Below are 144,179 nucleotides of genomic sequence, written 5' to 3' on the forward strand. Positions count from 1 at the left end.
TTTAAAGACAACCCAGAACTGGAGATTGCAAAGATAACATGTTCAGAGGATGGTGATGGTTATTGCTTGCAGCTCCATCACTACCACAAGGCTACAGCCCCACAGGAAAAGTCCTAACTGCTCCCATCCACTACTGTATCAGCGTCCTTACTGCACCATCACTTGATCACCAAGCCAGAAAATAAACAGAGTGACTACGGAAGCTGAGGCACACAGTACGTAGCTCATCATGTCCATCGATACAATCCTTGCTGCTGACCAAGCAGCCACTCTGCAGCAGCAGCAGCAGCGGCGGCTCGTCCTGCATAGCCTACATACCATCGTATGTCATCAAATGCCTTTACTGGCTGTGTGCAAGGAAACGACACACCTGTCATTTCTGATTCTTTGCTCTGCATTCAATTGCTGCGATCCTCCCCGTATGATGAAAACGCACGCCAGCAACACCACTCTGTAGCCCTACTAAAAACAAAACACTACAACTGATGGAGCTGAGACTAAACAGAGATTGAATACAACACTCTTGCGTTCAGCCTTTCAAGCTGATTTTTTTTTAGTTTTATCTACTCACGCAGTAAGCTGAAAAATCGTAAATAGTATCTTACCGTTTAATTCGTGGAAGAAGAGCCTCTGCTGACTGTCAGATGGAGAGATGCTCCAGTGGAGGAGGGAATGATGCTGGGCACTTCACCCTCAGTCAACATGCACAATGCTGCCCCCTGCCTGTTGAAGGTGGACATTGCACCTAACAATCGTTTCTAAACGTTTTGTGTCGTGTGTTTATGTAAAAGAAATGTCTTCATAAAGTATATTGAAGAGAAAATGTTGTGACAAGCGTCTCGATTATTAAAATATACACAAATACATTTTTTGGGGTTGAGTTCCTTAAAAAAATGACTTTGTCAAGTCAGGCGAAATACAAGCACCCTTGCGTTTACCATCTTCAAAATAAAAGCGGAAATGCCGTGCAATGTGGTAAACCAGACCTCTGTACTTTCCTTGTGAATTTTTTTTTCCAGCGCCATGTAGGCCTGATGTAGAAGTATTTTACTCAAATGGATATTTAGAAGCTCCAACAGGTCAAAAATCCCAAGTGGCAAAGTAGGCCCTCACACCAAGTCTAGTTAATTGTTCAGTTTAACACGTGTTTACTTTTTAAAAATGCAAATTTACTGTAAATTCAATAGCAACCAGACTACAACATATGTTGTGTGAGTGGTAAAGACAGACCCCATGTTGATATATAATTACAAAGTATATATTTAAGACAAAAGAAAATCCACAGGAAGGTGTTTGAACCGTTACACTGTCTACAGCTCCGTATCCAGATTAATGATACATATTTTTTTATTGGTTGATTTGATAACGCTTTTAAACACTTTTATTGTTTATCAGTAACTTTTTTTAACAGATGACTGCTGCTAGTCTGTAAATCGGAATGGCAGAAAACATGCCCCATTCTCTGTAAACTGTTTTGGTCAGATTATGATATAAGTATTATATAAAAGGGTTATCTGTAGTTGATGCTGTGTATTAGGCACGTAAACAGTATCCCATTAAGCAACTCAACACTCTTGGTAAAGGCTACAATTTATAATTGACCATTTAACATTTAAAATGTAATGAAAAGTGTCTTAGTCCCGAGTTCGCTGAGCAAGAAATTGACCACTGGTGGAGGTAGTAGACTATTAATTTCCTTTAACTAAGTAGACATAATCATTTAAAAGGAGACTTTAAAGTAAAAGTCCTGCATTCAAAATTTGACTTTGTAAAACTACAAAAGTGTTGGGTTATAAGCAAAACTGCATTTACAACACCATTTCAAAGTTTTCATTTTAAATCGTATCTTAATTTGACTCTTCATTAGAGTTCCGTTTTCAACCAAATAGTTTTCAACTATTTTTTGTTTGTTTTTGAAGGAAGAATCTACCACTGCCGGTGTTCTTCAATCTAACTCAGTCTAACTTGACGCAGCTTGACAAAAGACTACAAACATGGCTTCTGGAAGTAGCCAGGGGGCCTAAATTAATTTAGGTGACATAATCTAAGCCTGAGATCTTAAATGCAACTATATGTGGGTTTTATAATTTTACAAACGCATATGCACATTAACAAGCGTCACGTATTCGTCTGAAATACGTTTACTACCAGGGCTGGCCGTTATTTGGACTTTTTTTGCCGGTTGTTTCGATGTCGTGTCCGTCTGTTTTACCGGCGGTTTAGCTGCCCGTGGGTCTTCACAGCTCCCGTCAGGAAAAAGCGCCAACTTCTGCTACACCGTCTGAATCTCCAAACACTCATATCCACTGGATACTCCGTGAAATATATCAGACATCGACTTGAAATGACTCATTGGGGTGAGAGTGCACACTTTAGGGATTTTCAAAGTTAGTGTTGTTGAAGCGAACTGTTAAATAAACTGCGTGCTTCATCTTCTTCTTCACTACACCGCTGTGACCCAGTTTTCTCAGCCGTGTTTTCTGTAAACTGCACAATATTGAGCAAAATATTTTTACGTCTCCTTCCTGATGCAAATCAGTATTCTTAAGTAGTTTCGATTTTGGTTCGTTGTGTAACTTCAACTAAACGCAGTGCGTAGATCACTTTCGTTCTGGCTGAACTCAGATGGCGCCCACTGAATTTACATTGTGTTTCCCTTTCTTACCAGTAGGGGGCGCTGTTGTATCTCTGTAGAGGAAAAAAAAACAAAAAACATCTCCCGAGGCAACGTTACCAGGATCAGAGATGCCAGGTCTGCAGGGTGACAATGTGGTGGCGGCGCTGGGGAACCCCGTCAAGAGGAGCAAACTGTCTCTGAAGTTCCTCCAGAAGAAGGAGACTAAACGGGCTCTGGATTTCTCTGAACCTCAAGCAGATGAGCCCAAAACGGTGGAACAAGAGGAGCCTGAGGCCAGGTGTGTCTCTGTCAATGTGTGATTGATCTGGGGGGGTCATACAACGTTCAAAACACTGCTTTGATACCCTTCTTTGTTTAGGGAGGGTCTGGTTAGGCTGTGTGTCCTTTACTCCTTGCCCAAAACGTGCCAGTTGTAACACGTTTCACACAAGATAAAACAAGATAATCCTTTATTAGTCCCGCAGCGGGGACATTTACAGGATTACAGCAGCATAGAGGATAGTGCAAACAAGAGACATAGTAACAAAATAAGTATTATAAATGAGCAATTAAAAAACAGTAAAGAATCCACAGTAACTGAAATATTGTATATACAGACAGATTCTATTATAACTATTTTATTGCACAGTGTATTTGTATTGCAGAGGTTTTTAGTGACATCATTTCAATCATACTATTGTGCTTAATTCACAGCGTCTGTGAAGGCATGTTCATGTATGTGTAGATAGGGAAACTTTATATTTGGATATTTGAATACATTTGACTTAAATTATCTCCATGCTCTTGAAAACAGACAGGTTCCCATTTATATGATCATTTGACAGCTAAACATGTGGTCATAAGCCAAACAAAGCTAAGGAGCCCCGAATAGATCTTATATAAATAAAAACTATCTGGTAAGTCATGCTTGGTTATGTATATGTTAATCGTTTTTAAACAATGTACAACAGAGCATAATGATTACAACCATATTGCCAAGCCTTAGTGAAAGAATCAAACCAGTAACTAGTAGGTTATGATGTCAGCTTTTCTTTTAATTTGAAACTATGTTTTCTTCACTGTTCAGCAGCTGTGATCAGGCGGTCCATGGTCCTTCTCCATGTCCAGCCTCACCTGGCCTTCTCCTGTCATGTGAGAAGAGAGAGGGCTTGGTGCCATTTGTTGGTTTCAACAACTTGGGCAACACCTGCTATCTGAACAGCATCTTACAGGTGGGTCCCTTTCACCACAGACAAAAACATGCAGTTAACATGCGTGCCGATCCGTTAGGGAGATCCGTACAGATCACGGATGCTTTCTATTGCTCCTCTGTAAAAGTTGACTAGAACTTACCACGGGAATTTGCCATCTTAAGTTTCCTAAAGAAATACAGCTGTTGATGAGCTTTGTCTACCAGTATGGAGATGTACTATGACCATGTCAGGTTGTTTGTGATGCAGATTTCCAAGAACTTAAAGCTTCTAACTTGCTCCAACTCGGCTCCATTAATGTGGACAGGGCTGTGCGTCTAAAAATCAACAATCAGATCCTTGGATTTACTGGTATTGAGCAGCAGGTTGTTCTCTGAGCAACACTACATGGTTGTTTATTTCCTCTCCATGTGAAGTCTCATTGTTGACGGAAGAGCATACAGTATGTGTTCATTTAGGCCACTGGTTAGACAATAAGCCAAGCTTTCATGAAGTATGAAAGCAGGAAACTTTTCACTGTTGTATTACTTCACTACTTGTGTTATTATTGTGTACTGTGTTTTTGTATGTGATTTATAAGCAAATTTTGGCTTGATAATCCCAAATATTACTATTTCAGACCACTGACCTTGTATAAGCGTTATGTGGATGATTTATAATTAGTTATTTTTAAATGGCTCATCCATCCATAAATCTGTCCATTTTTTGCTGCTGGTCTAGGTTGTGTTAAATGATTAATGAATGACATTATCAAGAATACTGCTGGGAGGTAGGGAACAAAATATGATATAAATTTAAACAAAATTCAAGCAGTTGGTAAATAATTCAAGGCCTTGTCACCCATTCTGGTTTTTATTGATATCATTAATGCTTTAGCTGGTGAAACGCTTGTTAAATTGAAATCTATGTCTTTTTATAACGTCTTTTAAAAGTTTTTAGTTTAACTTAGTGAACCCCTTCAGAAACCCTGTTGTAATTGTCACTCACAGACAATGAAAAACATAGCAATGTCATAGTTTCAGTATTTGGTTCATGCTCAGTGTGTCACTCGTTTGTGTCTTCTATGTGACTACAAGCAGTAACATCCTGCCCAAAAAGTATAATTTAGAAAGTATTTTTGTGTTTTCTGTACAGAGTCAATGTTTAAGTATGATGACTAATTTATGTCTGATTGCTCCTGCAGGTGCTGTACTACTGCCCGGGGCTCAGAGAAGGAATAAAGAAACTGTACAACCTGTCTAAGAGAAAAGACGCATCAAAGGAAGAAACTGATAAAGGCGAAGAGGTTGGTGCAATCAAACAGTGATATTTCTTTTTCAAAATGTACATTTGTAAACAATGGCTTTACAAATGAACCTATCAACATCATTAATTAAAAATCCTAAATTAGGACTGTCTTACAATAATGTGCAGTCAGTGTTCCTGTTATTGTGTCCAGCTCTTCTAAGTGGATCTGATATAGTAGATATGAAGCTAAAGTCCTCTAACCTCTTTTTTTAATTAATTATTTTGTTTGTATTTCATTTCTCAGCAGTCAGAAGTCGTCGCCGAGGCTCTGCCTGCTCAAATTGAGCTCCTTGGAAGCTTCAACAGTCTTATAACATCAGTGGAACAGCTGCAGTCCAGCTTCCTGTTAAGCCCGGACGGCTTCAATGAAGGAGATCTCGCTACGCCGCCGCGAAAAATACTCCACACACTCAGGTAAGGGTTTTTGCCCGGGTGGCTGTCCAAATGATGCGTTCATTAGTAAGTTAGCTTATTTCTACACACATTAACAAGAAATGTAGGACAAAACTATGCATTCAACTGTAACGGTAAAAATCACATGCAGTTTGTTTTTGCAAAACATACAATGACGTGTCAAATTTTAAATCTTAATACTTTCATGAAATTTATTTTTAATACATTATTCCTAAACCGCCCTTTTCTGTTATCACATTGTTTAGACTTTTTTTTCAAAACACTCATGTACAAGAGCCTCGCATTTCATGTATGAGTGAGTGTTTAAAATAAAAGGAGCATAAAACTTCAGCAAAACCCATAGATATGAATATGAACACATTGCTGTGATAAATGCATGGATCGTTTTTCATCAATTAAACTAATTAAATATATTGTCAAAGTAAAAATTCTATGTTGACAAACCTAAACATTAAATTGCGTATTTCATTCGCACAACAGTCAAAATCCCCAAAGAACAGCAGCACGTGTTCACACCTCTAAGGCTAAAATAAACAGTAGCTTTGAGTTGTCCCTTAAACAATTGATAGATCATTCAAATCCATCAGTGAGCTAATTGTGACCTCTCTATGATGGCTTCAGGCAGCTGAACCCCATGTATGAAGGCTATCTTCAGCATGATGCCCAAGAGGTGCTGCAGTGCATCCTGGGATATATCCAAGAGGCCTGTGACACCATCAGGAAGGAGCAGGAGCTGGAGACGGATTCCAATGAGACCGAGGTTAAACTGGAGAACGGTGTCTCTGCAACAGAATCCAAAACTCCCTCAGAAGAGGACGGCCAAGTCAGCGGCAAGAGGAAGAGTGACACCGAGGTGGGGAATGCCAAAAAGAAGCCCAAATCTGTCAAGGCTAAGAAATCTGACGCAGAGGATAATAAACCCCTCACCCGCTCCAAAAGGAAGTCCTCCAGTGACATCACCATCAACAGCGACCCAGACAAAGATGGAGAGGAGAAGGCGGAGGATGAAAAGCCGAAGAAACCAAGTCGGGAGGCGGAGGAAAAAGGCGGTGATGGGGAGGGGAAAGGTGAAAAGGCATCCAAAGAGGCAGACGGGAAAGGAAAGAAGAGGTCCAAGCTGAGCTGGCTGAGGCCTTCTGGTAAACAACCCAGTATTTTCTCCAAGTTCCTCAGCGTGGGAAAGATCAGCTCTGCGAAGAACCAGAACAAACCGGAGCAGGAGAACGAGCTGACGGACGAGCAAAGTCCAAACGAGAAGAGCAGCGAAGAGACGTCCCCACAAAACGTGGCCGAAGACGAGAAGGCAGTGAAACGTCAGGGTATGATATTATTACTGCGGGAGGAAGAGGACATTTATTTAATATGAGGGATCTGTTTTGTCAGGTGCAGGAAATGAAGGATTTAATAAGTAGAATGATAAATATGAAACTCGTAAACTGACAGGTTGATCGCTGATGAAAGATTGAGAATTAAGAGGTCATAGTGGTTTTAGAGATTTTGGTTTTTAACTTCTCATTCAAGGAAATTTGTTTTTGCAGCCTCTTTATTTATTTATTTATTAATCATTGAAGAAAAAAGTGTGCTATATAATTATCTAGGTAGCTTTCCAATATACATTGTCTTTAGTGTTGTTTCTTAATTAGTAGGTTATTGTATTTTAAAAGCAGCTTTCAAACAGTTGGAATAGAGAGTAAAAGAAAAAGACGGGGAGACAGTAAGGATGATGGATTTCTGTTAACTGGATTTCACCTCTGACCTGTAAAATCTCAGCATTAGTTTATGTGCGACTTCAGGCCTTAAATACAACTGTTTTATGTTTTATCCAGAGGGCCTGGACCTGATGGAGCACTTGTTCCAGGGCCAACTGGTTTTGAGGACTCGCTGTCTGGAGTGTGAAAGCTTCACGGAAAGGAGAGAAGACTTCCAAGACATCAGTGTCCCGGTCCTCGATGACGAACCCAGCAGCCCGGACGACCTCTCTGAGGGTGAGGACGCTTATCAACACAGCAACTCTTTAAAAACAAAAAGTAGTCCCTGTACCATGATGGATTGATCGCTCCAAGCATGGGTTGTGGTGAACAGTTTGGCTACTGCACAGTGCAAACGCATTTTTAAAAACTTTTATTACAATGTCACCTCCTGCCAAACAGAATTTGAAGACAATCTTATTGTTTTTTTTCCTTCAGACCACAATGCAGACGAAAGAAACCAACGTGATTTAATGAAATAACTGGTCTCCTCTCTCTTCCCAGTTTCTCCTGATCCCAAACCAGAGCTGAAGACTCTGAAATGGGCGATCGCTCAGTTTGCGTCAGTGGAGCGCATCGTTGGGGAGGACAAATACTTCTGTGAGACGTGTCACCATTACACCGAGGCCGAGAGGAGTCTGCTGTTTGACAAAACCCCGGAAGTGATCACCATTCACCTCAAGCGCTTCTCTGCCAACAGTTTAGAGTGAGTTGATACATTTTTACACACGTTTATTTTCATTTCAGTATTTGCTATCCTTCATTATTTGCTTCCAAAAAAATGGAGATTAATTATAGTTGAGCTGCAACAACTAATGGGTTCTTATCAAAGCACTCAGCAGCCCTCAGGTCAGTCAAAGTTTCACAATGTGACGTGTTGGTCGCAGGCGAGCCAATAGTGGTTTGCTAGTTGCACTGAGGAGCGCAGAATTTAATGTTTTTTACAATATCTGGTTACTTAAAGGAAGCTTTTGTCACACACGACGTGTTCAAGGACCATCGTACAGATGGAAATCTGGCGATAATGTCGTTTTTTTTTACAGCTTCTGGCTGTGATTACCGGTGTAGTTTTGGCGATTGTAAGCATGCTTTTCAATCCCGCCGGTGGGTTTCGCGTTTCAGAGGTCAGTCAGCTGTGTCCTGCTTCCAATACCAGGGTTTCCTGCCACTGTATTGTAAATAGAAGTGAACTCTGCTGAAGTCACTATTTCTGTAATATTCAAGCAGAATTTACTTCTAAGATTTATCTTTAAGTTTTAGAGATCCTTGATCCGCCGATACAAATTATTGATGATCCATATTGGCAGATGCAGATCCCTTTATGTCATTATGCAGCTGCTCTATAAGGCTTCAGAATATTTATTTTTTTGCCACCCTCCAAAAAAATAATTTCACCTGGTTTACACTGAAGTCAGGGAATTTCTTTTGCATATTTTACGATGACATTTTCATGATATGACTTTTATTTACTCTTTTATGACATACTATGTTTTTTTTCTTTTTCATGAAATACAATACAATTACTCTTTTGAAGACTTACCACATACTGTAAACAGGAATACAACAGGAAACGTTTCACCTAATTCTCAATAGTCCTTCAAAATCCAGTGACATGACCGTGGTACAGATCTTATTCATCCCTGTTTCTTTTCCTTAAAGCTTGGACCCATATGCAGGTCTGTCCAAAGTGAACACTCCCCTGCAGACCCCTTTGACCTTGTCTCTGGAGGAGTGGTGCACGCGGTCGTCGTCCACGAAGGGTCAACGCTACCGGCTCTTTGCCGTGGTCATGCACAGTGGCGTTACCATCAGCAGCGGCCACTACACGGCCTACGTCTGCATGTCTGATCTGAAAGATGCCACGCTCTGGCTGGGGGACCGAAAAGAAACGGAGGAGGAGGAGGAGGAGGAAAATAAAGAGGGAACCCAAGTGAAAGATGAAGTGCTGGACTATGATGATGGAGAGGTGTCCTTCAGCCTGAATGCAAAGGGACAGAGAGGTGCAAGTTTGGCGAGCAGCAAAACGGGAGGAAAGAAGCTGTCGGAGGGCGGAGTTGGACTCCTGGGTGGCCAGAGGAGTCTGTCTAGTTGTGACCTCGGGAGCAACGGCAAACACACGGAAAAAGCAGCCAGCAGTGCATCAACAGAGGGATCCAAACGGAGGAAACCCATCAAAAGCCTGGGCCAAAATAGTGAAGCAGAACTGAACAAGGAAGCTCGAGTAGGAGAGGAGGCGTCCACAGGGCAGCAGGCTCTGAACCACCTCCTTGAATACGAGGGCAAATGGCTGCTGTTTGATGACTCTGAGGTGCGTTTGTTTGAGGAGGAAGAGTTCCTGCGAGCCTGCTCTCCTGAGACGTCCTCCTCTTCAACACCTTACCTGCTGTTCTACAGACGGATGCCTGAACCCGAACGCTAACACGGACCCGAGGCCCCCTGCTGAGTCGGGGGTTTGTGCCAGACAGACTTTTTGTAGCTAAACGAACCGAAAAATTACTGTTATGTTTTTCGATACTCCAAACGGGGTCAAACATATCGTGGCGGTCACATTAGAACATGAACTGAAGATGTGTTTGACAAAGCAAACATTCTTGTGGATTCTCACCTCAGATGTTCATGAGCCTGTTTAGGTTTTTAGAAACGTTTGGTCAAATGGGAATTACATTTTCTATGTTCCGGGATTACTTTATCCCCTTTTCTGGTATGTGGATCTTCTCTATGAAGTACAGTGAGCTGTCTATTTGCTTTCTGTCCCATTTTTTTTTTTTTTATAAATTGGAAAAGCACTTTTGAACTTAAATGTTAGTATTTGAAAATGCAAAAATGGAGAATGTCTTTATTTTTCTAAAATGTGTTTCTATATTCAAGATACTCTCAGTGCTGTGCATGTTTGGAATATATCACTTAACTAAAAGCCAAAACAAGAACCAAATATATTTTCTGTTTCAAAGCAATACAACATATGCATCATAAGGTAAGAGAGCAATACGCTGCAGTTTCTAACATATTTTCAAACCTTTGCCACCTCCAATAACAACTTCTCAGAAAGATTTGGTTTTGCACTGATCCTTTTTTTATACATCTGAGGCCTAAAATTGAACTCGTCTATGCTATGACTTTTACACTGGCATATTTTCACACTGAAAAAAAAACACTTGATGTGTCTTTTATATGCCAAGCTTATACATATTTTGTTGGTACTGTTAATACTCAAATAGTTATTGCAGGGCAAAATAACAATCAGGGTGTCTCGCTCCCTCCAGACATCAGAAGCTTTTTCAAGATGCAAATTCAGAGAGAAGATATTTTAAAAACCTTAAAAATGTGTATTTCTTCAGTCAGCTGTCAAGTACATATAATTAAATCTGTATAAAAATAATTCAGAGGAAGAAAGGTCCAATCCCTGCTCAGCGAGACTCTGACAGCATTGGACCTTCCTTCAGTTCTGTTTTTCTACTTACTCTTCATTTAAAGTTATTTTAAGACAAAACAATAAACAAGCAGATATCAGAAAAGAATGAAGAGTGCACAGGGACAGATCTACTGGACTAAAACGAGTTTGAAAGTAAGCAAGTCAAGAATCGAACACATCTTTAAGGTGTAGATTTGATCGCTTTTGTGCTTGTTCAGCGTTTTTGTAATTAATATAACGTATTTTTGCTTGTAAAATATGATCATGTTTATTATTCAGTAATGTTGACATTGTCTCAGGTTCCACAGCAGTGTTTAAATCCAATCATGGTTTCAGGGATTGAATTAGTTATTTAGCTTAGTGATTAATACCCACTATAGACCAGAGTGACTCATAAACATGGGAACGATCTCCAGGGCAAGTTTTGTGTTGTCTCTATTAAACTGTAACGGATTCCACTGTAATTATATTCATGTTGCCAGGTTCAATTCTAAAGCAATAAAGTTTGTACTTTCATCTGGAGATACTCATTCACATCCAACTGATTTGTCTCCAACATAAAATAAATCCTACATTAAAAAAACAACAATAAAACACTTGGAAGCAAGAATATTACAAACATACACCAAACTGAACATTAAAATATTTATTTAGTAAAATATTTAAAATAAACAAAACTACATAAAATAATACAAGGATGTTCGAAGTACCTTACTTTAAAACATTCTTTCAAATAAAAATGATAAAGCATCATGATAAATAATGGTACCGTTTTTTGCATGTTTTCATTTTTTTCCCTCCCCCCTCAATTGAATTACATCAACTTTTGTTGTAAAATGCAACGCTACGCCATAATAAAAAAAGTGCACACATGAAATTGAATAGAGATTTTTGACATAACATAATTAGACACATTGACTGTTAAAATCGCACCTTTTCTGCAGACAAAATGTTTTTTGGCACTTTAATTAACCGATAAAAGGGTCTCAGAGCATTCTTTGTATTCAGTGGCGTATTAGTTTACATCCAGCAGATTCTGTTGGTTTCAAAAGTGGAGGCTAACATTACTATTATTATAGCGGTAGTAAAAGGACATATAAAGACTTATGCCCCCATATGTGACAAATGGCCAGCAAAGAAAAAATCTAAATGCCAAGGCATCTCTTTAATCGTTAAGATCCACTTGAATGTCCTTCTGATTGTGTAACAGTTTGTATGTAAACAAATTAAGACACTGGAATGACGTACCAAGCTGCAACACTTGTAGCCTTTCTTTTGACATGCTATCAAAAAAAACTGACCAACCTTCAAGAGACTCCTATTTACAATCGAGAATAAATTAATATTGCATTTTCTGGTGTGTGTGTTTTTGTGTGTGTGCGCGCCTGTATTCTTCTTTATCTTCACAGGTCAAGCTTGCGAAGACTCATTCTGCTGAAGGAATCTCTGAAAATAAGGAAAACATTTTTTTTCATTTAGACATATATCTGATGTTTTTCATTGGACATGGAAGTGATTTGGGGGATTAACTGGACTTCGAGGCAATTATTTTAGCAACATGTAGGCTGGTTTATCTGCGGTTTCCATTCCCATTTTAAAATACAGAATTCTGGCTTGACCACAAAGCTGGGATCACTTAAATGTCCTGACAAAATAACAAACACATGACATAGATACTTAAACAAAAGCAGCACAAAATGTAGTGTGAAAATCCCGAGCTACCTTATCAAGCTGTCCGTTTGCTGCATGATTATTGAAGAAGCAAAAACAAAGATTCATTTAAGGTCACCAAAACGTATTGCAGGGTATATGCAGGAATCCTTAAGATAATGTTAATACTTTTAAAGACCCTTTCCATACATTTAAGGAACTCATCACAACTTTGAGTTCTAACCGGTTACATCAGCTTAACTGGATAAGCAGGTTTTCCGTAACCTGCTTATCCAGCAGAGAACTGGATAAGCAGGTTTTCCGTAACCTGCTTATCCAGTTAAGGGTCGCAGGGTGCTGGAGCCGATCTCAGCTGTCAATGGGTGAAGGCAGGGTTCACCCTGGACAGGTCGCCAGTCTGTCACAGGGCAGACATATAGAGACAGACAACCATTCACACTCACATCCACACCTACGGGCAATTTAGAGTCTTCAATGCACCTCAGCTGCATGTCTTTGGACTGTGGGAGGAAGCCGGAGAACCCGGAGAGAACCCACGCTGACACGGGGAGAACATGCAAACTCCACACAGAAGGTTGTCCAGCCCGGGAATTGAACCCGGGCCCCTCTTGCTGTGAGGCGACAGTGCTAACCACTACACCACCGTGCAGCTTGATTGATTGTAAGATAGCTATATAAAGTCTGTGATAACAACATATATTATGTCATGAATAAGTCACAATACTATGTTGTAAAAAAAGTCATTGTAAAGCACATCTTCAAAAAAGTCGTAAAATTGTATGTAATAGTGTTGTAAAAAAGTACTATAGCATATCATGAAAAAATCATCGTATTGTCTTACAAATATAGTAAAGTATGTTGAAAAAGACAGTATAGCATTTAGAGAAATGTCATAGTATATCAAAAAAGACATGGTACGTAAAAAAAAATCCTAATATAGCATGTCGAAAATAAGTTATAGTATATTATGTCAAGAAAAAGTCATTGCATAATCTGTTGAAATAGTCATAAAAAAGTCATGGGAAAGGAATAGTAAACTACATGAAAAAATGTACTGTATAGTTTGATGAAAAGAGTCAAATTATAGTATGTCACAAAGTCATGAAAAAGTCTTAATATAGAATGTAGCAAAAAGTCATAAAAATGTCATAGTATAGTATGTCGAAAAAAGTCATACAAAAGTCATAGGGTAGAATGTTAAAAAAAGACAGTTTGTATTTCAAAAAAGTCACTGCAAACTATGTCGAAAAAAGTAAAACAAATGTCATAGTTGTCATATGTTGAAAACAACTCATAGTATAGAATGTCAAAAACAGTCATAGTATTGTATGTTAAAAAAAGTGAAAGAAAGTCGTAGGACAGTATGTCGAAAAGTCACAGTATAGTATGTTGAATAAAGTCTAAAAAAGTCATAGTATAGTATGTCCAAAAAAGGAAAAAAAAAGTCATAGGATAGTCAGTCAAAAAAAGTCATAGGATATTATGTTGAAAGAAGTGAAAAAAAATCATAATATAGTATGAGGAAAAATTCGAAACAAAGTCATAGTATAGTGTCAAAAAAAGTCAGGATATTATGTCGAAAAAAGTAAAATAAAATAATTGTATAGTGTGTCGAAAAAAAGTCATACTATAGTATGTCAAAAGAAGTCATAGTATAGTATGTCAAAAGAAGTCATAGTATAGTATGTCCAAAAAAGTTAAAAAAAAGTCATAGTATAGTATGTCCAAAAAAAAAAAGTAAAAAAAAAAAAAAAAGTCATAGTATAGTATGTCCAAAAAAGTAAAAAAAAGTCATAGTATAGTATGTCCAAAAAAATTTAAAAAAGTCATAGTATAGTATGTCCAAAAAAGCCATAGTATAGTATGTCAAAAAGTGAACAAAAGTCATAGGATAGTATGTCAAAAGAAGTCATAGTATAGTATGTCCAAAAAAGTGAAAAAAAGTCAAAGTATAGTATGTCCAAAAAGGTCATAAAAAGGTCATAGTATAGCATGTCTAAAACATTCATTAACAAGTCTAGTATGTATGTATAAAACAGTACAGTATGTCGAAAACAGTCATAGTATAAAAGTTCAAAAAAGTCATGGAAATGGTATAATACATTGTTGTAAAAAGCAATGAAAAAGTCACAGTATAGTATGTTGAATAAAGTCTAAAAAAGTCATAGTATAGTATGTCGAAAAAAAGGAAAAAAGGTCATAGGATAGTATGTCCAAAAAATGGAAAAAAAAAGTCATAGGATATTATGTTGAAAGAAGTGAAAAAAATAATCATAATATAGTATGAGGAAAAATTCAAAAAAGTCATAGTATAGTGTCAAAGAAAGTCAGGATATTATGTCGAAAAAAGTAAAATAAAATAATTGTATAGTGTGTCAAAAGAAAAAAAGTCATACTATAGTATGTCAAAAAAGAAAAAAAAGTCATAGGATAGTATGTCAAAAGAAGTCATAGTATAGTATGTCCAAAAAAGTCATACTATAGTATGTCAAAAAAAAAAAGTCATACTATAGTATGTCAAAAGAAGTCATAGTATAGTATGTCCAAAAAAGTCATAGGATAAAAAAATAGTTATGTTGAAAAGAAGTGGAAAAAAAGTCATAGTATAGTATGTCCAAAAAAGTGAAAAATAGTCAAAACAAAGTCATAGTATAGTGTCAAAAAAAAATCAGGATATTATGTCCAAAAAAGAAAAAAAAGTCAAAATAAAAAAAGTAATTGTATAGTATGTATGTCCAAAAAAGTCATACTATAGTATGTCAAAAGAAGTCATAGTATAGTATGTCAAAAGAAGTCATAGTATAGTATGTCCAAAAAAGTGAAAAAAAGTCATAGTATAGTATGTCCAAAAAAGTGAAAAAAATAGTATGTCCAAAAAAGTCATAGTATAGTATGTCCAAAAAAGTAAAAAAAAAAAAGTCATAGTATAGTATGTCCAAAAAAGTTTAAAAAAGTCATAGTATAGTATGTCCAAAAAAGTAAAAAAAAGTCATAGTATAGTATGTCCAAAAAAGTTTAAAAAGTCATAGTATAGTATGTCCAAAAAAGCCATAGTATAGTATGTCAAAAGAAGTGAACAAAAGTCATAGGATAGTATGTCAAAAGAAGTCATAGTATAGTATGTCCAAAAAAGTCAAAAAAAGTCAAAGTATAGTATGTCCAAAAAAAATAAAAAGGTCATAGTATAGCATGTCTAAAACATTCATTAACAAGTCTAGTATGTATGTATAAAACAGTACAGTATGTCGAAAACAGTCATAGTATAAAAGTTCAAAAAAGTCATGGAAATGGTATAATACATTGTTGTAAAAAGCAATGAAAAAGTCACAGTATAGTATGTTGAATAAAGTCTAAAAAAAACAGTCATAGTATAGTATGTCAAAAAAGGAAAAAATACATTGGTCATAGGATAGTATGTCCAAAAAAGTCAAAAAAAAAAAAAGTCATAGGATATTATGTTGAAAGAAGTGAAAAAAAATCATAATATAGTATGAGGAAAAATTCTAAAAAAGTCATAGTATAGTGTCAAAAAAAGTCAGGATATTATGTCGAAAAAAGTCAAATAAAATAATTGTATAGTGTGTCGAAAAAAAGTCATACTATAGTATGTCAAAAGAAGTCATAGTATAGTATGTCAAAAGAAGTCAAAAAAAAGTCATAGTATAAAAGTCATGTCCAAAAAGTCATAGTATAGTATGTCCAAAAAAGTGAAAAAAAAAGTCATACTATAGTATGTCAAAAAGAAGTATACTATAGTATGTCAAAAGAAGTCATAGTATAGTATGTCCAAAAAGTGAAAAAAAGTCATAGTATAGTATGTCCAAAAAAGTAAAAAAAAAAGTCATAGTATAGTATGTCCAAAAAAGTAAAAAAAAAAGTCATAGTATAGTATGTCCAAAAAAGCCAAAATATAGTATGTCCAAAAAGTTAAAAAAAAAGTCATAGTATAGTATGTCAAAAAAGTCAAAAAAATGTCAAGTATAGTATGTCCAAAAAAGTTAAAAAAAAGTCATAGTATAGTATGTCCAAAAAAGTTTAAAAAAGTCATAGTATAGTATGTCCAAAAAAAAAATCATAGTAAAAAAAAAGTCATAGTATAGTATGTCCAAAAAAGCCAAAATGTCCAAAAAGTAAAAAAAAGTCATAGTATAGTATGTCCAAAAAAGTTAAAAAAAGTCATAGTATAGTATGTCCAAAAAAGCCATAGTATAGTATGTCAAAAGAAGTGAACAAAAGTCATAGGATAGTATGTCAAAAGAAGTGAACAAAAGTCATACTATAGTATGTCAAAAGAAGTCATAGTATAGTATGTCAAAAGAAGTCATAGTATAGTATGTCCAAAAAGTCATAGTATAGTATGTCAAAAAAGTTAAAAAGTCATACTATAGTATGTCAAAAAAGTCATACTATAGTATGTAAAAAAGTCAAATAGTATGTCAAAAAGTGAAAATAAAGTATAGTATAGTATGTCCAAAAAGTGAAAATAAAGTCATAGTATAGTATGTCCAAAAAGTGAAAATAAAGTCATAGTATAGTATGTCAAAAAAAGTATAGTATGTCCAAAAAAGTCATAGTATAGTATGTCCAAAAAAGTTAAAAAAAAGTCATAGTATAGTATGTCCAAAAAAGTTAAAAAAAAGTCATAGTATAGTATGTCCAAAAAAGTAAAAAAAAGTCATAGTATAGTATGTCCAAAAAGTTTAAAAAAGTCATAGTATAGTATGTCCAAAAAAGTTAAAAAAAATCATAGTATAGTATGTCCAAAAAAGTCATAGTATAGTATGTCAAAAGAAGTGAACAAAAGTCATAGGATAGTATGTCAAAAGAAGTGAACAAAAGTCATACTATAGTATGTCAAAAGAAGTCATAGTATAGTATGTCAAAAGAAGTCATAGTATAGTATGTCCAAAGAAGTCATAGTATAGTATGTCCAAAAAAGTGAAAAAAAAAGTCATAGTATAGTATGTCAAAAGAAGTCATATTATAGTACGTCAAAAGAAGTCATAGGATAGTATGTCCAAAAAGTGAAAATAAAGTCATAGTATAGTATGTCCAAAAAAGTAAAAAAAGTCATAGTATAGTATGTCCAAAAAGTTAAAAAAAGTCATAGTATAGTATGTCCAAAAAAGCCATAGTATAGTATGTCCAAAAAAGTCATAGTATAGTATGTCCAAAAAAAAAAAAGTCATAGTATAGTATGTCCAAAAAAGTAAAGAAAAGTCATAGTATAGTATGTCCAAAAAAGTTAAAAAAAAGTCATAGTATAGTATGTCCAAAAAAGTTTAAAAAAGTCATAGTATAGTATGTCCAAAAAAGTCAAAAGTCATAGTATAGTATGTCCAAAAAAGTCATAGTATAGTATGTCAAAAGAAAAAAAAGTCATAGTATAGTATGTCCAAAAAAGTTAAAAAAAAAAGTCATAGTATGTCCAGAAAAGCCATAGTATAGTATGTCAAAAGAAGTGAACAAAAGTCAAAGTATAGTATGTCAAAAGAAGTGAACAAAAGTCATACTATAGTATGTCAAAAGAAGTCATAGTATAGTATGTCAAAAGAAGTCATATTATAGTATGTCCAAAAAAGTAAAAAAAAAAGTCATAGTATAGTATGTCCAAAAAAGTTAAAAAAAAGTCATAGTATAGTATGTCCAAAAAAGTAAAAAAAAGTCATAGTCCAAAAAAGTAAAAAAAGTATAGTATAGTATGTCCAAAAAGTGAAAATAAAGTCATAGTATAGTATGTCCAAAAAGTGAAAATAAAGCCATAGTATAGTATGTCAAAAGAAGTGAACAAAGGTCATAGGATAGTATGTCAAAAGAAGTCATAGTATAGTATGTCCAAAAAAGTGAAAAAAAGTCAAAGTATAGTATGTCCAAAAAAGTCATAAAAAGGTCATAGTATAGCATGTCTAAAACATTCATTAACAAGTCTAGTATGTATGTATAAAACAGTACAGTATGTCGAAAACAGTCATAGTATAAAAGTTCAAAAAAGTCATGGAAATGGTATAATACATTGTTGTAAAAAGCAATGAAAAAGTCACAGTATAGTATGTTGAATAAAGTCTAAAAAAGTCATAGTATAGTATGTCGAAAAAAGGAAAAAAGGTCATAGGATAGTATGTCCAAAAAAGGGAAAAAAAAGTCATAGGATATTATGTTGAAAGAAGTGAAAAAAAATCATAATATAGTATGAGGAAAAATTCTAAAAAAGTCATAGTATAGTGTCAAAAAAAGTCAGGATATTATGTCGAAAAAAGTCAAATAAAATAATTGTATAGTGTGTCGAAAAAAAGTCATAGTATAGTATGTCAAAAGAAGTCATATTATAGTATGTCCAAAAAGAAAAAAAGTCATAGTATAGTATGTCCAAAAAAGTCATAGGATAGTATGTCAAAAGAAGTCATAGTATAGTATGTCCAAAAAAGTGAAAAAAAGTCATAGTATAGTATGTCCAAAAAAGTGAAAAAAAAGTAATAGGATAGTATGTCCAAAAAAGTGAAATAAAAGTCATATTATAGTATGTCCAAAAAGGTGAAAAAAAGTCATAGAATAGTATGTCCAAAAAAGTGAAAAAAAGTTAAGGATAATATGTAGAAAAAAAGAAAAAGTCATAAAAAGAAAGTCATAAAAAGTCCTAGTACATTCAAACGAGTAAAAATATAGAATGTCAAAAAAGTCATGGAAAAGGCTTGGAATAGAACGTCATAAATAGCAATAAAAAAGTCATAATATAGCATGTCGAAAAATTCAGAATATAGTATGTTTAAAAAAGTCATAGTATAGTTCAAAAGGTCATAATAATGTAATGTTTAAGTATGTTGAAAAAAAGTCATAAAAAAGTTATAGTATACTATCTAGAAAAAAGTATTTGCAGATGCCCAGAAAGGTCACAAACACAGTCAAATAAAAAGAAAAGAAAATAGAAGCAGGGGGCGGGGTCTCTGTAGAAAGAGACACCACCACAAACTATACTTGGTGATTGAGAGGGATTCTTTTTGAGTCGATACGCTGGTTTTTAAGATATTCTTGCATATTATACCTTGCTTGAGGGCCTTATTGTAGCCAGTTGATTTATCAACTTTAATACTTTTTAGCACCCTGTGGACACCCTGTATCATCTACATTCATACAGAGAAAAGGTGCCCCGGTCCAGCCCTACCTGTGTGAGTTGACCTGAAGTACAGGTTTATAAAGCTGTGGGATCTTTCTGTTGATGAGGGGCTGAAGCGCCTCCTTCAGCCGGTGATAGTTCCTCTCCAGCTCCCTCTGGTACTCCTTCTGGTCCGGACCAATCAGGCTCTTATTCTTACGCAGGGCATCTTCACACCTTTGGCAGAGAAAAAATACTGGCCGTTAGATTCTGTACAATACTTTGTCTTGCTACTGTAGATAGATATGAAGAATCTTTGCCCTACTCGTTCTGTAGGAAGGCTTATTAAGGCATCTGGTTTAACTATAATTGTAGTTAAACGTTCACTTTTCAGCAAACTGGCGGAAACGTTCTTAAACGAACCATCAGAATAGATAAGGGGGCTGTTTTGCATAGAAACCAACATGAACCCATGAAACTCTCTTATATCAACAGCAGCTTTTTGACTGATCAAAACAATCTTTTTCGTTTCCTAAAAAGAGAAAGATCGTTTTCTCATTATTTTGACAAACGGATCACAGTACTTAAAGATTGTTTTTTCATAATTTTGTGTTAAATATTGTGTCTCTCGGACATGTTGCACCTGAGGATTCATCGTTCACAGTCCATACCTCTTTGTGAAGTCTTTGAAGCAGAGCCGTAGCTTATTGTGGTGTCTATACAGCTTTGGGTCACTGGGAATCTCTGACAGGAACACCTGAGCCACCTCCAGAGGACCCTGAGGGAAACAGATATGACTATTTAGTCTAAAACTTTACTCATGCTCATAAATTCCTCTAATACTACTTTTTTTCATATGCTTTTTCTTTCTTCCCAAGCACCAATGCAAATGCTTAACACATTACCTGGTTGACAGTTGTGCCCACTGATCCCTGTAGGACCATCTGCAGCATCTTTGCATCAGCAGGGTCCTGGTGGGTGGCGAAGGCCAGCTCCTGAGTCTTCTTCTGCATGTCTTCTATTGCCACTTCAATGGGTGTGGATATAATCTGGAAAGTCACAGATACTAGCTGTTTCAAGAGTTGGATAAAACTGTTCCTTTTACAATCACTTCATTTTTCAGATAATCATCCTTAAACAGCTGGAGATAAGATACTGTATGCTGTTTTTCTTTTTTTTAAAATAAAAAATGCAAATCTTTATTAGTTGTTAGCTGTCTGAGAAGAAATCAAAATAAACTAAAATAGGTATATAAAAAAAACTAAACTCTTCTGCAGGACAGTTGCTTTCTGGGAGCAGGTTGAAAAGTGTTCACCCACCTCCTCTTTGTGGATGATGTTGATGCGTGTCTTGATGTAAGGGAAAGCGTGGGAGGTGGTGAGGATGGTCTTGCGTTTGAACTGTTCGTGCAGGTCCCCGTGGGCACGCCCGTCTAGAGTGAAGGGGGTGCAGTAGACGAAACGTCGCAAATTGTAGTTCTTGTCAAAGTAGGTGATGCGGTCCTTCATCTCGTACGTGTCGAAGTACGGCTCCACATATGTGATCTGGATGAATGCCTAGAGAAATAACAGTTAGAACATATTATAACATATGTTCCCTCTGTTGAAGATGGATTCTGAGACTAAAGGTTTGAATAAAATCAATTTAAACTTCACAAATTCCATCCACAAAATCCCACATGTGGAAATGAACACTCTGCCCAACACCAACCTTATTTGGGTCCAACTTGCACTTGTCCACTGGGTTGGAGTCCTTAATGACTTCGACCTGGTCCTCTCCAAATCGCTCTCCATAGAAACCCTGAGGAAAAAAATGCAGCACAGAACCTCATTAGTTCTGAGCAGAAGTACTAAAAGCACCCATGGCTACGAGGAAATCTAAGAATCGTGGTTTTACAGGAGAATCCAGTGGCTTCATGGTGGAATTTACCTCTAGCCTGTGAGAAATTTCCGCCAGCTTCGTGATGGCCGGCTCTTTGTACACAAACTCCTGCTCGTCCAAGTCGCCCAACTTTGAACCGTAAAATCCAACTCTGAAGTACGTACCAAACATCCTCTTTCCATCCTGCGAGCAGAGAGAGATAAATGTTAGTGCTGAGCAAGAATATAACGTAACTTCGGATAAGAATGTGTTCATTACACTCCAGATTGTCAAAATAAAACCAAACTTTTTTTAAAGCCATTGTCCAAATCCGTTAATCATACTAAGATACAGTGCAAAACCTAATTTCTTACAACGGTGAGCTTTTTTTATGCTGATCACTACTGAGGACCAGGAAGCATTTGCAACGAAATGATGGCTCTTTTTTTTTTTCCTTTTATATTCTGATAAGAAGTCCATCCAACAACAGTAGACTTCAGCTCCAGATGTGACTGTTTAGTTCACAGGTGTAAAGGAAGGGAGAAAAGGTTCTAGCTCATTCAGAGAAATGAAAAGGTGCAAGAGTGATTCATCACAGCAATAAGACAAGATAAGACGTAAAGTAATAGCATCTCCTCATGTTAAAAAAAATATTGTAGCTTATAGAAGTGTCTTTGAATGGTTTCTATGTCTGTGAAGATATGGGTTGTGTCTGATAGAAAGCAGCCATGAGGAGGTGAGCAACCTCAACACCATCATCCACACATTTAGTCTACAGTACCCACAGACACACAGTAATAAGCAGGTATCACCTCTTAGCAATTTACTGAAGAAATTGCAGTTTTTCTAAGATTGTTTAACCGTTTTTCCACCTCTACAATTGTAAAGTACACAGAGGAAAGACAGGTCCCTTGTTTCACCACAGAGTAACAGGAAGAGGGCAAAACATCAACAGGAAAGAAAAGAAAAAAAACTATTCTAAAATATGCATTGACCAGCCAGCAGAATATTCACGGATGCCTACACTCAACCACTCCGTGATATTTTAGGAAGAACAGCCTCTGAGTAACGAAAAAAAAAAATCACCATCAAATCTAGAAACTCTGAATTTTGTTCCCCACAGACATCCGGAAAGCAATTTCAGATTAAAGTTGATTAAAGTCAGACAGAGCAGGTCTGATACAGATGTACAGACGGGAGTGAACGAGTGTGTTTGTGTGTGTGTGTGTGTGTGTGTGTGTGTATAACATGTGAAAGGGAGAAGCTGTGGATAAGTGGCGCAGGTAGTTTACCTCTAGTAAAAAGTTATCTATTGAAACCCTCTTGGTAACGGCAAGCTTGAGGTAAATCTTACAAATCCATCTTGTATTTTTACTTCAACTGCTCATTTAAAAAGAAATTCAAGCAAAAATTGAAGACCCTGAAAACTTAGGAACTTACCACAAGACACAAATAAGTAAAGTGGGAAGGAAGGGTCGGCAACCAGGGAAATCAAAAAGGAGAAAACAGAACAAATTTTAATGAGGATTGGGTTCCTCCAGAGAATTTCAAAAACAACACAAACTAACACACAATAGATAAATATCTCGATTGATTGAAAAAAAAAAAAAAAAAGAACATAAAGTCATTGTGGAGGATCCAGATCATGCAAAGGCAGACAGTTATGACAAAAAGAAGAAAAACAAAGTGAGAAAAAACAGATCCATAACCGTCAGAAACACAACATGCACTCTCAGTGCATTTCCAAAAGGAACACAGAGTGCTCTGTCGATGTCATGCAACAAACCATGAGAACTCAGAGGTTAATTCTGTTAACGAAAGAACAGGATGGATGAAAAAATATCAGGGGTCGATTTAGTTTGAACTATTAAAAGAAAGGGCAAAAATAAGGACTAATCAAAATCAAAAGGGATAAATCAAGTAATCCTGAGATTACTGCAAATTGAACCCTCTTGGAAAAAAAAAACCTGACTGCCTCAGGAATTTGGTTCCAGCTTCGACCCAATGCAAGTCTGCAACACCTTATGTTTTAGAAGGATTATTTATTGGCGTGTGGAAAGATGACCAATGGCTAGAGCAGGGAGGCTAACAGATACCCTTGGCGTAAAAACAGTGCACTGAAATCGAGCCCTGTGGTTGAAGATGAGATGAAATGAAGTGTGACAGCAGACGTGTCAGTCAATGAGCGTGTTCTGACTGACGCACCAGCAGACAGACAGAAGATGAAGACAGGAAGAGTGCGGATTGTGCAGGTGATGCATTCATTGAGACTGAGTCACACACTGTGGCTCCCATGCACAGCCTGCCAACACGGTCACGTTATGAGAACAAGATCTTCTTGCACATGAAGAGGAGGGAGGAGAGAGGAAAATGAGGGTGTTGCTGCTCGTACAGCAGGTGTCCCCAGCGGGGGCAGACAGTTGACATTGTCTGCAGATGTTAATGGATGGGCTGTATGTAACAAAGCAAAGAGAGCAACAGAATGCCCACGGCTGGCAAATAAAGAGATGAGAGTACAATACGAAAAAGATAAACAACACGAGCAGGGCCAAGCAGGAACTGTTTAGCCACCTACCTCCCAGCCAGTACTCTGTGTGACAAAGAGAATACAGGACAAGTGAACAACAACACACAAAACGACCCCACAGAACAGTGTGGCATTCGCACACACAGATATGTTACAGAAGAATGGACTCTTTGAAACTAATCCAGGTTACTAGCTGGAGTGGAGAACAACTGACCTCTGACAAACACAAAAAAAAAAACATATCCTTATATAATAAATCAAGGATCATTTTTTGTCCCCCAAAAATATTGCCTTTGTGCAGTTCCTTGGCACACCAGCGGACTGTAACCTTGCCCACAACATTGTAATTATAGGTCACACAACTGGCCTTTAAGAAAAAACACAACAGGAGTCTCTTCCCACACATCATGCAACCTGTTTCATACTTTACAAGCATGCAAGGTCTACGACAATATAAAAAAACAAAACACACTGGAAATAAAATGCTAAAATAATAATTCCATTCAAAGCCGTGTTTGTGTGAAGGCAACAGGACCATATTTACACAATATTTCCAGTTGTGTTTGGTGGTGCGCCTGCGTTATTTCTTTGCTGACCGTGACGTATTCTGAGGCAATGAAAATGAAAAACTTGTGGCCAGACCTTGGTTTTGTCCCAGTTCTCTACTATAAAATCCTGCTGGAAGACAATTAACCCCTCGCACCAAAAAGGTGACAGATACACGTGACAAAACATTCTTGTGACTGTCTCACTAAGGTTTTTGGGTGTTCATATTGAGTTATGATGTTGGAACATGCTATTCTGTTTTAACACTTGATCCATATTACTGAATTTACACAGGAACAACCTTATGTAACCCAGATGTGATCTTTTCATAGCATAAGGCTGAAAAAAAATACGAATTTGGTTCTTGTAAAAAATTCAGTGTCAGCTTAACACTTTAAGCTGCTGTAGCCTGTTGTGGAAGAGAATATCTACTTTGTGTATGTGTGTGGCATATGTGTGTGTGTGTTTACCTGATGCACAATTTTGCCAAAGGCTTCCTGTAGTTTACCATGAATGGTGGCGAGCTTCTTTGCATCCCTGCTGGCTTCATGGACAGGAATCAGTACCTTGTACACTTCGTTTACCGCCTCATACATGCCCGCCTGGAAAGGAGATCGAGACAAATGTTTGTATGGTACAGTCAGTCATCCAAAAATACCAAAAATTTAAATTTCTAGATTTTCATTTGACTTAAAAGGCCTGAATAAGGAACACTGGAAAAGTTACACGCACAGCTGACTATAATCTTACATTACTCTTTGTTTACAGGTCTACTGATAAGAAGAGTTAGAATGAAAAGAGAGAGAAAAGTCAGCCAGTTGCTTCAAAATCCCTGTCTGCCTCCTCTACATCAACATCCACTCATCTAATCAACCATCTATACTTATCCCTTTCTCACCATGGAGAAAGAGGCAGCAGCCTGCTCCAGGAGTCCCACGAGGCCGATCTCAGTGAAGTATTTCCCCGAGCAAATGCCCTCCTCATCTGGTGACACTACATCATCAGAGACTGCCGATTCCTCCAGCACATTGGATGAAATATTCTGGAGCACACATGCAGGCATACACAGTGACAAAAACAAGAAGAAGAGGACGAGCACACACATCAGCAGACATGTCTATTGCCAGTGACCAGTATCCATGTATCCAGTGCTCTCCTTACCTGGAAGGTAACGCAGCCCACAGGCAGATACTTGCGGTCCTCCAGCATGCTCAGGTATTCTGCGACCAGAGCAGCACTGTGCACCAGACACTGAGCAGCCTCAGCGTGGTTGTTCCTCTCCGTGTGTTTTCCAGCCATGTTCTGAAGCCACGTCAGCCGCAGGTCTGGTGACGTCTGGTAACCCTTTGCAATCCTGGAGACGTGAAATCAAAGACACACACATGAATGCACACACACGACTAGGTGACAGTGATCACAGAGCAGAAATACATTTGTAGGTGATCAAGGGGTGTTTGCTTGAGCGTGCGTCTATTCTTCACCTGTACATGAGATCTATTAGCATCTCAGGATCTTCCTGGTGCTCCTTCATCTTGACTGTGTCGGACAGGATCATGTGCAGGTTAAACACAAGGTCCTGGACCTGAAGGAAAAGACAAGAAAAGAGAATGTAGACCTTGAGTTACTGCCACCCCGATCTCTTACAGAAATCAAGGCGTAGAGGACAACACAAATCTGTCAATTCAGTAAATAAAATCAATCATCAAGTTGTCCGTCAGTCAACATGATGGACGACAACTAAAGAATTTGATGGATAAATCTGTACCTGGTCTGGGAACGTGGTCTCCCTCAGCTCCAGATCCTCCTCTGCGTAGGTGAGGATGGTCTTTAGAGAGCGTCGCAAAAACTCCTCGTTAAAATTCTGAGACGTTCCCACCAGCGATGAAAGAGACATGGTCACTTGCATCTTCACTCTCGCAAAGTTCTGAAAGTGCAACCACAAAGAAAATAAAGGTTTGAACTATAAACATGTTGTGAAGGCTACGGACTATTGTGTGATAGATATGGACTGCCAAGGAAGTCATTTTGATAGGTGTCTTAAAGGTGTGGAAGTCTGCCTGTGCTATAACGAAAGGGAAATGATGCGTTCACCTGTAATTGGGCCTTAATTGGATGGCTGAATGCAACCTTTGGTTTTGTTCTAAATTGCGTGGTGTAAAGTGAAAGAAAAAAGGAATAAACCACTACCAGAACAAATCTGAGAAAATGGCTTACCAGAAGTAAAATAGTTCCTAATAATAACAGATTTAATCATTAGCAGGGCAATCTGAGAGCGCAGACCTTCGTTAAGGTCATGCCCTATCCCACAATGTTAAAGAAAGGGAAAAAACATTTAGTGTACTGCCCTGTTATTCAGACACACTCTTAAATGTTATGGGTTCTTCCTTTGCCAAACAGACAAACAAACCGAACCATAACATAACCTTCTCGGCGGAGGTAATAATAGTGCTTCTACTTGACCTCTAATTGAGATTCAATTAGAGGTCATTTATTGAGGCATGTGTGGTACAGGCAATGGTATTTTTAACCTTCACTAATCTCTTTGAGAGCTACACTCCAAAGGGTCTTTAACTTCATCATCCCGGGTTCATGAACAAATGTTGCTCTGAAACTGATAACGCAACAATTTGAGTTGTACTTACGTTGCCGATCTCAAAGTTTTGCCTCATGAGGAGGTAGAGGGAGGCGCTGGCGTGGGCCCTGATGGTACTTATGCTGCTGCTGCAGCTCCTTAACAATCGCAAACACAGGTCAGCACACTGCTCCGTTTCCTCCTCGAACAGCAGTTCAGGAAACTACACAGGCAGAGAGAAATACACCACAAATTGACACAATACAAGTATTAATTCATGGAAGAAACTGCAAGAATAACAAGTCCAGTAGTCAAACCTTGGACACCAGCGCCCTCTGTGTGGCAAAACAATGCTGGAGGTAGAGGGCGCTCTGGTTGCAGGCCATGCTGTGGAGCAACACCTTCAGCACCCCACCCAGGATACTCTCTTTGGACTCTGTCACTGATACCGTCTGAAGGCAGAGTGAAACATATGCAGTTGTTATAGGAGCATGAGTGGGTTTATAAATGCTTAAGTGTCTTGTTTTCACGATCTTTGAGCACACCCATGCATGTTAGCATTCTATGTTGTAAATAAAGAAAGTCCTGTTGACTTGCATACCTGTACAATGATCTCCAAAGTATCAAGAATAATTATGTTGGCCTCCGTCGCAAGGTTACCATCGATAAGTGCTTCATGTTCCAGCTCAGCTCTGGTCCTGCAATCAAGAAACCAGAACAATATCATCACAAACTGATTACCAACTCTGATGATGTTCACCCTTGAATGTTGCACAAGCTTCCAATCACCACAAGAGGCATGAACAATGTAGGAATCTTCGTGTGGAGGAAAAGTCATGTGCTTAGTAGGACCTCAGCCAATTATCTTGATTTCATACGCTTGATATATATTGGTGATGATAACAGCCTAAAGTTGAATGAATAAAATAAATATAAATAATACGTTTATCCATCTGTAATTAAAGCAAATACTTTTTACGCTGCAAGATGTCTTTTAACCTTAAACACACACACAGACCTCAAACTATTCAAATGATTGACAGAAACAATGCATGCTGACCCACATGTAGACAGCTAGTTCAAACCTATAACTTCCCTCACCAGATGGTTATTAAGATTTTAGAAGGCATTAAGGAGGCTGTTCTTCCTTATTAAGGAAGAACAGCTAAGTAAGCGATTCCTGGTCTATGGGTAGAACATTATGGCTAAATGTTGTATATCTACATGTCCTTTGTGTTTGAGTATGAAACTTAAACAGGACTGGCTTTAAGTAGTAATGAATCTGAACAAACAAAGAATATATGACAAACAAGAGCTAATGCTACTTTTGTCTTGATTTTTGCTGCAGCAACAACCAGGGATACACGAGTAAAAACCCCAAAACAAGAAGCACACTGGTTAAAAAGCAAAAAAGACCCACTGCAACCAATATCACCCTGACAGACACTGTTACCAGGACAGAGGGAATGATGGGATGGGGGGGGGTCAAGGGTCAGAACCAGCATCATGGGGTCTCTGTTGGTGCATTCATGTGCATGTGTGAACTTAAGAAGTCATAATTGAGGAGAAATGGATCACAACATGGGTGCATCAGTGGCTAGAATAATGAATGTGGCACAAAATGTATTAGGATAACAAGATTTGTTTAAAGCCAAGTTAATCAGGAGGAAATCTAATATAAACTATTAAATGAATCCATGGCAGCCGGCTGCCCACAAGCATGTGAATACACCATAAACGAGGAACTAAAGCAGGGGGATATTCAGAGGAGCACACAGCAAAGGTGGACCATACAATACCTGATTGATCTGTGACTCCTACATAAACACACAGCAATGTGAGAGAACAAATGGAAATTAACAAAAAACAAAGGCTGGAGCTGAATTTACAACAAGAACAGAGAGAAAAATCCAATTTACAACCAAAAGAAAAGGATTGCATTGTATCTGTTGTGACATAAGATACAAAACTGTAACTTTTAGGGGTATGCAACACAGATATCTGCAGTTACTTTTAGACACAGTAGCATTTAAATTATTTTGTTAATCATATTCAAATAAGTCTGATTCTGTTCCTATGGAAATTCCTATGGAAAATGCCAAAACATATGGAAACTTATGAAGAATAAAGAACATTTAATGAGATTTGGCAGCGTTTTAGATGGTTTGTATCTATAAACAGATGGACTTTATCAGTAATATCCTGATAAGAGAATAAAAGGATGATAATATTCACTCTTTTATTTCAGTTTACGCTTCTAAATGACTGATTATATTTTGGGAAAAAGCACAGGTAGAGTTGAAGAGTTAAAGTGGGGATGGGCATTTTCATAACATTTCAATCACACAAAAGATTAATTGATTATTTGTGAACACAGAACAAATTGTAGTGAATAATCAGCTTATGTGTCTTGGGAGTATATTTTTTTTTCTGTGACATATAGTAAGAATTTAGAAAGTGTTAGAAAGAGCGTACTTGTCCATCTTTTCACTGTTTTGTCTCCAGTGGGTCATGTCCTTCCTCCATCGAAGGTTCTCCTGACTGCCAAAAGCACTGCCAGATGGACTCCGCTCTAAATGGTGGGGAAAGGATTGTTTACTTTTTTATTGGTGGTCAGAGAAAGTATGTTTACACAGAGAAACGTGACCGAGTTTGGCTGAAGGTCTGTAGTTGGATCTATAGTACAATTATAGCGGTGGGTGGAGAGCAGAATAGATTGTATGTCTGTCTCTTAGTTACACAACCTCCTCCTAGTTTAGTAATTATTGTTTTAGCCCTACTTTGTGGTTCTGTATGCATCTGTGTGTGCTTCCAAAACATGGTGATTTGTGAGTGCATGTGCAAGTGCTGAAATGTGTTACTTTACCTAGCTGTCCGCGGCTGCGTCGCACCATCTCCTGTCTGGCACCAATGCTGCCCAGTATGGCCTCCTCCAGCTTGGCCTTCATGTCTTTTGACTTCTTAAAGGTCAGGCTGTTCATCCGTTCAAATGCCTTCTTCCCCTGCATGGTGAACACAACATGGGCCTTGTATCCATGAGGCAGAGGACGAGTGGACGGACAGAGAACAAAGCGAGGAAGTTATTTGCACCACAGCACTCAGCAAGAAAAGCAGGTTTGAAGCAGAAAAGCAAACGTGCAAGCACAGAAAAAAAAATAAAAAACAGCAAGCAGATAGCGTAGCAGAAAGGGAAACACACAGAAATAAATGTATGATTAAAGCATAGAGAGCAGCAAGCTGTCTGCTTTTACTATTTTATCATCACTTTCAGTAGCCAAAGCATATTAACTGCAGATAAGCTTGTTCTGAATGCAAGAGGATAGTGCTAACTAATCATCCACTGAAGCTTTAGAAAAGTTGAAAAAAAGAACACACTGAATCAGCTGAAATCAGCCTGAAATACATCCTTTTTGTGGGATGTTGTATGTAAAAGTATGTACACTAAATAAACAGGCATACTCAACATACACAACCCTCTCTGCGCCCTTAACAACCATATAGTGGTTTATCAGTCTTGTCACTTGTTACCTTGTACTCAAAGCAGGAGACACAGAGGTAAAGGAGATCCAGCAGGCGGTTGAGCTGGGACACTGACAGGTCTGTGAACCACTTCTGTAACACCAGCTCATCCGCATTCTTCAACACCCACAGCAGACAGATGAGCAGACTTCGACTGGACTCGGCCGAGAAGCTCCCGTGCTGACGACTCGCCTTGAAAGATGGACGACGAAGAATCAACAAAGAGGAAAGACCAGAGAGGGACAAAACGGAAGAATCCAAATGGTATGATACGAAACTACTGCCTCCTGTTTGTTTAAGTTTTTTCAACAGACCTGCGAGTTGAGCAAGAAGCTGCTTGGTCGGGACATTGGGGTGGGGGTGGAGGTGCCTGCTATTGCCATGGCGACAGTCTGGCTGATCATGCTGTTACCCTCTCCTTCTGCATCTTCTCCACTGCTGCCCATCGCTGCTCCCTGGGGACCACCTGGCCGACCCCACTGGTTATGGGACTCTAGGGACATAAAAAAGAGAGAAAAGAAAATAACAAATAAACTGGAATTAGAGAAAATACAAGAGTAATGTAGGGACACAAGACAGTGAAAATGTTATCTGGATGTAATGAAGACAAAAACATAAGGCTTCATAATTATTAATGGGGGAAACCTCAGTGGACTGAAACACGGCACTAACTGCTGTTTATGTAGTATGAACCCTCTCTGTACTCTGAATGAGCACTACAAGTGTAGAGAAGGTAACCTTTATACTAAATGTGGATGTTAAGCTAATTAGGATGTTTACAATGGGATTTTATTCAATCTTAGAAATAGTACTATTTAAAAAAAGTAAAACTGGTCTCACATTTTATTCAGACTAAGCTTTATATCATTAGCTTAACTGACTCTGGACCTACTGCTTATATTCAATCATGTATGAATGGGTAATTCAATACAGCCTCCAGGTCTAGGGAAGGCAAGTTCACTATGGTGGGTTAAAGGAAAGAAAAAAAAAAAGCAGTAGAGATGAACTAAGGTTAGGGATCGGGCATGTTATGCTGCAACATACTTTGCAGGTCAAATGATAACCTTCTGAGTTCCAAAGGATATGCTATTGCAGGTCACAATGTAACTTTGCCATTGCATTTGTTTGAATAGCTTATGTTATTTGGCATTTTGTCACATTATGTCGCAAGAGAGAGTACCTCCGGCCACAATGCTGCATGCCTCATTCACAACTGTTTTATTTTAGGTTGATCTGATAGGAGTGCTGCTTCCAGGACGGTAAGAAGCAAACAGTTGGATATGACATCAGACATTTGACAGTGGTGAGTGAAACAAGGTAAATATACCAAACAAAATACTGAACGACAAACATTTACTGTACATTTAAAGTAGCTCATAATCTTTACCTGTAAAGTCATGGAGTTGTGTCAATGTTTCCATGACGATGCCAATGAGAGGCAGGTAAAGCATGGCGACTCGGGCCTTGACCTCAGGATCGGCGTAGCGTGGGTCAGAGTCATGGCTGGACAGGAGGTTATGAACGACACTCACCACTTTCTTATGAAGGCTAAACATTCTACAGAGAATCAAAAGAAAAGACAAAAGTTTAAAAAAAAAAAACAGCAGAAAGGAACAAAGACATGGTGTTTATTCATTTCAAATGTGGAAAGCACAATCGGTGAGAGAGAGAACCCACCCCCATTAAACTAAACCTTTACTCACTCACGTGAATGCATGTCAGCATGCATACAGGCTTATCTCTCACCAACAGAAACAGATGCTCTAAACTGAAAATATCCCTTTCCTTTCTCTACAATTCTTGGCAGTTTATTGGGAAGGTACACACACACACACACACACACACACACACACACACACACACACACACACACACACACACACACACACACACACACACAAACAAACACACAGACAAAATGACACCCATTAATAAATCTGACATGTGATGACCCTTCAACTCACCCTCGTTCAGACATAAACTCTTTATTCACAAAATGATCTTAGCAAGTGTAGAAAATGTGTATCCAAAGCAAACCAACCCTTCATTGTCTGGGTCCAGTATCACAGACAGTTCAGACAGTACCAGTCCGGCCAGATAATGTTGCTCTCTGAAGGGGACAGACAGCTCAAACATGTTGGCTATCTTTTGGTCCTGGACATGTGTGGAGAACCCAGAGCTCTGTAGGGGAGGGCACAGAACATCCAAACTAGACCATTAATATTTTACGTGATGACTTGAAATGACAGCTAGTATCACAGGAAATCACTATGCAATTGTTTTGTAGGACTGTATCACTGGGTGCATGTCTATTTGCATGCAGGTATTATAATTTTACAACACTTTATGTCTGACCTGGGAAGTTGCTGATGACACAGAGGGGGAAGGCGAGGCAGGTGGGGTCAGCAGACTGCAGGGCAGGTTTAGGGTGACGTAGTGTTCATGGCTGCAAACAATTCTCAAGAAATCAAGCCTTAAAGACTCCAGGGTTGGGTTCTGCAGAGCATAAAGCTTTGCGGACACCTAGAGAGAGGAAACCATACAAATTCTTTAATCTTTTTTTAAAGAATACTATATATACGTACATACAGTACCAGTCAAAAGTTTGGACACACCTCCTCATTCAATGGTTTTTCTTTATTTTTATTTTTTTCTACATTGTAGATTAATATTGAAGACATCCAAACTATGAAGGAACACATATGGAATTATGTGGTAAACAAACAAATGCTCAACAAACCAGAATATGTTTTATATTTTAGGTTCTTCAAAGTAGTTGAATGAGAAGGTGTGTCCAAACTTTTGACTGGTACTGTACATGCACATAATACAAATAAAGAATTGGGGTACGTGCTGTCGAAAGAACTGTAATCTTGAAATAGCATTTTAGGAAAAATAGCAAATTAGATCTTAATATATTTTTAGTTCTTTCTGGAAACCTGAAATGCTTTATATATAAATCTGAAACTGAATAGCATGAAAGGTATGCTTCACAGCACCAGAGTATAAATAAACTGTACAATATCTAGCAGTAGCCTCCAATACATAATATGCATACTAAAAGGACATTTATATTTCTTTAGGGGAGCTACAAACATTAATTTGCATACTTCTTATACTTTTATCTGATTGTGCAAAAAGTAACTTAGCCATCTAGGGATGCTTTTCTCTTCACTCGTACTCATCTAAATCTGTATTATTCTTGTTTATGAAAAAACACAGTCATACAAGAAAAGTATATGGTATTTGTGAATCTAAATACGGCATTTACCTGTTTCCAGTATGCCCTGATTAGGGTGAAGACAAAGCCTCGGTCCATGACTGACAGCAAGTCGTTGAGGAAGAAGGCCAAACTAGTGTTCAGTCTCTCCACCAACTCCAGGTCCTGAATGGATGAAATACATGTCTTAAGTTTCCAGAGTTGGTGGTTTGAACATGATTTCTGTCTCTTAACCCCCGTGATATTCCACAAACTGCTTGCTGATTGGGAACAGTTCACCAGGCAGTTACTTACCTTCTGGAAGCGAGACACAATGTCGCCAGCGATGGTGCTGACCAGGGCTGTTATGTCATCCATGAAGCGTTCTGGGAAACGGTTCTTCCTGGGTGACTCCAAGCGCTCAGTGAAGTACAGGTGGTGGATGATGCTCTTAACCTGTGGTACAGGTCAACATTTTTTATTATGTCTAAAGTACTGCACAGCACACTATACAAGACATTTCCATCCATCCATATGTCCAAGCTGTTTTAGGTGTTAAAATGTTGTTTCCTACCATGAGTTCGAAGAAAAACCAGGCCTGTTGTAGAGCTCCCTCCCTGACGCTCCCACTGCTCACCACCCACTGGAGGGCTAATTCCTCATGGAAGAGCTGAGTAGAACAGGAAAGTAGAAAACATAGACAAAGAATGGAGATGGAGAGAGAGAGAGAGAGAGAGAGAGAGAGAGAGAGAGAGAGAGAGAGAGAGAGAGAGAGAGAGAGAGTAGCAACAAAGCCAGACAGAGAGAATGTGAGGCACCAGGAGAAGTATTCCTGTCCATCCTGAATTCAAATATACCTAAATCTACATGTTGTGAACAGATTATTCAATAATCTGTTCACAACATATAATAAATATACTGTTGAATGAATTCCAAAGTGTATTTACTTAATGGGAAATATGATATGAAATGAAAGTTAAGCAGGCTTAGTTAAAAATGATTAGCAATTCTAAATATCTCTATATGAAAGAATAATAAATTCAAGTAAAGCTCCTGCACCAGCAACACTGAAAATGATTGATAAAAAGAAACGTGAGGTTCGACCAAAAACTTCATATACAGACATATTACGTTAATGGTTACCAACTCAATACACGGAAATTCATTAAAAAGTTTAAAAAAAAAATCATATAATTCACCATTGTGTGCAAAAACTTTCATTTCTGTGAAATGATGAAAGATGCATTCTTATCACCATGCAAATTAGTATTTAGTTATGTAACTTACTGATAATCTAACTATATCTAGCTATAGTATAATAAATATGTCTGCCTGTCTGTCTATATGTTCTTTGTACATCTCGAGAACTGCTCATCTTATCTACTTCACACTCGACAGGTGTCTTGCTGGGGGCTCAACGGAGTGCTTTTGACACAATTTGATGCAATTTACATGTAAAACTATTAACTATTAATAGGTAAACTATTAATACCGCACAGTAAGATCTGCCTATAAATTCTAACTTCAAGTGAGGAGTGAAAGAGAGGCATTATCACCACAATGCACTTAAATTAACTTTACTCTGTTCAAGGTGGAGCTTTCCATTCAAATATGATGCTGAAGTGTTTAATGCATAATATGTGAATTATTATATTTTTCGGGGTAAAATCTAAATCTGCACCGTAACCATTAATATTTGTCTGTATGGTAAATATATTAGTACACTGTTTTCTTTAAGGTAGAAGTACACAGTAGGTAGAATACAGTTGAGTTGCATATTTGTCAAGTGCTTTGGGGGAATTTTGTAAGTCTTTTCAGGTTGTAATGAGTTAGAATATTAACATAATTCAATATGTTTCAAATCTAAACATCATAATAAACTTTACCCAGGCAGCTTACATATCCTAACGATAAAGTCCGCCCCTGGTATTTTATCCTGTTCCAGAGTATTCTTTACCAGTGTTTCTGACCATGAGTAGCCATGATTTGGGTGTGTGACACAACTACTAAATGTCTTGAAGGTGTATTTCTGAGGACCGAAGAAAGCCCAGTGTTGAGGGTGAAGTTGTTTATATGAGCAATCCTTGAGAAAGCTGCAAGCAGCAACACCACAGGCCCGTTCTGAACTGGCATGTTTTGGACGGGCAATGCACTAGTAGGTATTTTCCCAGGTGCGTGAGAGGTTTTTTGCATGGGGAGAAGAATTTATGCTTCTTCATTTCTTTATGAATTATGCATCAGTAACTTGCATATATTTAGGTGTGTGCTTTTATGCAAAACCAACATCTAACCCAGTCTGGCTAATACACCACCTCTTGTGCAGTCTGGCAAGTCTTCCTTAATCATGTTGACATAGCGTGAAGATTAGTAAGAAGCAGGAGCTGATATATTTTCAATTTTTTTTATCTTATGAACAATATCTTTATATTGTATCCTCATCCTTACCATCCTCTAGACTTTATGTATGAATTTTACTAGAAACATTATCTCTATGTCTATAAATAGTCAGTATTGCTCAACGTTAATAACCTGAAACCTTTTTCAGCAATACTACTTCTTTAATATCAGAAACCTTTGCAGCAGATTGTATCCTGAAAAAACAGACCCAGTGAATTGTGGACAGTGAAAGGAGACTTCCCAGACTAAGTTAGCCAGACTACAATCAACATTCATGTCACACGAAAAACGGATTGACACATTCAGAACAAGAGGCAGATCAGCAACATCCAGCATTCAACAAACTCCAAAGCCACCAAATACAACATCAACCAAACCAGAGGCACACATCCACAGACAAGACAGTTGAGGAGGCGAATAAAGGGTGGGCGGGGTATGCTCCTCCCCCGGTGCGAGTGGCTCTACCTTTTTTGTGGGTAACCGTCCTGTTAAAGTTTGCAAGAAACTGGCGCTCTCAGTGTGCGAAGACATGCGATTGCCACAGCGCTCCATGGCCTATGGGTGGAATGAATGGAACGGTGACAACAAGGTTAGTGGAGGAGCAACAGGAGAGTGGGGTTGCACCTTTTCAGCACACAGGGAAAATGCTTCTGCTGGGTGACACGCATCCACGCACACATATGCAGACTACACACTATTTTGATCTCTTGCACATACTTGTCACACATGAAGACAAAAACAATGAGACACAGGACAGGTTCAAAACACCTAAAAGTGTTGTACCCATCATCTAAAACAGTCAGATACATTGGTAGTTTGAGTGCCTGAAGGGAGGGATGCAAAATGGCTCCATAAAAGGACTGTGAGATCAATTAAAGACACCGTATTGGTTTTGTTTTCCTTGATGTTACAGCCATTGCTTGATGATGTGCCATTCTGCATCCATTCAGGTGAATACTTCAAAAAAGGAAAATGCATAATGGGACTAACACAATGTTCCATCACAGGTTAAATGCTGTTAATGAACGTGCTCTGTCAATGTTGACACAATTAATGTAATGTTGCAATCTAGCTGTGATTTTATTATATCACTGATATGCAGAATTAATTCAATCTTGGTTTTTTGATAGTCATAAAATTGGAAGTGTAAATTAGTGACAAACAAATGATTATGTCATGACAACTTAAAATGACATAACATCACATGAAGATGTAAAGTGAAGCTGACAAACGACCTCACTCATGTAGACAGACACACAGACACACTCACAGATATACCGTGCTCCAGCGACAAAATGAATGCTATGTAGGGTAGGTAGAAAGTCATGCAGTGGTATTAACTAGTGAGAGGGGAGACTATGATGTTAAAGCAGAGGGAGTGAATAACTGTGTAAGAAGCCAAAAGCAGAAGAGGAAATAATAGAGGAAATATAATTAATTTTTTAAAAATGACTGCGGATGAAGATGATTTTTAACACTACTCTTTTTCTCTACAACTCCAACAATCCTCTGAGAAATATACACATAAAAAGACAATAATAAGTCTTGTCTTGGGGTAAAGAAATAATGGACTACTGTAAACCCAAAACGGCAGGTAAGCTTGACATAGAAAGACAGGGAGGCCAACTATGTCCAAGAAATGACTGCCATGAAAAACTCTGGTAAATTGGCACAGAATTATTTGGATCTGTCTTTCATGCAAGTACTGAGAAAAAGGGAGGTGTTAGATATGATAAGTGAAGAGGGATGACACCTGAGACTCTAGCATGAGAGATAGAGGGTCATGGAGGCGGCTGTGACTCCCATGTATGGGCTCATGGGAGGGTTGTGATTTTAAGTTTACCAGAATACTGTAATACTCTGAAGTTTTGGTATTTTATGTCTTAGTGGTACACTAGCCACTTTGTATACGGTTAAGAAATGTATTTTTTGGAGAAAGTGAACAAAAAATGGTTGGCAATCATAGTTGTGTGACTTAAAACCTACGGAAGTAGCTTCACGATAGGTTGAGTCTACAAATAAAAGATGTGATCATGACTACACAAAAAGTACATGGATTGCTTCAACTCTCACCTCAGTAACAACAATACAACAGTACAACAATACACCAAAACTCAGAATATGCCAGTATTCCTTCAAGGTGAATAAGGTGAGTTGTTTTTTGTAGTGAGGCAAAGTGGAGGACGGGGCATTCATAAAACCACCTGCATGGTTTCTGGAGCGGACCCAGGGCTGGATCCCCAGGGGGCACTCTTACAGCCCATGGTGTGCACCCACGAGTTGGAGCGGTCTAAGCCCTAGGCGTGCCAAGGTCAAAGGACACAAGGCAGGCGGGAAGCAAGGGAATGAGCAAGCAGCACGGGAGGAGGAGGAGGGAAGGAACAATGACAGGTTAAAGAGGTTCAGAAGTCAGGACTGCTGGTAGATGCAAAGGGCCCAAAACAGGTTAGCTGTCAGTAAAAAAAATAAAAATCTAAATCATCACACCAGAGGAGCAAAGCACATAGGTTCTCTCTCTCCCTCTCTTTCTCTGTGTAAGAAATAACTTCCCCTCCCTCAGAGACAAGAAAAGAAAGGTTTAGTTAAGTATTAGCAGCAAAGGGAACATTCATCAAACAAGGGGCTGCATTCACTCACTGGTCTGGTACTTTTGGGTTGAATAAATACACATTTAACGAGGGCAATCACAAATTAAAACAAGACAAAATAAACAGATTAATTACATTTTAAAAAAGACCAAAAAAACAAAACAGTAGAGTGACAAGGCTATGATATTACTAAAGACAATTGACACAATGTGACATTTTATCTTCTTGACAGGATCTGTTTTCTGTCAAGTAAATGTCTCTTATGGCTTTCACAACCTGAATACACTGAGCACTGTGTGTGCAGGCGTACATGTGTGTGTTAGGTTGCCGTTACAGCGGTTACAGAGATAAGATGTCCAATCTTATGTTTACGCATTGGGTATACAGTTTGCATGTGATAAAATATCCCCCTGTGTGTGCACATGGTAGGCCTCTTCTATGATGTGGTCTAAGAACTAGAGGTCAGTACAATCACTTTACATGCACAAATCAATGAGGGCTGCTGGACTACTTCATATTTAACCCTGATTTCTGACATCCAAGTGCAGTGTGGGCGAGCCATATGTTGCAATTGGGTTAAGTGTAAAAAATAAAAACATTGTTAACTTATGATTATACTTAATAAAAGACATTTCTTTGGTGACCATACCTTGCTGCCAATGATGGCGCGAACCTCGTCATCAGGAGAGGTGGGTGTACCAGAGATGTCAGGGTTACTGTTGCTAAGGCTACGGGAGCGGTTAAGGTTGAGGCTGGCTGGTCGAACAGCTGACCGAGCCATTGTAGCATAGTGAACTGAACCTCCCAGACCTCCCGGGCCTAGGCCAACACACAGAGGAAGGAAAATGTAACAATTGGGATGAGATGGGGAAAAAACTACTTCTACCAAGTCATTGTGGCTCCACTGACAAGATGATTGCATGTTAACTCTGCTCCCAATGCACACATTTGAATTTGCACCAACCCTGCCTCATATCAAGAGCAAAACACAACCCTTCATCTTGCATGTGGCAAACACACAGGTTATAAGCGTATGTATTAATAAGTGGTTATAGTTAGATGGAGCAACCAGAGAGTCTTGGCAGTGGATGGTTAGTTAGTTAAAACAGGACTGATTGCAGGGAATCATCTATATAGCTCAAATGCTCTACCAAAACAGAATATTACTTACATAAATTTAATTTAAAGGGAAGAATAATTGCACACAGGTTATGATGTACAGTGGTTGGCCATACCTACCTGTTACAGATGAGTTGGGATCTGTGTTGGGCAGGCAGAAGACAAAATGGATGTGGAAGGAAAAAAACAAAAGATAAAAAGAAATAGAGGAAGAAAAATTATGGCATGTAGGTTTGATAATAAGAAACCCAGTGAAGGTGAGTTGTGTGAGTTGTGGGTTGGGTGAAGTTAACTTAAAAGGGGAAACAGAAAAACAGGTAAAGAATAAAGAAAAATGTGAGTTGGTTAACTGCATTGACTATGATTACCTGGAGAGGGCGAATTGGGGTCAGTGCTGGGCAAGCGGAAGACATAGTGGATGTAAGAGGACAGCAGGCCGTTGCGGCCATGCATGTCCTGGCTGGTGTCCAAGTACTTATGAAGCCGGTTCACTATGGATGCCATGACCTCGAAGGATGCCTGGCCCAGATTCACTAAACACACAGATACAGAAAGAAGCAAAGTGACACGTGCAAAAATGCAGATATGGACAAATACACCGCTACACACAAAGTTAAAGTATGTGTGTGTACACAGGATGACCCACAAGACATGTATTTGCATAAACATTTAGACCTTTTTAATGTCTCCGATATATTAAAATACTCTCGGAGTGGCAAATATCCAGATGGCTGTCTCAGAGACAATTGTCCTTTAAAATATAAAGTTTACATCAAGAAATGCTTTCTAAACTTCAAATTCATTCAAATTCATTTTCTGTGTCAAACATTATATTGTTTTATACACAACTTAAAGTTTATCATAAGAAGTATGTGCTGGTGTTACTTTGCAAAATAAAGTGGGAACTGTAAAAGTGATTACATGAGCTGAACTATGATGTAACCAGTTTGCAGTGCAGGGATCAGTTGTCTCATATTGACATCTGTCGAGCTGAACCCTAGTAGTGGTTATTACATGTTTTTCTTTGTATTTTTCCTTGATATTTACTCCTATTAACTATATTTCAGACATCAAAACATCAAAAACAGTCATCACATGTATACTGTATGTCACACAAAATACCTGTCTATACAACAAACACCTATTAAACCAATTGCCAAAATGTACAAAAATACTTCTACGACAAAATCATTTTTTGTTCATATTGACAACTTCCAATTTAATCAGATGCAGTGGTGACACATTTTAGCTTGACACAGTGGGTAGAAAATGGCATCTCTGTTGCCATGACCAAATTTAAGAAAATCTTTAACCTTAAGTTATATTCATCATTTCTGTAAATAAAAGATGTAAAAATCTACAACTTGTCGTTACAAAAATGTATACATAGTTCTACTAGGCCGATTTACCGTCAGCCCTAAACTGTTCTTAAATCCCTGTGTGATCACTGGCTTTGCAGTTAAGTGTAAAACAATATCTTACCTATCTGCCCAGCAATGACTGGCGGACGCACTACAAGCAACACCAACTTGTCGAGTAGAAGGTGAAGGAATCGAACCACTGGCTCTAGCTGAGAAGAGTTTAAGGCTGCAATGCTGGACTTGAGCTCGGCCTCCAGGTTGTTCTCCATGATGCGCATGTCTCCTATCCTGACTGGGAACATGTGCTCATCCAGGGCGTGCACCAAGGCAAAGAATTTATCCAGGTACTGGTCCTGGAGAGGGAGAGGGAAAAATTGGTTGGCACAGCAAATGCAAGACCATGCAGGAAATGGGATTTAGCTAGAAACAGAGATGGCACATAGAATAGAAGAGAAGAGAAGAAACGAGAGAGGTGGATGGATGAGAGAAAAGAAGGCAAAGGGAAGAAACTGTTAAAGGTAGAGATAGGTGAAGGAGAAAATGGGGGAAGGAAGTCGACACACAAAAGTAAGCTTGGTTCTACTCATCTGTAAGTTGGCTCACCAAGTGGAAACCACAAAACAGGAGTTGCTACAAGAACACAGTAGAATCCAGCAAGTCTAATCTGCGCCGGGAGCTTTGATTTATGAGCACATTAGTCTGAGTTAGGCTCCTAGGGACCACAGTCAAGCCCCCCACACCCCAGCCGACACAGAGATGGAGTAGTCCTCAGTAAATTACAGCCGAGGCGAGCTTCACCCACTAATGAACTGCTGCTGTGGAGGAATTACTGTGTAAATGTGAAAACACTGTGTGTGTGTGTGTGTGTGTGTGTGTGTGTGTGTGTGTGTGTGTGTGTGTGTGTGTGTGTGTGTGTGTGTGTGTGTGTGTGTGTGTGTGTGTCTGTTTCTCTTTACTGAAATGGAAATTCTAAATGATAACCTGTGAGGTGCTTGTGAAAATTATTCAACAGCAACTGCTTTAATAAAAAAGCAGCTTTTTTTCCTATGCTCCTATGCATGATATCAACAGGGAAGATAGGACAGGGTTAAGGGGATGAGACGTGTTGAAGGTTAATCCTCAAATATCCCCAAACACTGTTAGTAAAACTACTGTAGACAGCACTGTTACCTGTGTGTGGATGGTTGAAACAGTCACCACTTCCACATTGAATACTCCTCGATGGTTGTCCACCCACTTCATCCCTGGGAGAGGAACCTGAGGTACAACAATACTTGAGTATATCTGTGCTGTATTAGCAAAATGAAACATTTTACAAGCAGTAAAAATGAACGATAGGTTACTGTGACTAGAGGGCTGAGATTTTTCTTGAATCAAAAAAGGTTTTAAAGCTGTTCAAATGCCTTTCCATCTCACCCAAAAGTTAAACAAAGAGGTAATTAAGTGTTTACAATGTCTTTTATATTACAAAGACAACTCCAAGGCATCCTGAAATCATGCTGCAGTCATATGACTCTGCTCAACACTTAACCTCTGTTGTATGCATCACACCAGTTCTTTACCATGCATTAGAACATTACTGAGCATCCTGTAAAAGCAAAAACTGCATTTGGAAAACAATAATATGACTGCCCCTTTCATATACATCTTTATCAAATTCAATTTTTTTTCCATACTTTTTCTATACATTTCTTCATACTGTTAACACACTTGTATTTTTTTTTTTAAACAGTATCTTACGTCTGGTGAGAGAACAGAGTAGGATTGTGGTGGTTTTTCCAGAGACACAGGCAGACAGAAATGACCCGTCCGCAGACGTCCATTCTGCAGCATGGGGATCCACTACAGAGAGGGGGAGAAAAAAATAAATCAAAAGAGAACGCAGAGACCAAAAAACACAGAGGATAATGTTATTTCTCATTAAGTGTATATACTAAATTCACCAGTTAGACAAATAAATAGCATGTGTGCTTGTGAATCCCGTCTTGAAACATGTTTTTTTCTTTGGCTTTTGACTCTCTATGAGAGTTTTTCTGCTTAACTCTCTGACTGTTATCTACCGTGTATCCCACAGGGGTCTCCAGGGGTGTGTTCTGCTTCTGCTGGCAGCTGACGTGGTAAAAAGTGAAGAGGATGTGGTGGTGGTCCGACAGGGAGGCAGGCAGCTTGATCTTGATCTCATCATGAAAGTCAGGGGACCTGTTGACAGCAGTTAGTAAAAACAATATAACACTACTCAACAACAGTGTTACAAGCTGCTTTATAATCAATAAGTTGATCGATTAGGAAAGACAGCCTCCCATAATAAATGCGTTTCCGAACTACGCAGACAGGTTGTCATCTCATTTGCATTCCACTTAAACCTTAGGTCACTCTGCTAATGGCTAACATTTTTCAATTGTTTCCCCATAAAAAACTATTTTTTTCACATCAAGGAAAGAGGGTGCAGCTGCTTTTCACTACCGATTGCCTACTCTGAGATCAATGCCTCCCGATACTGGTGTGTACTCCGCAGAACGTGTTTTGTAAATGGGAACAAGTCAGTCATAAACATCTATAGGGCTCTACCATTGCTTTACAGAGGACAGATAGACTTGCAATTAGTACATTTCCATAAACGTATGTACAAATTTGCAAATACTATATTTTCAGCTGAGCCCATTTCAAACTTGGGAATCTTTGTCTCAAGACAAGTCAAGTGATCTAAAAAAAGAAAAAATCCATAACGCATCATAACTCAGTTCAGCTGAACTATTTTTAGTCCCCCAGGAGGAAACACTTTCTGCAGGCCAATGCCAAGAAACAAACAACACCCAACTATATCAGGCTCATCAAAAAACCCACTAGGATCACCTTAAGGCTGAAGATAATGAAAATTGCTTAAAAAAGGTCACAGATGGACCGTCATTCCTCATGGGAACAAACATTTTGATTATGGACCAGAAAAGGAAAATTCCTAAAGGAACAGCACTAGGAGCAACTTTTATCACAGAGGAAAATATAATGGGTTATTGGCTCAGCACATTACATCAAAGCCAAAAGTAGAAACAAGCACAAAGGTTGAAGCTTTCGAGATTATAAAACATTTCTTATAATGAAGAGTTGTTTTCTTTCCTTGTCGTCAATTTCCTCCATGTGTTCCTTTAAGTGTTTTGACAAGAGAAATATTGTGCCACTTCTGAGTGAAACGCAGACTGTAATTGACCATTAGCCATAAGCACTTCTAAGGGCTGGATTAAATCCTGATGCATGGTGGCCCTGGTCACAGTTGTACATTATTCACAGATTGATTAATTTTAGCCTTGAAGGAGTGACCCCTGGGTGACAAATGACTGACCGCTGGATGTCGTAAAAACACCTGATAGTGGTGATAAAATATTAGAGACCCCTCAGCCCTTATGTAGAGATGGAAGAAACTTGTGCCAAGGACACCACTTTACATTATCCAGAAGGTTGACTCCAACCATTCTTTAATGGACACCATCAAAGGTTGGTGGGGTAATAGGAGGTGTAAGATGTTACGGTGATGTTAGATTAAAGAAGGATATTTGTGAATTACATTTTCAAATCAATCTCGTATCAATTATGGAGACAATGAGAATACAAGGCTACCACATGTCAGATTTTCATACCTCACCATTGCCAAGAGAGATCATCACATAATCATATTTCAATGTAACTACTGGACAGAATGATTGTTGTTGCTTTAGTTAAAAATGTTGAAATAAGTTTCATCACCATCCCAATCACAGGTTCCCTACAGCACTCTCTAGAGACTATTAGAAGGACAAAGAGCTTACCTGTTATGGTACACCACAGCAGTATAAGCTTCTTTAGCAAAATCTGCACAGCTGGACTTCCCAAAGATCACCTGAGGGATAAAATAAATACTGACAATCAGATGGTCACGTGGCCATGTTACAATGAATCATGACCATCTGTAAACATGTATTTACCAAGAGCAAATTTGCTAGCATGCACACTGCTGTAGCACAAAGATGTGCTGTTACATTGCACAGCTTTGCCACACAACCACATCTTACTCTGAAATGTCAAAAGCCATTACTTGTCCTAACAGCAACACACACAGCTAAGATGACTGAATAGACTGAGCTAAATTCAGAAACAACAGTGGTTACACTTTTAACTTCTCCTCATGGCTTACCGGCATTGCATTGCTTGGATCCTCTCCATTCATGAATTGCACTTTGACTGTGATGTTGCGGGCAGAGCCTTGGCGGTTGGCAAAGTTAAGACTCTGAGGGTTTACATACAGCAGATTCCTAAAAGACAGACACGTACAAAGACACAGAGAAAACAAGGCACATCATATATTATGTGTATTTACTGCACCAAGGGAATCATTTATTAGACTGAATGGTTAATATACACAAAGAAGGTATCCAAAGTATGGTGTTCATTTTACAGTATGCAAAATATACTATAGAAATTAGCAATAGCTTGACGCTACTAGAGGTTGAGCGATGGTCACCAAGAGATTACCAATCATCTTAAGCTTTCAAATGACATTGTACACTTGGTTTATTTTGCCTCACAACTTCAAAGCTAAAAATATAAACTTGTTGTATGAAATTGTTAAAAGAAATAAAATAAAATAAAAATACTTAAAGTGGTTTGGGAATTTTACGATCATTATGGTTTTCATTATTGTCACTAAATTTTATGTTACTGTACTGTCATAAACACTGATGGGAAGTGGGAGTAGGCGGCATAATAGGACATGCAAAGTCACCCGGGATCAGCTGACAAACCGCAATGACGTAGTCGTGTCCGTGAGGGACGGCCCCACAGAGACCACAGCTGGAACCACAACTGACAAAGAAGCGTGGGAATCTCTTTGGTCTGATTAGTAGAATAATTTCCTTCCTCTGTTGCTCTCTATGTTGCATGTCCCAAAAATAACAAGGGCAGCTTTAAAGTGGGTTGTTGAATTTGAACTGAAATAGACCCGAAGATGACTTCACTCTGGAAAATCTGAAATCTCCATATAAGCACAATGAGGAAGTATCACTGATTGGTCAGTTCATCTCATCAGATTTATCTTTGGTTAATCAGTACACATGAATACTGTGAAAGCAAACTCAACAGGTCTCCCAATAGACTCCCAACTGTATGATGACGGCTACCCACCTTCCCCATTCAGAGGGCATAAGGGGACAAAGTCATGGTTTGCCGGCTCAATACAAAGATCAAGATACGTTTCACAACAGTAGGCCAGGTCTCTAGTAATTTAGAGAATGCAGAGAAGAAAGGGTAACTATATAGCAAGTTTGCCTTGTTAATAGGACAACTAGACGTTGAAGGAGCACCTAAATTACATTCAAAACTGGGTATACCCAAAAAATATATAAAAATGCTCACTACAAAGCAGATAAATGTAGCAAGTATTTCATAATACAAATGAACATGGTCCACCAATGATGCAATGATTTATTCTTCACACATATTGTGAACATCAGCCCAAATTGTATGGACAGCTCATTTTGACATTTTTCATCCTGACCAATTGAATGCTTGTGCATTTCAAAACCATAATTGATGGGGCTGTTTTCTTTGGTACAGTCATAAATGATTGTGGCCTAGCCGCACTGGATTGTATCCCACCAGCACCAGAAATGCATTTTATAGCAAACCCGTGTCCACTTCACACTGATTTTGACCACTCTTCTTAATTAATATTGAGAGAAAGAAAAAACATGAAATATTTTTTGACAAACTGAATTAAGGTTTTAGAGGTTAAACAAAACATTTAGAATTTAAATTGGATCAACAAATCTTAAATAAAGATCCATAAATTCTGTTTAATTTAACCCTTCTTCTAACTACACACCTGTGAAGCTTAGTGACATTGTAACACCTGGCAAAGTACTCAAAACCGCCTCTGAGGTAGTTCCCCGCTACATTCGGTGTCTCCAGAACCATATTTTGCCATGATGACATACACAGATAGACTCATACCAGCCACACACCATCACAACTGGTAATAAACACATACCGGTAGTTGGTTACGGACAGACTCAGCCAATTAGATGCTAGATGAGTTATTTATTTCGACATGGTTAAAGAAGACTGGGGTGGTGGAGGGTAACCACACTATCCAACCAAGGAACTAAGAACATAACTCACTGCATGTTCTGAGCAGTCCTCTCACACAGCGGTCAACATCAATGCATGGAATTACAATAGCTACAAATGGTATAAATAGAATATTTCAGAGATAACTGATAGTAAGAATGATAAGATTCAGTATCGCTACAGTAAGGACAGTTGAAAATTGAAATCAAATAAGAATGCACAAAGTTAGCACACAAAATATGTTAACATGCACAAAATGGTGGATAGATATCCTGTCACTTAAACAGACCGCTGAGGTGTTTTAATGTCGATTTATCAGGCTGAAAATTCCAAAATAAATTTGAACTTGTACAGAACATGCCAGCTCCACACCCCCAGGAGGCCATGTCAGGTTAAAACCCTGAACCTATTGGCTGCTAATCCACAACACTAACCACTTTGCTGGCATGACGGATACTGAATATCAGTACTAGCTTTATGCTGACCAAGCAAATTCCTGGCACATTCACTCATTCAATTTTTTTTCTTTTCTATAGGACCCTTTCTTTATGCTCTGTCCATATGAAAAAAGTAGCAGTCCCTCATTACAGAGAACTGAGCTAATCCATCCTTAAAACCGCAAATTACTGGAGAAAGCTCATTAAGATGACTGTGGTATTTTAACGTGCACTGTAACAGCCGGAGTGCCAAAGTGTTTCCATTTTAAACCAATAATGCAATAATCGATTCCTTTTGAATTCAAGGTGACTGATCAGCTGGTTACTACAAATATATTTTAACAACATTAATAAATGCAAACAAGCTGCAAACTGGACATTCTCAATCTATACATGCCTTTATGAGTACAAAACTAAATGCAATGACTGCATGACATGGTACTTATTCCGTCTAGAATGCCTTTTTCATACCGCATAACAGAACACTCTTACTTCAGAGGTTGGGAACTATGCAGCAATGAGTGCCAAAAGTATAAATATTTATATTCCTATTAAATACTACACCAAGTCATTTCACTGATTACTCCTCCCTCTCTGGCTGAAGATGGATATATTTCAACAACATTTCACGTCTGCTTGAAACAACTTACTAGAAGAATTTCCCATAAAGATTTTTTTAACGACAGAATGGAAAGATCCTTTTAAAAGCTGCAAGCTAATGAGTAAACTATACATTCCCCACCTCATTTCTGGTGGTATTAAAAAAATATATCATATATAAAGGCATGGCAAACTTGAAAAAAATGACAGGGTCGAGCAATAAAACCAAGATGAGTACACACTGTCCAAACTCTCCAACATCATTCATGACCAGTAGCTCAACACTGGCACTGATGACAGGCTCACTCCCCTCCCCACACAAAGAGAGAGAGACAGAGAGAGAGACAGAGAGAGACAGAGAGAGAGAGAGAGAGAGAGAGAGAGAGAGAGAGAGAGAGAGAGAGACTGGTGCTGGGCTGATTCAGCACGATGCTAAATCAAACCCAGGAGCATTAATTACACACAGCATTATCAATCAGAGCAAAGTGTGTGCAGGGTTATAAGGTTTGGGATTGATCGGTCTGACAATCCATCAAAAACCTGTGGTGGCCATTGTTGGCTTTCTGCTGATCAGCTAAAGCTCTGCACCACAGATGGAGAACAGGGTAGGGTGTGGTATGGAGAGGGGATTGGGGTTAAATGGGTAGTAGAGGAGGGGGGGGTGGGGTGTTTATGTCATTTGCTCACTGCTGTGATTTGTTTGTTCAGGAGAGGGAGGGCTCGAGGGGGATTTGGGAGGAGGTGGGGTACAGAGCTAAAACATAGTAGGGTTTAATGATCAGCTAATCCCCCCCCCTCCTCTACTGAGAGGGCAGTATATAACACAGGGCAGCCTGCTGCTCTCACTTCACTTTAAACAGCAAAGAAGTCCAGCTTATAGGCAGAGGGAGTGGAAAGAGTGTTGAGTACAGCACAAAGCAGAGGAAAGCAAGAGCTAGAAATTATTTAAAAAATCCAGGATTGGACAAGAAAGTCACGATGAAGCCGTTTTGCCTGTTGCTGCTGCTAGCTTGTTCCACGGCCGCCATCCCTCTGGAGTCATCAGGTAGACAAGATTTCCCCACCCTGACCTCCCAGGCCCGTACCACAGCACCGAGCCCAACCCAAGAAAAGTCTCGCTTTGCCATGCTGGATGATGTTCGTCTTCTTGCAAACGGCCTGCTTCAGCTAGGCCAGAGTCTACGAGAGTTTGTGCACAAGACCAAGGGCCAAATCAACGACATCTTCCAAAAGTTGAACATTTTCGACCGCTCTTTCTACCAGCTCTCAGTGGTCACGTCTGAGATCAAGGAGGAAGAGGAGGAGCTGAAGAAGACCACAAATTTCTTGAAGGCCAACAACGAGGAGATCAAGAACTTGTCGCTGGAAATCAACTCTAAGATCAACGGCATCCTTCAGGAGCGCACACAACTGCAGAGCAAAGTGGGGAACCTCGAGGAGCGGCTGAAGGGACTGTCGCTGAGCATTATCCCTGCTGAACAGCTTAGTGAAATCACAACGCTCAAGGTAAGCAGCAAGTCTGCGATGAGTTCCTCATTCAGGTTTGCATCAGTTAGTGGAAAAGTGAGCAAAGAAAATCTGCACCAAAACTCTCTCTTAACTGCAGTTAAGGATGAAAATGCATTTCATATACTCTAACTATTTGAATAACAACAACCTAAATGTGCCATTTAAAATATTTATGCACAAGACTCAAAGCAATTTGCCCTATGTGATAACAGTTATCTTCATATGACAAGGATCTATTGCTCCTCAAAATACAGTATGTGAGAAAAATAGGCTATAGAATGGTGCAAATGATAACCGGCATAAGAAGCAACTTAACCTCTTGCAAAGTCATTTGTGTGTTCTGTTGTTTGGGTAGCTAAAAGTCTCTTGGTTTCCATTTTATTACTGATATAATTAACAATACTACTCATTTAAGAAAATACAGGCTGAAGAAAAAAATGATATTCAAACAATTTGTTTGATTCATGTGACTCAACAGGTGCAAACCTATAACGCTTTGTAAAATATGTTGTATGGATCAATAATGTTTTTATAATTGTATTTTCAGGAAGTGATTGAATCTCAAGAGAAAACAATTAACAATCTGCTGAAAGCTGTGAAGGAGCAGCATGATCAGCTTGACAACCAGAAATACAAGATTATAAACCTGGAGGAAAAGGTAGACAACTGTTCAACAGGAGTTCATTACACTTTGTCTTTAAAGGCCAAACATCTGCTATCAGGGAGAACTTGCTTTATGTGTGAATTAAATGCCAAGATAATTTAACGTGACAGATTAATTTGTATTCTCCTGCAGCTAAACTATGACAGCTTTCAAGATACAGTCGATAAGTCAATGGATCCAGATCCTGCAGCGCCTGATATGTTTGAATATCTGACAGGAAACTCAACTGACTTGGACATGAATGGTAAAATGTATTAAAATGTATTATCAGTTATTCAAAATGTTGGCATAAATATTAAATGCCTAAAACTTGAAAATTTGAATGCATACATTTTGGGTTTTTTTCAATTGTTTTTCAGATCTCACAATGGACTGCAGTGAGTTGTTTAACAAAGGAGAGGCAAAAAGTGGAGTCTATGTTATCAAGCCGAACCAATCTGAGCCATTCAACGTTTACTGCGAAATGGGTTCAGGTGAGTGAGACGACAGCGATCTGAGCTCTAAGTATGAGCGACGAAATACTGTTTCTGTATTCACAAGCACTAACATTTAGAAGATGAAGCTTTGGCATTTGTAGATGTTCCAATCAATAGCAAGGAACAATATCCAAAAGCTTATCAAGCTAGATAGCCACAGCAACAGGTTATCCAAAAGGGCAGACAATGGGGTGGATATCCCATTAATGCTATATATAGCCCATTTTACACAGAGATTCTGCAATGCTGCTATAAAGAAGATCCGCCATCATGCCAGCTTTGCTTTTTTTTATATCTGTATCAAACAAGGGCGCCATAAAGATGCAGCCCCAGGGTCTGATTTTAGATGGCATGCCAACATTCTGGTTGCAAAAAATGCATGAAGTGTAAAACAACGCTGTGAGCTTCTAGTGTGTGGTGCATGTATTCCCACCATGCTGACTGTCCCTTACACACTGACGTGGATTCGGCTCTGTGCTATCGCATTAATGGCGCAACAACTCTGTCGCCCTATTCTCTTTGTACCTTTTAAACAGAAAGCAACATTCCCAACTTGAACAGGCTGTGTGAGAACCGCTTATGATAAGGAGGCTTCCTGATCCTTGCGTAAACTTTTGTGTGGCTTGTACCACAGTTACTTGAGTTGAAATTTATTGCTAATCAATTCTATAGATGGAGGTTCAACTGTCATCCAACGCAGGGAAGATGATTGGGTGGATTTTGACAACACATGGGACAAGTATGAGAAAGGCTTTGGAGATCTGGAGAGTGAGTACATTTTTTTACTTTGCATTAAGTCAGCATTTGCCATTTGCAAAAAATTACGCACATTTGGAGTTGGACATTTTCCTTACTACTAATATGTTTTGCAGAGGACTTCTGGTTGGGCTTAAAGAAAATCCACAGCCTTACTCAGCAGGGAGTTTACATCCTGCGTATTGATTTGGAGGACTGGAAGGAGGGGAAGCACTGGGCTGAGTACCGCTTCTCAATGGAGGGGGCCTCCAAGGGCTACACCGTTCATGTCAGCCACTTCTCTGGTGACCTGCCTGATGCCATGGCCAACAGCACCGGCATGAGATTCTCCACTAAAGACAGAAATAATGACAACCACCAAAACCCCAAATGCGCTCGCAGTTACACAGGTAAAAAGTTTTACAGGCTGATTCAGCAATAGTTGTTTGTCAGTATAAAAGCACTTAACGAACGAAGTTATTTTCTTAAGACCAAGTTGTGTTTATATAACTCTTGATTGTCTCTTGTCCTGGCACTTTGGCAGGTGGTTGGTGGTTCAATGCTTGCAGAGAGTCCAACCTTAATGGACGGCATTTGTGGTTGAGGGCAAGAGGGCGCTCTATGAGAAGGAAGGGCATTTACTGGAAGCCCGGCACAGGGCCGTCATATTCCCTCAAGATGACCAAAATCACCGTACGACCAGCTACTACTGCTGAAAGCTTCAACTGAACCACACAAGTCATACCTGTACTTATAACACAACAAACATTGATACGGTCTAATGCTCAGCCTATAAGCTCCATAGAAGCGGAAAGTGAAGTAACACAGGCATATTCTTAGTTTATCTTTATCTTTAAGTTGATTGCTTCCAAACTGCGTTTTGTAGGAGGCGGGTGCGGACCAATAGATAACAGGCAAAAAAATGTAACAAATTGATGAACTGTCGCAATGATACAACTATGCCACACAGGTCATTCACCTATTGGGTGTAATCAAGCAAGCGCAGTAGAATTGTCATTATGCAACATCTGCAATCACTTGCAAAATGGACATATTGATCAACATCAGCAACTCGATTCCGTGCTGGCTGCAAAACGCCACAGTACTGCAGTGGGAAAGAAAACTATGAGGAGAGATTATGAAGCGATTATAAAAACTGAGTTTGCTTGGCTAGAACAGAGAACTTAAATGTATTTAAAAGCTTCTATGTTGATAAAGCTATTTAAAATTATTATTATCTTTGTGATGTGAAACTGTTTCATGTTTATATAAGTCAACGTTCAAGAGAAACTCTGCATCTCCAACATTTTAAAAGGCGTCCAAACTGGTGTTTTTTTTTCAATGAAGGTAATTTCTGTCCAGGTATTTTACACTGAATCATCCCTAGTTTCATAGAAAACAATCCACAAAGTGGGGACAATGTCAGCATTCAAATACTGTACACAATTGGAGAAAGAAAGCTTTGGCAGCACAATGATGAAGGCTTTTGCATTGTTTGTTCTATTTTTTTTTTTACTTTGTAAAGTATTTAAACCATGTTCATGCTATTATATGACTTCTGCTGGTATTGTTAGAAAAACATAATTTCTGTGTATTTCCAAATTGATTGAGTCATATTGACTCTTGTCCACTATAACAATATAAGTAACTGTAGTGTAAATGTGCTTCATATTAACAAGTCACCCTAATAAGTCTAACAAAACATATTTATGAAGTCAAAATAAAAATCTTGACTAAATTTCTAACATGGCAACATTTTTTACAGTGTGTGGATCTTTAACTTTGTATTGAACCCGATAAAATTTCAGAGAAAAAAAAAAGAAAATGCCAAAAAAATGGCTTTTATAAAACCTGAGTACTATATGAATAATGAAATACTGCCACCACAATCATTAAGACAGTATACTCATTATCAATTTTAAAACAATCACTAAAACAATATATTAATTCAAAATGTGGATGCCTCCATTTGTATGCTTCCACATTACTACAATCTACATAAACGTGTTGTGTTTTCCAGCTCAGGGCCTGTATTGTCCTGCTTACAGCTCATAATCTTGATCAAGTTTAGTAACCTGGTAGCATTTTTCAGCTTCCATATTACCTCATAAAGTATAGTCGACATACATATATACTCAGAGGAAAAGTACATCAAATAATTAGTCTTACAAAAAGAAAATGTGATCCCAGACAACTTCCTTGGCATTTCAATTATTAAAAAAAGCCCAATGATAAGACAACTGCAATAGTTATGATTTCCTTTCCCCTAGTTCTGCTGGCTCTCAATGAGGTCTGGCAGTAGTTAATCTACAAAAGGATGGCACCTGGTTATCTGCAGACAAACAAGGCCTGTGGTAGCAAGGTCATGTTAGCAGCAACGTCTGGCGGTAACCCTGACCCTGACAGAAATAGCACTAGTTCAGATGGAATATGTACATAGTACATCTGGCATTTAACAAGAGCTGAACATTAACTAGACACAGTGTCAGACATCACTGTGCAAAGCTGGATTTGATTGAACTGATTCTTGAAGCATTAAGTTGTGTTTAGGCTTTGACTGAGGTTGTTGTCAATCACGGACTAGATGATCACTTAAGTGAGTTTACATCTGGCTCATGGAGCATTTGGTGTTTCGCCTATTTTCACCTATATTTGTGGACAGGCAATCAATGTAAATCTCAAAGAGAAAAACAACAGCTGCTAGTGGTAATATCCCTCTATAGTGCTTGGATAAGTAAATACTTTCCAAAAAGGCAGTTATCTATGAACATTTCTATTAGAATTTAACATTTGTACAGCCAACTGAGCCATGCCTGTCATTGGGCTATGCTTAAATACATTTTATATCAATTCAGTCAAAAGTCGCTTTAAAATGAAAACAGTTAAAAACAGCTTGTATTTTTTGCAACCCGTTGACAAGAAAGCTTTATCAAAATGAACAAGAAACAAATGCACAGTTTTCCACAGACAAAATGTTTTTTCTGTACCTGTATTTGGTGTTTGGCACATAGACGTCCCTGGCAGGGAACTCCAGGATTTCCCTGGTGGGGCGTACCCTGCTGTCTGGGTAAGGTTTGACCTGCAGAAGGTCAGGGGTCAAGCAATAGTGCGGGTTCTCTGGAGCTGGAGAAATGTCCAACTTCAACTGGGCTGTGGTGACAGAATGACAGAATGGAAAGGGAGGGAGTGTACAGGGAGGTAAAGAAAGAGAAAAGGAGGTGTGTTTATTTTAAACACAAGTGGTTCACTTCTTAAAAATTTCAAGTAATACAAGGGGATCATATCAACAAATGGAGATGAGGTTAACAACTACTAACCGGATAAAGAATGACTCAATCAACATGTTTGTACCTGTGATGGGTCTGAGTCTCCTCAGCACTGAAGAAGGCCGTCTCATGTCAGCTAAGAACTTATACAAGTCCTCATCACTCAGTCTGTCCCCCTCCTAAAAATCACAAGTGCAACGTATAAATATTTCATTCAAAATTACAAAGAGAAAGCTGAACAAGTTATGATAACCAAGAGAACATATATCAGACTTGTATATATGGATGTGGGGACCTGTTTAAAAAAGTTGGTGATGGTAAGTGTTGCAGGTCTAAATCCTGTCAGACTGCATGACTCGTCTCCACTTGTGGTCCTCTCCAGAGATCGCCTTCCCATGATGCTCGAGTTCCTCCGTTCTGACCATGAGCCTTTTCTCTCTGCAGACAGGGGGGGAAAAAACAACAGCATTTTAAAATCTTCAAATCCGGATTCTAAAACAGGCTCAAGTTTAATCCCATATTTCTGTCCCATGTGACAGAGAACATACATTTATCTGATCTGCCTAGCAACAAAACAGCAGCCAGCATTAAAGATACCCTGTGAGGTTAAAGGTTAGACAAACACCAAAAGGTCAAACTCAAAATAACACGCAGAGGATCAATATGGCTTGATGTTTTGCTCTCAGTTTGAATTTACCTTTCTTACTATTTGTTTTTGGCCCATCAGCCTAAAGCGTGTATTTATTTGTTACATTTTGTTTTATAAAGTCAGTAAATCAATATGTTTAAGTCAAGCTTGATGTTGCCTTACACCTAAAAGAATGATACCAGTGTTTGTCCACTCAATGAGGCGTTCAGCTTAATGAAACGCTGGTATCAGATTGGTACTCTATCTGTAACGTGACTGAAAATCCCTAACAGAGACACCATATGTTTACAGTGACAATCCAAAGGGTTGTGTTAGAAGGGAATGTCAGACCTGTGAGGCTCATCTCCAGCTCCGTATCTCTCTCCAGACTGCCAGCACTGTTCACAATGTTCATCAGGTGGATGGCGGTCCAGGCGAACGGCATGCGGTAGCGGCCAAGACGTTGGCAGAACTGCTCTGACTGGCCCCGAAGCTTCTCTAACTTCTCTTTATTCTACAAGAAAAAATACATGTTTTCTTAAGTTACTTGAATCTTATATTAAACAACTAAGCTTATATCAAATATTATTTATATTAAGCTTATATTACAGTTTACGTATCCACTCATTCAATATAACTTGATTATACATTGTACAACATTTAGGTGTTAAAATGGTTTGCATTGCCTGGAACAGGGATGTAATTTTAAAACTGGGTTTAAAACATTTGGCTGACATAATGGATAGAAAAGAACATACTTATTATCTGTATAAGTATTATTATTATTCACCCGAGACATGCCTCAAATGTTTTATGTGGCAGTTAACATCTCATTCAGACTGATCATACCTTGGCAGCATCTGACTCTTTGAAGACCATGTAAGGCTCAGCACACTCTCCAATATCACCTTGCTGCAGTACCTTTTCCAGCTGCAGACAAAGCACATCCATTCAGTTACCTCCCACATACACAGCAACAAAATGATAAAGCTGGACAAAGACTGACCTTCAAATTACGGTATTGGCCTGAGAAAACACTTTCTTCTGGAAATTACATTTGGAAAAAGTGGATGTCATATTGTATTGGAGGACTATTCAAGAGATCAGCTATTCTTTTTGAACATAAACCAGTGTAACACTGGCTCTTAGAGAGACAGCTGCATTATGAGTTGTTTGTAGCCTTAATGTTATTAGGTTAGTAAGCTCCTTCAAGTCCATTGATAACGGTATCATGTATTGATAGTGTCTTTCAGGGTAAAAACCTACAGGGGTTTCTAGCGGCTTGTGTAGCCTTTTTCTCTGCCAAGAAGGAAATAACGAGTCAAAACATGTCGAAAGCAGCTCCCAACGTCTTTACTGCAGAAACAGACCTCGGACTGAATCATCTGTTATGCCTAATTTCCACCATATAGTGTGGCTCGACTAGGCTGACACATTTGATACAGGATTTTTTTTCAATTTCTATTTTGTTTTCCACAGTGGATAGTATCCCCTCAATTTAGGATGGATTCTGCTGAAAGTGTTTTTTATCTTTAAAAAGTCTTCTGCTTACACCCTCGACTTGACATATTGTATTTCTCTGCTAAATCAGACTTGACAAGACAAAGGAAAACAAATCATAACTGTCTGACCTTGATGACAAGGAAGACATCCTGGGAAGGGTAGGAGATGGAAAATATGGCAGAGCGTGCCAGCGTGGAGATGGCTGCTGTCTGGATGTGCGGACGAAGCATCCCCTTCGTCTGCTCAGAGTTTAAGTCGAAGAAAAAAGTCTCTGATATCTGAGGGACACATCCAACAACAAAGACACAGGTGATTAGAACACAATCATAACATACAATTTGAATGTAATCCATTGTCCATACTATAACAACCATATTGATTATAGATCAAGTTACAGCAACCTAACCTTCTTCTTTGTAGAGCCTGGTAAACATGATAACATTTCAGTACAAATGACCCACTTGTTAAAGTAATGGAGCTCCTGAGCAGAGCATTATATATGAGAGATTTACTTATCAAGGCAACTGCTACCCTCTAGTGTTTGTCAGCTAAAGGGAAGTTTTAAAAACCGGCAGTGGACGATCTTCTTCAGATAGATACATGGTTACAGTTTATGATTTAACTTCATTCCTACAAGCATAACAGGGCCACAACATAAACTTTTATAGTCCACTCATCAAATTCGTTTTGGCCTCCCAACAATTTTAATGGTTTGCAGAAGTGACCCAACAACTCAGGGCTGAGGAGGCACTGAGGAAAGCATAACAGCTTACCTTTTTCTTTTCCTTGACATCGTATAAGGCCAAACTAGCAAATATCGGTTCAATTTCGATCTCAAACCTTCAAGAGGAGAGGATAAAAGGAGTGGGTCAGCAGAAAGCAGCAGTTAAATAAAAGAGTTAAAGGCTTTTTTTCCCCACTGAAAAAGGCTGTCCACCACTTACTTCAAGGACAAGCACTTGACGAGTAGCCTCTGGCCAAAGTGTTCTTTGGGTACTTCAGGCACACAATGGCGCTCAATGGGCTCCTCCTACAAATTCACAGAGAAGATCAAATGCAGAAAAAGAAACTGTTAAAAATGATCAACTGACTGAATGGCTGATGCTGATGTGATGAAATGCACAAATGTATTCATTACAAAGAAGATTACTGACTAACTGAGACTTGTTTAAAACACAGACGATTGAATTAATTGCCTTACTTGGGCTGATTAACCTACAAAACTTTAACATAAAATTACAAAATGTACATAAAAATGTTATGGTGACTGGTAGAAAAGGGTTGCAGCAAAAATAAACGGGTAAAGTCTACCTCATCAAGGGCCGGGTGCAGAGCAAAGAGTTCGCGGTGGCGGTTGGCCTTGCGATGGTCTTCGTTGTGCCTGTCAATCTCCTCATTGGGGGCCCGGTCGAGGAGGTGAGGGAGGAGGGCATCGGGGAGGGAGTTCTTCAAGTCAAAGATGCTGCAGGCCCAGCTGCCACGCGGGGTGTCGTCTATAGACATCGACCGCCGCTTCAGGTCATCCTACAGGACAAACAACACAAAAAAATCAAAAGAGATCAAAAATGGGGAAAAATATTTTTCCTTTTTTTTCTTTTTTTAAACCACTGAATGATTAAGTACCTGGTCGTCCTGGTAGCTGCTACTCTCTGGCATCTCATCAGCCTCAAACACTTGTTTGGGCAGGCCTTTCTGACGCTCCTTCTGCTTGTCCAGAGTGTTGGGGTTAAAGCCTGTACCAAGCTTGTGGTATCTAACGGAAAAAACAAGACTTAATATTAAGGCTCAATGTGGTCATCGCTTTCTACAGCTACAATGTCAATTTTAAAGAGTTAACAAGTGAAATCGGGTGATTAAAACCAACAAAATAATTCCACAAAGTGAAGCCTTACTTTCTGTTGACGATGGCCCAGTCTTCTGTGTAGGATCTGACACAGTCTCTGACATGAGTATCAGTGTCCCTGAAGCCAGACAGACTCAATCAATCAAACGAGTTATATTTTAACAGTCAGACTTTGAACGCATTAGTCTCAGTGAACAAAGATGACAGGCCATCAGGCTGATGTAATCTTCCTGGTACATCACACAGTGTCGCCTCTTCTGTCACACCAAGAGCCAAAGCTACAGTAAGTAATGACATTAAGCCCACGAGCCTTTCATCTTTAAACATGTGGTGCAGTGTAGTGACTGAACAACACTCCTTTACAAACTTGACAAATGTCCACTGTTTTCTGAAGTCACTATAACCTCCAAAAGTCCAAAAGGAATAACAGAAAAATAAGAAGCAGAAAATGATAATAGCATAAACAAAAATAAATCACCTCCTATCATTTCTTTAGATAGGAGGTGACTGGTCAGATAAAGTTTTTACTAATGAAAACTCCCTGTGTGCAGCATCTAACACAAAGCAGGACAAATGGAAAGATAGAGTTATCAAAGCCTCGTGGCCATGTGGCAGACAATTTGAAGAAGGTGACGTGGCAAGTGATAGCGTTACACCATGGAATAAATGATAATAGAGATGGAAACTGGAAATCAAATGTGGAACCACGTGGTAAATGAAAATGCAAATAGTACAATTATCACTGTCTTACTTTTTTACATCTAAAAACAAAGTCAACACAAAATGATAGTTCCTTGTAGTTGCTTTAACTCCGCCACTGCCACTGCCACCTTCAGTATTTCAACGGCACAGCACCCTTACCCTTCCTCCGGGACGGCTTGCGCAACTGTGCGACACTCCCTGGGAGTGTGGATGACCTCAATATCATCTGGGGGAAACTCAATCAGATCTCTCAGGGGACCCGACTCAACGATGGGAGGGTGAGTGATGAGGTACTCCTCAAAATCCACTGGCTCCACCGCCTCTGTGAGGGGAACCTGGTGAGCGGTGAGATGAGAGGGATGGGAAAAGTTAATTAGCTGTGAAGACATGTCAGCTATTCAGTTCTGCTGTCTGCACGTCTTTTTATTTTTTGTGTACATAAACGTCTTGGCAAAGTATTAAAGTCTCTCATTTAAGGCTTTAGAGGATTGATTCCCCATACAACATCTGAGGAAAGTAACAGAGTTATGAAGTATTAGTCATTCTGTGAATCTGCATCACTTACAGCACCAACAGGTCCAAAATAAGGGGTGATTTTGTTATTTCTTTTGAGAGAGCAGTTCTAGTTTATGGGCCATATTTCCAACTCTCCAAATAGGAATATCACTTCTAAAAATGATAAATTTGGGATTTAGGCAAATTATGTAAAATGCTGTCAAGGTGATACAACTAACTACATTAGCAAGTGTGCTACAAGCTTAGACCAATGGTTTCGCAGAACTTACTCTGCTTCTAAAATGACGAACCCAAGGGGAATGGTTTGTTTCAGCAGGTTCAGTTTAAGTGTGAAAGTGTTGAGAGTGTGCCTATGTTTGTCTCTGTCTCTCTCTCTGTCTGTCTGTCTCTCAAGGACTTTGAACACAAATACCTTCCACAGCTTAATTAAATGCCAACTGTAGCCTAATTAAGGAGGAGCGGGGGAGTATTTGTTGGTGCTGTGACCCAGGGCTTCTGAGGGGCAATTTGCACTTACCCTTTAACAAACATATTGTCTGGGCTTATACATTTGTAACCCTACAAACACTGCAGCAGAAACTGGAGGGTGGGGTACAGGCCAATCCATGGTTAACCCTCATGGTATTTAGCATAACATAAACAGCAGCTGTGCAGCCATTCTAATAAACAGAAAAATTACATTTAAATACATGTACAATAAATGTTTAAATACTACAATTGCTTGAACATTTGTAAAAGCTGTATATGACAATATATGCATTGCCAATATTTGATGATGCATGTCTAACATTTAAACCTTCAACCTTCAAATCTGCTAAATGTTAAAGTTTACATAAAATCTACACATTGAGCAACTGCAGTGAGAAATAAAAACGTCTTAAGAATGGTAGAGCAGAAAAATCATAAACCATTGAGCTGGGCACAGCACATTGTTTTCCAACAAGACCAGAATGTGATTTCTTTATACCAAAACAAATAAAGGCATGTGAGCAGACAGTTCATCAGTGTCTGAGTGTTTGTTTTCCCAACATAGCAGACACCATAATTGTATTTGGGCAAATGTGAAAAATCAACTGTTGACAGCTAAGACACTGTCATTGTAATTTATGCTGCGTTTTCAGACGATGCCGTATCAGCAGCTGTTACATTCGTATGATGATCAAATACAGGATATCAATATTAGGCTCTGGCCTTTCAATGGTCTTTGAGACTACTCACTGTGTTGCTTGTTGCGGTCCCAACGTTGAGGTTTTTGAATAGTTGCGGGGACCCCCCATACTGGCCAGCTATCTGCTTTCTGACCTCTGCTGCCACAGTCCTGCAAGCAGGAGGAGAGGGAGGAGGGTTTATGGAGGGAGATAGAGACAGAGTGAATACAATCTAAAAGTTTGTGTGAAAGTCCACAAACTGGACAGTATTGGCTTAATTAGGGCTTGTTATTAGGACTGAGAATCACAACAACACAATACTATAACAATGTTTGGCCATAATAATAATGGGAGAATACAGGTGATACTGCAAAACACAATACTGAAAGACACTCAGCTATGATACATAATGATCCATACCGCAAGGCAATTTTCTATCACACAGTCTAAAACCGGTGTAACTGAAGAGGAAAATACCCCACTAAAATAGCTTTGTATAGCAACATGAGCTTATAGTTCAAGGGGGTGTCCCTCTAGTCATACCACCTAAATTCTGCAACATACAGGCGGGCATGCCATACCTCTATCTCTTACTTTGTTTCCTGAGGACAAAATAAAAAGTTAATATTTCAAATGTGTGCCGTATAAGAAAAAAAGAAAACCACCTGTGAGTGTATCAAAACAGAAAACAATCGCAGCTCTGTGGCCAATACACAACAGTGTCACAAGATACACCACACTATCAGTTGGGGCACTTGTCGCACCCCTAAGGCTGAGAATAAACAGTAAACAGTAAACTAAAACTAACTGAAATGCTTCAAAGCCAATGTCAATGAAATACTTTCAGTCCCAAGTACTATTGAGCATTTTAGCTAGAGTAATAAATTGCAATATTCATTCATTTCAGTATCAAACGGTTGTTCCTGGAGAACATAAAGAGGCCCAATGTTATAACAAAGTGCCTAATGTTATGCAATATTATTTTATTGTGAAATATTTTATAGTTTCAATCCAAAGTGTCTGGTGAGACTTACTGGTATTCAACTGAAATAAATTGACATATCAAAAGCGCTCCTTCATACTGCTATATTTAGCTAATTCTACCTCAAATACATTAAGCTTTTAAGGATTAGGCTAACTAATTTAAAGATTACACTGTTTTTACACGCAATTAGGATTTTCTCTTTGTGTCTCATGGTCTTACTGTGTCACTTTGGACAGAATCATATATTACACCCAGACAGAGCAGAAAGAAATGAATAAAAACCTCTGGACCCCGGTGGTCAGCACAAAGCTCTTGCTCTTCAACAATTGCTGTTGCCACACTCATACACAGGTCCTTTAAATCACAGCAACTACCAAAACCACTCAGACCATTGCCTTGAACAAAACAACAACGCAGCAAGTTGCCCAAAGTGACACAAACAAATAACAAATTTGAACCAAGGACAAGGTCTAGACACTGAGGACACAAGGTGATGTTACACAGGTAACACAGAGGCTTCATGTATCCAACAACTATGATTAACTATGTTTATTCATTACACTTTTCTTCATAACCAACAATCTGACCCATTTTCTGTCTGTTTTTGCTTTCAATCCAGAAAGCATTATCACAATAACTAGTTTGAAGGTTACAGTAATGGTGAGCAAGGATTAGGTGGCATCGAGTCAGCAATGTTGCAAAACCGCAAACGTCTGAACAGAGTCTGGTTTCCCTAAAGCTTCTGTAGTGCTGAGTTCATCACTGTTTGATCATAAAAAAATACACGGTTGCAAAATAGAAGAGGTTTAAGCTTATCTTCTTCAGAGGGGAAGCTACAATGACAGCTGCATGGCCCAACTTGCCAGTTTAATATGAACTTAATTTAGAATAACAGGATAATGTACTGTAGTAGAGATCCAGTGGCCTCTGCAGTGCAGCGCTGTCACAAATGCAGAAAGGCAAACGCACTGAACCGATAAACACATTCCACAGTCCTCCCCAATGCCTCTCAGCGGACCTTTACTTTGCACTGTTCACCGCACAGACGACTTACTTGACTAAACAAACATCCGTCTCTATCTTGAAGATGGTAATAACACGAATTACTCCCAGGAAGTAAATAATAAGTGGTGCTGTTCGAAGAGCATAATATAAGCGAACCAATCAACTGAGATGTGAATTTTAGTCACTTAATATGCCTCAACATGTGACATAAGCTAACTTACTTCTATTACTCAAAGTCAGCACACTTGAAAAGGTACAATTGAGGCTCTGTTTTTTTCCCATGGGAAAATGAAGAACATGAGCAAAGACAAAAGACAAAACAGAGTTCACTGATCCAAGATTAAGAGTCTGAAAACGGCAAACAAATCTTAACCTTGTGTTTAGGGAAGTTTTACTGAGATGTCAACTGCAAATATTCATTATCACAAAGACTGGATAAAACAGCGTTTAAAAATGCTAATTTTCTGTTGAAACTGTGTCAGAAAGTAGTCTCCATAGTCTCTGTGGTGACTTTTGAGGGCATAGTTTGTGATATCCTGGTCCTGGATGGCATTATATTGTAAGGTGTACATGGTATCACGGTTTATGCTCATCTGCAGTTTTGTCAGCTGCCATAATATCAGGCATCTCAACCTCATCCTGCCACAAAATGGGCCATTCTGAATCCACATAAATCAATACAAAGCTCTCAATAATTGGGTGTGGCTTTTATTCATGGGGACTGGATTCACACTATAATAGAAATGCATGCAACACCAACAACAAAGGAGTGGACATCATATTGATCACAGCAGAAACAACTTCAGAATCCAACCTATAACAATTGTTGAATTTTTTTTGGGGACTTATGGAATAAAAACATTGGGCTCAACTAGATAAGCATGTCTAAAAGGGGGAAAACAGACTAGAGCATGTGTATGCCTTCTGTAATAATCTAGTTTTTACATGTAACAAAACAAAACAAAAGTGACAACAGATATTCCTCCTCTCCAAAAAACCTCAGATCATCATGATCATCTCTCCAGAAGGGAGTAAAATCTTATTCCATACAGTAAAGATGTCTGACACTGATTCATAAAAAAAACTGAAACAAGAAGCAAACAATTTCGCTCAATATTTACTGTTAATTCAATGATGAGTAAAAACATCCATCTATATATCTCTCTACCCATCTATCAGCTGGGATGATGGTATTTGACAGCTAGCACAAAGACCTTTGTTGAAGAGATTAACGTCCTATGATCTGTCTGAGGGGCGTGGGAGACATTCATACATCTGTCTGATAGCTGCTGATGGAGGCTTTTGTTTCAAGTCTTACTGTATAACAACTATCTGCTCCCTCCTGTCAATGGGTCCTCGCTTAAAACACAACTTAAAGTTCAGTCTCATCTCTACCAATGGTGCCTACTAGCCTCCCATCGTTAGCTCCTGTGGGCGAGACAGCTAGCTGTCCAAAATGAACGGGGTTTTCAATCCACATCAAGTCTCTTTCTGTACGCTAAATGACCGAAAAACCCCTGACTGGTGTTCTGACAAGATGCATGTGTTTCAACAATGTAACACCCCCCTCCTTTGTTAGCATCCAGGGGGAGAGAGACTAGCAGCTAGCGGGGACGCTTTCTGTCTGGGTGGGTCTGAGCATCTTTCCCGATGTGGCTAACAAGCGGCTAGCTGTGAGCAGCCAGGCTATGCGATGGCCGGGCCTCCTTCACAGGGTTCCCCTCAGCGGTGGTCTGAGGGCGACCCGCATATAAGGCGACAAAAGTGCGCATGTGGCTTTCATGAGCTCGTTTCGGGGTCTCCAGTCTTTTTACCTGCTGATTTTTTGGGCGAAGGCGCGGCGTTCAGCCATGGCAGTGGCCGCTGATGTGCTTCTGAAATTCCCAGGCAGGCAGGCAGGCTTGCAGGAGGCAGACTCCGCTTTTCCAATCACTCACTACGGCCACAGGGAGCAGTGGGATACGGGAGAATGGGACCGCTACCGTAATGGCAGGAATGGTTTGCAACAGAACACACCCAAAGAAAAGCTACTGCGCACCGTAATGTGGGGAATAAAGCCACACTACAACATTGGGACAGCTGTTCGGGATTTTACTTTAATATTACATAAAAGTCACACTTCAGTTTTATCCTAACGATTGTTCTTAATGTTTCTTCTATTGCTGTTGTTTTGCTGGCTTGTCTGTCGAAGCACTTTGTAAACCTTGTTTTTAAAAAGTGCTATATAAATAAAGTTATTATTATTATTATTATTATTATTATTATTTAATTTTGGTATTTTTTCCGTTGTTATTTGATTATTTCTCTTTGAAATATGGGCACCGTTGACATCCATTTCAAAAAATAAATTCCCATACTTCTATGTTGTCATTTTATTTCAAACCTTATTATTTTACCTAGGAAAGATCCGACAAATATGATATTATATTGCATACTATTACAAGACAAAATATGAAAGCCATGTCGTCTTATATACACAATGTAAATAAACACAACATAAAGGATAAAGTCAAAGTTCAAATATTGTTTTATCTGAATTAAACAGTTTTTCCCAATTCTAGAATTAGCTATAAAAATACAAATAAGTTTGCATTCATTAGATTAAAAATAAGTATACTTTTAGTAATGTTTTTATGTGTTGTCAAAGTTTTTTTTTCTATTTACTTTACTCACTTTCCCTCAAGTGTAGCCAATCAGTCTTATTTATCTTTAGCATTCTTCAATAGATATTTAGTATCCCATATCCTCATCTAGTAATTATTTAGCCGAAATATGGATGTCTAGTCTCCTTTATGTCACTGAGATCAGGATCATTTTTCAAGATAAGCCTGTGGATGACAAAATAAATAAATATACAGTATAAGACGAACACAAAGAGAACCACATCCATAAAACACAATTCATGCAGATATATTTTGTTTCCACATTTAAAAAAGTTACAATTGACAACTGATATAATGCTTAATAATAAAACAATAATAATAAAAAAGTTTTTTTTTTAAAGAAAAATAATCTAAAAAAGTTAACTTTACTTGAAAATGTTGTGCTCAGTGATCAGTTTAAAAGATAATCACCATTTTTAAAATCCTATGGTATGTGTGTATTATAGCGTTTTATGTGACATGCATGTTGAATGAAGGGTTATTCATTCACAGGTAAATGATTATAACGGGGGAAGATAATTAGAGGTGATGGGATGAATGTGTTTGGATGAGATAGACGCCTCTGGCTTTTTATTCGTCGCCCTGCCTTTATCATAGACTGTGCCTTTATACAAGTAAGCATGTTTTGTTACAAGGAATAACTCAAACGAGCGGAGCGCTAATTCTAGACGCTATGGATCGTTCGGTAAAACTAACTCCGCCCGCTCGGGCTACCTAGAATTATACATCGAACCTCTTTTCTTGGTCCTGGCGGAAACACCGCGATATCACGAGTTTTCGATCTTCTACTTCCTCAAATGTGTAAACATTGGAGACCGCAAAGCAGTTTTAAGTTACTCTGCAGGACATGGCCGATACACCGCTTTAAAACATTGGTATTACAAGGATATACAACGTTGTAAAGTTTACACAAAGCTACAAGGTGGCTGGAAGTCGAAAAAACTGGATCAGAGAGGAAGTTCTAAGGTAACTACTGGCTCACCGCAAGCTGTGATTCACATACTTTTCCTTTATGAAGTGATCCTGATCCAGTCAACTATGTGTGTTGTGCACTAGAGTTGGTGCGCGGTTTGGGAATGGGTAACATTCCTTGCTGGTCCAAATGGAGAATAAAGGGAGCGACGAGGTGGAAACATTGAAGACAAAGTTCTTCTCTGTGTGGCACAATGTGAAGTACAGTAAGTACTTTGCTCCAGGCCAGTACACACACACACACACACACACACACACACACACACACACACACACACACACACACACACACACACACACACACACACCAGACTTGCACACAGCCCTGCCACCCAAGCTTAGTCTTGTCTCCACTTTATTTCTAATGCTTTCATGCAATACTGCTGTGCTTGTCTATATAGCTTTCCATCTTATTTTCTTTACTTGAGTTATGTTACTTAAAATGGATTTTGTACGAGAGAAATCAGAATTAGCTTTATTGGCCAAGTTTATGTGTACACATAAAACAAATTTCGACTTTTTTGTTGCCTTCAGATATACTTAAAGGATGTTCCATGAACAATTTCCAGGAAGATTGAAATAGACATTGTACATGCAAGTATGTGTAGGTATATAAATATACATACAAGCAACGGTAAACAACAACATACAATGTCTATATACAAGTCAAAGTAGATACAGAGAGATCAACAACATGTACTGTGAGAGTTGGCACATATAAAAACAAGAATCAGAATTCAATGAGACAACAACCTACTGCTGTTGAGTCAGCCCTTAAAATAGCACTATGTCATTCTGTCCACTCCTGTTTGTGTGTATTCGTTCAGTAAGTATAAAGTTTCTGTTTATTTAAAACACCATGGTTATTATCTACCTTTTATGTAACAGGAAGTAAAGAAAAATAGGTAATAAGTAGGATAAGAAGAATAAGTAGGCTGAAATCTTGGGACCGACCCAGATCACTGAATGATGGGTGTTGTATAGTAGGTGCTCCAGCCAACTGAGTAAATAGAGTCATGGCTGGTTTAAAAACATGACAAATAACAAGAGGAGAGAAATAACAAGTGGAGTTACAGCAAATAAAAATGTCAAAAAACCTGAGGTGTGGCAGTCAGTAAATAAGTGGTGGTAACGTGTACGCATGAATGAAAGAATGAGTGAAGTGTAGTGTGGGAAAGGGAAAAACAACTTTGAGGTGAGGTGCGATCTAATAGGAATGGAAACGAAGATGTTCCCAATTCTCCTTAACAACGGGCAGCCAAAAGAGGCGGGGTCCTCACAATATGATTAGTATGTTTTTTGTTTTTTTTAACCATCAACTTAACTGTAACATATTGTCTTTTTTTATTGTGTATCTTAGGTTGGGCTCTGAAATCAAAGACCTCATTCAGTAGAAATTCACCGGTGCTTCTCCTCGGAAAATGTTACCATTTTAAGGCTGAAGGTATAGTGCACACGCATACAGCTACCATTAAAATACACTCTTACACACTGACTGCATTCCCTATAATCACATTCACATGCATACATGTCCAAAGGTGTGATATACATACCATTAATGTTCATTAATTCTTTAACAGCCATAGAGTGGGGAAAAAAGAGAGAGATTTTTGGCGCACAGCCCTTTTGCAGAAAATAGAAATGTCCAATGTGCACTTATCTGATTTGACATGAGACACAAGCTGTTACATTGAGTCTAACACGGAAATGGGATTCTTAAAATTAGTACATTGTTATCTTGAGACAGTAGATTTATCATTTCCAGAGGTAAAAAATAAAAATATCTTATTGTAAATTCTGAGTGGATCACATGTCATTTGTTTGCCTCAGATGACGACGGTGTTACAGAAGCCTGCCATGAAGCCTCCTATGACGACTCCGTCATGGGGAACGTTGAGGCTTTCCGCAAGGATTTTGCGTCCCGAGTGTGGCTCACCTACAGGGAGGAGCTGCCTCCTCTGCCCAGCTCCACCCTCACCACCGACTGCGGCTGGGGCTGCATGTTAAGAGCCGGGCAGATGATGCTGGCACAGGCACTTATTCTGCACTTCTTGGGCAGAGGTAAGTAGAACGATGGTGACCACACCTGAGTAATGGTCAAACCCTAGATGATCAATAGGATAGGCGAGAAAGCAAAACATAGTTCTTCTCTACAAAAGTAGGTTAATTTCTTTGTACTTAAATCATTTCAAATTTCTTGTGAAACACTTGACCAGATTAAATCATTAATTCAACAATTTGAAGCAGGGGGGAGCAGGAGTTCCCAAACTGCTTTGTCATCAAATGTTTGGGAACCGCTGCTCAAACGGTTAGAGAAGGGGGCTTGTGACTGGAATGTAGCTGATTTAAATCCTCAGACTAGCTGGAAACTTTGCTTGTGAAAAAGAAAAAATACACCTTGCTTATTTAACAGCCACTTTTAAATGATACACAGATCTAAAAAGGAGAATTTATCAAACATGGTAACTACAGTGGCTGAAGATGTGGGCGACATAAAAATATGGTTTATCCTAGCTAAAGAGAAAATAAAACAGTAAATCAGACTATAGAACATTGTAGGTCATTTTGAAATACACTGCGATTGGATCCCATGTTCATTGTCTTTATTTATTTACCGTTCAGTTTCTCTTTTTCTAAGCAGGAAGCCAAACTTGTAGCCAGTTTAGACAGTTTCCTCATTCTCAATCTAAAAATGAAAGTTTTATTTAGTTGATGCAAAGAATTTAAGATGAGTGAATTCTTCATATCTTTGTCGGATCTATTGTCTCTGAAGTGTCCTAGACTTTACCGGTCCATATAATGAGATGACTGCCAGTTTAATGCAGTCATTTAGAAAACAATATTTAAAACTTGTTCTTCTGTCCAATATAAAATATGTCACTAATGAAATATTTCTCTATAAAATAACTAATGGCCACTTAAGGATATTTATTGATCAATTTCCCTCTGATTCACTTTCGATCAAGGTCATTTCGTTAATGCCTTAGACTCTGCTCTGGCCCATTTTATAGCCCGGGCCACTCCTTTTCTCTCCGCCTTTGGCTCCCACCCTGTTTGTAAGGCTAAGGCACCGTTAAAGTGAAATACTGGGACACTCAAACTTATAATTGAACAGAATGATACCTATTCTGTTACTGAAGCGCACAAGGTTCTGTCTGTTTAAGGCAAAAACCCTTAAATTTTATAAGTTCTGAAAGACCTTTTGCTTGCTCTAAATTGAGCTTTGATGTGTTGAACGATAAGGTTCAGAGAGCCTCATAGTTGCCTGATTAAAAATATATATTCCATTACAAACCTGTAAGCTTTTATTGCACTACAAATAAAACCTTGATTTTATGTTTGGATTGTTACTCTATTTTCTGTGTTGTCATGTTACAGTTGTTTTGAACCAATGCTAACCTAACTCTTTAATTTACTTCAATATAGTGTGTTAAATCTCATACCTAAGTACTTGTCATTGTCAAAGGTGTTTTTGAGTGGCAGCCAATTCTTCTAAAAAACGTATCAATTCTTAAATGGGGATTTGTATTATGTATTCCTTTTCTGAGGCCTAATAACATTTGTATCTTTAGGCAACCTTAACACTTTACTTAGTTTTTGGTCTTTTACGTTAATTGTAGCTGATGATTTATTCCTCCACAGACTGGACCTGGTCTGAGGCGATGATGCTCCAGCCTTTGGACACAGAGACGTGGACTAGCACTGCAGCCAAGCGTTTGGTGGCCTCTCTGGAGTCCTCTCTGCAAGGTTCCCCCAGGCCCTCCGATCAAGGATCCCCACCCATGCACCAAGCCCAGGCCCGGGGATCCGCAGAGGAGGCAGACGCACATTTGAAAGAGATGTACCACCGCACTCTGGTATCCTGGTTCGGGGACAGCCCCTCGGCTCAGTTGGGCCTCCACAGGCTGGTTCGCATGGGCCTGACAATGGGGAAGCAGGCAGGGGACTGGTACGGGCCTGCTGTGGTGGCACATATCCTCAAGTAAGCCAAAAAACGTGGATTTCAGAGTAACTACTATTTTCAAACATTGCATGTCACATTTCACATGCACCCCACTTCTGGCTTTCACATAATGATTTATTGCTTTTTAGGGCACCACATTAACAATATTGTTTGTTTATCAATTAATGCACAGATATTTGGGGGGGAGAAATTATGTTAATTTGATCGATAATTTAGTATATAAACTTAAAAAAAACAGCGATAGTAAAAGTGTAGCATTTTACAGAGGTATAAAATGAAGCAAGCAAACATTTATATTGGAGAAGCTGTAACCAGTTACTTTTTACTAGATAAATGACTTAAATAACCAATCAGTGCAAAAAAAGTATCGTAATTCATTTTCTGTCAATCAACTAATGGACAACATGTTTCAGCACTATTATAGTTATTGTCCTTGTATTTCAGAATATATCGGGCATTGATATGAAGTATTTTAGTAAAGATGAAGATGCAAAACATTGGATTAAATAAAAATATAACGAGCAAGTATTCTTTGACATGCTTGAGGTGTATGTAAAGATATTACTAAGAGCCAGCAGAACTTTTATAAATCCTTGTGGAACTTTTCATATGTGAAATGGCTATTGTATAATTATTACAATTAAGTTGATGGTAATATACAGTATATACTCCTGATGTAAACTTAGCATAAGCTCTCCATGTAGATATTTAAAACCCCTCATTCTCTCTGTGCCCTCTCTCTTTCTCTCCTCCGACTCTCTCTTAGGAAAGCTGTCGAGGAGGCGATGGACCCTGGCTTGGCGGGTATAACTGCTTACGTCTCCCAGGACTGCACAGGTATGAAAGATGAGCCTGCTGTTGATAAAAACAGGATACTGGGCACAACGCCCAAACTGACCCTTCTTTTTCCCCCATCTCTCTCTCTCTGCCGCTGGTAGACTACGGAGCAGTATAGCAAGGTGACAGGAGGCTCGCTGTGTCTATTACCCAACAAATACATCACCTCCAAATCTATAACGTCCCATTCCAACCTCTTCTTAACCCCAATAACGTGTTTTTTGATTCATGTTTGTCTTCTCAATAGCCAGAGCAGAAGATAGCTGGTGTGAGAGGGACTGTCTTGGTGTGTTATGATTCTGATATTAGAGAGTCACAGAGAGAAAATGGGAGTGAATTCAACTTGTGCGCATTCGACACCATAACCGTCTGTACATAATGGAACAGACGGTTATGAAAATCAACAATTTAGAAAATCATTTAATATGTGAAGTAATTTATCAAGCAACAATTGCTTGCACTTTTTCTGTTTCTCTCTGATGCTGCTTTTATCTGTTTTAAAACACTATAAATTGAGTCTCTTTGGGTTTTGGATGTTTGGTCCGTTAAAACAAAGACTTTGGAGACGTTATCTTGAACTTTGACAATTTGACGGAAATTTCACACACTTTTCTGACACATTAGAGATAATTAAATTAGGCAAAAATAACTTGTGATAATAAATATTTGCCAGTTGCAGCCCTTATACACCAAACATGCATCCTAGGTATGGTAATAAGAGTGTATTCGGACAGAGACAAAACAGACTTAAAGCATTTTTCAGAGGGACATTTTTTTTGTTGCTCAAGGTAACATTTTAAAATACTTGTTAATGTGTCACAAGAGCGATAAGGTGTTTGCTGTTCATTCAGAGATTTAAAGACATACTGTTAAATATTTTAAGATGAAAAAGTGACATTTCTGAAAAACACTCTTACTGGCATATGTACTAAAATATGCATATATTTGGAAATTCTGCACTCAATCATGAGAAATAATAACTGTGTATCTCATACAAATAAAACATCATCTGTTCATTAAGCATTCTGTGTAATGACATTGACAGAACGGCAGATAGATTGACAGACGGGGCAGACATGGAAACAGACAAATGACCTTTGTGTTATTGATCCTCCATAGTGTACAGTGCCGATGTCATTGATAGCCACAGGGCACCGAGAGCAGGGCAGGTCTCTGCTGAGAGATCAGATGCCCCTCCTTCCACACAGAGCCACCAACCAGCGTCAGCCTCCACCCTGTCAGACAGCCGAGGCGTCATCATCCTCATCCCTGTGCGACTGGGAGGGGAGAAGACAAACCCCGACTATTTTAACTTTGCAAAGGTGAGGTGATACGTGTGGGTCAGGGTAGTCTGTTGAACTCGCTTGGTGTTTGATCACATGTTCATGTTCACTCACAGGGGTTAAGTAAATAAGAGTAATTATTCTGTGAAATGGTTACTGTGGGGGTTGATGAGTTTAAAATGTCTGTTTTACCTTTATTGAAATGCAATATGCGGGAAAAACAAAAGGAAAGTATTTATGCTCCCAGTCAGATGTACTAAGTATTTTTCTGTCCCTGTCTCTGCATTTAGAGCATACTGAGTCTGGAGTATTGCATAGGCATCATCGGAGGGAAGCCCAAACAGGCCTGCTACTTTGTAGGATTTCAAGGTTAGTCTTAGCGTAATGCAAAATGGAGAAAGACACACAGACAGAGGTTGGTGTGAATAACAGATTATTTTGCATAATATACCCTTCTTATGTGAAGAGACAAAGTAAGTTAATGTATTCCTGTTTGCGTGAGGAAAACGGAGAGGAGTGGAGATGGAAGCAAGTGAAGCAGGGCTTACTTTATTCTCTCTGACCCATCAAAGCCTCTCCCATTTATCACAAGTAAACCTCCCAAGTTGTGAGCTGTAATTGATTTCCATAGGAGGCATGCATTAAATTTCATCCGGGCCCCAAAATGAGCCACTCTTCATCACCTTCAGGAGCCAGGAGGAACCTTCAGTTGTACATCTTGGCAGTCAATATTTACGCATTTACATTTTACCAATTTGAAATACAGTGGTGGATGATGTCTAAATGACAAGCAATACATTCTACCTGCCAAGGCGCGGCAGGGCTCTGCATTTATCACATGCAAATGGTCGAATATAATTGCGTGTTTGTAAAAGTAATTTCCCCACACAAAAATTAAATGACAACCTCTTTTTTTGCGGGTGTAAAGAATGTGCTTGTACAAACGCATCTGATTATGCTGAATTTAATCCACCGTGGTGGATATATTAAAAAGCAACAACCTTCTGGGAGGCATATTTGACGCACACAAGCCTAACAGTAAGCCAAGCGGGTGACTTTGAGCTACTCTGCATAGAAATTGGAGAGAAGCGCGTTTTTGTAATAATCCGATGTTTTTGAATAACTTGTCTTTTGTTTTGTCCTTGCAGATGACAGCTTGATTTACATGGACCCTCATTACTGTCAGTCTTTTGTGGATGTCAGCACCAGCGATTTCCCTCTCCAGGTAATGTGAAATTACACATACGAGCTGACTGGGGCCCCAGTAATGTGAATTTAATAGTTTCTGTTAGTACTTAAGGGTATGAATCTTAAAGCAGCCCATGGCCCAATTACCGAGTCCCTATCTGCTGATTTATTTGCCGCTCAGATGGGTGAAGCTGCCACTTAAAAGAAATACGGCAAATACCGGATCAGGTATTGTGAGCCTGAATATTTCAGGACCCATACATAAAAATCAGCACACAGTGCTGTATAGTAACTTTGTTTTATGCTTTCGCATGCCGTGGTATACAATGTGACAACACACCAGAGTTGTAAATTTATGGATGCTGTGACAGCAGATAAATAGGATTTCATTCATCAAATGATGCAGAATACATCTTATTCGCAGTTGTCGCTGCCATGAAGTGTGTGTATGCCCCGCAGTTGTAACACATTATCTAGCCCTTCAGCTTGATGAATATTTTCTGATGTGTTTTGTCTCATTTCGTCTAGTCATATCATTGCCCCTCGCCAAAGAAGATGCCTTTCAGCAAGATGGACCCAAGCTGCACCATAGGTTTCTACTCTAGAAGTGCTCAAGACTATGAGAGAATCAGCCAAGAGCTGTCTAAGGTAGGGAATAACACAGGACTCCTTAAAATCACTTCACTGCTGCAAACATTTCACAATAATTATTATTAGTATGATGCTTTATTAATTCTGTTTTGTCCCCTGCAAATGTGTGACCTGTGTGATAAAAGTTGACCAGTAGGTGGCACCATTTAGCCATGAATCTTTTCTTACTTTGCTTCTCCAACCAGTCAACATGTAGGGGTCGATGCTGTAAACCAGACTCTAAAATATATTAGAATGAATATAGTGTAATTTCTAAGATAGGATAATTAAGGTGTAATAAGATTCCACTGTTAGGTTAAGTGATGAAATTTAAAGAAAGCTGTTATGAAGTGTACAGGACGGTGTGCAACACTAGCGCTCCTCTGAAACACTGGTCTGTTGTTGTTCCAGGTGCTGCAGCCGTCAGCAAGGGAGAAATACCCGGCGTTCACTTTCATGCAAGGTCATGGCAGAGATTACGACCTTTCTGCAGGCCTGACCCCGGAGAAGAGAGAATGGCCCTTCATCCGTGACCCGCGGAGGACGGTCACCACCACCGGGGACTTTGTGCTGCTTTGACGGCGCTGTTGTTAAAAAGACTACTAGACAAGGAACTTCTTCTTTTAATGAATCGAACTGCTGATACCCGAAGCCTAGTGTCTGAGCCTTTTGTGACACCCAAGGTTATGGAACTTTTTTAAACTACCGCAAGTCTGTTAACACATCCTGGAAACTTATTGTAGTATTTGTTGCCTGGAAATGTGAGCTTGCTGAACATTGTTGTCAGGAAGCTTTCGGTGCTCTGCTTAATTCAGTGACTTAAAATGTTTTACATAGTCATCTGAAGAAGAGGAATACTATTCATTTTGCACCATATATTTGTTATATGGACTTAAAAAAAGTCCAATTTTGGAAGATTTGATGTAGGATTTTTTTTTTTTACATGTTACATAATGTTGAAGACGTCTCATAGGGATTTGCTTATACTGATCATAAGGTCCAGTTCAACACGACACCACATCAACTTAACAGTGCCATATAGTGTTGGTCCATTTCAAAATCCTTTCACAGGGCTACATCTACAGTATTTGGACAAATGTTTCTTATCTGTGGTTAGCACTGGGCTAAGAGGAGTATTATAAAAGCTTGAAATTAATATGGGCCAAGAGCTCTGGATGATGGAGCCAAATAACTTTTCCAAACTTCTTTGCCAGAATATTCATTCAAGATGAATTCTTCACCGTTCACCCGACACCTCACCAGCAGTAGCATGTGGGACACATGCTTTGAAGGGCACTTTCTTCATAATTCTGCCAACACGTCTTTTTATTCACTATAGAGATCATTTCTTTGTCGGAGCAATAATATGTGATGGTGGTGTGGGATGATATAATTGTTTGCTTGTCCTGTGTGTTTTAGAGTGGTATTAATTATCTGAATTATGTATCACAGTGCAAGTGGCCAGGGGTGACTAAAGAGTTTGTTAAAGGGATATTATCATTTACCATATCTCATTAAGTGCTATCTGTTATGAATAACCTTTTACAATATTTTTAAGATTTAGAGTATTTACCATATTGGTCTTGAATTGAAAACATAGAAAATATTTGGGAATTAGAAAATATGTAGTTGAATTTATTACCACATAAAGAAATCAGAGAGACATACTAGATCAACTTTCAAAATCAATATTGTATGCAACTAACCATTTTTGGCAATTATTTCTAAGGATTTTTATCATTTCAAGTAATTCAAAATTGATTTTCTAACATTTCATGTTATGTTTCTTAATGTTTCTTCCCTTTTTTTTCTGAAATCCAGTCTCCAGCAGTGAGTGACTAAATGATCTGTTTCTATTCTCACAAAACACCTTTACAGTATCTACACATTCACAAACCAGAAATGAAGAAGTAAACTAACACATGCTAGGTTGCAGAACTTCTCATGCACTTTCATTTATCATTTCAAAAAGACTGAAATATTCTGACTATTGTATCTGTTTCATGTGCTGTTTGAATAAATTAACTGTATAGTATGTTTCATAACATGTCAAATGTTTTTTTTAACACTGCCCGGCAAAAAAAGTTGAATAAAGTAAAAATATTTGACTTTCTTAGTCAGTTTGCTTCTTTTGGGTCCACTTAAAGCATTTGAACAGACTGTAGTAGAATACAAAAATAGTTTTCTTCATTTTCAGTGCTAGATGCAAACCTCAGTGGTGTGTTGAAATGCATTCAATCCCTTTCTCTCCCGGTCAAATGTAATAGATTAAAACTAATCGTACGTGCTAACCATCTCTACAGACCATTAACCAGGGACTGGAAAAAATGTGACCCAGTGACACTGGCAGCAATTGTGTTCCTCTGCAGAGGAAAAGAAAATATCCTTGTGTGCAAAGCTCTGTTACCATGGATAATCTGTGTGTTGCCCGGACTGTTTTTCCTGTACAATACAAATTCTTGTATTATGATGAGCCTTGCTTTTTAAAAGGAGGGAACTGTCCCTTCTGTGAGAGAGCCGGGGCAAGGGTGAGGATGGAGTGACAGAAACAAAGAAGAATCCCTCATCTGTTCTCTTCTCTACCATGGAGAAGTAATGGCAAAACACATAAAGGCATCATTTAGATCGCCTGTCTGATCTATGTTTTCGTCCATGTCGTTTTTTTCCGTTTATGGACGGCTGACCGGCTATGTGGACAGAGCGGGAACATCAAGTATGCAGAAGCAAAAGGACCAGTGACATTCTAGAACTTTGGAAGATTGGAAGGGTAGAATGGACAGGAGGGAGGCGTAGGGAGGGGTTGAGACATTTGGGGATTTTTTGGTCTGAAACATGAAAGAGCATTTGTGCTGGGGGGCACACAGCGCTCTGAGGGGTGTCTGTGTTCTCCATGTATTTACAGGGGATGTATGAATATTTGATTAATGAGTCACAGGCTCGAGGGAAATGCAATAAGCGAACAGTGGCTTTACAAAGCTAGCCGATCACACACACACACACACACACACACACACACACACACACACACACACACACACACACACACACACACACACATATACCATGCTGCCCCCCCCACTCACCAGTTTAACACAGCTGCCTAAAGTGTCATTGACATTGCAGATTCCTGAAAATCTAATCTGCAGCCGGGCAAATTCCTCACAAAGAGGGAGTCCATGAGAGTCATTCCTCTGTTCCACAGATGGATGTGTGACTGGGGGGGGGTACATGTAAAGAACTAGAGACGCCCAATAAAGATTTCATTTTGGTGTCATCTGCAGGAGGAAAGGTCTTGTGGCATGCAGCCCTTAGAGGGATCAACAGGGAAAAGGCCTTCTCATATCTTAAGATCATACCTGTATTAGGGATAAACCCTTGATTATGTTTAGCCCTACAGGCTTCACTGGGACGAGGAGACCCTTGGGACTTTATCCACAAACCCAAGTTGTGATCTGAGAGCAGCTGGGTGAATCTTGATACCATGATAAGCTGTTAAAGGTCTAGTTCGTAGATGTTATCTTCAATACGACACAGAAAATGGGAGAGGAAAGTACCAGAGAACATTTTTCTATGTCAATAACACCTTTATGCATTTGTCAACAACTTAAAAGTCTTGACAATCTAATACAAGATTAATCATATAATATGCTGTGAAATTAATGGTACCGTTTTTACGTAAGAAGGTGCTACTTATTGTGTTACCTCCCTTAAAGGCCTATAGAAGCTACACACATTCTCAGTACTGAGTGGGGTGTGTTAAGCTTTCTGCGTCTCATGCTCACAGTGTCAACACATAAAATAATTCCATGGTCTCCTTTAGCTGCATTGAAGAAAGTGACTGTGATACAGCAGAAAGTGTTGTTTCTATTCCCTCTAACCCCGTGGTTCTTAGGATCTCCACCAGCCAAGATCAGACCATGATGGATGACACTGAGAACATCCAGAAGAGTTAGATTTAACAAAAAAGGAACGACCAGGGAGAAATGTTATATGCACAGTCAGTGTGTGTCTGTGTGTGTGTGTGTCTGTGTGCATGAGAGTGTGAATCTGTGTGGATGTGAAGAAGCTCAAAAGTGATATGTGCCGTCTTTTCCATTCATGAGTAGTGTGTAAATTCATATGGATGAGTGTGTAGTTTACACATGTACGTCTTGTGTGTAAGTCATTCTAAATCTTAGGTGTCACACTCCTTTCCTGTCTTCACACCAGGTGCAGGGGTGCTAGATTTATACCCAGTAGCCCTTGCCCACCCTTGTGGAATGCCATGCATCTTCAAACAGGTACTTCACTTTGAAATCTCATCTCGGCGTGATATCTCTAGGCGGCTAAATATATCCGGCTCCCAGATCCTGCAGCCGTCGGAGCGTAAATACCGCCTGCGCTGCATCAGACTGCATTCAGAGTCTCAAGTCTGTCCACCCGACTGTCCACTTGTCTCCACCCGTCTCCTTCTACCAACTCGTCCCCTATCCGTCCTGTTCACAGGAGCACTGCATGCCTCACACATGTCTTCTGGGTTGAAGCCAGAAAGATGTCATGATGCTGTGATTAATCAGCACCACACAGGACAGGAGCTTTAAGGGTGCACCACCACGTGAACATGACCCACAGCACATATAAGGTCAAAGGTTCTTCAACTTTTTCCACCCCAGGGGTCAAACAGGAGAATCATATTTAATAAGACTGCTTTTCTTGTAACATGTTCTTTTGGGAATCACCAGTGCAGAATCACCCGTTAGTAACCTCTTCCAAATAAACATGGCAGCAAGAAGTATGAGACCTTTTGATGAACTGTAGACTCATCTTAGACTTTCATAAACTATTCAATGGTTATTGGCTTTCAGTGTATTCATACTGTGAGTTTATGGTTGGTTACATTCCCTTATTGTTTTGAAATATAAAAATATTTTTTCATATTTAATTATAACAAAAAATGTGTAATTTATAGATATCTGAATTACTTATTTAAGTTTTAAAGGCATGTAAAAAAATTGCAGTGACAACCAGTCCTTCGTTTCAATTTAATTAATTTATATGTATTTTTTCTTTTGGAAAATCATTCTTAATAGTATAGTGTTAGTACATTCAAACATTTTACCCAGATTTAGAGGAGCTCTATTTAACATTCTGAACATCATTATCGCAGCACACAAATATTTGTGATGTAAAAATATAATGCAGTAAGGAAGTCATCATAATTTCATTCAGTTTGATTAGATTTAATATGGAGAAGCAATCAAAAAAACGAATAAATGTACTACGTGGCGTTATAGATCAGTGTGGAAATTCCTTCCTTGCTTTACTTTACCTAAATAATGCCGCAAACCTCACGAGAGGGGGCTGAATTTGCTTTTCATTGTGGTTATTCTGCATCGGTCTTCCTCTCTTCCTACTGAGAGGAGTGTACCATGGCAGAGGCCCAAAGCAAAGCTCCTCTTGTGTTGGCTAACCTTGCCCGGCTGTGACAACAAGAAGGGCACTGGAGTTAACATTTAGATAACGGATGTGTGTGCCACTTTCGATTTCCATTCCTGGTGACAGGGAATCTTAGGAGCACATCACAGGTTGAGTATGTGTGTGTGTGTGTGTGTGTGTGTGTGTGTGTGTGTGTGTGTGTGTGTGTGTGTGTGTGTGTGTGTGTGTGTGTGTGTGTGTGTGTGGGTGTGTGTGTGTGTGTGTGTGGGGGGCGGGGGCACTCCTGTGTATCTCCCTGCATCTCAGGGGTGATGTGGAGGAACGCCGAAATTCCTCATTCTGCTGTCCTCTGAGGCATGGCCGGCCCTCTGTCAGCTTTTACTAACCAGATGCATCCGAAACAGGCGCCGAGGCTGAAGGCAGTGGATATTGCCTGCTGTGTAGCTGTCGACTTGTTTCTTATTGCATGCCTGTGTTGAGCAGGGTGGCAAGTGTGTGAACGGGCGGGTGGAGGTTATGAGGGTGTCAGCCTGTCTGGGTGTGTAAATGTGTATGGCAGGACATGCTTTGAATTTAGGAGTGTGTATCATCCACCACAAACACACACACACACACACACACACACACACACACACACACACACACACACACACACACACACACACACACACACACACTGAAAGACACAAGTCTTTTCTCAACCTAGCTCTAGGATTTAAAAAAACATCAGTCTCTGCAATCCTGTGGCCTGTACGTTTTGTCCAATGACTGCCTGATGAAAATGAGGGTATATGCGGGGGATTGTGAATGAGTGTGTGACAGAGAGATAATTCTGTGTGGTGTGTGTGTGTGTGTGTGTGTGTGTGTGTGTGTGTGTGTGTGTGTGTGTGTGTGTGTGTGTGTGTGTGTGTGTGTGTGTGTGTGTGTGTGTCTGTGCACACGTGCGTGTGAGTGAAAGGTATTCTCCGTCTTGTAGATTTGTGTCTATGTGTGATACTTTGCAGTCTCATCTCCATCTAAAACTCCTGCAGGCCCTGTGCACCATTACCACGCGGTTGCAATAAAACCCACAGTAATTAAAGGGGATCTGGCTGTAATTGCCTCAGTGAATCAACTTAATCAGCACCTGTGCTCACAGTCAACCTAATGGTGCAATCTAACCTTTTAATACTCCAGAAATTAGAATTGTAAAAAATTATACACCTGATAATCATTCTGTATTTTGAAACTCTTGAGTGGACAATGAGTGGACCATTGTCCAAGGCAAATATTAAAGCTGCAGTCTGCTGAGTGTGCATATCAGGGTGTGTGTGAGTGGTAGAGCGAAAGAAAGAGAGAAAGAGAGAGAGAGAGAGAGAGAGAGAGAGAGAGGGGAAGAAATGTCAAGATGATCACATGAAAATAACTCATAAGTAACGAGGTTGACTAATTGATTAGTCAATAAAAATAAATTGAATTGGAAAAAAGTATTTTTTGCAGGTGTTAGTAGTCTTATATGATTGTTAACTGAATATATGTAGATTTTTGACTGTTGTCGGATAAAATAACTTTAAATACCTCAACATGGGCTTTGGGAAAATTTGATGGAAACTATTGAATTATCTGCAGCCCTAGGTAATAATCAGATAGTCAATGCCAAAATGTTGCATATAGGGAGCAGGAATTAAAAGCTTGGTCATGATTGAACCAGCTGGAAACCTCCGGTTTGGAAAAGTGAATACAATGCGGTAGTGCTTTAAACCTGCATTCTTTCTACGAGCCAGCAGGGGCGAGTCCTCTGGTTCCAAATAGTTGTAGTGTAGAAGTCTATGAGAAAAAGGCTCTACTTCTCACTTGATTTATAACCTTAGAAAACATTGTAAACAAGAGTTTACGTTCTCAAACGCTAGTTCCAAGTCTTCTTCAATACAGCATGATGTTCATTTAGTAAATTATGGTCCCATTTATAGTAATATAGACGATAAAGTAGGGTATGTTTTATGGCTCGGCTACCTTTTGATTGAGGGTTGCTACCAAGCCTGTTTCCAGCCTGGGTTGTCCTTGTTTTCGTCTTACAACTTGCGCTCAGTTTTATGTAATCCACCTCTGTTTGAGTATAAACTTATCCACGAAACAGATGTGGCATGGGTTTTCCACAACAAGATTGGATGGTAAAAAAGATTCTCTTTATCTAACTGTGTTAAGTTGTCCGTTTAGAGCCGAGTAGTCCTCACTACATCGAACTGTTAGCACCGTTCGCTGTGCTAGTTTTTCGGTTGACCAGACAACAAAGAATAACCAACAAAACCTTTTCACGTACACACATATCACTGTTAGGTCCCTGGTTTGATTTTGATTAGAGATCATGTCATACCACTGTCGTTCTTTCCATTTCTTCTACATTGTCACTTTCAAACAAAGGCAAAATTTGACAAATTTAGAAAAAGTCCCCACATTGGAGTGCAGTGATTCAGCAGATATTGGCAGGTACAAGGCTTTCCAAGGATGTTTTCCTTGGAAAACTCAGTAAGAGATGGAAGTGTGTGACAGAGTTGTTCCACAACAACAGACTTCAGATTTCAATGCATGTAGTATGCACTGTTAAACAATACAATACAATACAACAACCTCAAGGAAAAACACAGATAACGACACTGCTAAAACCATAAATAAATTAGTAAGCCCATTACTCTCGCACCACTGGGCCCACGGCCTCATTGAAATATAGGTCTTTTCAACACATATACCTAATATACTAAAAAAGAACATTTAAAATGATTCAGTGGCTTGCATGAACACATTAATTTTCAGTACTAAAAATATATTTTTAAGCAGGTCTTGGGCCCTACTTCTTTCTTGTGTGGAATGCATAATGGATTCCTATGTAATCCATTACGGCTGCTGAGGGAGCGAGAGATTAAGAGTTTCCAGCAGCAGCCACCCGGGGTTGTTCTTCTTTAAATGAAGTTTTAATAAAGAACGACGCAGAGGCTGTACAAGGTCAATTATCAGACTTTGCCCATCCTCTGATGCTGTGCTCAGATCCCGGTGCTTAGTTAAACCACTATAGCCGTCAGTCATAGCCCGCTGATCCACATGTAAAAACGTCAGACGCCCAGACGAAGGCTGAAGCTATCTATCCAACACCTCTGTCAGTGTAAGATTACTGTTGACTATTTTTCGTCCTGACTGGCACATAAGGTCGCCACTGTCACAGACAGGCAAATCAGGAGAGCTGACTGTGGTCGACGTTCATTTGTCAGTGCTCTCGTTGAGGAGGATATCTCTTTATGCATCAAGAATACGTTAAAAATCACTGGGGGGGAGAGGTGGAGATATTAATTTCATCTGTCCGGGTGCTCGCTTGGCGTTGAAAGTTGAAAGGCCTCCCCCCCCCAACCCACCTCAAAGAGTGAGGTGGATTTAATGTACAGTGTGCTTATGAATACACTTATGTATTCATTTGAGCAATAAACGCCGGGCTGGGTCCCACACAGAAAAACAAACTGCCTAGCTTCCGGCAGGCATTTTAATTAAATGCCATGGATTGTCAAATTTATCGATCCCCCTTCCCCTGACACAAGTCTGAAGGATGTCCTGTGCCATATCCATTTCTTTAGCAGCTTGTCCTACTAATGTGAGGTGAGGGATGGAAGGAGATGGAGGTGTGCTTGGCTAAATTGGGCCTGGCTCTCACGGCGTGCAGCTGAGGGAGGGAGCAGGGTGTAAATGGATGTAGATTGGCTAAAGGGGGGGTTGCACATGTCCTGAAGCGATGCCGGCCTCTGTGCTGTAGTGAGGCCCTCGCTCTCCCTCTCTCAGAGCAGATCTGTGTACAGATGGGCGTCTGACAGGCCTACAGCTGTTCCCCTAATTGTTCATTAAGTGTTCTATTGATTCCCTTATTTCGAGTACATGTGTCTTTCAGCCGGTGCTCTCCATGTGAAGTGGCAGACACACACATACCACGCACAAACTCACACCCACACACGCATCCTGGCTGGACTGAGATGACAGGGCCGGCTGATGCTGAAAATGTGAGCTGCCACTTCTAATCCAGGGCTCCTCTCTCTGCGGGGTCCAGCAGGGGCTGGATAGCGGCGCCGCGCTTGACGCACTAGGCTTTTATTTTCCAAACTTTTAGCATCAATCAATTAAAGTGCTGGCAGCAGCATGGAAAAATGTTTAATTCCTTGTTAAGCGGCAGCAGCCTCAGATTGCACCTGGCTGATAAGGGAGCTTGTGTGAGTCTATTAGATCCTGATACTCTTGCCTGATTACTCGGAGAGAGTGCAAGCTTTATTTAGGCGGAAAATGATCAAGAAAGATAGTCAGGGGGGAGAGGAGAGGGGATACAGAGAGTTAGAGAGGGGCAAAGCTGAAGAAAAAGGGTTAAGACTCAATAGCACATCATCTTGAAGCAGTTTTTTATCAGTCGTGATCATCTTCTATTGTGCATTATGGCATTCAGAGAGAGCAGCTCTCACTCTGATCCACATTTAATCTGCAAGCAGAGTTGATAAAAAGCTTGTGCTCTGGCATAAATCTTCTTTGTAAAAAAATAGGCTAAGTTATTTAAATTCCCATAAGGAATAGCTTTTCATACATTTAACCTTGTTCTCTGAAGCCTACCTTTGACAAAGTCATCCAGGGCTATTCTACTATATCCACCTGATGCAATAAAATAACCTAATATGTTGCGAAAACTTGAGATGAAGCCTGATGTTGTAGCAGTTCCTCTGTGTGAAGGGAGAGCATGCAGAGCACGTACGAAAGAAGGCAATTTCTTTCAGTGCTTTTATGAATTTATAGAAAATGCAGAAAATAGAACGTGTACTATTGTACAGACTGGTCAGTGCTAAAGGGAGAAAAATCACCAGACAAACTGTAACCATTTCTCTTCTTCCCCCCTTTGTTCCAAGCCTCACAATTTGGCTTTCAAATTGGACTTAGCGCTTCAGTGAGTCAAGTCATATACTCCCAGCCCGGGTGGTCGTCTCCATTTCTTGGGCGCGGAAATTCTGTCGGCCCTCCTGTGTTGAGTGGAGTGATAATGTTCTCTGTAAAACACAATCAGTCACCTTCCTCCTTGCCTTTGTATAAGCCTCGAGGACCCCCAATCAATACTGGCTGGCTGGGTGACTTATCATTGCTGGGCTGGCCGCAGAGCTCAACTGAGCTGAGCCGAGCGGGGCAGCAGACAGTGGGCTGCATCCTGATGCAGACGTGAGATGAGGGCTGTTGGTGACCTGCCCGCAAGGCAGTGACCAATTTGTTATGAGGCAACATTTGGAAAGATGGGGAGAAAAATCTCTTGGAGAGGGCATACAAACTGGGTATTATACCATTTTAGCCCGGAATCAAGGAGAATGTATAAAAATAGTTAAAGTAATGCCATTTATGACGAAAAGTGATTTTTCTGTGTGTGTGCCAAGACGTTTCCAGAAGGTTTTTCCAGAAGACTGTTCATACGAGCAAGTTTAAAGCAAAGAACTGAAACATATACAAATGAGATTGAACTGGTTTCATAGGACTTTTTATCCTATTTCAAAGCAGACTGCAAAATATGGTATATTTTTGGCATTATAAAAAAACTGTGTAATTATGTGATAATTCTAGGGGACTTAAAAAATAATTCTGGGTTCATAATATAGATATTTATGGAGAAATTGTAAATCAATTGAGCTTACTTTTTAAATTTTTGAATAATAAGGCAGTAACATAAAGTAGTCAGTTAGTTTAAGATTAGAGCACACAATGGCAACACCATAACAAAGCAGATTGTTCAGCATCTTCAGCAAATACTATAGAAGACAGGCTGATCAGAGATAAGAGATCAATGGGCTGGATATGGAAATATCAACGCAATTTCTTTTTCATGTTTGAAAAGCCTAAAAAACTTACTTATGTATGGTAGTGAGTTTAGTAATCAAAAACTCAACATACTGCATATTATAAAACATTGCATCTTTACAGGACTCCTAGAACTCCACAAAGTACTGTAACATGCCAGAAATAAACTTTATGACACGTATTCTTACAGTTTTTATATCATCCTAAATTATTTAAACAAACACTGGGATGCATCTCAATGCTTTGATGTTATCCATAACAAAAAAATGTATATCCAGGGTATACTGCCAGTTTATTAACACTCTGAAATGTAGCACTATGAGATACACAGCTTGAGACAAAGGAGACAACCAACTTGCACCTGCAGTATGACTCATATCACAATTTAAGTGCATGAACAGCCCTTTGTATAAAGTTGATAAACTCACGCATTCTGTTGACATCTTGAGAGTTTTTCATGAGAACTTTAATCTGGCCAGTACACGGCTAACTGTTCCTGAAGGCCGTAAAGGATGATGTGTGTTCACGAAAACTCGACTCTTGGCCTTGCTTGCCTCTGCAGTTTTGTGACAATACTTTCAAGGCCTTTCCTTAACTCTAGCACTGTTGTCTTTCAATTTTTTTTATATATATAAGGGCTATATGTTGAAGATACAGTGAAAATATAAGCACACTGCTCAAACGTATGTGTAAATGGTAAACCTTTTGTATTGTGTGGTTAATGCACCACTCAAAATCTTTAGAAGTAATTGTCAAGTTACTGCATTTGGATGCATTTTTGTAACATAATATGATTATTATATGGTGTTAGTCTTAAAACTGTGATCATTATCGCACTAATTTGCTAGCATATGCAAGACTACCATCTGTCTAAAGACAATTGAGTAAATCGTTTGAAGCAGTTAATTGAAAAAAAAAGTTAATTGGCCAAATCTAAATATGCATTTGAATTCATTAAAATGTTGCCAAGCATGTTAAGTGCATGTTGGAATCAATGATCTTTAAATGCCTGCTTCCTTTTTGCCTACCTTTTTGTCTTTAAAAATGAAAAACATAATTTTATGTATGATCCCTGAAATAATGTGTTGCATTCATACAATTAAATATAATTAATTTAGCTTCTTTCAAAAACAATGCGAAAACTTTAAATCAAAATCCTCATACGGGTAACTCATCACAAGCGGATATAAGCCAGATGTTGACAGCCACCATGACAAGACTACCAGGTAGTCTCAGGTAGATGGAGTTAATACAGCCACACTGGCGCACTGAACATGAACCAGCAGAAGTCTAATCTGACCGACTGTTTACTAACATTTCAGTTTCTATGGCCCGTCTATTACATCAGTGAAAAAAGGGGGTCGGAGAGATGCTGTCTGGAATTGTCTTTAACTCTGATGATGTTTGCAGCCAAGCAGACCTGTTAATGGCCTCTAATTGGCTTAGTGAAGAGAACATGTTGACATTTGGTGTGTGTTCACAGTCCAGGGCCTTGCTTTAGCCATTATGCTAATTCAACCATTATATATCTGGGGGTATTAATGGGACTGACACAAGTGATGTTACAGGTAAAGGGCTGTGAAATGGTCTGTAAACAGATGGAATTGATTCCAAGGCTGAAGCGATTGTCACCAGCCGGCGTTGAGCTGAACAGCTACTTTCCTCCTCCTCCTCCTCCTCCTCCTCCTTTTGTCTTCCTCCATTCCTCCTCCTCCTTCCTGTCTACCCCCCCTCCTCCCACCCTTGTCCAGCCTGTCAAATAGTCTCCGACAGCGTTCAGCAGAGGCTGTCAGGGGCCATCAAAAAGGTACCCAAACACAGCGTGAAATGCCGTCTGCTTACAAAAATGAGACTAGATCAGGATCAATACAGTTTACCCCTCTTGCCCAACGCCACGGCACATCTATCCACCAACACCATCACCGACAAGCACTGCAAGTCTGACTCTCTGGCTAGCCAGCTCCCTATCATGCAGAGGGTTACTTTTGAAAGAGCATTTCAAAAGCATTACTTTTGAAAGACTTGGATGGGACACGAGGATGATCCACAGATTTATTTATGTAACTGCAGACAGCGCCACCTTCTGTGGATGGACATCTTTGCCTGGGAAATTCTTATTATGTTTGAAGTGACCAGACAGCCCTCAGCCATAGAAAGGCCCAATCAGTTATGACACTACTCTTCCTGGGTGGATTCATAATATTGAATTTTGGTATTGTAGAAGTGACTGGTTTCATTATAGAAAACAATCAGGCAGAGTATATTATGTTTTAAGGCATTTTCTAAAAAAATAATTATTCAATAATATGAACCAGTAAAGGACAATCATAAACAAGAACACACAATTTGACAATTACTACCACCACATAAACAGCAGTATTTAGAGCTGTGTACACAGGCTGTTCATTATGATTTTAAAGCCTTTAAGGTTTTACAATCACTAATCGATGTAATCAAACCATATACAGTAAACAGTACTTTAATAACAGTTTTTGAATCCTCATTATACAATGACAGATAGATAGAAAGAACAAATCTTTTCACAGTTTTAATAGAAACAAAAATATGTTCTGATACATTATGTGTTGTAACTAGGGCTGAAACTAAATCATTTAAAAAAAATTCTTTTATTATTCAGCTGGTTATTTTCTCGATTAATAAATAATTATTGTATTAAAAGTAAAAAAAACAAATAGTGAAAAATTCCCAACCCAGTTTCTAAAAGCGAAAGGTAAGGTATTCACCATGGTTGTTCTGTCCAACTGACAAAAAATAACAAAAGATTTTCAATTTACAGTCGCATAAGAAAAAGAAAGCAGCAGTTTGGCATTTTATCTTGAAATATTACTGAAATAATAAATCCATTATCAAAATACTTGCTGACTGAATTTCTTTCGATCGACTAATCAATTTATCAACAAATTGTTGCCGCTCTACTTTACTTGATGCCAAATTATATGTAGGGATGGAGTAGACTTGTAGCGGTTGCTTGGACATTTAAGTTTCTATACATTGCTGAGACCATTTATTGAATCCCTGACCTGCTCATGTGACCATGAATAAATCAATAAATACATCTGGACTAGTTCCAAATTTTAAGAGAAAGTATAATGACAGGTGTAATGAGAAGTTTTCATGAGCTGATATGTGCTCATACATCATAAAAAAAAATGAAATCCTTTGACCAAATTAAAATATTGTTTTATGCTTCATAAAAACTGAGAACTCACGCCCCGGTTCATATTTCTGAGGCAGCCTAACAGCTATCTTGTAACAACAGGAGGAGATGACCATTGCCTATCATGTTCATTTAGCTGTGGATGTGCTCACAGAGCTGAAGGCAGACTATAAAACTGGGCCTGCACTGCCACACAGTAATTGAATCACTCTACTGTCCAGCCTTGAATTCATTTATTGTTCTGAAATCTGTGCACAATAGCAAAAACTTGGACGTTTTTTTATCCCATCCTTTCGGACGGTACACTAAAAAACTCTCCTACGGAGTACATCTCTTTTAAAAAGTATAATTAGTCTGGTTATAACTGTCAATCTGGGAGCCTCAGTTAACATGGATATCAAATAACAGCCTGCTAACCAGAACTGTCAAAAACATGAGGCTAATAATTACATGCCTCTATATGGGGGGTCGGGGAGGAGGTGCTGCATAATAAATCTGCTGTATTCATCTAGAGAAAATTCAGCTTCTTCACTTTTTTTTTTTGATAGGGTTTGAATACGAAGCCCAGGCTAATAAAAGATTGGCCTGTCATAATGAATCAAGAGGGCCAGTGTCAGGTAGGTAGTGTGAGTCTATCCTCTCACATATCCATCTCTGAAACAAGCCCCGGTGTGTCTACATGGCTGGAGAAAAAGAGACCAGTCGACACCCTATTTGGCTCTCTCCACTGAAATTAACTTGAGACCCAGGAGAGAGAGAGAGAGAGAGAGAGAGACAGTGTTTGGAGCAGCACGGCTTCATTTTCTCCCGCAGTGAGCACCAGGGCCCCAGAGGGACACCAAGACAGATTTGCATGCCACTCGCTATTCTCTGCTACCTGCCGCAAATTTATTATTGTGGCAAGTCTGCTTCCCCAACAGCAACTTGGAGGACTTTTCAAACCTAAATGGTATCTGCGGGCGGTCAGGACACCCATAGAAATCACACACACGCAGTCGCTGCTTCTCTCTCTCTCACTCTCCCTCACACACACACCCACACACACACACACAAGTGTGAAGTGTGGGGGGGGGGGGGGGGGGGACGCTGCATCAAAAAGTAATCATGGAGATCAGAATACAGCTGTCAACAGTGCCAAACAAAAAAGTGATGCCTCTGATGAAGTGTTAGGCTGTTTCAGAAACAAAGATACAGCTATCAACTTTTCAGCCAAAGTTTGTTGGCTCTGATGGAGCTACACGGTGGGGTCATCATCGTGGCTCAGCAGGCTAAGACATGTTATATACAGTATGTAAGATTATGTTTCTACTCAACCTGTGTAATAGCTTATCCTCCTCTTTATACCAGTCTTTCCTGTCAAGTCAGCCAGTCGAATTGATAAAAATGTAGAATTTCTACCAAAGTAAGCTGCCGTAAGGTCAGTATTGCAAAACACAATTAGAACTGATAAACCAATTTAGGGTTATTATTATTAGTTTCATTATAGATTAATCTGCTGATTTTTGGAGGGGTTCATTTGTGAATTATTTGGTGTATAAAAAGACTCATTACAGATTTCTAAAGCCAAATGTGACATAACTAGTTTTATTGACAAACAGTCCAAACACCAAATTATTCAGATTACTATCATAAAAAAACAGAGAACAGCAGAAAGTGTTCAAAAATAAAAAAGATGCAACTTGAGAATGTTTGGCATCCTTGCTTGTAAAATTATTTAAACAGTTATCTAAAATGTTGCTCACTAATTCTCTGTTGATTGACCAATCGATTCGTTGGCTAATCTTGTCAGCAATGAAATAATTGCTTTAAAAATAGCCTGTCTAAGTTTTTTAGATTCCCGCACAATGGTAAAATATGTATTACAAACCCTGGATGATGCACGAGTTATGACCCAAAACAAGATTCCCTGGCTGGACATAATGTCTGACATGTCACTGTCATTCACCGTAGAGCCGTTGACCTTGAGAACTGAGATGTGCTCAAGGTCAAATACCTGTTAGAAGGTCATGAAAGAGTGGGATCAGGAGACATGGTGAAATCAGGGTCAGTGATGCCCATTACCTTTCCTTTGTCCCCTACGAATGGGTATCATTCACCTGATTATCTATTATCATGTTATTGGACGTAAATTTAACAAGCTGTTGAGAGCGCTGGAAAATCAATACCTTTTAAATGCTGTTTATGTGTGATTAACGGTTAATATCCTCACAAATTATTTAATATAATAAGGTAATTTGTCTTTCACATGAGCCTGGTACCCTGCAAAGAATAATAGAATAATAAATGAGGACACTAGTGAAGAGGAGATTTCTGATGCTTTCCCCGGCTCCGTTTTATTACCCATATCCTCTTTACAGCTACAAAGCTGCACTATGGTTATTTTATGCAAGTCATAAAATTAGGCTGAGATGGAATTAGCAGACTCGGGGCTCTTTATAGGTCAAGCCGGTAGTTTATGAGCCCACGACTCCCTGGCACTATTGTCAGGAGGCTAGTTAGAGGGGTCTTTAAGCATGATTTAATATGTCCATGCCTTGGAAAATAGTTAAATAGCTAATTAAATGGAGGAGTTAATTTACATATTAATTGACCTTCCAGTAATATTTATATTGATACCTACATGAGGAGCCCTTGTCTTCATTGCCTTTCATCATAGTTAGTCTGAGCAAATATGGTATAACTTTTTTTGTTTAAACTCAAGTTTCTTTTTATTGTCGCTGGAGAGAGGCTGTGTATTCCCCACCATGTCAGGCACACAGCTGGCCGGGGTTTTGTGTGCAGAGGACTCCTTTTGTTGTCGGATAATGGAGGAAGCACCATAAACAGCGATGGGAAGTGGCCTGGGGGGCTTTGCGGGATGGGTGGCTGGGGCAGTTGGAGTGTGTAGCTGTGTGTCTGTGTGTGTGTAGAAAAAGGGGGGGTTGACATAGAGCTTGAGGAGGTGGAGGACAGCGCCTGTGTCAAAGCTGCTCTTAATTATATCTCTAATCACCAATCAGCTTGCCAACAGAACAGGACCCGGGGGCTCGACATTAGCCCAACCTGTGCAGAATTAGCACAACATTTCACCTGCAAAGCTTTCCAACACGCACACGCATACAAATACACACACACATATGCATGCACACACAGAAACATACACACACACTTTTGCTCAGCCAGGTTGCCTCCTCAGAGAGTGCACGACATAAATCTGTTTGTTTGTTACTATCCACACCGGCTATAATGCTCCATAAGAGATTTGTGCCACATTCTCTATGATAATAATCTATCGCACTAAATGCGCCTCCTGCATGTTGCATTGTCATGTTGATGTCCGCTTGGCCATCGAGGGGCAATGATGACACGGATCAACGATGATAGATTGGAAGCACATTGTTTGTTTTCAACGGGGGGCGCGTACGTTCTGCGCGGCGTGTTGTTAGCATGGTAAGTGTGTCTTACAGCCTATTATCAGGTTGATCATTTGTCACTAGCCTGTCTTCACTTTGTCTCCCACATTCTTTTTGGATAATGGCCCTTCAAACGGATCTGCATATGAGGCCTGCATTCAACAATAGCCGTCCTGAATGGATCTTTTCAGGCCGTGTAAACTATAAAATGTGGCGACAAATAACCAACAGGGTTTCTGGGATGAGTGAGTTCAGACACAGAGACTCAGCATTAAGACGAGTTCAAGCAATGGTGTTCTGAAAGACGTTTCAGTAACTGAAAGCTGCTTTTTTCTCTTCAAATCTTTCCATCCTAATATTGATCCTATTTCTTTAAAACCAAAGCATTTAAACACGACATCTGAGCCCATCATTTCAGGTGTGAGAAGTGATTCTCTGCACTGTATCTTTATTCCATCATCCGTCTCCAAATGGCCTCCTCTCCTGCTGGTTTTTACAATATGGCTGCTGGCCTGGACCCCCTGATACAGCCACAGACCAGCAGCTGCCCAGGAGCCCCATGCAGCCATCAGCGACACCTCAGGGCCATCGTCTCTCATCGCTCACACGAGCTAAGTAGCCTGTCAGAGGGTGCTGTGGCTGCAAATTGAATATTGTTATGATCCATAGATTTTTCTCATCAATGCACCGTGCATCATGTGTTGTTCACATGTTGCTGCAACAAAAGTACGGCTTGAGAGAAAGAAACTTCATCAGGAATTACTAGTAGAGTTTTTTGTCTTAATCTCTTGAAATGTCTTATAATTGACGCCAGAAATTGAATCTGCAAATATCTTGATAATCAGTTGATGATTCAGTCATTTTGAAGGCAAACACATTTCTGTAAATGTGAAGATGTCTTATGTGAACGTACATTGATTATTCTGAGACAAGGTAGGACATTTGAATATGTCACCTTAGATTTAAAAAAATGTAAATTGCCATTCTTCACTTTTTTACAATTGTATCCCAAACAATGAATCATCGAGAAAAGAATGTGTAGATTAATAAATATTAGTTTTAGGCCTATTTAAAATGAAAAATCGCATGCCTTCTAATGCCATGGCTGTCGGTACCAAAAGAGTAAACTGACCAACAGCTGGTCACTGATCATTTCTCTACTGCTCTGTGTCGTTTGTGTGGTGATTAGAGTCTAAGTGGCCCCGTCCTCAGGACTCTGTCCAAGCTTTGCAGCAGCAGCCTTCATATCACCTCAGACGCTGGCCGTTAGCTATTCAGCAGCTATCCGTTAGGTAGAGTCCCAGGGCTAGATAGCACTACAGAAAGAGGCCGGAAACATCTCAACTGTGCAGTAACAATAACCTAACCAGGCCTCTCTGCTCAAACCGCATCCAGTGTCCAACATTTGGAACTGAATAAGTCTATAAAATGGACACCTGCCACGGGACCCAGCATGCTTTAACGGGTGCCAGAGAGGCGAGCACAATCGCCCGGCAGTCACGGGCAGTTGCCCGCTGATATATCAGATGCGATCCCGGGGAAGGGGTTCAGCGCCCCAGCCAAATGTTAAAGTTATTTGTTCTTGTCATTAAACTAAACTTTATTGTGACCCTCTCTCGCTGTTATTGCACTAGTAGCGATTCTCCCGGATTGGACTGTATCATTGAGACTGTCTATGAATCTCTGGGGCTTTGCACTGCACTTCACTGAGCTATAATTCCTTCTTGCCCTTACAGTCTAGAGGGCCAGGGGAGAGAGGGGAGGACAAAGAGAAAAGGGGGAGGGAGCAGCAAATAACGGATGTAACAAGAGCGAGCATTTTTCACTATGCCATCCTGATTTGCAATTTAAAGGAGCTATATTAACACTTAGAGAATTAATATAGTAGCAAACAACTATTTGCTATGTTGAGTAAGTAATGTCTACCTGAGCAGAGAATGAAGTCGCTCTCCCTCTGTGGGTGTTGTTTTAAGAGCTTACTTTGTTGACATAGCCGGTCCGGCCGCACATGCTTTGAGTTCCTGTTAGTGTTAGTGAGCGAGCCCCACTGGCTAGCTCACGGTCACTGCTCTGCATTGTGTTTATATACAGTTACTGCCAATAACGCCGTCCCGACAGACATCATCGTTGTGGAAGCGTAGCACCCACCCTCCTGGTTCCTCTCAGGTAAACACTGTTAGCTCCGACAGCACTTTCAAGTTCAGGGTGCATGTACCGTATTGTTTAATTCAATTATAAGACATGCCTATTTTTCAGTTTAATTCTAGCTAGAGAAGAATATATTCAGTTCTCTGTCTACACACAGCTAGGATACAACCCATTAATCGGTAAGCACACAGAGAGCCATTATTATTCTTTTTATTATGGAACTTTACATCAAAGTTTTGGTTCTACCCTTTAAAGCTGATAGTAAGAAATGGAAAGTATGGATCCTCTTACTGTTGTAATGAAAAGGGTTGTGATCCATGGGTGTTTGCTTTGCCTCAGTGTGCTTTATCGTCGACGATGAGGGCATCCCTCACTAGCTTTACACCATTTTCAGAATGTTTCATTACCCTCCGATTTTTTCCTAAGGTTTCCACCTCCGCTGACCCCGTATCTGCTGCTTAGGAAAGACATTTAAACCGATATTAGAAAGAAATATCTTTCAAAAAGTGTTTGTGGATCATTAAGAGGCTGCAACTGTTACAAAAACATTAGCATTTGCAAGGTACGCCGCAGACAAAAGGTGGCTGTTTTTACAGCCTGTGTATTTTCCAAAGGTTCTTGAAAAAGACAATGCGGTCATAGAAAATATAAACTGCAGATAAACGACGTGACATAAAACTGCAGCCCATGTCCTGTCAAGCTCGGGTGGCTTCCGAGCTCAAACTGCCTTAATTTTCACCTCTTGTGAATTGCGCTAACATCCTCTTTCTCCTCTGGCATGAAAAAAGGGATATTTTGCTGTGCTTTAATGAGATGGTGTTATGCCTGGATTATGCCATTTTATGACACTATCCATGCCGGCACAATGGGTCTCTATACAGGTCCTATGTTGTCTTTCATCTTAATTTGTTATAAAATCATCTGACATAGCTTGATGGCACACAACATACACTTTAAGAGACATTTTAGTCAGCTGCAGTTCAGGGTATTTCTGGCCTGGTAACCTTGAAACCTACCAACTCGTCTCCAAAATTCATTTTTTCCCGATGAGGTAAAAAGGGCAAGTTTTCGCTTTTTAAGATGGCGGTACATAACCCGTCCATGGAACATAAACGTGTCTGCCAGTAAGGTAAGATGGATGGAGGCCCACATGCCTGCCTTAATAAAAAGGTCTTTAAACCCTCGTCCAGATCTTCTTCCCAAGGAAGCATGATATTAAAGACAGGCAGGGAACTGGGCTTGGTAAACGTAATGGATCGGCAGGAAAGTTTAAAAGCACCAAGGGGGTAGGCCATTATGCAAAACAGGACTCGCACAAGTAATCTGCGCCCTGTCTCTCAGCTGCCAAAGACAAAGAACACATGCAGAGGTCCTGATTGCTTCTTAAGAAGCTCCCCGCACCGCCATGATGGATTCTGGTATTTTGACTGTTAATATGTTTGAATGAAAATTATTTATACATTTCTGTGAGGTTGAGCGCCTCTCCCTGTGATTACTGCCTCTGAAAATGAGAGCGGAGGAGCAGGAAATTTCCATGTCACAGAGGCCTGATGTATACTCAGATTATGGGCTGATTGCAGCTCAGATGAGCACCGCGTAGAATCGTTTGCCCGTGCCTGTGACAACTCCCCGTCCCTGACAAGGCCTCTTAGTTTTTCCGGTTATTGATGCATTCTGCATAAATGCAATCCATTGATGGTGTCTGCCGCCGGAATATAGGTATGGAGGGAAGGCGGCTGGTTGTGTGTGTGTGTATGTGTGTGTGTGGAAACGATGTATTTAATACACTCAGAGGCAGGGAGGCGAGTGGCAAGGAGAGCATCCTAAATGTTTTTTATCCACCGCTGTACAGAGGAGCTGATCAAAAGTGAATCGTGTTCAAGGGGAAATCTGCATATGTGATGATGATACCTGGGTAGACATTTATCAGACCCCTCTGTGCTAGTTTAATGGGGACAAGAAGGATAGCAGGATGTGGAGGAGAGGAGCCAAGACGACAAGAGAGATTGGTGATGCGAGGACAGGAAGGAGGTCGTTGAAGGTGGGAGGCAGAGGAAAGGGAGCAACAAGGATTTTACCAACACATTCTCATTCTCAACTCATCATTAGATCAGGACCCCTTGGCGTCACTTTTTAATGCCTTAACATCACTTAGGTTAAGGCAAAAAAAACTACTTGATTAGGTTTATACTCTGTCAGAGCAACTGAACTGAGCGTGTAATAATGCGGCAGATGGGTTTATATTCAACTTACTTGAAAGCGAGACAGGAAGGGCCGTGACAAAACGTCAGTATTTCAAGACCGGGGAATCCAGGTTGGTTTTACACACATACATAGATGCAAAGTTGTACTATTGTACAACTGAATTACAAACATAAAGACTTAATGTCAGAACTGTAATGTCACAAAGTACAATAACTTAGGTGCAGTGCTTCAGTACAAATTTGAAGTTTGAGATAAAATTTAAATTTTATGGTTCGTCATACTCCACGATGAATCACAAAGTGTTCAACATTTTACTCAACTTTATCTTATTTATCTGTTAATGTCACAACTTTAATATACAAAACATATGACGAGCTAATCATTCTCCACCTGGACCAACTACGCAGTTAAATGGCACGTCCACATGAATAATCAGAATACTATTTTCTGCATTGAGTACTTTTAATTTTGATACTTTCAGTACATTTTGTTAATTACTCCTGCATGCTTAAGTGATTCATGCAATATAGGACATTAACTTGCAATAGAGTGTTATTAAATTGTGTTATTGTTAGTTAACAATAACATAATATATTTAATATATTTACATCTTGTGTAAAGGATCTAAATAGTTCCTCAAATACTGTTTCATGTACACTCAATCCAGTCATAATTCTAACCTAAAACAAAACCTTCAATTTATTACGACAATAAATGGCTAACCTGTTCGAGAATGCAAAGTGACTACTCGTGTGCTACAATGTGAACAGATTTTTGTCCATATGTCTTGATGAATACATATATCTCACTAATATACACACACTTACACACACACTAAACTGTGCTCAGAGAATTCAGAGAGGACACAGAGACAACAAATTGTAATCACACAATTAGTCCTGTTGCTCCATTGATAAGCTGATGCAGAGATATGATCAGAACTCCTTTGGACATCAGCTCTAATATAATAGCAATAATAACAAACCATACACTGTCTGAATACAACAAAAACATCGAAATGTTTCTTTCATCAACTGGAAGTTTAAAAACTTTGTACTGAGTATGATAGTTTAAAACTCTTATAAACATAAGCATAATGCAAAAATAATTCAAAAATATTTTTCCTTTTTTTGTAATTGCTGAAAGGTTGACATTTTTCAAGATGAAAGATAATCATCCAACAGTAGCAAGGACTTAAGATGGGCTTCCAATATCCACCACCAAGCTCCAATACATAAAAATGATTGATGGATCCACTTACAGCACAACAATCCCCTGAGAACAATTACCACCGCTTTGGTAATTCTGCAATCATGGCACTTGATCATGGCATATCTAACTCTTTCATCCTGCTTTGGACGTTATTCAAGAGAAACTTTTGGCTCTGCAGTTGAAGAAAGACTAATGAAAATGTTTCAGTAGCCAACTTTTTAAGCCAATGAAAACCCAGCCAGCATGATAACGCTATTTCAGGGATAGTGGAGCAGTGCCACTTTGCAGTAAAATGGAATAAGTATTAAATGAAGAAACAAATTCCACCCCCCCCTCCCACAAAGACACAGACACACACTGATGAATGCACACATTCAGTCGGCGCCCCCAGGCAACGGGTTCAGTTGTCCCTGTCTATTTCTCTCTCTTTTGGGGCCTGATTTGAATACGACCCTTGTTTTATGGAGGAAGGTAATTGGAAGTTGGTGATTTACTGCAGTGTATACAGGGACTGCATCCAACAAAATATCTGGAAGCAGGGAATAATCACTTTGTAGCCGGCTGCTGCATTTATCTGGACACAGGTATATTTTAACCACCGGGTGTTGACAGTGTTGACTATTAGCCAGCAAATAAATTATTCAGCTCTTACAAGAGGGAAAAAATGGGGAAAATCTCCTTTCCACAGCCACAACAGGACAAAGCAGTGTGCAGCGGTGGAAATAAAAGAGGCAGTCATTTTTTCTTCAATTACAAAAGGCAAATATTTATTATTTATAAGTACTTGCCTTGTATGGGCTTAAATGTTATTTATGAACCTGTTGCATAGTGATTTCCAATGTAACTCATTATTTTTAGCTGGAGGGTGTTGTAAAGGAGCAAGGATATATTTAATGACACTCTGCTAGTCGGTGCAATTACACTGTAATCATTATGTAAAATGTCCTATTAATTAAACCAATTTCTGCTGGGGGAAGATTCTTTTCTGTAGGGCCTGCGCCTCATCCTTCAGCCGCCTTGCTGCCTCCTGTTTTTCACCAGGGCCCCTATTATGTTGTGACTTCACTGCATACATATTTATAAAAGAGATTTTCATTATCCCCAAGATTTGGAACCACTTTCAGATTAATAAATAGAACATGGTACAGAGGTTTGAAAGGCAATTAGGTTTCTTCCCAATCATACTACATTTTGGCCTTTTGAACATCGCTAGAGTGCTTGGTACATTAATAAGTAAAGATAAGCTATAGTTAAAGTATAGCTAGTGTTAAATATATTATATCTCATGTTTACAGGATGGGATGCTCAATGACAGCATTAGAGAACGAGATATGGTCTTAGAAAATACTTATTAATGCATTTTCACTTCAGTAGAGGGCATTCAGTTAAAACAAATTCAGACCCAGCAAAAGGTGGGTTTCCAGCAAAGTAAATGAATTCAAACTAAAAGTTCATATTCTTTAAAATGCAAGAGAGTACACAGGATTTCAAATGGTCTCCCTTTAAGAAAATGTTGGTGCTAGCAATCATGGCAGGACAGAGGAGTTGACCCGTCGGGCTATTTATCTGCTGTTCTGGCAGTCCTAATGTTGCTGTAGTGACCAGGGGTCATTGGCACTTCCAATGCTCTTCAGACACAATCTGTTTTCTTTACTTCTTGGCACAAAGGAAACGATTAAGAAAACAATTCAATAGAGAGCGAGAACACACACGCACATCTACATTGCAAATGGAGGCACTGGGATGTTTGTTATTCAGAAAGCATCGTTTGGGATAGGCCCTCTTTGTACTTAGAGGTCCACTTCTGAATACAATAGTCCACCATAATGCTGCTGAGGGGAAAGGCTGATTTTGTGGCAATAGTGCAAACCATTAGAAAGTCATTTAAATTCAATAGATGTAATGCACAGCTCAATTCTACATGTTCTATAAACAGTATTTCATTTGCAGTTGAGAAAAGCTGCATTATGAGATATATATTTTTAAAAGAGCAGAAATTGAGCAGTATTTGATCACAACCCAGCATACTTTACATTTTTACATAGATCCACAATTAAAAGTGTTGTTGGTATTATACTCGTTGTTCACATTGATTATTTTTGAACAGCAACTGCAAGTGTACTCAACATTGAGAAATATTTGCTGTAAAGATTTGAGAGTGTAGTTCTCTTGAAGCCTGAACAGACAGCAACAACATCTCCACTCACAACTGCTTTGCCTCGCATCTTTTCCCGTGCAGCTTGCCGAGCGCCATAGGTCTATTCATAAAGTTGTTACAGATGACTATCTTGGTGTGTCAACCGCGTTTGGCAACAGACAAAGCTGGGAACACAACAGCCCGGCTCTTATCAGGAGTGAGGCCTAAAGCTCCTTGCGAGAGCGTGACTAAAGCGCTGACAGTCTGAGCGGCTTATAGAGAAGAGTTGTTAAAGTCCAGACACCTGCTGCGAAAGAGGACGGCTATACGATGATGATGATGATGAACATGATGATGGGGATGATGGTGATTTAATAAAGAGCAAAAAGAAAAGAATGATCAGGTGTGAGTAAAATAAATGTGGAAATGAAGGAGGTGATGGTCATTGTCAGGATAGAGTTGCTGAGTTATTTTGGGCGGCCTTGGTTCCAGAAGTAGAAGTTCTACACATTGTTCCCATAGATGATGCTACATGATTGACAGTTGGATATAAAACTCAACTGGTTGAATCATCAGAGAGATCATCAACTGGGTTTGAAAATGTCTGGTCCTTTGACACAGGGTGCAATTCTTTGTACATAAAAAATTTAGTTGCAAAGTTAAATAGGACTCACAAGGTGAATCTCATTGACAGGGTTAAAATTATTTTACATGCACAATCTGCAGTTTAAATGAATTATTTTACTTGAGTATTTTCTGTCCATTCTGTGCTTACAACTATGGCACCGGATTTTGTTCAAAATCTACAACGAAGCATTTGTAACTGCTCTGATTGGTTTTGACTCCATAGCAATAGCAGCCAAGGCTTGTGGGTATTGTAGTATTTAGTCCATGCAAAACAGGACTTCTCAGAAACTAAGTTGAAATAATTAAAGCTGGCGGTCATTACATAAACTTGTATGTTTGTTACATTGCTTCGTTTCTATGTTAAGTAACATTGAGGATGGGTCATTTAAAGAAAATAATGAAATGGGAATACAGAATGGGGAAAATACTTATATAATATATTATAATATAGTAACATTATAATATATTAAATGAGTCCATATGTGTAATTATATTTTATATGTAGGTCCATGTATCAAAATGTATGTGTTAGTTCTAAGCCTTATAAAAAAAATAATGTGGGCTAGAAGACAGAAACAAGAAAACAAGAACATTTGCATAGTTTTACATAAACGGTGGAAGTCCATCTACTTATTATTTGCATCACAAGCATGAATTCAAAAACACCCCTACACACACAGTCAGATTTTTCCAATCTGCAAGACATCAGCAGGTTAAGATTATTATCACACAGGCAAGAGGTGGCACCATGAGTCTTATTACAGGTATGAATTACAATATTTATACTGCATGCTTTATTTGCGGCCGGCAGACGGATGGCAGTGTTGCATTTTAATCCATTACGCTGCGGTGGGGTGTCAAATTAGGCCGCTTCATTAATACACTATCCCACAAGCGATAAAGAGGGAAAGAGGAGAGAATGAAAGTGGAGAAAAAAAGGAGAAGAAAGAGGAGGAGGGGGGCAACTGTACATCAGGGATGGATTATTATTAGTCCCTCTCTCGCTGAGATGAGAGCAAATTATAAGAACATACACCTTCTTCATCTGTTTGGATAAGTCGGGGGGCCGGCGCCTGATGGATGACTGTGTTTACAAATGAGGGGCACAATGTTAAGCAGAGGAGCAGTACATACATTTCCCACCAATAAGGTACTGGCTGGTCACACACACACACACACACACACACACACACACACACACACACACACACACACACACACACACACACACACACACACACACACACACACACACACACACACACACACACACACACACACACACATGCACATACAATGAAGAGGCAGACTGATGATAAGAGTCCCTTGGCTACCGGATTAGGCAATCTTCCCAACCGCCAGCAGATTGATAGAGTCACTACCCACGGACGCAATTGCAACAGGGAGGAATAAAGTTTGGCCTGCTGGTATCATCTGTGCTTACTGCCAGCTTGGTATGAATCTCTGAGGAAGGATGACCTGAGCGTAACACAAGGCACAGGACTGTATATAAAAAAAACGCACCGATGTTCTCTTGATGATTCTCTACACTCTCTTTTAGAGCTGACACGATTAGTCGATCTGTTAGACGATTGTCAGCAAAATCAATCAAAATCAAAAGCATCCGTGTATTTTGATAATCAATTCGTAAGTTTTTATTGTTGTTTTAGAAAAAATCCAAACATTCCCTTGTTTCCACTTCTCAAATGTGAGAATTAGCTTTTCTTCGTCTTATGTGATAGTAAACAAAATATCTGTGGGTATTTTGACAGTTGGTTGGTCAAATCAAGTTATATGGAGATGTAACACCGGGTCTGGAAAACTGTGATGTGCATTTTCACAATTTACTGACATTTTATAGACCATAGATTAACCAAGAAAAGAATTTGCGGTTGAATCAATATAGAAAACTGAGTTGCAGCCCTATTCTCTTTCCTATTGGGTTTCATTAGTTCTGGTAAAGCATATAAAAAGTTTGTATGATTGTTGGTAGAGTGGATGGAAATCAATTACTTTTTTTCAATTTATTTACTATAATTACTGACACTAAAATGACAGAGCCATGATGTACATAATGGTGGGTAAACTAGTTTACAGTTAAATAAGAGCAGATGATCAGATGCAAGTAATTCAGTTTATTCTGTTTAAAAACAAATATTCTTGGCATAAAAAGGACAAAAATAAAAACTTATGTTACCTATTGTGTCCCTAAAACGTCTCTTTTTTTCCCTTTATTTTCACAGTGGAATTACCTTGATTTAATGAAGAATAAATAATCTGAGATAACATAATAATTATGTTAACTTTAACAGTGTTATTGTTTGTATTGCACATTATTTGTTGCAACTTTTTTACTGCTACAAGAATTACAATAATATATTTTTTTTCTTTCATATGTCACATTTTTTTAAAACTCAAGATTTTTTTTGCCACAGATTCAAGTTTTGACACGTTGGTGAACAAATAGTGCGAATAGTTTCATCAACAGCGAGACTCTGGCTGAAATGAATCGATGGACCGAGCCAGTCAAGAGCAATCGCTGGTGGAGAGAGAGGTTAAATGTCTGCATTAGAATGTGTTTGCCCCCCCGAGCATGTTAAAGAGCCCTTCTCTCAGGATCCCCCATAATTCCACAAGCCCTAGCATGTCATCTTTCTCTGGGTGTCACAGGAAATAGACTGATGAATCACTTCCTGGTGTCACTGCGGTGGACTGGTGACAATCAGCGAAATGATAGTGTCTGCCTGCCTACACATATCTGTAATTGATAGCCCAAATCCCAAACACTCGCCTCTCTCCACTAGCGATGATGGAACATTGGATTGAAATCACTCCGGATGAGGTGGGGTCTGGGCCATTTGTTATTTACTTCCCGCTCGCTTCGCAACCGCCCCCGCCCCCTCCCCAAACCCCTTACCAACACCACCCTCCCTTCAACCCCCACCGCCCCCACTCGCCCCTGCCGCCAGGATTTTTGCCACAGGAACACATTATGGTAATCAGACAGTATGTGTGTATAGGAATCAATCAACGGAAAGCCCATCGCAAGAGTTATGACACGGCGAAGTCTGTTTGTAACTTTTGATTTATGGGGGATATCTCCCCTGTTTTTTTCTGGATGGATGGGGGACGGGACGACCTGCAGGACCAGTAGGCTCAACGTAGATGATGCGACTGCTTAGAAACTTCTGTTTAGCTGCAGAAAGGCCAGTGTTTTTAGGGAGAGGCGTTGCTCCCAGGGTGGCGAACCAAGGTTTAACCCATTTTCTTGTATGACTGCACAGTGGTGATGGATGCCATCTCAGATACCTCTCATGAGCGTTACCGCCACCTTGGCACTGCCTCGCTCACTCTCTCTCTCTCTCTCTCTCTCTCTCTCTCTCCCGTACCTGCCATCCCTGTGCCTGCCTGATTTATAAAGTTGTTATGGCAATTCACTCTGATGTTATTTCCTGCCACATAAATACATATATCTCAGGCAGCTATTATAAGGCCTGTAATGGAGGAGCATCAGGGCTGCTCTGTGGATCCTTTGTAGGATATTTGGCAGGATGTTATTGGTTGCGCTGAGAGAGAAACTTACATTAACATTAATCCGCAATGTGCAAGATAAAAGACTGTGGGGACTGTTTTATTATTGTCAGACACGCTCTTGTATCCACCTCTGCATTTTCCTTCTTTTAAATTGAAGTTTCAAGGCAAATTTTTATTCTCTGAGTTTATTTTATTGACCCTTTCAGTGCTAAAGTTTCTCAGTGCTAAAGTTTAACATCAGCACAGGTCTGATGTTACGCCTTTTGGGCCATCTTACCTTTTTTTATAGTGGATAGTAGAAAGATGACAGGATATTAAGGGAGAGAGATGCAACAAAAGTCTCCTTCTGGACTCAAACCGACAACACTGCGCTAACCTGGTCAGCTCCTTAAACCACCAGGATGCAGCGTTTTTTATTTTTTTTGCGAACATTCAATCATTTCATTACTATTACAATTATTCACTTTATCTTTATGAACAAAATGCTCCAAGCCTCAGGCCAACAGAGGCCCACAGTCTTTAAGCCAAATATTTTCACGTCACATTTTTATCAGTATGAGCAAACACAAACTAAACAATCATCCCTCACCTTTTTGTAGCTTCTGCAGAAATTTAGGTTTGCAAATCCAAGGGGCAAATTGTTTGTTGAATCTCCATTATGGCCTTTTTCTAATGTTGCCATTAGCAATCAGCTCACTGGGAAAACAGGATGGCGGGAGGTGGGGGGGAAATCATTTGAACCTTCGGCCTCGCCATGGATCCCCTGCCGCCGAGGGGGGTCAGGGGTGCCGGCCAGTGTGACAGCTTGGGTCAATACTCAGGAGCTGGTGGAGGATCATGCAGTGGGGAGGGAGCTAAGGGGGAGCCACAAGGGGGGAGACTTAGAGCGGGTCGCCCTCCAGGATCAGCCAGCTTTAAGTTGCAGTCTGCAGAATGTAAAGACGGCGAGGCCTGTGACTGTGGCGGAAATGAGTGGGAGCGATAATTGCTGACTGTGCCAGCTCAAGCCAGGAGTTCACACACACGCTGGAGCTAATGACAGGCCGGGTGGAGGTATTGAAAGGTGTGACGGCCTTGTCAGGGAGTGTCCCTCCCTGTCCTCTGCTGCCAACCTGCTCCCCCCACCTCCGCCACTCAGAGGGCATGGCACACCACACAAGACTGACACCTGAAATATTGAGTTATCGATACAGTGTCTCTAGTGTGACAGCGTGTGTGTGACAGCGTGTGTGTGACAGCGTGTGTGCGTCATCGTACGAATGAGGGAGTTATTGATACACTGCATCTGCAACGTGTGTGTGTGTGTGTGTGTGTGTGTTTATGTGTGTATATGACTTATTTTGTGTGTGAAGTGTCACCATATATGTGATGTGAGTTATTGATGTTGTGCACTTGGACTCGAAACCAGCCATTGATTCCAAGAAACACAACACCTGCATGCAAGTCAGGTAAAAATGGCACGCTTCAGAAACTCTACGGAAGGGTTTGCTGGCAGAATCCAAAGTTTTCAGCAAAGACATCCAAGGACTTTGGAGATACATGTTACTGAAAGTGCTCAATCAGCTGACGTGTTAACATTATGGGCTAATTTTATATGTACACAATTGATGACATTTAGGTGATAACATTTACGTGTGGGCAAAGAAAAATGGAGAAAAAGAAGGGAAAAAGTTGCCAGGTAATAGAAAAATCCAGAGGTATGATGTCAGGTATGGATGTGAGATATACAGACATTTTTTTTGCCAAGCCTATTTCAGCCAGACAGTATGGGGCTATTTGGAATAGAGAAAAGTAATAACCTCCATTTGTTCCCCCTTGTCCCTTGGCTTATGAAAAACGCCTTTACAACTTGCTTTGCCTTAACTGGGTTTTCTGGGAGATTTTGAAGTTTGGCAACTTGTCACTTGGATTGGAGCTGGTGGAAATATGATGTTCAGGTCATGGCTTTCTCTGCTAGCTCAATATGTTGCTGTGTGATTGAGGCAGGCTCGGCGAAGGGGATTTGGGCTATTAATAAAGCTCAGGGTGGTCTCGGGGCCAGCACATATTGTACTGCTGTTTTCTTTTTTCGTGAATGAAACAGAAAAAAAGTGTTTTATTTGGTTGAATGCTGAATATGGTTAATTAATTTATAGTAAGAAATTGTCATTTTTTGGGGTAAAGGAGGAGCGGTACCTTTGCTGTGTGTTATTCCACATTCTGGTCTGGCACTCCCCGAACCCCGAGAGAGCTCGGTCAGCCGGCTGAGCCTCACCGCTCCCCCTGTCTCCATCACTATCAATTGTCTTTGAACAGCTCCGATCATCACCTCAATTATCCGTTGTCCTGCCCACCTGATGGGTTTTTTGCCAACTATAACTTCTCTGTGGATGGACAGGGAATAATGACAGCTGAGGCATGTTCTTGGGTAGCAGGGTGGAATACAAAGAGGGCATATGGATGTTGATGTGGCTCTAAAATTCGGCTTCTCCACCCACACACACATACACATACATTGATGCAGACACACTTACAAAAGAAACACACAAACATGAGAAAACACACGTAGCCTTGTAGCTGCATAGACACTCACACAGAGATATCCACAGATGTTGATGCAAGTGCACACACATAGAAAACCCCTTCCCCACCTCCTCCTGTAGAAAAGCCATTTACTGACCGAGCGCCGAGGTGTCAAGCTCTAAAGTGAATCTAAGAACGTGCTTGATGTGTTCTCTCTCTCTCTTTCTGTCTCTCTCGCTCTCTCCGAGGCTGAGAGAAACTCATTTACCCTGCAAATCCAAATACACGAGCAGTGGGAAAATGTATTCATACCACAGGTGATCTTATTATGGGCGCGGTAAACTGAGCAATGAGAACATCATCCACTGCAAATGACACCTAAACACATATCGACAAAAAAAAAAAAAAAAAAAAAAAAGTAATACCATCTGCATAATCAGAGGAAAGCAGTCAGACACCATCGTCTGTGAAATGGAATGAATCGAAAAGTTCAGTGCCAGAGCATCGTGCTATTTGTGCGTGATAGTGATTCAATTTAAAGTCAGCGAGGAATCTCCATGTTGTTAGTGCACAGGAAATAAGCATACCATGGGTGCTTTAGCTATTAGCCAAGCAAAATACAAGGAAATAAATAATCTAGTGCTGCATACAAATAGAGTTAACGTGAAATCCTGTACGAGAAGAGAACTGGAGCCGACACATGATCAAAACCTAAGAAAGCATTCAACACATCAAATGCAATTATCAAACTATTACACCATACTTTACTTAGACTGTCCACTGATGACACCCAGCTATCTATCAAGTAACGACATCTAGATGGGGGATTAAGTGTCACTTTGCCTTTACTGTCGACTATGCTTTCCTAAAAGAGTACTTTTATTAAAACTAATCTCAGTCAATTTTTCAAGCAAAACATTAGAGTATTTTATTGATTTTGACAAAACTTGAACTTGAACAAAGATATTAATTTGGGCTTTAAGAAATGATGAAGGCAATTTTTCAGTATTTTTTGACATTTCATGAGGAAAACGATTAACCGATTAATCCGAAAAGGGGTAAAAAAGAACCATTAGCTCCTGACCTACGTTTCACACTATCACATGAAATATTTTAACAGACACATCAAAGAATACATGATTTTGGAAATATACCAGTAATGTGGCATTTAACATTTCTGATGTTTACCAACGTTGTCCTATCCTACAGTAAAAATGGCTGCCATGCACGGCTGAAATATGAATAGCAATTCTCATGTAAAATTCTGCAGAGCTTATCGTTTGCTCTTAATAGAAAAATTATTATTCTGCATTGTCTCAGGGCCATCCAGCCAGATAGCTGAGCCATTAGCTATTTTCCTCTTTGTTCCCATCTATAAACATTTTTGTTGTCCTGAAGGGTCATCTCTGTATTCTTCCATCTCTCCCTTCCTTCGTAATGAATGAGTGTAATTACCAGGCCTGATTGGTTGGAAGGTCATTGGGAATCCTGTAATTTTTCACTTATGTTAAGCTTGTGTTTGTGATGAATGTATCCAACCTTTCTGCATCCCATCTTAGATTACTCTAGGCATAGAAATGCATCCACAAATTAAGCTGTTCATTGAACACTGCTCCTGGCCGGCCATGAGTACGTTTATACAGATAAACAAATGGAAAGAGGTGGTGTGGTGGTTTTTAATGCCTGGCCTACAGCAGACAAGGAATAATGTATTTTTGCCTTTTTTTTCCAGTAGTTCAACAATGTTTAACATGTTGCATACATTCTGACACAATGTAGAATACATTTTTAAAATGTATCAAATCTTTATTCTTTGAGTCAGATGTGCTGACAGGATTGTTTGTTTAAGGTATTGTATAGTATTTATCCTGACGAGTAGATTACATTGACCAGTCCACTTAAAATACACACTTTTTGTGAAGATGCTACCCATTAATTATGACTCAAGTCCCTTTCAAATATGTTTGAGTTTGAGGCTGTTGCTGCATTGAACAAATAAGGCACAGCTAACTGAACAGCTAAAGTAAGAAGGCTATATCAAGTGACTGCTAGCTTGTGAGATAGCTGAGGTTATCTAAACTTAAGCCAAGTTTAGTTATTGATTTTCCCCTAGTTGTGATCTGTAAATGGAAAATATAAATTATTATGAACTGAAATGTTGGTTATTAAGTTTGTGACTCCACATTTAAAGCATCGGCTAAACTCCTGCTACAGGTAGCTGGAAGATCTCATAAACTACCAGTTCATTTTTTGACTAGTGAATTTCATGTGATTAGGTGTGGTTAAACTACCTTTGAATAACATACTTAAATACATTATTATTGCAATATAAATATTAATTTTACTCAGACAGAAACTGCCAAACACAGACAAATTTGATTACTATAAGCTATGGACTGTAAATAATAATCAAACTAAAGTTAATCGTATCCATTTTAACCAGTTTGTTTTAAGAAAGCTGGGAGAACACATGTTGGTAGATACCACAGTATTCACCTTTTGGGGCTAAAATTATAAAGCTAAAACTAAATAAAATGAAAACATTACAACCTTCCTATGTCTTTTACAGTTTGAAGTCCAGTCTGAGAACTTTAAACCCTTTTTTTCTCAACTCCAGGCAAATTTCCAAGAAAAAATTTCACTCTCCATCTTCCCTTCTGTTCTCTTTCAGTCTCTCATTAAAACGCCCATCTTGGATCTTCACGTCTTTCTTGTTTTCCCTTCAAACCAAGAGAATGTTGTTCCCCAGACCTTCAGCCCACAACCTCCGTCTCTCTCAGTTCATTTTCCTGTTTTCTAAACTTTTCATCCCCTCTCTTCGGACCTAAAATCTGGGGGTTTGTTTGAGGTTTCTCTTCTGTCAGTTGAATTAGTGGCCTGTCAGAGATGGTTCTGCTGCAGGGTGCTGGCAGCAGCCCCACTCACTCCACGGCCTATCAGCCTCACATTCAGCTGTCCATGAAGGAGGGATGGAAGGACGGAGGGATCATTGGACGAAGTGGGAGTGAGAGAGAGATCAGGCTTCAGAGGGCCAAAGAATGAAGGGATGTAGAGGGATGGGTTCTTGATGGGAAGAGGGAGTGGAGAGATTTGGTTGAAAAATGGAGGGATGAAGAAGAGGAGTGTATCCGCTCAGGGGCTCTGTGGCCCAAAGCCAGGAGGTGAGTCAGGATGACTTGAGAGACTAAACTCTCCTTGTCTTCCTCTCCCTTTTCTTTCCTTGTTTCTTTCTCTCCTCCTGTTTCTCTTACAATTGCCTTCCTGGTGGACTCCTGGCCTTCTTTCTCTCTCTCTCTCTCTCTCTCTCATTTCACTCTCTCTTTTCTCCCACAATCTGCCAGCTGACAGGCGGACTGGGGCCATGATGGACGATGCCCTCTCTGAGTCCGACAACATTTTCTCTCAGTCCCCGAAGCAAGATCGGGCAGCATCAGAGATAGGCCGGTGCTGGCCTCTTTCAGTGTTTGTGAGGTCCAATTGCTGTGTTCAGTCACCCCTCTCACGACCCCCATATCAGCAGCGCTGGTCTTGTGCAAACTGGAGCTGACCACACGGCCCTGCCTTCTCAAAATCTGCACACTGGCCTTGCCACAACATTTAACCACGTTTCAACTGACTTTTCTCTCTTTCTCTTTGTCACAAGGAGTAAAATAGAAATATGATACCATAAACATAAGTAAAACGTACGTATGAGGACATCCAGACCTGCCACAAAATGAGGTTAACTCCCTCAGAATGGAAATACATTCACGATTAATATTTTATTACATACATGCTTGTATTTCTTTGTATAATCATCTTTAAAAAATCTATATCCCCAATTCAATTGGTTTATTAATTAAATTAGTCCAGATAATCAAAATGGTAAAGGTTTTGGAAAATCAGGTAACAACTAAAATTAAAATGTTTTCTGACTACAAGCTCCCTGGCAGCATGACACAAATAAGACAAACTTAATTCAATCCCATTCATTTGATAATGCTTAATCAATGAGACCTGCTGTGTTAAAAGGTCTAGTTCAAGCATTGATTACTGTCTTTCAATTCTTCCTCAACAATAAGCTGGGGGAGGCAACTTATCATTATTGGATTTAAGATGCTTTAATCTGCGCTTCCTGCTGCGTCTTTGTGGTGGTAAAATTGAAAGGGGAGGGGGGGTCAGTCTTATTGTTGCCGAAATGCTGAGTTTTCCCGCTCCACGCATACACACACACAGAGAGAGTGTTGGTACACCCCCGGCCACCCACCCTCCGCCTCCTCAGACTCCTGGGCCCCTCGTCCCCCAACCTTAATCCAATTTGTTCAGTCTCCCTGTCTTCTGCCGGCACAAAATTAAAGGCCTGCTCCCACAAAAACACCTCACATTTCCAAGGTATTGGCTGCCCTGCAAGACTAGAAACTTCATTTATTCTGGCTAACTTCTCAATTATCTTCCCAGTAGTGGAGACGTGTAAAAAGTACAAAAATCAATACGATTCCATTCCCCTTGTATTGGAAAGGGGGAAATTAATGAGATAGGACACTCTCTTAATCAGAAATAAATGTTTTAATTCAGATAATGACATAGTTTTCCCTTGCAGAAGGATGACAAATGCCGAGGTGCTGCGAGACCCACCAAGAAGCCGTTTCAATTTTATTGTAAATATAAAAGGTATTGATCTGCGAGATGTACAAACCCTATTGCTTACAAAAGCCATTCAGGGGGACTGGGAAAACTATTAAGCGGCGGGTCAGAAATCAATAAACAACACTAAGAGGTGGCTGTGCCTGCCCTCTCTGGCAGATCTCTGGAAAGCCAAATGGCAGAGTTAGTGACAGGCGGCTCGCTGGCGGAGCAATGTTAAGGATGATAGGGTCAGCTGGTTAATGTGGCGAGGGCCCTGACAGGTCGGCAGCCCACCTCAGAGCTGGAGGCCTGACAAGCTGCCATTTAAACAGACACTGACTCATCAGCCTGTCGCTACAGTTAGTGTTTCACTGCGGTGGGCCTCCGCTGACAGCAGCCATTCTGCTCTTTCTCTTTCACTTCATTTCTTTCTCCTTTGCTTGCTTCCAATTTATTCACCTTCACCTCTTCCTCTTCTGATGTGTGCTCTTATTTCATCTTTTTGTTTCTTTCTCTCTTTCTTGCTCCTTCAGTCCTTAGGTGTTCCTCTCTACCCAGGTTGCTTTGCATCCGCTTAACATCAGGCAGGCAGCAGTAGTTACATATGCATGTCTGATGTTGGAATAAACAAGTGAAAGAAGCAAGCTGTTTGGATTTGTATTGGCCTGCGTTGAATGCATAATTTGGTGCATTGACAGCTGACAGTGTTGTCCTGCCTATACACATATACAGTTTTAAATATATGTTTTAAACATAAAGTGTGTCTTGTACAAAACTGACAGGAAGAATTTGGTGTTTTCTAGTGTTTAGAGTAAATTTTGTTTTTAAAAAGTTGCTACCAGATCCATGACAAATGTGTTTATATATATTTGAAAAATCTAACTGAATCTGACAGATGGATTCTGGTAGACCAATACGTACAGGTGATGTCAGTGCCCTGTGAGACAGAGGTTATGACAGGCCTGAGGGATGGATTTGTGTTGATTTAAGAGCAGGAAACGGAAAAAGTTGGGTTGTCTGAGCAGTAATTATGGGGAAAAGCAGGTGACTGACCAGCCAGTCGGGTCAGATGACTTAACCTCAGATCTATGCACTCCATTGGACTGTGGGAGGGTCAGGGCCCTCTGGCAACACACACATCCTGGGCCTTCACTGACATCAGAGCCCGCCAACAGGACACCGTCTATTTGTCTGTGAAACATCTTGTTATATCAATAATATATTATGACATTATCTGTGTATTAGACAAACTATGGGAGAATGACAGGACAGGTGAAACACAGGGGGTTATTAGTAGTGTTTGAATCCAAAACCCCTTTAGGACACATGCGATGCGCTTTCAGCTGTTGAGCCACTTGGGTGCCACAGCAAAGCTACCTTAACAAACATTGTAAATTGATAAATCATTGAAAGACGCAGAGGGACTGTATCTGGTGGGAGATGCTAAGCAGGCTTAGAGGGGATCAGTCTGTGAGTATTGCCATCTTCAGCAGGGTACATCCGCTACATCCGCCAGACAGATAGATAAATAAATCCAGGCGTATGCGTCTGTATACAAATGAGTGAGCCTGTAAAGGAGAGACAGAGAGCGCGGCTGGGAGTCCTGATGGGAAGGGGTGAAAGAGGTATAGAAGGGGATGTCAGAGAAAATCCCACGTCATCTCCCCCTACGCCGGGACGGCGATGATGAGATTTAGGAAGGGTCAACGGCACCTATCAGTAGGTGAAGTGTTTAGTGGGGGTGTTTCTCCACCCCCCCTCCTCCTGGGGTGTCATCCCGTGTCACTCTCATCTCCCCAGCCTGATGAGGGGGTTGGAGTGGGGGGGAGGCTAAGGTTCTGGCTCCCCTCTTCGGGTGTGGGTCATTTGACCCCGCTGTGTAATTCCTGCCTAATGCCCCTCGTACGAACAAAGCCCGCATCCGTGGCACACTAAGACCCCACTTGACCCCCGCAACCCAACACAATGCAATTGGCCGTGTCATTATATCAGGCCCGCTCGGTCCCATCTCTCCCTACATGCAACGCGGGACTGTATAAATTGATTTCCAGCTGCTGGTAAAGCACCTTTGCATCTCTCTCACCGGCGTGGGGAAAATGAGAAAAAAAATGACAAGGCAGGAAAGGTCATCTGATATCTTAGATGATATCCAGGGAAAAATGGGTCTAAACGGTCAGGGAAAAAATATTTATCTACAGCTCCATCTGGATTTCCATTTAATACCAGCAGCGGCACCTCTGTCTGAAGCAAAATGGTGTTTATCTGCAACGGCTTTAGCAAACTGGTTATACAAGCCAATGCAAATAAAGCTGTTATATATTGGGAATATATTTGACCAAAAATTTGACTGCACTTTTTTGCTCGAATTGGCATTTAATAAATATTTAAAATTAAATATAGAACGAGAACAAGTGCTACTTTGAGTTTAACACACCGCATGCTTCCTACATTAATAGAACTACTTACGACTCTCGCAGGTACAAACTTTTAACACTAGGGTGCTTGCTTTTCTTTTTGTTTTATAGCAGAACAAACTCCTCATTTTTCATGGCTCTGATGTATATGGTGACCGTGACTAGTCCATAACTCAGGCTAAAGAACACAGGCACTTTCCCCACTTTGTTGTCTCACCAAAGAGAAGACCTTGCACGGCATGGCACGGCGCAGCGTGCGGCTAGGGGAGAGACAATTTATGATCCGGTGACACCAGCAGAGGGGGTGATTTATAGTTTAATTTGCTGTGGTAATGGACAGAGGATAATAACATGTAAAATATTAATCAATGTGTAGCAACAGCAGACATCATTTGCTAAGCTTGTTATCCGCTGCTCTGCCCCTGACAGTGAACAATTAAACTGACATAAGGGAAAACAAGGCGTCGAACAGGGATACATGGAACAAGCCTAAAGGGCAAGGTTGGGGGGGGGGCTGGTTCGAGGTCTTGGCCCGGGACCTAAAGGTAGGATGAGGAAATGATGGATTCTGGTTGGATAAGTAGTTAAGGCTAACAATGTTTGGCCTGTGCTTCTCTGGAGACATTGTTTGAATTTTTTTTTAATTCAAATCAAAAAGGAGTGCCTTATTTTTTTATGACGAAAATACAGCTTCCTTTAGATAAAAATAATAAATTATGATTATGAAACATTTTTTTTAACTAAATAAGAGTATGAACAAAGCAGATGAAAATTTGAGGGGAATTAAAATGATAGATGTAACCAGGAACTTTTATAAATGGCGAGATTGTGAAAATAAAATTTGTAAAATAAAATACGTGTAAATATGTGACGCCAAAATGCCAATGTTATCTATGTAAAAACACTGTTGTCTTCAGAGGAAGGAGACAAAACAAATTGCCTATAGGACCGCTACGGGAACAAGCGGGCTATCTGAAATCATGTCCACTCGGTTGACCTTTTGTTTGCCGTGCCAGAGACACGCAGAGCTGACAAATGAGCTCTCCGAGCCGCAGAGCCCAGTGTAGCAGTGTATTTTGAGTGATGTCTACATAATTAACGTGCAGTGGTTTAGCCTCAGTGATAAAGTGTGTGTACGATTAGGGCTGTTACGGGGATTCATCTAACCTTGTTGGAGCAGCGGTGAGGTAGTAATATCCCCTCTCTGCTATGGTCGAATGCGGCTGAATGATGGATTATAATTTCGCTTTGTGCTGCAACATTAGAAGGAGTGCTGGCTGGCAAAAACACACAAATATTTTAATACATAAAATACATTGAATGAATAATAAGTGTAATATCTAAATTTGTACAGTGATTATATAGGATAACTTTTGTGAGGTGATGGATGAATGTGAAACAAAAAAGTGGAATTGTTGACAATCAATCAATAATTCATAAAAAAAATTATTATATATTTCAAATGAATAGCTTATCAATACTATGTTTACTGATAGGCTAAAGGTTGTTGACACAGCGCAAATATTTTATACCTGCTTTTTGTGTTTTGCAGGCAAAAAATGACACAAAAGAGAAAAAAAACAGATAAAAGGTGTCTTTATTTTAGTATATTTATTTATTTATTTTTGAGGAATTAAGATTTTGTTTATATTCATTTCCCATTTTGAAGTAGTCATGTCAGCTACAGCACATTCACTTTAACAGGACTGTGGACTCACATTATATTCAGACAGCATGGAAGATTAAACATCTTTCTCTTTTATTCTTTTTCTCCGTCCTCTCTGTACTACAATTCCCATTTTATTTCAGGTGTTTCTGACCCCCCCGTCTCCATGTGAAGGCTATCTGTGTGTGTGGTGGGGGTTGGGGTGGTAGCCAGTCTTTGGTGTTAGATGTATGTAAGGTCATAGCAGGAGATGAGCCCCAGACCACAAGAGGGACTTAACAAGAAACCCCTCTCAAAAATTCAATTATAGCCTCAAAGAAATTAATAAATCCCTTTTTTCTGTTGGTAGGAACAAAAATTTGTCAACCTGTCCATTTTTGCCGCATCTCCCCCTGACCCTGGTCAATTACATTGCTTGTAAATAGTTTTTATACATGTTCAAATAATTGCTCATCCTAATGTGCAGTGATCTGTATTCGTCATGCTCCGTGGCACCGAGCCCATCACTCGACTCCGCCACCCGGAGCCATTTTGCTGCCGTGGCTGTAAGTGAAATTGAAATTGAAGTTATAATTGATATCGGGGCCCATCACCATAATGGGTTCATCATAGCGCCATCTAAAATATTAATTTTCTAATTATGGATAAATGATCAGACAAGCTGAGCCGGCGCTGGCTGCGGAGCCCCTGGGAGCTGGAGCGATGCGGATGGGAGGACAGGGCCTTGTAAAGCCCACAAATCTTCTCTAATCCTCTCCCGCACAGCGCCCCAGCTCCATTCCCCCCATAATGGATAAATAATAGTTAAGAATCAGGCTGTTAAGCTCAATTTTCTCTCTCGTGCTCTCTCTTTCTTCCTCTCCCTTTTTATGTTTGTATGGGCTGCCAGTGCATTGTTGAGTGCATTGAGTGATCCTTTTTTTCCCCACATCTCTTCTCCCTGCCTTCTGTCTTTGCAAAGCCTCCATCCTTTAACCAAATTCTAGCACACACAGGGCTGCTGTGTCAGAGGGGGGCCCTGCAACACAATTTAATTGCAATCACTTACCAAACCAATGAGGCTACTTAACAATACATCTATTTGCACAGTACAAACCCACGATTGTCCTGCACACACAAACTCACATGTACACATACACACGAAGACGGGCTTTCTACAGATATTTAAAACAATAATTATAGGCAATTAAATAGAAAATTCCACAATTATTTTCAAAACTCAATTTAATAATATACCCACAAAAATTCCCATATTTATTCACAAATGCCGACTGGGTCATCAAAATTAACCTTTTCACTCGGCAGGTAGGAGGCAAGGGAAATGTCCTTTTTATGTGGTTATTTAGGAAGGACGGCACACACACACATCTAGGAATTAAACATGCTTTGGCAGAACGTAAATTTCCGTTTTATGTGGCAATACTTTCTGCTAATTGTTTCCCTGCACCCTGATCCCATAATTAGGCCTTTACTGATTACCTAATTACCCAGCAGCAGAAGGGCAGGTTGACGGCAACATTTCAGCCATCGTTCAAAGGCTCATTATCCCTCTGAAAGTCACTCTCTCTATCTCTGCCCCCGCCTCCCCCTCTCCTCTGTTCCCTCTTCCTCCACTTCTCTCCTCTCCAGTCCTCTCCTCTCCTCTTGCTCCTTCTTTCCTTTTCCTCAGCTTGCTTCACCTGCTCTTCTCTCCTCTCCTCAATGTACTGACGGTAGCAGGGAGGGAGGTATAGTATGTGGACCACAACACTCTGCCACCCCCTCTGCATTTGTCAAGCTGTCCGTTACAATGGCAAGTTTGCCACATTGCAACTGCCCCTCTGACAGGCAAGTTTATATTGCAATGGGAAGCCGCACGTTGAGGGGGTCCTAGGCAGGGAGGAAAGGAGGGAGGGAGATGCAGGGGTGATAGGCAAAAAGAGGGACTGGGGGGCAGGCGGAAGAGGGTGGAGAGATGGAGGGAGAGAGAGAGAGAGAGAGAGAGAGCTAAAGGGAGAATGAAAGAGGTAATTTATAGGTGGTGGGTTTGATTTGCACTGGCGCTCTTGTCTCACGGCAAGATATATGTCGGGAGCAGCTTGGAGGAGGATGGAGGAGGGGAGGATCCTGCTCAGGCTCTCCCAGCGCCCCGGGCCTCTCCTGGGCTTGCTCAGGTGCACAGAGCCTTTCTCATTTCACTGCACAGTGGGGCCTCCAGACATGGCCCTGCTATGAGCCCCGGGGACACCCTTGCTGCTCTCCCTTCTTTCCCATGTTTCTCTCAGTCTCCATCTCACTCTCCCACCTCTCTGCTTTTCACCCACCTCTCTCTCTCTCTCTCTCTCTCTCTCTCTCTCTCTCTCTCTCATGGGGCATCCCTTCCCAGCGGGGCGGGCTAGCGGACTATGGGCACCGAGCACTTTTGTGTCGCCACAGCCATTTGACTTAAAGCGGGACAACATGGTTAATAACTAATCTAATTTTGGGGGCCCTGTGTGTCAGCAGGGTCGGCTCTGTGCTCTTGTCACACTTCATTAGGGGCCATTACAGGCCAGTTTCTTTTTTTGTCTGCGGGTTAATGTTCTCAGTGACACATTGAACACCTACAGGGCAGGTGAGGGAGACAGTAGAGGGAGCTAGAGAGATGTAAGGGGCAGGGATAAATACCCTAAAAACTTCAACCTAACAGTCAAGACATGGACCTATTTTTAGACAGCATTTTAATAAGCCGGATAAAGTTACAAAGCTTAAAGTGGTATCAGCTCTAATGTTAAAATATAGAAATTTAAAGTGTTACTTTGGTAAGAATTGCACATTTCTGAATACGTTATCATGTGATCAGTGCATGTTATAAAAAGTCTTTAAACCATTTTGACTCTTATTCAACAACTCTTAAGCCTGTTTACAAGTGCTCACAACGAAACTATTTGTGTATTGTTCAAAGAATGCTTCCTTATTCCTCCGTCTTTGTCTCCCCCCCATGTTGTGCGACTGGGCCGATGATCAGATGGGTATCCTGGAGCTGGCGGTGCATCTGCTGTGACTATATCACAGAGCCTAATTGGCATGAAAAGAGCCACACAGAGCGCTAGCTTGCAAGCAGGCCGTCCTATTATCCCCACGGACATCTCATTTAGAGGGACTCATGCAGGGAACCCGAGCTCCGACTTGCATGGTTTAGCATCTTTGACAGGAACATGTCCTCCTGAAAGCTGCTTTAGTGACGCTTATTCAGAAAGCAGTGGGGCGTGCAGAGAGAGGAGGATATATATTTACGGGGACATACTCACAAAGGGCCTCATGTTTATGAGGAGGGGTTTTATTCCTTGGTGGTTTGTGGGTTTTTCCATGATAACAAGTTGGTGCTGAAACTGATGTAGAGGAAATAAATTCACAAAATGGGAATATTATCTTAAATGTGTACTTTCTACATGTGTCTTTTTCTTGTTTTGTTAGAGTGTGGCACTTTGTTTGAGCTCAGTACAAAAAAATAAATAAAATGTATTGATGAATGATAGATAATCTAATAGGTTTTAGTATGCTGTTGGACAATATTCACATCCAAATCATGTCAAATCAGGTTGATAAAAATTGTGAAAGAGATTTGTGACTTTCTTTTGAAATCTTTCATGGCACTGATTAGGAACATGAGTTGAGGTGAGTAAACTTTTTGGGGGAGATCACTGTAATGACAAAAATTGCAATATAATAGTGAGAAATACACATAGCTTGAGAATAGAGCGCTCTATTACTACCATGAGGAGGCAGGCTGGAGGTTTGGAGAACACATTCATCTCCTGGTGTGGGATCAATAGGAGGCAGGGGGGGCTGCTGAACGATTGATCCATTTCAGACTATGCTATCAGCTCAATGTACAATTCAATATAATTCACTGTATTTACAATTTCACAGTATTGCAAATTTCTATTGTTTGGAAATGTGTGAGATTTACTTTTTTGTTACCTGAGTACCATTAGCTCTGGGTTTGACTCTCTTTTTGACTGACATTTGCTTCTGTTCCTGTTTCTTGCCACCCTGCATGCCTGTTTGCCCTAGTCTTCACCAGTTTGTCTGTTTAATTTGTCTACCTTCATATATTTGCCATTGGCTTATCTTAGTTTTCCCTCTTTTTTCTTGTCTCTCTCCTTAGATTTCTGTCCTCATGGCCTGTCTGTTTATACGAATCCCTGTCTTCCTATTCTTTCTCCTGTCTATATCTGCCTGCCTGAAGGCCCTGCCCAGCCTCCCTCTAGAATAGGCTTGCAGTACTTTAACACACTACCTCATTACCACGCCTAAATAAAGACGGATGGCCAGCGATATTCCTACAAATTTGTTTCCCATTACACTGGGGTCAGTGGTAATTGTGGCTGGCGCCCAACTCCCCTGGGTGTGCATACAGTTACATTCATATTATAGTTAATAAACAGGGGGCTAACAAATTGTCCTGTAACACCCCCCACCTTCTACCCTCGCTGGGGATGGGCATTTGTTCTTGGCGGTCAGCTACAGTAGCAGCAGCGAAGGAGAAAGAAAGAGAGACTATCTGGGTAATACCCCCTTTTTTCAATCGCTCTATTACTCCTGAGAGGGCCACAGGGTCTACTTAGCCTATCAAGGCCTCGGGGGTTAGACCTTTGTGTTGAATGTGACATGATACATGTGAGAACTTGCATGTGTGCAATATGCACTACGCATGCAAAATATCGTACTGCAATCTTTTTTGATTAATATATGTATATATATATATGAGACAATGTACGGTATACTACCAAATGAGAGGAAATGTAAATGTGACAGTGTGCTTCTTGTTCTGTGTGTGTTTTTCGGTCTGTGCTGACAGGCAGCTGCTCTTAAGGACCTTTAAGTGCCTTCTTATTGCTGCCATTACATGAGTCCTCTAACCGCTGAAATGTATCACACTGTTAAACACGGCAGGCCCCACTGTGGGATACAGTAGTCTGAAGGTGAGGCTTCAGAATGGTGTTCTGCAGCTAATAGCACATTGTATTTATCTTTGGACAAACACGTAAAAAAATACAAAAATAAAAGCCTAAAATCTTTTAACACAGCTTTCTAAAGAGTAGAACTTTGCCAAGAAATTGCGAAAAGGGTATTTTTGTCACTTCACTCAAACAAGAAGTCTATTCAGTTCTGCACAGATACAATTAACTGATTATATCCACAATATATTGTCGCTTTCATCTCTGTACTAGATCCTCTGCCAGGGGATTCCCACAGTATTTAACCACAACATGCAAAAGGAGATTTCACAAACCTGAAATAAATTAGTTTCTCTTCCTAATTAAATTGTATCTACTGTACTGTGTCGACTGTACCAGGTACCATGAAACAAATATGAGTATTATCTAAACATTGGTTATAGCCAGGAACATTACAGCTATACCTTCTGATGTTCAAGTTTTGTCTTTTCTCTCAAAAAAACATTTTTTATTAAAATAGTTTTGCACTTTTAATCAAAACAGAAAGATTTTTTTTGTCTTTGTAACAGGCAGTGTTGTTATGGAGAGCCTGTGAAAGAGAAGCGGGGAGGGTAAAGAGAGCTCTGTCTGTTTTTGTATGCTCCTGCAAGCTCCCATGATCCATTAGAGAGGCTGAGAATGAATGAACGAGTGCTGCTCCCGGAGAAAGCGCAGCAATAGTTTCTTCAGTTCCCACCTTATTGATTTCTGCAGGATATATAGAACCTGGGGCGCAGAGGTAGAAGAGGGAGGACCACACTGATATTAAGTCGTTTTCCCATCTTTTCCAAAAATCTTTAATCAAAGTTTAAGTGAAATACTAACATGCCCACTTGACGTGACCTTTTAGCCCCGTTATGAATCACCTGTTTTTTGAGCTGAGCTGAGTGACCAAGAGCGGTTAGAGAAAATTTCCTAATCACAAATCGCTGCAAGAAAAAAAGAACAAGTTCAGAGGCAGAGTTAAATGGCCACCGAAGGGCTTGTTTGCTGTTGACCTTTGACAAATACTAGACAACAAATCTATGTTTAAAGTACTCGCCCAACAGGATTCCTTTATAGCACTAAGTGACTCCAGGGAAGAACGAATCCTTCAAAAGTCACTCCCGCCCAAGCCCAAAAGGGCTCTGCTAAACCAAAACAAAAGAAGATACTTCCTGCACAAATATGGCTTTATGAAGGATGATATACGACAGGATGGGGGATTCATGTCTACAGGGACGATGCAAACAGCACGATTTGTGAGCATACGAGTGCCTGGCGTATAATGACAAATATGAAATCAATATAGTGACCTTAATTTGCCCAAAGCATAACTGTGATGTAGTACACGGTGTTTCGATTAAGGGAGGTATAAAAAGATGGTGTCTGTGTGTTGTGAGGGCAAAGAGGCCATGCCCTTTTGAACCCTGGCGCTCACCGAAAGCGTGGCAGCCATAAAAGGAACAACCAGCCCTGTTTGGTCATTGAATAGGCTCCTTATGGCTCATGGGTAATAATGTCACGCCTCAAGACGTTTTTTAAAAAGAGCCGGCGAATGATAGCTACCAATGTGTTCCGCAACACTGGCAACATTATGGCAGCCGAGGAGAAAATATAATAGCTTGAATATGCTATGAATAACAAAACCTGTCAATACTCACCTCTAGAGGAATTGCTGATCAGACACAGTTCATGCAAAGTGTTCGTGTGTGTGAGTGAGAATTTATGATATGTGTCCCTATATAAGAGACTGTGTGCATTTTTGTGTGTGTGTGTGTGTGTGTGTGTGTGTGTGTGTGTGTGTGTGTGTGTGTGTGTGTGTGTGTGTGTGTGTGTGTGTGTGTGTGTGTGTGTGTGTGTGTGTGTGTGTTTCTGTTGGATTTGTGCTTTGTACTGGATGGACGAAGTGTCCATTTGAATTTCCATCTGATGGAATTCAGATTCAGTTGTGTTTTCTAATTTTGTCATGAAAAAGATGTGAGTCTAAATATGTATAAATTAAAGATTGCTGAGTTTAAACTATAAGTGTATTTGAGGATCTATTAATGGCAGCCCAATAGGACAATGCAGCAGGGCAGAGAAAGACAATAGGTGAAGATGAGGGCCGTACAGGACTGGCAGAACGTCACCAGGGAAGATTGCTGATGTCTAAGGGATACTATACACGATGACCTAATTAAAGGTTATTTTAATTTCTAAAATACATTTTGGTCACCTTAGACAGTCAAAGTATAGATAAAAAACATTGTAACTTCAACAGTGATCCCCTAATGTGGATGTCAATATTCTCAAATTAAGTCAGCACTTTAACCAGCATAGTCTTTTTTTATATATTTAACTAAATACAAGACAACACAAGTCCTACTTTTTTTGGACCACGTTATTTATAATTATAGTCAGAAACAAGGAACTTCTGACTGATAAGAGGGCAGCCTACAACTATAATATTATATGTAATATCATATGTTATCAAGGGTCAGAACCGCAATTGAGTTGCAAGATTATTTTTAGAATACATTACTGGGGTTCTGTGGTTAGTTTTTTTTCAATTGTAGTACATTACTTGAGTAGAAAACGTTTTTTAAGGTGTGTCAGTCAAGGGACCTCATAATTACAGGCAACATTGTTTGCTGTGATTAGTGGAAAGTGCAGTACGTTAGCTTTCACTTAAAAAAACAAACAATAAATTAATTAAAGAATATTATCACTTGAATGGAGGAAAAAGGAGATCACTTTGAAAATGAGCCTTTGGGCTCTAACGTGAGACCTGAGAGGGGCATTTTAACCTTAAGATGTTCTGTAATTAAGTAACAAACCATTCAAAGGCTTGTTTTAGCCCAACACCACGGAGCTTCTCATAGAGCCTGTAAATGAGTCCATCTTGTTTAGCACTGCCTCTGGGCTGTTAGCAGCCGAGGGCAGAATGGCTCACACAATGGAGCCTTTCGGTTAGAGCTTAGCCCTTAAAACAACACGCCACTCAATGATCCCAATAATCCTCCTGGAAAACAATGCCGGGACACATCGGGCAGGCCTGTGTGGGATGGAGGGTGGCAGGGGGACACTGATGCCCCCGTGGTGCCGTCCCATTGGGGAGACGTTCCCAACGGGACGGCTCTTTTCACAGCCTGACCTGGAAGCGAACAGCACGGTGAGGCTTGTGGGGGGTAAAACTGAAGGGGGTGGACTGCACAAATAATCTGTCGCAATGACTTCTTTAACCTGCAATGGGTGACAGAATATTCTTGTCTAAAAACAAAGAAATATATATTGCTTGTTACAGATCAAGAAAAAGTATTGGGGAACTTTTTATTGATTTGACAAAATTCTGGAAACCAGTGGATTTGCAAGGGAAGAATTCTCATTTAAATGTCTTTTTGCCTCATATTTTCTATATTAAACAACTCAGAAAGCTAGCCATTCAGTCAGCACAGCTTCAACTCAGCCTGCTCCAAAACAAGTCCACTGATTGTTGTGTTTAAGAGTTATGAAGCTTCATTTACTTTATTTTGTGATATTTATTAGGTAAAGCTGCAACAGCAGAAGAGAATATGAGTAGAGGCGAATAGTTGCATGATTTATTGTGCTGATATTTGGAAGTAGAATTTTTATTTTTATAAGTATACTGGACTACAAGTTGGACATGTATGACAGACCATTGACTGAAAGTCATGTCTGGGCATCTTGGTCAATTTAAATATGTCTTTTGAATTTACTGTTTTCAGGAGGATAAAGAAAGAGTTAGCTTGAGAGAGGGATTGAGAGAAAGGTGTTAAGAAAGAGAGCAATGTTTTGGTGTTGGGTGAAATTCAGGAGGACAGGGATAAAGCAGAGGCCCCCTGGGTCATAAATACCATAAGGCCTCCAGCATATTACCCAGTGCCAGGCCAATCTCTGTTCATTACCGCTCCACGCTACTCAGCACTTCATTTAAAACTCACATTCCTTTAATTAACACACACTGCTGGGTACAGATGAGCCAGTACAGAGCCTTGTCTGTCTGTCCCTTAATTTTACTACTCACTCAATTATGTGTCTCTGTCATCACAATTCTTTTGCTCTTAATTCTTTTCATCTTACTTGTCATTTCATTTCCTGCTTTGTGGCAATTTCCTTCTTAACTGGCGTCTTGGAGTGAAAGTACCATGTCACTAACAAGATAAACTAAACATAAGTCCATGCTATTTTTTCCCAAGTACATTTTATAAACACAATTAGTCTCCAGACACACTTTTTTGGTCTTGTGATAGTGATGAAAGAGTAGAAAGAAAGACGGCTGCATCAGAATCTGAAGAAACAGTTTGTCCAACAAATTGTATGTGGTAAATGCTTATTCATTTGTTATTTCCACCAATTACACTGTGGCAGAATTAGCTCCATTAGACAACAAAAGGCGAGTATTTAAAGAAAGAAATGCACATCATTTTTTTTTTGCTGCACTCAAACCTTCACATAAGCCTAAATCAACCGCCTCTGGGTGTTTTTCATTTTAAATGATAGCCGTGAAATGATACACGATGATCTACATGATAGATACACAAGGCAGAAATGAAATCTGGATTGTTTTTATAATGTCCTCGGCACGGGTAAGACGCAGGAAAAATCAGCCATTCATCTAAGCTCATATTGGTTTCACAATACATCGCCTGCTGTTATTAAAGGAGTCTTCTGTGCAGCTTAAAGTAAATGATTCTGCTTCTATCACGGGCGCTTATGTGGATCAGATGATGCGTCTACTGATAGGTTTGTAATGGACTTTTCCTGTTCATTAACTGAGTTATAGCACCAGGATTTTATGCTTTGCGGTTCTAAATTGAATAATGCATCTCCACTGTTTAAAGTAATATTAATATTTTCAAAATCAATGTTAGTAAAATTTTATGTACACAGTTGTATTTGTTGATGGCTGGCCGCCGCAAATAAAGATAAGATTTATGAAGGTGTGGGTCTCCTCTCTCTGTGCTATTATCACAAGTGAAATGCAGACCATAAAAACTTTAATTAAAATTTTAATTAACACAGGTAATCAATAGGGTGTAACATAACATCTCACATATTCTCAGTGGCATGGAGGAAAATGTAATCAAACAAATACAGAGGGACCAAATATGATGATTTTATAGGCTAATAAGCACAAGGTAAGTGTGGCAGGACGAATTAGAATGTCACACTCTTTTTTTCCCCCTGTGGTGTTTTGTAATGTGCTCAAGGCTTCAATGCATCCATTTGTTCTTGTCTAACCTTGTATTTATTCTGGATTTTCCCCTAGAATCTATACCATCTTTTTAAACTTTTCCTATTAGATCATGGCAATCTGAATTAACAACTTTTCATCAGTCTGCCTCCTGTAATATGTCAGTTGGTAACTTGTATTTTGAATCAGAACCTGCATGCTTTTGTCTTGGTTTTAAATACATGATTATTCAAATTTGCATTCAATTAACAAACTGTGAAGAATGAACGGTGTGTTGAAGACAGAAATTGTCAGTTCTACATAATTTGTTTACTTTATAATCCTCAAGAACTGTGGATTTTTCTTTATAACTCAAACTTTCTTTCTCGTGCCATGAATAACCAAAACTGTATATTGTTCATCAAAACCAAAGATCACTCTTATTCCAATTAATAACATGATGCATTAGGTGCTACTTCTACTAGGCGTGTTACAATGAACAAATAGACACACACCACTGTTGCAGTCTGTAAACTCTCTGACTCTATTGAGTTGTGATGTTGGAGTAAGAGAGAACTTTTAATTGCATGGAGCATATGTGAGGTCATTTTGACCCTGTTTGTCCAAAGATCAAAAGGCTACAGATACAGTATATAGCTTATCTTCTGCATTCGGATGGGTGGTAAGGCCGTCAAAAGCCAACAAGCAGTTGTGGATAGCAGATGATGGTGGAAATCATCAATTAATTGATTATACCATTGTTACCAAAATCTGTTAAAACATTTATTTTTACTTTTGATGCTCATTAGAAGTATCTCCTGGTTAAATAATGAGTACCCACGGTGAAACAGACAAAGCAGACCACAAAATAGATCATATAATAAAAGCGAAACCAGCATATAATAATGACACATATTGTTTCATTTACATGTGTTTATTAATTAAGAAAACCACATGAAAATACTTTAGGCAGTCAGATTGAAGGAGAACATTAATACTAGTAAAGCAGACAAACTCTAGGCTACGTATCCTGTTAGGGATCGAATGGAGCTGGACTAAAGCATGAATGTTGAGGGAAGAAGGACAAAGCAAGTGAAAGACTAAAAACAGAGTGAAAGAGAGTGGTAGGGGGAGCGTATTAGGGTAATACGACTGAAGATTGTGTGCCACTGTCATCTCTCCTCTACCATTTCTCTCTCTTTCCTCTACTTTTGCAGAGGTAATCTCCCACACAGCTTGACGTAGGCGGGCCTCAGCTCAGCCAAACAATAAATACACTGGATTGGCTGCAAAATGGGAATCGCATATGAGGCTATAAAGCAAATTTCAATCATGCTCCATAGGCCTTCTAACATTGTTATGGAGGGTAGGTACACTTGTTGACCCTGAGATTGTTGAAATAGTGAGTGACTAGTGCTCAGCCAGAAAGTGATTTACTCAAAGTTGAAGACAGTTTGGGGTAAGTATACCACATTTTACCCTACAAACTTTCTCTGAAATCTGTAATTACACAATCATGGGATGGCCTGATGTTTTTTTGCAACTTTTACTTAGTAAAACTATCAATATTTACAAATGTAATAAAGACACAAACTATAATTCATGCAGGGATGTTGATAGGTTTTCAATGTAGTGAGTCGCACAGGTTGAGCGGGTCCCCCAATATAATTTGTGAATTTATTTTTTATTTTTTTATTTATAGACAGACTTCACATAAATCAAGTTAAATGAAAATATCAAACAATATATTGAGTTAAAAGATGATTTTTAATCTCCATATGGAAATTCTATTCTGGCTCTCATCCCTCCCCAAATAGGTCAGAGGTCATGTTCAACTACAGAACAACACCTTGAAGCTGGCAGGCTCTCTGTGTCTCGCTAAAGCACACATCAGCAGAAAGCAGAGTACCATTATATTTCCAATTTTAACCTTTTCTTAATTTTTATGCGTGGATGTTAATTCATCTATCTAAACAACATAACATGATCCGCGACCCAGACAAACAACATGGAGCAACATTCAATATATTCAATATATTTTTTATAAATCTACACCACGTACTTGTCAGATTTTTTTAGCTCCTGCGTTAGACACTTTCAGTTTACTTGTATTTCTGTAGAATTCGGTTACCTTTAGCCTTTCCTCCAGCTGTGTTGTCTCAGAGTGTGTAGGTATGTGTCAGGATGTGAGTGTCAGGAATGAGCAGAGTCAGAACAGGTATGTGTGAACAGGTGTGTGTGTGTGTGTGTGTGTGTGTGTGTGTGTGTGTGTGTGTGTGTGTGTGTGTGTGTGTGTGTGTGTGTGTGTGTGTGTGTGTGTGTGTGTGTGTGTGTCAAACTGTGATAAAAGTATTTGCTCTCTAGACCTCAGAGTAACCTAGCTATGACAAATAGTTTCCCTCTCTCTTTCTCTCATCACTGCCCTCGACCCTAACTGAGAATTTAATCTGCAAACAGTTCGATTTGATGGGCAAATATTTGTGCAGTTTCAAAAGGTTGTTCAGGCTGAATATTTTAAGTAAATGTTTGTGCAGATGTTTTCTATTTTTCTGTTTTATTTATACCTGCAACAATCTCTCCACTTTTTTCCTCATTCTCTTATCTCATATATAACAGTTTTGTCTTTGCAGCGGGAGTTAGTATCTTCTCTGTGTTGATTCTCATGCAAGTATAGAGCACAGATGGTGTAACTCTCTGTGGAAAAAACGGCTTGCTCCTCCTCTGTCCCCGGTGTCAAACTTGTTGGCTAGCTTTACAATGAACAGATTTTTTACTGCTCACATCTAATAAATATTTAGGATTAACTCAATGAAACGATGCAAACACAAATGAAATGTATTTAATGGGCATCCTGTCCATTGGAGGAGTTTCAATAGGGCACCGTTGAGGTGTGAAATGGCTACAACAGGCAATATAACACTCACATGGTCTCTCTCTCTCTCACGCTGTCTTTTTGTCTCTCGCTCACACACTCCCATGCACACACAAGGAAAAAAAGCACCAAATATTTTCTGTCAGCAAGATTGCGCATACCCCCAACCTTCACATAATTTACTGCCGTGTGTCTACAGAGTGTTTGGTGCAAAAGTGTCACTAAATCTCGGCCCTCAAAGTCAAACGTCAGGTAAACCACAGAGAAATAATGTTTATTTTCTCTTAGCCCTGGCCCTGTTCTTAACCATACTGTCAGAACACCAAGAGCTCGTATATCTCACAAATTCCCCCATGATCTGTACAAGTAGCCTTTGAAAAGTGACTGAGAACAAACTGCAGCTGATTCTTTATTGCTTATAAGTCTTTAGACAATGACACACAACTTTTACCTTATTCCAGAGAAGTATTACAAGTCCTGACCATCTTAATAAGATATATGAATAACTGAGCTAATCAGACCTGGCATTAAGATGCGCCTTGGAAGTTTGCGATTACAAGTGGACAGCTTTCAGTGCAGATGTGAATGCACCCAATACGCATTGACGGCGCATTGAGATCCGATCGCTCAGACCACATTTGGAGGTGGTCTGGGCCACATTTGGCCAGATTCTTAAAGCAGTCTGTTCGCATATGTGTCCTTAGTCACATTGAAGGACCGCCTCCTCAACTGACATGTGTGCGTGTCTGCATAGGCGTTGTGCTGCTGGAGCTCACCGGAACGACACGCCACTTTTTTTCACCAAGTGACGTGATAGAATATTTGCATAATGTGGTTGAAGTTCATATACACTTTTTGTTTATTGATTGATTTACCGACATCAATGAATTGAGTAACATGCAAGAAAACATTCCACCTTAAAAGTTGCTATAGAACCGGGAGAAGAGATCACAAGGGGTCACCTAAGGCACATTATAATGCCCGATGTGAACTGACTGTCCACTTGTAATCGGTTCACCCAAACCGGGCCTTAGTGCAACTCAGTGCATACAGTGTAGCTGTGCACTTAACATCTATGTACCTGCAGGTCTTTTCATATCCTTCAGTTGGCAACGGCTTGGAAAATGAATGTGTATTTTTATTTATAACTGCTTTATTAGAACTTCCCTTTTGTCACTGCTGGCCTCGTCTTGACACAACATGGCTTTTAGACATTTAGCAAAAAAGACACAGAAACAGCAAAGAGCTCAACATCTCTTTACGTTATCACCGAAAATCATAATATATCCATAGGCTACTTTTTGAATTAGGAGAAAATGTGTATTCATATTTTCATCAATCTTCAACAATAAATTCTAAGTTTTGAAAGATACTTCAAATAAACTAGAACCAAATTGCATTTTACTACATTTCTTTCTAAAGGCTGCTCATGGTCCGTGTGTTTGTGTGTGTAGAGTGTGCGAGCGTGCATGCACAAGTGTTATGGTTTACATTTGTGTTTGTGTGTTTGAGGCACATTGATGACAGCACCTGAGACACACACCAAACTATTCTCCCGCTCTCTAAATGATTGTCTGCTTGTGCTTAACCCCCTCAACCCTATTCGCCACTTTAATAGGATTTCTCAACCCAATCTGACGCCCTCACTACCCACCCCCATAACCCAACAGCCTGCACCATTATACTAAAAATCCCTCCATGAAAAATGCATTTATACAAACACTTTGCACACAGAGAAGGAGAGATTAACAGTAGGAAGAAAGAAAGTAAGAGGGACAGACCGAAAGTAAGCAAGTGCATGCAAGCACCTCAAGCACGACCACAGCCCACCCTCCACCGCGGTCATACTTGTTTCCACTCCTAAAGATTCACAATGGGGCATTCTCTAATAACAAATCATTTCTCTCAAAGTATGCTTTTTAATCTGGCCATTCTTGACAGGGCCCATCCTTTCCGCTGAAGTGGAAGACCACTTAGAGGCCAGGCCAATAAGGCCCAGCAGCCCTGTGGCCTGACTGGGGTGATTTGTCAGGCCCCTCCAGTGCGCCTATGGTGGTCACACGGATGGATTTATCCCAAGGTAAATGGAGATAGCCCCAACCGGCCGCGGGACCCGGCACTCTGATTACAGACCCTCTCCTCGAGTTGCATTGATAGATGTTGCTTGTGTTTATCTATTTACAATGCCACTAAATCTGCGAATACAATGTAACACGGGCGGAAGGGGTACGACTCTGGGGGATGAGTGAAAGAGGGAGCGAGGCCCGCATGCGTTTGATTTATGCTATGCTATGCAGAGCAATAGAGAGACAGCACAGATGAAAGGTCTGGGATGAAACAGCGTCGGTGGGGCGGAGGTTGTGGTTTTGCATTGGGGTCAGAAGGGCGCTAGGATGAATCTCATGCATTTTCTCACACTGGGTGCTGTCCACCATGCCATAAGAATAACAAACACGCAGGAAAAGGAATGAGGGGAGCGTTTCAGGCACACAGGGGAAAACAGAATGTACTTTCGCGACAACAATGCGGAGCCAATCGGAGATGCACGGTGGTGAACATTTATCCCAGCGCTTCCACATCTATGGTGAAGAGTAATTCCATCCAGGGACAATCACTGGGAAGGCTCTGGTTCAGACAACCTCTTCCATCTCATTCCCATCCAACCAACCTGAACCGGCTCGGCTCCACACAGCCATGTAGAGAGCACCTTCCTCGGGTTACCACCAGCCATGATAACAATGAGTTAAAAGGAGTCGTATTGGAGACATTGGAGGTTTTCCTAGCTTTGTCTGTCCGAGTCTTAAAACTAAGCAGCAATAATTAAATCACCTCTCAGGATACCTGTTGACGAGGCCTATCAACATGTTGATCTACAAAATATGGCAAAATAAAATCAGCTGTGAAGATTGAAAATACATTACATGCAGTATAACATAAATTATTGTTTCTGGGAAACTGTTCCATGAATTTGAAGAAGAATTCTTCTCATTCTATGTGAAGTGATGAAGCAAGGCGCACTATTTTGATCTCTGGTGTTCTATTTGTCTTTCAAAGGTAAGTAAGGATGGCGTACAAAAAAAGTTCTGCCTCGATAGGAATACACATTTCGACAAACATCGTGCTTTAATGTTTTGTTTGAAACATGTAAGCTCAAATAAATTCCTGGAGTTCATTAAACCCATGAAATAGTTTTTTATTCTTGTGTTTGCTTTTGTGCTGAGAACTTCTACGTTTTCTATTGATCACTTGAAACAATGATGCTGCCACAAGTGCAGATGATTGCGCACAGTCTTTCTGTTCATCTCTTGTGAATGACACGATTCCAAAAAGAGGACCAAGGGTAGGTTACAATATTACTATTACAAAAGCTGCTTCATAAAGACCACATGCATTGTAAGAAACGACTCACTCCTGTCCGACTGAAAGGAATGTCTCATTTCCTCCTCTGTGGGGCACAGTGATGATGACCCTGTTGTATCAATGTCATCTAAGCCTGTTGAAATCCAGCTGTCACACCTCAAATCCAGCAAGATATAAGAATCCGACTTCATAGGCATCAACGGTGGGATCATCGTCGGCAAGAATTGCCAATGGACAGCTGATATAAGGGATGCTCCATCATGTCTGATCTCAACCAACTAGACCGCTATAAGAATAGGCGCCCAAGTTGTTCCTATCCACAGTACAGTATCCCCTACCGTACACGCCCACACACCCCAACAACCCCCCTCGTGCCCCAACCTCTTGGAAAGCTTATGTATGGCGCTCTCATTGTTTCCTCAGCCTATTGAGGTAAAGATAACTGTGGGTTGTGAGAGTGCTGAGTGATTATACATCAGTAAAATCACAGGGGGTATATATCACTGCCACTGGGACACACCCACTGGAATGAATTGGGTCAAATGAGAGCAGTGCATCGGGCAGGGCGCATTGACAGTTACTAATGCACCTCCCATGGCCACTAACAGGAGTGTACAAATTGCCAGAGGTTTGTAAACTTTGCCTGTTTAGGGCCGTTAGCCAGGACTTACTAGGAGATTTGTAGTACTGATATAAGGTAGGTAACTAAATCAACACTTCAACGCTGCACCGGGATGAAGGGGCTGGACTTCATTTGAACAAAGAGGAGGGTGAATTCCTTCCATACGTATCGGCCTCAACAACAAGACAGGTAAGCAGGGTTGAGACAGAGAGTAGAGAAGATGGAAGGTGGTGAGTGAAGATCGAAAGGTAAAAGCTTTTTTTTAAATGTCTACCATGGACTTCATCACGAGGAGCCAGAATTGTAACACATATAAATTAACTATGTCATTACAACCTTTCCCCAAAATTACTTTAGTTGCAATGACCTTGCTATTTCTTTAACATTGTTAACAGTTCCTACAGTTGAAAAACACTTTAACCATTCCACTACATACTTTTGCCATGCACAGATATTGATGAACAATCATGCAGAAAAACATGCAGAAAAGTACAATATGAAAATCAATTAGATTCCTTCAAAATGTAATTGCTTTTGCAAAATAAATGTATATGTATATATTGTAGATATTGTTAGGTAATTAGGTAGTTAGGTAATAAAGTCATTCTGTCATGATAAACAAATTGAATCTAAGGTACTATCAATATTTAAATCAATACACATTTACTTCTGTGTCTTCTCATGAGGCTGTGGGAAATTGAAACAGCACCTTTTTATTCAAATGTTGGACTAAATAATGAGCACAGTAGCTAAAGCTAATGTCTTTCAATTAATTGCTGAGCCAGTATTTAATTTAATCTCAGCAAAAACTTTGTTGAACAGTTCATCTAAGGACATAATAATAATAATTCTGTGGCAATTATCAAAAATGTCTGAGTAATCCTGAATATTGGGAAATTAATATATGTATCTGTGCAGGGTGGGATGTCGTAAGACAGACAAGTGGAAGCTGCAGAAGGAATGTTACACCCTGCTCTGTGATCCTGCCACACCACTCTGTTTGTTCTCCCTCAGACCTGTTGTTTTATCACACTACAACATCAGAGAACACAGACATGCTCGGATACAAATGGCACATCATTAACAAACGGTCATGAAACGCCACAAAGCTGTTTTAAGTGTTTGTACATTTAATGAGGATGAGTGATGCTGTTTGGTTGATACAAAAATATTATATTTATAGGCGTATATTTTTTATATTTTAGATGTATAGAACTACAGAAGTGTCTATCTGTCTAATTCAGTGTGTTTTGCCTAAAGAAGGGTATTCACAGTCACACCTGTCTGCTGCAGTTTGCACTGAGGCGAAGGGAGGCACAACAGGCATGCAGTGTCTATACACAACTGTGCACCTGGAGAGAGGGACTTGATGGCTGCACACACACAGAGCAACATCACATAGAGAGGGAACTCTCAGTGTTGTACTGATTCTACTTTCGAACATTTTTTATGTTAAAGAAGTTGGCATCATTTCTTTAACTTTTTGGGGGTATTTTCAGATGCTAACATTTGGACAATTGATCGTGGTTTTTAAAATGAATATAAAAAAAATCTTTAATTGTAATATATGAATGTCATTTTACATAAATAAATATACTTAAGTGATTAAAAGGCTTTAGAGTCTTTGCTTATATGGATAGTTATGGTATAGAGCCTTTGGTTTGATATTCTTATGTTTTAGGATTTTTAAATAACTCCTTCTATGATGTTCACAAAGCTGGTTTTATGGGATGCATGATCGGTAAATTCAGAAGCCACCGTGGGCTGAGAGGAGACTGTCAGGTTAAAGAAAGCAGTGTCTACTTCTGTTCAGTCTAACTCTATGTTAGCAGCTATGTACCAGTATAGTGTGACTTGGCCTGTGGCTTGGCAGTGGACCGACACTCTGAAGCCCTGCGTTCATATGTGTGTGTGTGAGTGTCTGAAGCTGTGACCTCAGATGTGTACAACACCTGTGTCCACTAAGCATAAGATGTACTAAAGACCTGCAGCTGCTCGCTTACCCATCTCTCTCTCTCTGTCTCTCTCACTCTCTCTCTCTCTCTCTCTCTCTCTCTTTTTCCTCTCTCAATGTGTCATGCAACATGGATTCACACACACATACACACACACAAAAAGCATGCACACACGTTTATGTGGCTTACCTGTACCATAAATATGAACATGCATAAACATATATAGCACCTCTCACTACATAATACATACGCATACACAAAGACATACATCTTCCTACCTCTTACACATCCAATCACAAAAAAACGTAAGTGTATTTTCACTCTAAAACACACACTCCCAGTCCATTGTGTTGGCTACTCACAAAACCCACATGCGCGCACACACACACACACACACACACACATTTTCTCTCTCTGCAGGATTATGACATGTTATTAATTGCCACCATTATCAGCGACAGCTTGCCCGAGAACTGGGCCCTTCTCTGGGGGCGTGAGGCCCGACGACGCAGAATACAAAAAAGTGTGAGAGAGAGAGAGAGAGAGAGAGAGAGAGAGAGAGAGAGAGAGAGAGAGAGGTGAAGAGAACAGAGACACGGATAGGAAAGGGGCACATTGAGAGAGTGAGTGAGTGATGGAGGGAAAGGAAAGAGGAGGGCGAGACAGGGGGAGGGGGAGGGAGAGAGACGGCGAAGGTGTAATGCGTCACACAGTGCGATGCAACACTCTGCCCAAAAGGGATTGTGGGATTGTGAATAATTTATCAGAAAACATTTTTCTTGGTCCTTTCCACAGACCCACAAATCCTCCCTGAGCTCTCTTTAGAGCGGGGGCTGGAGATAATGTACTGTCTGAGAATGTGTTATGTGTGTGTTGGCGAACATATGTACTGACTTCCGGCTCACTCTCACACTCAGCAACATAAATGTTCGATCATGAATGAGTATGTAGGAGTTATCTCCACGAAAATACACACATGCGGAAGCTGTGGCACGTTACCACAGCAACAAAAGGAATCAGGGACTCGTCCAGACTATTTGTGTTGCCAAAATGTTATTGGATGGTGGATCACACATGATTAAAGAACCATGTTCTATTCACACTTTATGAAGGCAATGACCATAGTAAATCATAAACAAAGATATCATCAAAGTACTTATTTCGAAGCTGAATCAGTGACACAGAAATCTCTGAACCTCGTCACATGTTCACTGGCCCGTCTCTTCCCTGCTGTAGAGAGAGAGACAGAGAAATTGATTGGAAGGAGTTTGAAGGAGAATTCGATTGTCAACAGCATCCTGGCCTCAACTCCCCCAGCCCATTCATCTGTAGCAGCAGAAAAAACAGTTACGTGAACTGTCACACCCAACTCTACTGTTAATTTAAGGTAATTAGCGAGCGAGTGATTCTCAATAGATCACGGTGCAACTGGCAGGCTCCACAATATTTCACAGCCAATCTGTTGCCTTAGGAGCCCCGCCTACGTCCCCCTCCCTCCAGCTCTCCATTTCTCTCATTTCAGACACAGATACTAGGCCTCCACATGCAAACACTCTCTGCTGATAAACACACAAATCCACACACTGACAAATATGCTGACATTCTCTGACATTCTATTGTATACCGGCTGTATGATAACAGAAAATGTATTTTGTGCTAGTTCAGGTGTCACAGTTTACTTTCCAGACAATGTACTCGCAACTCAGCCTAATCCTACACTGTAAAAGCCTTTTGTCAAAATAACAATAGTTTTATGTATCTAATGTGACAAAATGCTCTTGTGGCTGAATTGGAGCAAATCCCTGCAGCCAGGTTACTACATCTTGTGGAAAGCTTTATTCAAATTAGTGGAGTCTGGTGTTAATAAGAGGTTTCAAATTAAATGTTCAGCAATTACATTTTGGCAAAAAAGTTCAGATGTCTACATACTTCTGCTATAGAGTGTAGGCCAGACAAAAAAATCACTATATTGACTTGTCGTAAACAATATTAGACTTCGTCCTTGCGCAGACATAGCACTTTTTTGTTAACAGATGATCGTAAAAGTCCTTTTTATCTATTGTTTTGGTTGTGTGGTTTTATTTCATGTCTGCTTTATTTATTTAGGATATTTTAAAATTGTTTTCTTATTCCAATTCCAAAGACATAATATTCTCAGGAATTTAAAGGGTATTCTTATACCCTAATATAGTATAAACTCTGTGAGTTGGATTTTAACACCAGCTCCAGGGTGTCTTAACAGGGACGATGCAATGCATGCTACCTAATTATTCAATATTCTACATTTTTTAATTTTATCAAATTTAAAGACACAGTCCAGCATCCTGCAACATTGCAGTTTGAGACGCTATCTAGATAGCTAAGTTAGCCAGCTCTGTAGCTAAGGTAACCATGTTAGTTGTCTCCAAGGGTTTAGTGCTCATAGACAGTATTGTGAGAATACAATACAAGAGACAGGAGAAAACCCCACATTTGATCGTCTTGTGAACTCAGTAAAGGTGTCAAAATAACGGCTGCTTGCTCCAAGTCTTTTCTGACAAAACAAACAGATGTCACATGTGTACTAAACATACCACTCCTCGGCCACAGAGTCTTTTAACTCTCTGAGTTCAAAGATGATGAACTAGTGCTTTGGCACTTTTGGTTTAGTTTTCATGTCTGAGATTGTTTGTTTCCAGAGTCTGTGTAGTTGTTAACTTGCGTTTCAGTGAGTCTATAAATTCACACACAATCGCAAATACTGTTCAAAGAGGGTGTTAACAACTTCAAACATCTGAGTTGTATTTATACATGCCTCAAATATTGGAGACTGGCTAGGGATGTAGAAACAGTTTAAATACAAGATGCTATCAGAGTTCTTTAATCATTTCTTCAGGCACATTTCTGTTGAATGTTGACAAAACCTTTAAAAAAATCCAGATTGGTATGAAAACTAATTTATTTTACAGTATAAGTCTTGTGTGTAGCCATTATCCACATTATTATGTGTGAAAATGAGACTCATTTTGTGCTGTATTTTTCCAAAGCTAATACTGTAAAAAAAAAAAAATTGCCTTTACTATTTAGCAAAACAATTTTTGACAACTTGTGAAATGTAAGGATCTTCGAAATACGAGATTGGGAGTGAAATTTTTTTATCCACTGCAAATCTGCTGCGTAAATAAGACGTGTGAATGCCCGAGGAGGCTGCAGTGCAGTAGTGGCATGGTTCCAGAGTCATCAACGTAATAGTTGTATTATGTCCAGCATGTTGAACAATGGCACAGTATTACCTTTATGTTCAACAATTGATAGAAAATCTATTATGGAACCAATAGTTTCATATACCAACAGCCATGAGGAAGGCTTATAGCTTTAATATTTTGTAATAGCCAAACCTCACCTCTGCTCAGTTTCAGACAGTAGGTGAACCAGCAGGCCTCTGTAGAGCAGCTGGGGAGGTGTGAGACTACTTTAGCTCGCTGCACAACATCAATCTCTGAGAGTCTCTAAGACGTTCACACATTCATACACCCACACATGCATGTATCATACTTGCACTCACATGAACACCTGCCATGTTCTATAAATGGTACTTTGTTATTATAATGGAATGGATAACGGTTTAAGTTTTACCACCACAATGACCACAATAATAATAGTTCAGTGGTAGACACTGCACTACGGTACTGATAATGGCAAACCATAGAACACAGATGTACACCATGGCACACTATGTATTAGTTGCCATGTATCTGGAGTTAGGTATGTGATTCTACATGGGTAAAGTGTGCATGCATGATTTGGACCTCCTTGTAACATGATTAGATTTCACAAGTTATTAAAGAATGTACAAATAAATACATTGATTTGAACAGTTTAGAATGAATGCACATGCATAAACCAAATCCCAACAGTGTAACTATGCTTACTCATCAGTATCATTACACATCTGCTTATATAAGTGCAGTACAGTAACAAGTGTTCAGAGAGGAAAAGACGCAATCATTTCCAAGACCCCAGCAGCACTGATTTTGGTTAGCATAACGGTTTCATTACAGGAAACAGGATTCCTGAGAATACACATCCAAACTATTTCCTGTTTCTCTGGAAATTACGTTAAAGGCTGATACATTCAAATAAAGGTATAAATACAGAAGTACTTTACGAGTGGCAGCAATGAGTTGGGGCAGCCGCTTCATAGACGGAACACTGATTAACATGCTTTAACATATTCTGTTTCCTTATACAACCAAAAAAGGCAAATATCACTTCCACAAGGCTGTTCTCAGCAGACAGATCACAGGCAATTTTGAATTCCTCGCAGCTATAGCGCAGTTCAAACTGAATGCAAACTTTATTTTATCAATCAATCAATTTGTTCGTCACATGAAATTTTACAAGGTTCTCCACTTTACTAAAATGCAACCCCATCAGCTCCTTCATTTTGCAATGCATTAGAGATGCGCAGAATGCAGTTATATCAGCAGGAATTAGGTGGGTCGGGTCATAAAAATTAACATTCTGATTAATTGCGGATGTGTAATGGTAAAATAATACATTATTGATGAGGAAAATATCAATTACTTTACATTCTCTAAAATGTGAACATAGCAGACAGCAAAGCCGAGCTGCAGAGCTGCTGTCTGAGACGCTATACACATTTACTCACAAGGAACAGCAGAATAACTTCATTGATTTTTTTCACAACCTGAAATGTTTTGTTCTATTTCCTTTGTCAAGTTTATGCATTATTCATCACAATCACACGCCGCTCTGCTCCCCCCGATCGACACAGGCACACAGAAAAAGAGTCACCTAGTTGAACGGCCCTGTCCATTGGTACTCTGAGATCCAGCCAAGTCTCGGTGAAAACATAGGACTCATTCTAATGTTGACTAGCATTAATGCCATTCTTTTGCATTCATAATTATTAATGCCAGAAAACAAACACTAAAGCGTTCAGGTTTGGCACCCATTGGTTTATTCGATTTTCTCCTTGTTGCATTTATTGTTGTTTTAAATGCCCAATGCGTTTTGGCAGTAGCTAAAGTTAAACCATCAAAACAAGTCAATATCCCACCTGGGAAAATGTGCTTCTGCTCCGGGACAGAAAATGTCAAATTTTTGGGAAAGAAATGACATATCCTAAATGACCATGTACTAATTAAACACTTCCAATGATGTCCTGTTAAGTTACAGACAACAAATCTCATAGAGCATAGAACTACAAGTCTACAAGCATTTTAAAAAGAACCATCCAATCAGCATATATGAATCATTAGTGGCTGGACAAAAACATCAATAAAACCAAAGAGATGGAAATTGAAACATTGAAGAAAAGACTACGAAAGACAAAAAGACAGATGAGAAGGCGCTTGTTGGAGAAGTATGGATTGGACCATCTTCTTATCCCTTTTTTCTGCCTCCCATCATAGATGCAATCTTAAGTTTGTCTTTTTAGGTTGCTTCACTTTCATCGTGGTACAAAACGGTGCCTTAAAGGGACCCGTTTGATTGTGTTGGTGTGTGATGGTTTGTATGTTTTTGTGTTAGCTTGTAATCAAGCGGTTAGCAGACACAAACAGAGAAAATACCATAAACACTCACCCTCCCTTTCATCGCCATAGTTTATGTTTCCATTGGGCATGGCACGTCTTTCATAAGGTCCGCACAAAAGTTCAGACTGGAACGTGGGGTTCCCTCGGGCAAGATTCCTGAAGAAAGAAAAAAAGAGGAAAAAAAAGTGTTTGTTCAAAAATAATCTATTTAAATACCATACAATGTACTCACAAACATCTGGCTTTACTCTGTATATGTTCAGATTTTTTTTGCTGTAGGAAGTAAGAATATTGACAACACAGGGACAAGAGTTGTTGTTTTCTGCTTTGTGGCTTGTCCTGATGTCTAATTAGACTCTTAAGGGCCTGTAGAGCAAGTTAAGGTTGAGTAAGCAAAGCCCCGTCTACTTAAAACATAGTGGCCACAATGGTTTCCTCTGCCTCTCAACTTTCCCATTAAAACATAGTATTTACTTTTTTGCTAACAGTTTGGGGGCGACCACCTGGGCCACATAGGGTCTTGGTATTACATTGCATAAGGTACCTATGAAACCGCTGCGTTTTCATAAGCATTTTGGTTAGTGTTCTTATGTTGCTAAGGAAAAATGCCAAAGATTTTGCAGACTCATTTTAACACTTGGCTGCACGGTGGTGTAGTGCTGTGAGTCGCCTCACAGCAAGAGGGGCCCGGGTTCATTTCCCGGACTGGACAACCTTCTGTGTGGAGTTTGCATGTTCTCCCCGTGTCAGCGTGGGTTCTCTCCGGGTTCTCCGGCTTCCTCCCACAGTCCAAAGACATGCAGCTGAGGTGCATTGAAGACTCTAAATTGCCCGTAGGTGTGGATGTGAGTGTGAATGGTTGTCTGTCTCTATATGTCTGCCCTGTGACAGACTGGCGACTGTCCAGGGTGAACCCTGCCTTCACCCATTGACAGCTGAGATCGGCTCCAGCACCCCTGCGACCCTTAACTGGATAAGCAGGTTACGGAAAATGGATGGATGGATTTTAACACTTTCTCATTCTGAGTTCTTAACAAAACGTCTTACAAAGGCTTTACTCTTTTGGGGCAATAAACAACATTTGACAGCATATTGTATGTTGTTTTGAATTAACTGTTTTTCTCAACTTGGCAGCAAAAGTTTGGAGATGAAGCCATACAGAGAATGTGAGACAAAGGCCATGAAGTCCAGCGGAGCAAATCTGCCTGAGAGCCCTGCACTGTCAAACTAGAACCTTGGAGCATTCAGTGTGTTTCGAGAATATGAGATGATTACATTCAGAGGTTTTCATCAACATTGTCTCAGTGGAAGTAAGACAGAGAGAGCCAGAGAAAGAGAGATTGGGGCGGTCGCTGGGGTCTGTAACAATCTTCATCTGATTTGTTTTTCCTCCTCTACCCTCACTGCCTCTTCTATCTTTCTCTGTATCTTTTCTGTCTGAGTGAAAATGTGAGCAGACTCAGATCATCGGGTCGCTAGGCAACGTTGGTCGTGTGCAGGCACGTAACGTAGGGGATTTGGGTCCTGTTTTAGTCGGACTTCTTTCTATTTCCTTCCTGTTGGTCCTCTCCCTTTCTCTCCTCTTCCTGCTCCTTTTTTCCTTTTCTTTTCTCTTGATTTGTCCTTTCTTTTGCCCCATTTCTTCTCCCTCCTTTCTGTCTGTAGGACTGCACAGTAGAGGTTTCTGCACCTGGGAGATGTGCAGTGCTTCTAGCCAGCCAGAGCAGCAGCAGCCGTGAGCATTTATCAAAGCCGTGCTCCGTAATGACCACTCAGCAGTGGGGAAATTGAGCTGACCCCGAGGCCAAGCTGTTAGAGGGGACTGGTGGGAAGGCCAGCGGGGTCAGGCCATCCTTGTCCCACCCACTTAGTGGGCATTTAGCGCTGAACCATTAGTTTACTGTTTGGAGGCCTCACAGCTATCCCTTGCACAGTATACACACACATGCACACTTACACACTTACACACTCACACACAATGTGGACAACAGCCCCTCCGCCTAATCCTCACACTTCAATGTTTACCTGACACAAGTTGTAAAAGGAAAAGAGTCAAAGAAAACGAGGAGGTAAACTTTGTTGGCTGCCAGTAAATGCTTAGACTTGGCACTATCAGAAACTATTTCTCTGTTGTTGTACTGAGAGCAGGTCAAGACAATGTGGGCAAAGTAGCTCTCGTTTACATTTTCTCTCAAGCATTCGGTATTCAATCCTACTGAAAATGAGACAATAAGCTGCTACTGAGCTGCGATTAACACTGGGATGCAAGGTTGTGATTCAAATTTGAGCGGTTGACAAACAGGGTATTTCAACATGAACCATAAATGATGGAGCTCTGTGTAATGGGCTTTACCAACTTCTAATTTAGAGGTAATATCTAACCATGCACGCCTTGTAGAACAATTGATGAAACAAGTGATGCATGTTCTTGCCTGACAATGCCTGTTTAATGTCAGCTTCAGAAAGGGAAATGAAGTGTTTGAAAAATAAATGATATAGAGAAATACCGTTCTAAATCCATCCTTTATAAAGCAAAGAGGTGCTCGTCTGTAGTATTTCATCCGACCTTTGTTGGTCTCTTCCCAGACACTGTGGAGACATGTCAATTTCCAGAGCTGGTTAATACCGGGACTCTGCATTGAGACAGATCACTGGCTCTAGTTAACATTATTTAACTCAGCTATGTCTTCAGGCACTTGCTTACAACAGTCCAGGGGCCGCCACGGGGCAAAAATCACAGGGGAGCCGCGCACACATAGACAATCAATATGGACGCAGATGGGAAGGGAGGTTGGGGGAAGAAAAAAACAGAGCTGGAATAGTCATTTTCGCTTGAGAGGCGCTCCCTTGAAAGCCATGAAATAAAAATCTGAACTTTAAAATTGATAAGGATTGATCTGGCTGACATGGGATCATAACATACACCCCTTTGGAGACCGGCAACGTGAGGGCTTACGGATGCCTTGCACATAAAGGAGAATGGGGAGGACGTAAATCTGACTACTGCACAGCAATTAGCCTTTTACTGTGGAGAAGATATGGAGAATCTTTACTGTTTCATCAAATGGCATTAGGCACGTTCTAGGCCTGGAGGTTTCTCTAGGAAGACAAATGCTAGAATAAACTTGTTTGGACAGATGGATTGGATGGAATTCCTCACAAAGTTCACTATTTTCCCTCACAGATCCATATAGATCTCTAGCAAATGGTTAGTTCATTATGTGGCTTCTATTAAATGTCACACAGTGTTTGAGCAATAAGTACAGAAAGAAGCTCACCCTAAATTACACTTTCCACAATGTTTAAAAGACAAAGCGTGCCGTCAGATATGTTTTGATTAAGTTTATCTCAGTATTTACTCAAAGTGCTGAAAAATACCAGAATTCATAGGGGGGGAAAAAACAAGCAACACAGAAGCTGTTTTCCTTCATTTAACAACAGTATGGCCTCTATGTTTTAATGACTATTAATTTGCAAGCCCCCTAATCATGTAACGAATCAGAAAACAACATTGTTTTTAATTGCGCTGTCACGTATGCTTTAAAAAACAAATATTCAGGCTGCAGAATGCAAAGTAATTGCTATTCAAATGAGCACCGTGCAGCAGAGAACATGATTAGGTTGAAGCAGAAAGAACTTGGTGCTAATTCCTACTCAGATGAGTGATTGGGAGGAATGAACAGGGAGGTCTTGATCAAAGCTAACATTGTAAGCTAACATTGTACTGTATGCTGGTGAGCAGATGGTGAGCCATAAATCCTCGCCCAGGCTCTGACACATATTAGCATTTAGTTAGCAGCCCACAGCTTGCCAGCCATTTAGGTAATATCTCCATCAGATCACTTTGGAAATGATGATGGAGTGAGTTGGGGGGATTTTAATGCTTTCCACGACTGTATTGTGCTTAGTTAGACGGAACTCTGGCTGTGCCATGAAGTGTTGCTGTTCGCAGCGGTAGGAGACTGAATGTGTTGACAAATACGCTCATCACTGCCCATTTAACTGCATAAAGCTTTCACTGGAACCAGCAATTTCTGCTCAGACATCATTTACTTCAAG

At 39.8% G+C, this 144,179-nt stretch overlaps 4 protein-coding genes across 10 annotated transcripts; 3 read left to right on the forward strand and 1 right to left on the reverse strand.

Annotated features, from left to right (window-relative positions):
• The first annotated feature begins 2,244 nt into the window (after positions 1–2,244).
• Positions 2,245–11,275, forward strand: usp1 (ubiquitin specific peptidase 1). Of its 3 annotated transcripts, none has more exons than XM_054602746.1 (9): positions 2,245–2,357; positions 2,669–2,915; positions 3,705–3,849; positions 5,012–5,113; positions 5,360–5,529; positions 6,151–6,848; positions 7,356–7,514; positions 7,782–7,983; positions 8,937–11,275. In XM_054602746.1, the coding sequence occupies exons 2-9, from the start codon at positions 2,746–2,748 to the stop codon at positions 9,694–9,696; spliced, it is 2,406 nt and encodes an 801-aa protein (XP_054458721.1). In that variant the 5' UTR covers positions 2,245–2,357; positions 2,669–2,745; the 3' UTR covers positions 9,697–11,275. The 3 variants fall into 3 exon arrangements, with proteins under 3 accessions (XP_054458721.1, XP_054458723.1, XP_054458722.1); XM_054602748.1 differs by having other exon boundaries at positions 3,708–3,849; XM_054602747.1 differs by having other exon boundaries at positions 2,672–2,915.
• dock7 (dedicator of cytokinesis 7) lies at positions 11,072–65,203 on the reverse strand. 5 transcript variants are annotated; one of them, XM_054602745.1, is made up of 50 exons: positions 65,066–65,203; positions 61,332–61,431; positions 59,757–59,932; positions 58,945–59,013; positions 58,676–58,805; positions 58,364–58,576; positions 57,997–58,082; positions 57,826–57,892; positions 57,181–57,330; positions 56,399–56,479; positions 55,901–56,063; positions 55,217–55,359; positions 55,007–55,100; positions 54,643–54,805; positions 45,304–45,421; positions 44,939–45,009; positions 43,199–43,337; positions 42,879–42,980; positions 42,309–42,395; positions 41,260–41,491; positions 40,146–40,310; positions 39,308–39,477; positions 38,275–38,367; positions 36,536–36,625; positions 34,248–34,343; positions 33,989–34,129; positions 33,746–33,859; positions 32,830–32,997; positions 32,516–32,655; positions 31,862–32,031; positions 30,789–30,967; positions 30,484–30,666; positions 29,822–29,957; positions 29,431–29,527; positions 27,557–27,653; positions 27,273–27,407; positions 27,026–27,178; positions 26,149–26,307; positions 25,865–25,965; positions 25,545–25,737; positions 25,282–25,425; positions 24,854–24,985; positions 23,886–23,900; positions 21,380–21,505; positions 21,161–21,250; positions 20,770–21,006; positions 20,356–20,499; positions 20,122–20,228; positions 19,520–19,687; positions 11,072–12,135 (listed from the first exon to the last, which is right to left on the reverse strand). In XM_054602745.1, the coding sequence occupies exons 1-50, from the start codon at positions 65,101–65,103 to the stop codon at positions 12,093–12,095; spliced, it is 6,408 nt and encodes a 2,135-aa protein (XP_054458720.1). In that variant the 5' UTR covers positions 65,104–65,203; the 3' UTR covers positions 11,072–12,092. The 5 variants fall into 5 exon arrangements, with proteins under 5 accessions (XP_054458720.1, XP_054458718.1, XP_054458716.1 ...); XM_054602743.1 differs by lacking the exon at positions 38,275–38,367; XM_054602741.1 differs by lacking the exon at positions 38,275–38,367 and having other exon boundaries at positions 29,822–29,981.
• angptl3 (angiopoietin-like 3) lies at positions 49,136–53,381 on the forward strand. The gene is made up of 7 exons (XM_054602749.1): positions 49,136–49,777; positions 50,328–50,438; positions 50,577–50,688; positions 50,804–50,917; positions 51,593–51,688; positions 51,793–52,065; positions 52,200–53,381. The coding sequence occupies exons 1-7, from the start codon at positions 49,250–49,252 to the stop codon at positions 52,382–52,384; spliced, it is 1,419 nt and encodes a 472-aa protein (XP_054458724.1). The 5' UTR covers positions 49,136–49,249; the 3' UTR covers positions 52,385–53,381.
• Positions 65,204–66,681: 1,478 nt separating the features above from the next.
• On the forward strand, positions 66,682–76,867 carry atg4c (autophagy related 4C, cysteine peptidase). Its single transcript, XM_054602677.1, has 11 exons — positions 66,682–66,880; positions 66,973–67,092; positions 68,247–68,330; positions 68,717–68,947; positions 70,529–70,868; positions 71,617–71,687; positions 72,807–73,009; positions 73,261–73,339; positions 74,119–74,195; positions 74,687–74,806; positions 75,200–76,867. Exons 2-11 carry the CDS (start codon positions 67,017–67,019, stop codon positions 75,365–75,367), a joined length of 1,449 nt encoding a protein of 482 aa, XP_054458652.1. The 5' UTR covers positions 66,682–66,880; positions 66,973–67,016; the 3' UTR covers positions 75,368–76,867.
• The last annotated feature ends 67,312 nt before the right edge of the window (positions 76,868–144,179 follow it).

The sequence above is a fragment of the Anoplopoma fimbria genome, chromosome 8, assembly GCF_027596085.1.
Source record: "Anoplopoma fimbria isolate UVic2021 breed Golden Eagle Sablefish chromosome 8, Afim_UVic_2022, whole genome shotgun sequence".
Taxonomy (NCBI): domain Eukaryota; kingdom Metazoa; phylum Chordata; class Actinopteri; order Perciformes; family Anoplopomatidae; genus Anoplopoma; species Anoplopoma fimbria.

What these genes read in the sequence shown, in the direction of transcription:
- dock7 (XM_054602745.1), bottom strand. Translation starts at nt 65,103, where the DNA reads ATGGCTGAACGCCGCGCCTTCGCCCAAAAAATCAGCAG. An exon ending in TTTCAACCATCCACACACAG is followed by an intron (nt 41,492 to 42,308) that starts GTAACAGTGCTG and finishes CTCCCTCTCCAG; the next exon opens with GACCAGTACCTGGATAAATT. An exon ending in TCTCCTGCTTTGAGTACAAG is followed by an intron (nt 29,958 to 30,483) that starts GTAACAAGTGAC and finishes TTCACCATGCAG; the next exon opens with GGGAAGAAGGCATTTGAACG.
- atg4c (XM_054602677.1), top strand. Translation starts at nt 67,017, where the DNA reads ATGGAGAATAAAGGGAGCGACGAGGTGGAAACATTGAAGACAAAGTTC. An exon ending in TCTGCACTTCTTGGGCAGAG is followed by an intron (nt 68,948 to 70,528) that starts GTAAGTAGAACG and finishes ATTCCTCCACAG; the next exon opens with ACTGGACCTGGTCTGAGGCG. An exon ending in GTGGTGGCACATATCCTCAA is followed by an intron (nt 70,869 to 71,616) that starts GTAAGCCAAAAA and finishes ACTCTCTCTTAG; the next exon opens with GAAAGCTGTCGAGGAGGCGA.
- usp1 (XM_054602746.1), top strand. Translation starts at nt 2,746, where the DNA reads ATGCCAGGTCTGCAGGGTGACAATGTGGTGGCGGCGCTGGGGAACCCC. An exon ending in CCCGGACGACCTCTCTGAGG is followed by an intron (nt 7,515 to 7,781) that starts GTGAGGACGCTT and finishes CTCTCTTCCCAG; the next exon opens with TTTCTCCTGATCCCAAACCA. An exon ending in TTCTCTGCCAACAGTTTAGA is followed by an intron (nt 7,984 to 8,936) that starts GTGAGTTGATAC and finishes TTTTCCTTAAAG; the next exon opens with CTTGGACCCATATGCAGGTC.
- angptl3 (XM_054602749.1), top strand. Translation starts at nt 49,250, where the DNA reads ATGAAGCCGTTTTGCCTGTTGCTGCTGCTAGCTTGTTCCACGGCCGCC. An exon ending in TTATAAACCTGGAGGAAAAG is followed by an intron (nt 50,439 to 50,576) that starts GTAGACAACTGT and finishes ATTCTCCTGCAG; the next exon opens with CTAAACTATGACAGCTTTCA. An exon ending in AACTGACTTGGACATGAATG is followed by an intron (nt 50,689 to 50,803) that starts GTAAAATGTATT and finishes ATTGTTTTTCAG; the next exon opens with ATCTCACAATGGACTGCAGT.